Raw genomic sequence first — 144,179 nt, 5'->3', positions numbered from 1 at the left:
AATTACAGGAGTAATTACTGGAGTTTTCGGAGTCCCTTGACGGTCCCCATACAACGGAACCACCGGTCCGATAGTTACTGGGATTGTCAAGGCTTCAGGACTGGTATTCAGCTGGGAGATTTTCTGAATGATCTCAGCTCTCTGTTTTGCTAGAACCTCCCGCTCCTTTTCTTCCAATATTCTCTCTAAGGTTTTGTCATGTAACACCTGTGGGGTTAGAGTGGGAGCACAACTCGGGCAGTGGGATGGGTCTCACTTGGTCCTCTGCCATAATTTGGTTTTGGGAACAAACTTCCTGTACCTAGGGATCTTGGTTCCTCCTCACTCTGGCGTTGTAAGAACGGCATCCCTGAACTTGAGAATCTCACCTCGCCTCCATAGGAAGATCGAGGACAAGGATCTCGCTCATGGGAATATCCTGTCTCCCCACTAACGGGCATTCTGGGGTAAATGCTTCTTGTTTCTACGGGTCCTAAACTCTCAGTATAGGGAGGGATCAGATAACCTTCTCCTACACTTGCAGACCTGACCTCTTCCCTTTGTAGAGGTCTCCGGGGAATATCCCCTGCACTCGAAGGTCGGTGTCCTTCATTATAAGGAGGCGGACTTCTCATGCATATGTCATCTAACAATTCATCATCTGATTCTCCTAGGGGCCCCCAGTGTTTGGATTTCTCTGTCCTTTCCCCCCCCCAGGAGGATCTTCTGCTGGCATCATGGGAAACAGTCCCTCAACAATCATATTCTGTCTCCACTGTTTCATCTTTTTGGCTCGGGTTTCCTGCTTCAATTTTGGGTAAAACTTAGTTAACCCTTTATCCATTCTGGGCTTGTCCCTTTCGAAAGCCTCGATTTCCCATTCCTCTAGTGCTTCGTACTGCGTTAATCTAGGTCTGGGATGTAAATCATTCATCCGGGTTCTCAGATTAAATAGAATCCTGCTGTTAAATGTTCCATCTAACGGAAACGCCAATACTCCATCATCTTTCGTGTATTCCGCCCAATTTTCCAACCATACACAGGTATTGTACCCTTTATCGAACATCATAAAAGATGCGGGAGTATTCGGTGGTGGAATGACAACGCCTTCTCTAGTTTTAATCGGCTTGTCTTTTTTGAAGTAATTCTTTACTTTATTTACAAGGGACAGTTTCCTCTTATTTCCGTACATAATGTCGTATCTATTAGCCTTCCACTGATCTCTTCCAAACCCTAGAGATCTGGGATCGGGTCTAGTTTCCAGAGTATACGTGTGCCACATACGATTTCTGCAAGCGGCTTTGTTTACAAGTCACTCCCAATCCGAATGCGTCTTTTATTTTCGTGCGGCCAATAAAATGCACGAGTTCAAATAATTTCGACCAATGGGTGCGCGGCCCCTTCGTGAGACAGTTCCCACGCTCCGGCGCTCACCCCTCCCTTACAATTCCAGCTCCACTACCAGCCCGCTGCGTCTACCAATCCCAGCACGGCACGGAGTGACGTCAGAGCGGCTTCGCGACTGACTCCCTCCTTCACAAGGTAACGGAAACTTTCTTACTTTCTAAAGTGCTTAGTCCTTGGTTAATTTACAACAATTACACATTCGCCACCGTACTCAAGTGTCTAGATAGAAAGAAATTTTTCACTGCAAGTAAACTACTTCCATTTACTTTTCACTCACTACGGATAGATCTTCTCTGCCTACCCTTCACTCTAGCATCGGAGAACCTGTTACTCCCCTAGACTCATCCACTTTACCGGGATATATCCGAGACTAAGGTTTCCCCAGCGAGCCCCTTTGCTTTCACCCAAGCTCCGATGATCCTGCTACTCTTCCGATGTGACCCTTACTAGGTTACGCCACAATAGGAATTTTGCCAATGAACCTCGTTACTAACATTTATTCAAACATGCATTCGGAAAAACCCTAGTTAGCGCTTCCAGTTCTGCCTAACCTGCACCAACTTTCCTTAAAGTAGGTGACCTCAACACGAGTGGATTCTATTCACCACTCGCTATTCAATTCCCCGGGGATTCCTAACAACATATAACAATTACGAACGAATGGGTTAATACATATATCAGTACAATAATAGAAAAACCAATTTAAAACATTTCATAATTTTTCAAGCAAGGTATTTCACGTGGGTGATCAATCCAGAGAAACACTTGTACTTTTAGCAGCAGTTTGTCATTTGAACTAGCAGCGTCCAACCTAGCTAGTTTAACTAGTCCTACCTAACCTTTAACTATTCCCTAACCATAACTCTGCTACCAGAAAATTACTGCTAGAGATCGCGGGTCACCGGACCAATAATTTCGCCACTTCCGGCTTCGGGCCCATATATTTCAAATCACCAGATACATCGATCGGATGACGTCACAATCTACTACCAATAATTGTGGGATTCCTTTCGATTATTTCTAGTGTACCCGACTTACCATCCACCGTTACGGGTACCTATGACCACCATGGATCAGGGAGCTAGCTGTAAAAGGAAAGGCAGCAAAAATATACACTTCAATAAATGACTTTACTTTCATAAAATGACCACGGACAACTAGAAGTTTTATAAAGTTTATCTAAAGTTCAATCAGTGTGAAAATCCAACTTACATTGGGCAGATAGTCAGTAAGCAAGATAACAAAACATTTGGATTCAAGAGAGATGCGACTGGGAACCTGCTAAGCTAGTAGACTAATCATGAAAGAGTCAGAATTGGGTGATGAAGAAAATAACTAGGGCAAGTATCATTTATGCTAGGGAATGGGAAAACTTTAGAAATCTAAACAGTTCGTTTGGCGTAAAATAGGACACGCTATAACTTCAGAAAATCTCTTTAAACAAGTTATAAATTGCAATGGAGAAAAAATGATTTGTAAAAGGAAGGGTAACATAGGAACACGCTATGAAAATAAATGCATACGTTTCATGAGATGCAATGAGTTGCGGAAAGCATGGAAAACTTATCATATGCAAAGATATGTCTTTATTGAAGCAAAGACAGAAAAATAGAAAGGTGCAGTTTCGAGAGAATTTTGAGCGATATTTACCTAGACTGGTGTGAAAAACCAAACCCTGGCCACGGGTCAGTTAAGGACAGGAAAACCCTCAAGGAAGGATACCCCTCAATGGACAGCAGGTGCAGAATGGACACCCAGGACAGGACAGGAAACCCTCAGATTAGGATCAGGACAGGACCACCAGGACACGACCAGCACCCGCAGTTCGGAAGCAACGCCTGCGCTCCACCCTCTCTGCAGCTATCGATCAGAACCCCGATTGGGTCAGCGAACTCCCAGCAAAGTGCTTCGCCAGCACTTTTAAGGTTTAGTAAAACCTTAGTCTATGGTCAAATTCGGACAGAGTGCTCCGCAGTACTCTGTATCTTCAAGTCACCTATTGAGTGCGTTGGGTCAGTGACAGGTCAGCTATTCAGACAAGTCGGACAATTTCCCTAGGTGAACCCAGGGTAGATATACTGTTTTGGGACCGGGTACCACCCCCCAATGTTGCAAAGTGTCAGAATCCCCAAAATTTGATTGGTCCTAAGGTAGGATTTGGTTAACACACCAATCAGAACAGACTATTACAAGCCCTACTTAGCATCCTAGGGTGCCGCCTAGCAAGATTGGGGTTCCCACGAGAAGTCGCAGAGAATACAATGGAAAGAATACATTGTGATACAATAGAATATAATCATGATGCTCTTGCTGGGTGAAGGTACACGTTCCCAGGCAGGCCTTGGCATCAACCTTCTTTGGCTTGGTTTCAATGTCACCGCACCATCTAGTGATTCTGCGCAGAAATACCCTCCAAGATGGACTCCCCAGCCCCAGCACCCCTCAGTGTCGAGGATACATGAAAAGTAAGCGAAAACAAATTAATACATAGAAATAAATGAATGCATTACATGTCGTGACTTTTGTACTTCAGATTTATCATCAAAAAATATACTATGCAATTAGACATTAGTAATATATATACACTGATACGAGAGCAACTGCACGAACATCACCACGTTATCACGAAAGCTGCGTATTACGCATGCGCCCCCTTTCCCTCCAGAACTACCTCTACATAGAGTCACGTGAGTGTGACTAACGCATGCGCAAAAGCGAAAAGGCAAGCAGCGGCCATTTTATAGACAAGGGTTAGTCGTTTTAGTAAAACACATAGGCAAGCTTCTATACTTTGCACACGTATCCAAATTAAAGATATTAACAATAACGTACGTTTGTTATGAGGTTATGACAGGTCGAGGTTCATGAACCGAGCAAGTCGCGATGCGAAATCTTGCTCTATCACATGCACACCTGTGCCATATGACAGGCAGACCTGCCCTTAGGGCAGGTATGCCTGCCACATGGCACCCGAGCCTCTTTTAGGGGTGCCAGAGGGTGTCAAAGTGACACCCCCTGCACCCTTGTGGAATTCGGTATTTACCGATTCTGTAAATACCGAATCGGTAATGCCCATTCATTCCTATGGGCATTGCAGCCCATAGGAATGAATGGGCATTACCGGTCGGTATTTACCGAATCGGTAAATACAGATTTTTACCGATTCGGTAAAAGGAACATCTGGATGTTCCTACATATCCACCCCTTAGATTTACCGATTTTTAATTACCAAATCGGTAAAATTCGGTAATTAATAATCGGTAAATCTATTTTACCTACATCTGGGCCTAGATCTTTTCGTAGAAAGTGTGCTTTTTGAGAGTTGGTGTAAATCAGTATAGTAGTTTTGAAGAAATTAATGGTCACAAAATAGATATATAGACTGTTGGTCCCTCGTGTATCCCTCTGGTATCCCTTGGGAGTTCTGCAGGACTGGGAATTAAAAAAGTAACATGTTGGTATTGGTCGAGCAAGCTCTTTCTCCCGTCGGTCATTTCGCTCCACTGGAAACCATATAGGTCCCGTAATGAAGTGTTGCAACTGCCATTACAAGTCATGGAGTCCCTGTGTCCAGCATATGTTTACCAATTTTTTTTAAGGGGCAGGGTACGGGTACCCTGACCCCCTGCGCCCTGTGGTGGGGTCCAAGAGGGACCCTACCACCCCACAGCCCAAAATTTAAAACACATTTGGGGGTCCTCACAAGTACCATCATGGTAAAAAAAACTCCAGCTCTTCGTTTTAGGTGTTGATCTTTTAGCCATTCTGATAATTGGATAGACAGGAGGATAAGATTGTATGATCCGAATCGACAGAGGTTCTAAGGTATAGCTGTGTATTGTCTGCATAGATGCGATACCGAACTCCTAAATAGGTTAGAAGTACTCCAAGTGGTTCAGTATAGATATTGAAAAGTAAAGGTGCCAAAGTGGAGCCCTGGGTACACAACTGGTGACAGGGGCCAGTTTGGAGTGTGGATCCCCAAATGTACAGTGTTATTTATTTTAAGATAGGATTTGAACTATGTTAGTACAGAGTCATTTATCACGAGCACGTCAATAACAGTAGAGAGGAGGTTTTATGGTCTACTGTATCAAAGACCAACAAAAGTTCTGGAAGAATCCGATGACAACTGTTGTTGTCATTGAAAATTTAGAGTGTCATCAATCACATCCACCACTGATGTTTCTATACTGTATCCTGCACAGAAGCCCGATTGGAAATTGACAATAAGGCTGTTTTCTTTTGTATGATTTTTATGCTAGGATGCAGGACAGTTCTCTACGATTTCAATGACAAAAGGTGTGTCTGTGATGAGTGAAAGATCTCCAGGTAGTTTGGGTCCAAAATAGGTTTTTAAGAGGAGGTTGAATTTTGAGTGTGCCGGGCAAACATCCATGTTATTAAGACAAATAGATTATTTCAAGCCAGTTTGGAACTAAAGTTTGACAGGTTTCTTTTGCCCATGTTGGGAACAATTGGTCCATTTGCATATCTGGGGGTTTAGTATACGTAAGGGTGTCTTTAAGAGACTCCTCTGTAACTAGAGACACCAGGAGGTATTTGATGTTAAAGTTATAATTATGTCAGTATTATCTAAGGTGAATACATTTGTCAGAATCATCTAATATCTATTCCTAGATTTCAGACTTGGATGTTGGAGTGCTAGATAATTTCAGCATTAGAAAGAGTGTTCTGGGTCTATTTTTAACCCCATTTTTCTGGCAGCTGAAAGAGTTAGCTTTGGCCAGTACATTCTTTTAGACTGCTCGTTTGGATTTCTGGGAGTGCCCATTGAGGTTCTTTCTTCTTCATTTTCTTTCAACCCTTCATAGTTTCCTTCTTTTATGGTTTAGATTATCCGTGTACCAGGCAGCTATTGTTGCTCACCCTTTTATTTCTCAGAATTAGGAGTCCACCTTGTTGTGGGATGAAGATGTCAAATGAAATCATTGTATTGGATGAGGAGTGAAGTTGTCTGATATACTTGAGAAATACTCCCCTTAGGCGTTGTGGTTTCAACGTGGAGGTCAAGGTGGAGAAGTGTGGCTCACTGGTTAGAGGAGGCAGACCTGGATGCTGAGATCAGACCCGGGTCCAGGGTTCAATTCCCGACGCGGCAGGGTCTTGAGCCCAAAATGTCCATGGTCTTGAGCCCAAAATGTCCATGGACTCGGTAATTCTCACTTCGGGGCCTACTCGAATCACAGGTTCACACTCTGCAACTCTGGGCAATAGCTTGCTTAATCTCCACTACGGCCCCCCGCGGCGGGATGCCTGGCTTTCACCTTGGGGACACCCAGTAGGGGCTATCTCACAGGGAAAAACCAGGACGGGTTCCCAATGCAAAGCGCTTTGAGACCTGGCGGTGATATTGCGCTATATAAAAACCTATCCATCCATCCATCCAATTTAATTTTGCGTTCTAACCATCTTCTGTAGGTTGTCAAAGATTAGATGTTTGTAATTCTCTGACCCAAGTCAACTTTTATGGGGCTGAGATGTAGACTTACAGAGCATATTTGGGATTGTGAGATGGATCACAAAGTGATTTGACCAATCAGCAGCCACAGAGTCACCAAAAGTAAGACAGTCACCTTTAGCAATGAGTAGGCTGCATCTAGTATACTACTAAGTGTCACCCAGAGAAGAGGCAACGTGAGAGAGAAACTGCTTCATTTAGAGCTGAGCATTTATGGCAACAATAAAAGAGCACCAAAAGAAATAAGAACCATGGAAAAACCAGAGTGGGTGAAAAAATTCTAACTAGCTCAGACAGTAAAGTGAAGCACTGAAGGGAGATTTGGGAGGATTTTGGGAGGAGGGAAACAAGCCTGAAACATCGTTGAAGTCTGGAGAGAACTAGAAGCCCAACAGCAAACACATGAGACTAACAGGTGATGTGTCGTGTTAACCAAATCCTGTAAGTAGTAATCAGAAATATAAGGTAGATACTGAAAATCTGTGAAATAGAGAGGAATCCCCAAAGAGCTGAGTTCTTTTTTGTTAGATCATTACAGGACCTGTTGCTTTCTAGACCACCATTTATACCAGGAAGCACTTTTAAGCCAGTTCACGCTGACTGCAATACAAGGGTGTTAAGAATGCAGGCAAAAATTAAAAGTCCTGCTTTTGCGTTAAGTTGCACTAGGCGAGTTGGTACTACCATGCACCCTTGACAATGTTACCAGCTTTACTATTTGCTTGCACTGGAGTGAGAAATATGTTAAGATCAAAAATGGTTTTAAAAGGCTGTGAATGATCAAAGAGCAAATCTATTCCTTTGTAGAAAGAAGAGCTGGCTTTATGCTTTTGAAGGGTGTGTTTAAATGACGTGCATCGGAGTACTGTACAGAAATCAAATGTGGAATCCAGGTTCTCAGCAGTGAAAAGTGAAGACCGTACACTGCTATGGGATGGCAAGGCCCCTCGTATTGCGATGAAAAAGCTAACTAAAGGATGGTACGGTGGGGAAATAGCCCACCTAGACCTTAGACTCTATTAACGGGTGTCACAATTAGTGGTAATAAACCACTGAATATATCGCTCCCCTATCGATCCAGCCTACTTATTGGACAGATATCAAACTGGGCGAGCAGGTTACTTTGGAGCATTGTATTCAAAAGTTAGAAAAGGGTGATATTTTGGGCCTACCTCTCACACCTTAGAGATCTGGCATCAGGTGAACTCACGTTTGGGTTGGTCGAATGTCCTCACAAAAGCTGCGCCTCTCTGGTATGCCCAGAGACTGGGTTATCTTTGTTATCAACCTGGTTTCGATAAATGGGATGCTATTGGGATTTCCGTAGTCGGAGATTTGATTAAAAAAGGTTTGATCCTTAGGTTTCAAGAACTTCAGGGACAATACGAAATGGCCCAAGGGGAAATGTTCAGGTACCTGCAAATTAGACACGCCCTCACCACAGCTTTTGCCGATCTCACAGACATACCAGTCGTCACCGCTAGAGGACTGACTGCTTGATGGGCCTCTACATTCGAAAGCCATATCGCTGACCTACAAAAAGTATGCAACAACCTACCCGATACATTCCACAAACTTAGAGAGCTGGGGCAGGGAGACCTAGGACCAATCGACAACGAAGACTGGCATATGGCACTAATGTCCCCCAGAGAAGCAGCTATTACCCTCCGCTTTAGACTGATACAACTCAGGATATTTTTCACTATATACTAGTACTCCAATCCCCTGGGTGAAAGGGGTCTCTCTCTAATTTTTACTGACAACTCAGGATTCTACATAGATCATACTTAACAAGGGTTACCTTGGCGAAGATTGGCGCTAGGTCAGATGCGCTTTGCCTCAGGGGATGCCAACACACAGCTACCTTCTACTATATGGTCTGGGAATGCCCTGAGCTACAGCGCACATGGGAAGGGGCCACAACTCGCATTCAGACTGAATTGGGGAAATAACTAACCCTTATAGCGAGACTAGGCCTACTCAACATCTGGACGCCCACTGACCTTACAGAAGTAGAACAACAACTGGTCGCATTAGGTTATACCCTAGTCAAGCGGGAAAAAGCAAGGGGATGGGGGCAGCGAACTCACCGTCTCTCCAAATGTGGGTGAAAGAGATAGACAAATGTATGATTGCAGAAAAAGAAGTTTTTACAACACGCGGGTGCCCCAAAAAATTAGGACAAGAAGTGGGGCAAGTGGAATGTCTATCACGGAAATGTGTGTATATCGCCATCGGTGGCGCTTGAAATGCGGCGGAGTGGTGAACGAGATGTCATATTGTAAATGTTGCTTTTCTCCCCCTAGGTATTGTAACGATGCATTATGTGATTGTTGGAACTACTGAATGGCATATGTATGTACATCTACTATTGAAAATAATAAACAGATATAAAAAAAATGTGGAAACCAGGTGATATAATATCTAATACAGACACCAGTCAAAAACTGCAGCATAATGAGAAAAGCAGACATGGGAAAACTGGCATTATTGGATTATTAGGCTGCTTCACTGCTCTTGGGGAAAATAAAACAAATATGCGTTCCACATTCGCAAGAAATGCTTTCCTGTTTCTTGTGTAGAGGTGACGCCCAGGCTTCAGAAAGGTGAAGGGTGGTCCTATTTTAGTGAATGAGAAGAATAAACATTAATTTATTCAAACATTGGAGGAAGACAGACTCCTCATTCTAATCTGGCTAGAATGCCACCTCCAACAGAACATCTCTCCCATTTGAAATTCTTTAAAAAAAAAAAGTGACTAGAGTGAGAAGAACATGAACAATTAGAGACACTGCTGCAGTGCTGTACTGAAGGATCCTTGGGTGTCTACCCTGAGGGATGGGGTGTCAAAAGGCTCACCTTCTGCCTCTGGAGAGATGCTCTTAGATCCCAATCTGGGGAGTCTAGCTTTGCTTCCTTGGTGTCACAAGTGGATTCTGCACCTCTTGTGCTTAACCGCAATGGTATACCCTCATAAATTCCTAACATTACCTTGCATTAAAATATTGCATCCATGATACTTACCTAACCACTACATCGCAGAGAAAATCTAGGTAAGAACATGTGGAGTTAGCAACAGTAATTACATACGTAACCTACAATGCAGTTAATATGTCGATGTAGCGGATGCTATAACGTAGGTCGATCCTGACAACCTTGATATAGTGACCTACAACCCCTGCCGTGGTCTGCTAAAGATGAAACCGAGTCATATAACGATCCTACTCTTGGAAAGGCTTGAACGGATTCCTCATTCTTGCTGCAGCTTCTAAGCATTTCTCATAGAAACCATAGAGCCCTGATGCACACCGCTGGTACCTTTGCGTAGAATTGTTGACAGCAGACTGCGTCTGTAACGTCACTGCGGTGGTGTCCAGCTCTATAGTGAGAATACTACCTGAAAGTCTGATGGCATGTCTGGAATCCAGCAGCTTTGGTCCCCTAAATCCCTATTATATACTGCTACTCTTAGATTACTATGTTCTTCCTGTTGCATAGAAGCCCCCACCACCGTTTGCCTGGTAGGGCGTGAAGTGGGTCTATCTCTCCAAAGTACCTGCTTTTCCATCGCTTCTCCACTTATGGCTATCATTTTGTCCATGCCCATCATCTTCCCAGATTAACCAGCGTGAAAGTAGGTTCCTGTTTTCTTAAGTACAGAGAAAAGAGCTGGTCACTTCATCATAAAAGTGTTGGTATTGGTCGAGCAGGCTCTTTCTCCAGTCGGTAATTTTGCTTCAGCGGACACCATATAGGTCCCGCGGGAGCGAGGTTTCGGAGTTAATTTTGTGCATGGCATGAGAGATCGCCACTTTTCATCTAAATTAAGTAATTCTTACTATTAATTCTCATTCTCGTTTTTTGTTTTTCCTTCCTTCCTTCTTTTTTACACTCCCCCCCCCTTTTAGGTCTCGCTGATTCAATGCGTAAGCATTGTTCGGCGAGATTATAGTAGGCTTTCGAAAAGTCTGCGGATTCGGTACAGTGTATGTGAGACAGGCGTGTGCACATCAAACACCATCAGCCTCTGCATCAGACTTCAAAGGAATGCGCTCCCGCCCCCATCTTCAGACTTCAAGCAATGCCGAGAACTTGTTGCTTCGTTGCTCTCACTTGAGGCCTTGTTCTGGCAAGTTTAAAACGTCATTAAGAAAATACAATACATTTACTCCATTTGCGTTTTGTCCATGTTAAACACACAATTTTATTTTTCTAATTAAACGTTCTCCGCAGCCATATGCAAATCTGTATTGGTCCTGCTTCAGTATGAACAGCATAACATGAATTGTCAGGCCATGCCCACCCTGAGCTAGAAAACACCCATGGAAGGCTGATTTCACCCTCACTAGATACCTAGTGACCTCACTCTACCGCCCTCACTCTACCACTCTACTGCCTTCACTCTACCACCCTCACTCTACCGTCATCACGCCCTCACTCTACCGCCCTCATTCTACCGCCCTCACTCTACCACTCTACCGCCATCACGCCCTCACTCTACCGCCCTCACTCTACCACCCTCACTCTACCACTCTACATCCTTCACTCTACCGCCCTCACTCTACCACTCTACCGCCCTCACTCTACTGCCCTCACTCTACCGCCCTCACTATACCACTCTACTGCCCTCACTCTACCACTCTACCGCCCTCACTCTACCGCCCTCACTCTACTGCTTTACCGCCCTCTCTACCACTCTACCGCCCTCACTCTACCACCCTTACTCTACCACTCTACCGCCCTCACTCGACCGCCCTCACTCTACCACCCTCTCTACCACCCTCACTCTATCGCCCTCACGGCCTCACTCTACCACCCTCATTCTACCACTCTACCGCCCTCACTCTACCACTCTACCACCCTCACTCTACCGCCCTCACTCTACCACTCTACCGCCCTCACTCTACCGCCCTCACCCTACCACTCTACCGCCCTCGCTCTACCACTCTACCGCCCTCACTCTACCGCCCTCACTCTACCACCCTCACTCTACCACTCTACCGCCCTCACTCTACCACTCTACCGCCCTCACTTTACCACTCTACCGCCCTCACTCTACCACTCTACCGCCCTCACTCTACCGCCCTCACTCTACCACGCTACCGCCCTCACTTGACCGCCCTCACTCTACCACTCTACTGCCCTCACACCCTCACTCTACCACCCTCACTCTACCACTCTACCGCCCTCACTCTACTGCCCTCACTCTACCACCCTCACTCTACCACTCTACCGCCCTCATGCCCTCACTTTACCGCCCTCACTCTACCACTCTACCGCCCTCACTCTACCACTCTACCGCCCTCATGCTCTCACTCTACCGCCCTCACTCTACCGCCCTCACGCCCTCACTATACCATCATATCTAATTTACGCTCTTTTTTCTGCACACTCGTGTCCTCTTGTTTGTTCTCTCTAGCATCACCCTCAACACACTCTCCTAGCAAGTCTTCCTTCTCCCGCATGTGACCCTACTTGCTCCCTCTCGGATCCATCTTCATTCTTTTCTGCTTTTCCCTGTTTCCGCCACACACTCCACTCCTTTGTGTCTCCTTTCTGGCCTCTTTCCTACTTAACTTTTCATCCTTTCTCCTTTAATCCCATTTCACCCTTCTCACAACCCCTTTGAGCACTGTTATCTTAACATTTGTGTTTCTCTCTGTCTAATGATGTCTACCCTGCTGCCATTTACTTCGGACCCTCACCCTTACATCCTCACACCTCCTCACCCTCACACACCCTCACTCACCCTCACACCCTCACCCTTACCCTCACCTACCCTCACACACCCTCACTCACACCCTCACCCTCACAGACAGTCACTCCCTCACTCACCCTCACACCCTCACAACACTCTCACCCTCACTCACCCTCACACCCTCACCCTCACACACCCTCACCCTCACACACCCCCACCCTCACCCTCATAAACCCTCACACCATCACCCTCATGCCCCCTCTCCCTCAACCCCCTCACCCTCACATGCCCTCACCCTCACATCCCCTCACCCTTCCTCCCACCCCCTCACCCTCACTCCCACCCCCTCACACCCCTCACCCTCACACCCCCTCACCCTCACACCCCCTCACCCTCACCCTCACACCCCCTCACCCTCACCCACCCTTTCACCCTCACACACCCTCACACACCCTTTCACCCTCAGACACCCTCTCCCTCACACACCCTCTCACCCACCCTCACCCTCACACCCCCTCACCCTCACACCCTCACCCTCACAAAACCCCTCACCCTCACACCCCCTCACCCTCACACCCCAACACCCCCTCACCCTCACACCCCCTCACCCCCTCACACCCCCTCACCCTCACCCCCACACACACCCTCACTCTCACACCATCTCAACCTCACACCATCTCATCTTCACCCTCTCCTTCACACACCCTCACCCTCACACACCCTCACTCTCACTCACCCTTTCACCCTCACACACCCTCTCACCCTCACTCACCCTCACACCCCCTTTCACCCTCACACCCCCTTTCACCCTCACATCCCCTCACCCTCACACTCCCTCACCCTCACACTCCCTCACCCTCACATCCCCTCACCTCCCTCACACCTCACCCTTACACCCCCCACCCTCACACACCCCCTCTCACTCACCCTCTCACCCACCCTCTCACCCACCCTCACCCACCCTCTCACCCTCACGCACCCTCTCACCCTAACACACCCTTTCACCCTCACATACCCTCTCACCCACCCTCTCACCCACCCTCACCCTCACACCCCATCACCCTCACACACCCTCACCCTCACACACACCCTCACCCTCACACCTCCTCACCCTCACTCCCCTTCACTCTCACCCCCTCACACCTTCACCCTCACACACCGCCTCACCCTCACACCCCCTCACTCTCACACCCCCTCACACCCCCTCACCCTCACACACCCTCACACACCTTCACCCACACACCCTCACCCTCACACGCCCTCTCACCCTCACACACCCTCTCACCCTCACACACCCTCTCACCCTCACACACCCTCTCACCCTCATACACCCTCTCACGCTCACACACCCTCTCACCCTCACACACCCTCACACCCCCTCACCCTCACACACCCTCTCACCCTCACACACCTTGTCACCCTCACACACCCCCACCCTCACACCCTCACCCTCACACACCCTCACCCTCACTCACCCCCTCACACACCCTCTCACCCTCACACCCCCTCACCCTCACACCCCCTCACCTTCACACACCCTCACCCTCACACACCCTCACCCTCACACCCCCTCACCCTCACACCCCCACCCTCACTCCCATCACCCTCACCCCGTCACCCTCACACCCCCTCACCCTCACACACCCTCACCCTCAAACACCCTCACCCTCACACACACCCTCACCCTCACACCCCCTCATTCTCACACACCCTCACCCTCACACACCCTCACCCACACACCCTCACACACCCTCTCACCCTCACACACCCTCACCCTCACACACCCTCACCCTCACGCACCCCCTCACACACCCTCTCACCTTCACACCCCCTCACCCTCACACCCCCTCACCTTCACACCCCTCACCCTCACACCCCCTCACCCTCACACCCTCACTCCCATCACCCTCACCCCCTCACCCTCACTCCCCCTCACCCTAACTCCCCCTCACCCTCACTCCCCCTCACCCTCACTCCCCCTCACCCTCACACACCCTCACCCTCACACACCCTCACCCTCACACACACCCTCACCCTCACACACCCTCTCACCCTCACACACCTTGTCACCCTCACACCCTCACCCCCTCACCCTCACACCCCCTCACCCTCACTCACCCCCTCACACACCCTCTCACCCTCACACCCCCTCACCCTCACACCCCCTCACCCTCACACCCCCTCACCTTCACACCCCCTCACCCTCACACCCCCTCACCCTCACTCCCATCACCCTCACCCCCGTCACCCTCACACACCCTCACCCTCAAACACCCTCACCCTCACACACACCCTCACCCTCACACCTCCCCACCCTCACACCCCTTCACTCTCACCCCCTCACACCTTCACCCTCACACACCCCCTCACCCTCCTTCATTCTCACACCCCTCACCCTCACACACCCTCACTCTCACACACTCTCACACACCCTCTCACTCTCACACACCCTCTAACCCTCACACACCCTCTCACCCTCACACACCCTCACACACCCTCACCCTCACACACCCTCACCCTCTCACCCTCACACACCTTGTCACCCTCACACCCCTCACACCCTCACCCTCACACCCTCACCCTCACACCCCCTCACCCTCACGCACCCCCTCACACACCCTCACCTTCACACACCCTCACCCTCACACCCCCTCACCTTCACACACCCTCACCCTCACCCCCTCTCACCCTCACCCCCTCACTCCCATCACCCTCACCCCCTCATCCTCACACCCTCACCCTCACTCCCATTACCCTCATCCCCCTCACCCTCACACCCCTCACCCTCACACCCTCTCACCCTCACACACCTCCTCACCCTCATACCCCCTCACCCTCATACCCCCTCAATTCACACCCCCTCACCCTCACTCCCCCTCACCCTCACACCCCCTCACCCTCACACCCTCACACCCCCTCACACCCCCTCACCCTCCTTACCCACACACACCCTCACATCCACTCACCCTCACACCCCCTCACCATCACACACCCTCAACCTCACACACCCTCAACCTCACACACCCTCAACCTCACACACCCTCACACCCCATCACTCACACACCCTCACTCACCCTCACACCCCCTCACACCCCTCTCACCCTCACACACCTTCACTCACCCTCACACACCCTCACACCCTCTCACCCTCACCCTCACACACCCTCACACACCCTCGCCCTCACACCCTCTCCCCCTCACACCCCCTTACCCTCACTCACCCTCACACCCTCTCCCCCCTCACCCTCACACCCCCTTACCCTCACTCACCCTCACACACCCTCACCCTCACAACCCCTCACCCTCACAACCCTCTCACCCTCACACACCCTCACCCTCACCCCCTCTTACCCTCACAACCCTCTCACCCTCACACACCCTCACCTCTCACCCTCACACACCCTCACGCTCCCTCACCCTCACACACCCTCACCTCTCACCCTCTCTCAGCCTCACACCCCCTCAGCCTCACACCCCCTCACCCTCACTCACACACCCTCACCAGCATAGCATAACAAAACAGCATAGGATAACAAAACACAGCATAGAATAGCATAACAAAAAAGCATAGGACAGCAAAACATAGCATAGCATAACAAAACAAAGCATAGGATAGCAAAACAAAACATAGCACAACAAAACAAAACATAGCATAGCAAAACACATCAAAAATTGCATAACAAAACATAGCATAGCATAGCAAAACACAACAAAGCATAGCATAGCATAGCATAACAAAACATAGCATAGCATAACAAAACATAGCATAACAAAGCATAGCATAACAACAAAGCATAGCAAAACAAAGCATAGCAAAACAAAACATAGCATAACAAAACAAAACATAGCATAGCAAAACACAACACAGCATAGCATAACAAAACACAACAAAACATAGCAGAACAAAACATAGCATAACAACAAAACATAGCATAACAAAACATAGCAAAACACAACAAAACATAGCATAGAATAACAAAACATAACAAAACATAGTATACATAACAAAACATAGCATAGCAAAGCATAGCATAACAAAACACAACAAAACATAGCATAACAAAACATAGCATAGCATAACAAAACAAAGCTATAGCATAGCATAACAAAACATAGCATAACAAAACATAACATAGCAAAACAAAGCATAGCAAAATAAAAGACAACAAAACATGGCATAGCATAACAAATCATAGAATAGCATAACAAAGCATAGAATAGCAAAACGCAACAAAACATAGCATAGCATATCAAAACACAACAAAACATAGCATAGCATAACAAAACAAAGCATAGGATAGCAAAACATAGCATAGCATAGCATAGCAAAACAGCATAGCATAACAAAACACAACAAAACATAGCATAGCATAACAAAACACAACATAGCAAGCATAACAAAACATAGCATAGCATAACAAAGCATAGCATAACAAAACATAGCATAACAAAACATAGTATAGCAAAACAAAGCATAGCATAATAAAACACAACAAAACATAGCATAGCATAACAAAACATAGCATAGCATAGCATAACACAACAAAACATAGTATAGCATAACAAAACACAACAAAACATAGCATAGCATAACAAAACAAAGCATAGGATAGCAAAACTAAACATAGCATAGCATAACAAAACAAAGCATAGGATAGCAAAACAAAACATAGCATAGCATAACAAAACATAGCACAACATAACAAAACATAGCATAACAAAACACAACAACACATAGCATAACAAAACATAGCAAAACACAACAAAACATAGCATAGCTTAACAAAACATAGCATAGCAAAACAAAACATATAATATCATAGCAAAACATAGCATACCAAAAACAACAAAACATAACATAGCATAACAAAACATAGCATAGCAAAACAAAGCACACTATAATAAAACATAACAAAGCATAGCATGGAAAAACATAGCATAGCATAACAAAACATCTTAGCATAACAAAACACAGCATAGCATAGCATAACAAATCAAAGCATAGGATAGCAAAACAAGACATAGCATAGCATACAGCGTCACTCAGCACCACCACAGCATCACTCAGGGGCACCACAACATCACTAGGCGCTACCACAGCTTCACTATGAAACAAAAAGATGTTAATATTTCACTTTGGTTCTTGGATTTTTGTCACAATAAAATACACTGAACATAATCTTCCCAAAAGTTATTTACAAAACTTTAAGCTATTGCCATTATAAATTACAATAACTTTTATTTAAGTATTAATTATTTAAAAAAATTAAAAGCCATTGTTATTTGTAATATCAATACATGTATGTCACGTAAATACAACACATATTGCATTACAAAAGCTATGAGTGTCACATTTGCGAAGGTATTAACTATTGGCATTGTAAATGACAAAGCTATTTATTTCACTATTTTCAAAAACAAAACATAAATAAAAAATGTGTCATTTACAATACCAATAGCTCAAACTTTCCTAATGCGAGACCTATTGCATTGCAAATGCTTGTTGTTTTCTTCTTATCTTCTCTTTCTTCTTTCATACTCTTTTTTGTGAACAGGCATTTTGTAGTATCCTGCATTTGTTATTGTTATGTAATTTACACCTCCTGCTCAGCCAGTGTTTGTGCTGTGTACTCAATAGAATGTTGGAGTCATTATGTGCCTCGGAATGTTGGGACACAGAGATGTGAAGTGACAGTTGAGCATGGGCTGAGCAGCAGGAAGGCTGCTCCTGATGGAGCTCCCCTTCACAACTCAACTACCTGTTGTCTGGAACTATTCAACATGGTATCTACTTGAATAAATCATCTTTATTTACATCTTACCTGTGTGGACCACCTTACTACATTTGTTAGGCGACGAGGATGGGATACAAACCCACGCATGCAGAGCAATGCAAGATACTACACATTTCTTCCCTCAGGCATATATTTTAAGTCCTGATGATTATCCCCATATCTCAGTGATGGATCAAAACGTCAACAACACAAATGCTTTGTATTCTAAAAAATAGCATTGATACCTTATAAAAATAATTTTAAACAAAAGCACAGGTGCACAGCTTATCATTAAATAGGGAAAAACAGATATACAATTTCTTCCCAAACAACAATATATTTTCTAAATTTCCTTTATTCTAGTATCAAAATCATTTGTAAAAACACGGTCATAAACATCACTTGTTGACAGTGGCACAGCCGGCGCGTTTCGTCCTTGAAGCGGACTTCTTCAGGGCATTACTGGTTCCCCATGTAATGAGGGACTAAAATATGTCAGTATAGACGCGTTCCTTTCCATCTGGGTGCCAGACATCGTAACCGGAGGAAAAAAGCTCCACAGCAGAGGTCTGAGCCATTCCAGTATCACTAACACCTGCAATTAAGTCTAGTTTGGGCACATTTTAGTGAGTTATGGGGTTCGAACCACCAGTAGGGCACTCTCTCTCTCCAGCCATTACCAGGCCTTGTGTGGATTGAGGAAATGCCAGGTTTTTCCTTCTGCCACAATATGCAGTCTGGCTGGGAACAGCATCATGTATTTGCATTTCCTTTTCTGCTGCACTGCTTGAGAGAAGATAAAATGTTGGCATTTGAAAGCAAAACTGCATCTCTAAAATGAAGGGTTCAAGCTATAATATCACTGGGGGGGACTCATTTGGGTGGCATTGGTGCCAAACTCTGGTCTATTCTCTGCATCAAGGAGACACTGGAAAAGCCCTTTTCCTGAGTCGTTTGAGGATTAGGTCCTACACAAAAGTTCAGCGCATTGTCTCTCTCCTCTTTCTGGAATCTCATGAATATAGACGTTGCTGTCCCTCAATCTTCCCCCTGCATCATCTTCCTTCGCTGCCAGCTTGAGCACCACTGACAGGAGATTGGCTACTGTGATCATCGTTTTCTAACTTCGCCTGCTATAGCATGTTTTCTCCACTGCCCTCATTCTTTCCACGGTTCTACTGAGGAAAGAGCTTGGAATTGATGGCCACCGTGTCCACTATTTGTTCTAGCGCTGTTCTGGTGCCATGCTCTGCTGGAAGCACATCACAGGTTGTAAATTCAGGGGTCTCACTGGCATTCTCACCTTGCTCCCGAGTCCATCTAGGTTCTTTGTTAGGGACAAACGTATTGTTCCACCCTGTTTTGATGTTGACAGTGTGTTGAGCAATCCAGACGCGTGTTGTTCCCCCATGCTGGTGGACAGCTAGCAATGTCTGACTACTGACTGGTGTTCAAAAGTGTCCTACTTAAGGACTTTGATCCCGGATTTGTACCTCTGCCTATCATGGTGCCAATAACAGTTGACCCCAATGAGATCTTTGATGTGATCCTCTGTTATTCAATCTCTTATTTTGGCTCTCCGGACCTGGGATGAATGCACCCTGGTATGTTCCCATGCAGCCACCCCCAAGACCCTGCATCAATGTTTTTAATCAGAACTATTGTGACACTTTATCATCTTGAGAAGGCCAATTTGATTTTTATACTTATTTGATTTTGATACTTATATAGCGCAGCAGCCACCTGAGAGCATAAAGGTGCTAGAGAGAGGCCATGCATACCACGGAGTCTCCAAAAAAAAAAAGAGAGACAACTCCAGCTCACCGTTTGACTGTGAACAGCCAACTTTTAAGGGAGCAGAAGAGGGATAGGTCTAAGAGCAAGGGGTAGGGAGTTACAGAGTTTGCTCGCTGCCACTGAGAATGCCACTTCCTCTTCTTGGTACCAATAGTTGCTTTTGAAGTGAGGAGCGTAGTAATTTGCTGGAGGAATGCCATTTGAACATGGTCTTCTACCTTAAGGGGTAGGGAGCGTGCAGTGATTTATGGACCATGCAAAGAGATTTAAAAACAATGTGTTGTTCAGTGGGAAGCCAATGCAGATGTTCTAGACCCTTCTTGGCAGATTGTTTTTTGGGAATGTCCAGAATGAGTCTTGCCAATGCGTTCTGCAGTACCTGGAGTTTATGCTGTAAGCCAGGTACACTAAACAACGAGAAAAATGCCAATACTGATCCATTATTTAGATTAATTCAACCATAGGTGCATGAACCACAAGACAATACACCTGAAAGCTCATTAGTAGCTTTTATTTCAATAACATAACATTTTTTTTCAATTATTCTCTCCACAGGGAACACATAACTACATGTGCTGAAGAACAATAAATTGTGAATACATTTCGACAGAGGGACTATTGATAAATCCACTTACATTCGCATACTTCCAAAACGCATTCACTCTAACAAAGCACATTCACTCAGTATCACACCATACACATTCAACCTACTTGGTGCAAAAAAAGGGGGTTAGAACAAATACACCACCTAGAAAGCACCTAAAATGCCAAACAAAACTGTGGTTGACTTTACAAAAAGATTTTCTATATGTACACCCTATACAGTATTTACATTAATATACAACCAATTAAATATTTACATTAATTGGGCATAACACAACCAAGCCTAATTTACAAAACCACTGTTTGGCAAAAAAATATGTGGTCTACGCGTTTCAAATCCCTTTATTCTTGGGATTCTCCTCAGGACCAGAAACCACTATTCAGAAAAAGGCCACAAGGTCTATTTTCAAGGAAATCAAGAAATCGAAAGTCTTTGATTAATGCCAACTTTAGAGATTCACGCGTTGTTTAACTTAATGTTCAAATGAGCGGCGACGACGGCATCCTGTTTCTCCAGGCGCCAGCCGACGCGTTGAACAGTCCTTCTTCAAATAATCCAATGCTTCAATTAAGTTCTGTGCGTCAAAAGCACAAAGTTCCCTTTCGAGCGTCAAAGTGCTCAGCCTTACTGATTGAGAGCCATACCCTTTATTGTTGACAGTAAGCCAGGTACACAGCATTGCAGTTATCTAGTCTGGACATTACCAAGGCCAGTGCTACCTGGATCCTAGCTGAATGCTAGATGAAAGGGAAGAATTGTTTGAACATCCTTATGAGCCAGGAGCATGTAGAAATGGTACGATTCACTTGGACATGGAAACTAAGTTCAGTGTCCATCAGGACTCCCAGGTTCTTAGCCTTTTTGCTCGGGACAGGGCAGCATCCCAGTGATTGAGGAAAGCAACTACTATTTCATTTGGTTGCCCCTGATGCGAATCTCATCACCTCCGTTTTCTCCCCAGTAAGTTTCAAGAAGTTAGCGGACATCCAGTCTGCCACTCTGGTCATGCATCGAATGAAATTCTCTGACAGTGAGCCCAGCCCCTTGGGGATGGTGACCATAATTTGTGTATCCTCCGCATATGACACCACCTCCAATCCTAAAGAATGGACTACAGATGCGAGGGGTTCCACATACAGATTTAAGAGGGTGGGACTCAAGGAAGATCCCTGCGGGACTCCACAAGGTAGAGAATAGGAGTCTGAGTGAAATGATTTTATGTCAGAAATGAGGACAGGAGGGCAAGTGCTTGATGAGAAATACCAAGACTCCGGAGTCTGTCCAGCAGCAATGTAGGAGAGATGGTGTCAAATGCTGCTGACAGATCCAAGTAAATTAGCACTACCCCCTGTCCTTCATCCACCGTAAGCCTAATATAGTCCGAGGCTGAAATTAAGGCAGTTTCTGTACCATGATGCCTTCTGAATCCGAATTGCGACTCGTTAAGCCAAGATTGGCCTTTATAGCACATGTATTCCTGGAGGACTTTCTTTTCGTTTTAACAGGGGCTTGCAGCCATTGAGGTCACCTCTCTTCTCGGTGCAGCAGGATATAGATATCTCCTATGTCGCCTTGGTGTATTGGAAAGGGCAATTCCTTAAACCACTTTTTGTCTATTGTTGCAAGGGATTTACTGCCAGCTTTTCTATTTAAAGTGTGTTCAGGAGAACTGTTTAAAGCACACTTTTTCATGTGTCCGGAGACCTTTTTTTCACAAAACTTGGAACACCAGATGGCTGTCTGTTGAGATGAGAATGTCCCACGCAGGGTAATGGGGTGTGTATCCCTGCCCCGAGTGCCCGACTGTATTTGAAACTGGTATCCCAACTTTTTAGTTTGGTCCTGTGTAGGAGAGTAGGGTCTGCAATCCTATGATCACCCAGATTTTTGCTTTTTGCTGCACTGGTTTACGACTTTCCCTGGCTGTGGGCCTGCTAATCAGACCCACAGCCTAGCTGTTCTCTCTATCCAAATTGTACTCAGGTACTGAATTGGCACTGGGCCCTCTCCAAGTCCCTGTACCCAGGGCTGAGGTGCACCCAGAAGTCTCCCAGGGGCTGAAGCATGTATTGTGCCACCCCTGGATTGACTAACTAAAACTGACACAACTGGCTGCACGACAGCTGGGGCAAGGTGGTGTACTCACCCTTTGCTTTAGATATAGTATACCTATATCTAACCCTAAAATGGACACACAGATCTCCTATCAGTCACTCCTATGGCAGGCCTTAACAATCCTGAAGGCAGAGTGCTTGGAATCGTGTGAGATGGTGCTCTGGCATGAGCTGAGCCTGTCTGCGGCTTTCGGGATCTATCCCTTAGCCGTTTCCATGATATCGCATACCATATACTCTTAAGTGCATTATAATCCTCGCGGTTATGTGCCAACTCTGGTATCGCTTTATCAAAACATGTCGAGTAAGGTGTCATACGAATTGGAATACTAACCCCTCGCCAATTCTGGCGACGGGGTTAGCATTCCACCCTTCTAGAGGGACACGACATGCATGTAACCTATAACCCGGTTAAAAGTCAGACAGAGCCTTAGCATCCACAAAATGGATGCTGCCACCGAGACACAAGTCTGCCCTCCTGCTGCTGGGAGTCCTCCCAGAGCAGGAGATAAGGACAAAGGGTTTCCTGCCAGGGGCGGTGCCAGCACCGTCCCAGACAGGGTTTTGTGTATTGTAGGTAGGCAGGGCTTTAGAGGAAGGTGACTGCACGTGGCACCCCGGTGCTCACTGTGCATAGGCTGGCTGGAACCAGTTCCAGGGTCACTCCAGACCCTGTGCTGGGGAAAAGCCCGCCAAGGAAGTGGGTGTAACCACCCCCCTCCTAGTCCCACCCATAGGGCAGGACTTAGTCGCGTGCCAGCCCCTTTTTACAGGATAAAGGTAGAGACTGGCCCCCTTCCAAATCAGATCATCTTTGAATCCTGAAACTACTTTCTGCGAAAGGAACTCAAGACTTCTTCCTAAGATTTCTCCCTTGTGACTAAGGAGTAGTCACCCTGCATCCGCAGGCACCATCTAAGAACACTGCGGTCTGCTGCAAGTCCTTCCTCCGGAATCCGACTGCCCAGCTCGACGAGAACCGGCTTCCCTGGCACCTCTGACCTCTACCCACCTCTACAGCACAGCTGAGAACCGTGGGTGCGACGAGACCTCGAGGGACCGACCATCGCCAAGACTGCACGACTTCTGCACAACAAGCCCGCCGAGTGAATTCCTGGTGAGTGCTTTGGGGTCCGAGAAGCCCCCACCCTGAGCAGCTCCAGCACCGAAGAGCAGCCCCCCAGCATCTCCACGATCTGCGTGGGGCCCTTCTGCTTTTTACTGCTCACCGCGTTGTTTGGCTACTAGCCCGCTGGCTTGTGGCCTTCCTGACGACGCCCGACGACATTTCTGCTGCTGGTCTGGTTGCTCCAGACTGGCCCTTGCTTCCCTCCATTGGAGAAGTACCCTGGACCCTCCTGGTCCGCCCAAGACGCCATTTTAGGTCCACCGCGTGGGCCTTGCATTTGCCAAGACTTGTTGCCCAATCCTGGGTCCAGCGACGTCGACAGCAAGAACCTTCGTGGGACAGCTCGCACCTCCATCCTGGTCGCCGACAACGCCTCCTGGTCCGAGAGACTGCAGAGCCCAGCAGCGCCCACTCACCTGACTGCGGTGACTTCGCCCGGTGCCATCCTGGTGCCCACTTAATCACTGGCTAGTGATTCAAGAACTTGGTCCCCTCTGCTTTCAGGTTTTCTTCTTCCTTGATCCAGGCTTGGATCCATCGAACTTTCCTTCACTGGTCGCCTGCCAGCAACTTCTTCCTTCCAGGCTCCTGGTCCGGCAACGAGATCCCCGACGTCTTTTCAGACCTATGCAGCTGCAGCCCCTGGGCTAGGTAACTTCGGCACTTCGGTGTCCCAGCATAGCCTCACTATCCTAGGGTCAGGATCCACTGTCGTTTTCTTCCTACCAGGTCGGGTTCGCCCGTGAACACTAACTTTGCCTTTACTAGCCTCCATAGACTTTGTCCCGCATCCCGCGTGAGAGTGCACACTCTGCACCCGAGTCCCCTGGGTCTCCTAGTAGGAATCTAACGATTCCCTAGTCCAGTCCTAGCGATTCCAAAGCCTATTAGAACTGTTACTTACCTGCTAGTAATTCGCATTCCACTTTTAAAGTATATGGTTTTTCGTGCCCCTCGGGCATTTGTGTATAACGTGCTAACTTAAGTATTTTCGTAAGAGTTTTGTTGTGTGCCTAGCACCCTGTCCTCATAAAGAGTACAGGGTTGTTGTGATTCTAATAAATACACTGTTTATTTTCATAACACTTGTGTGGTGTCCTTTCACTGGGTGTTCAAGGGGTAATGTGATGGTAAAACAGCTGGCTTAACACGCCCTCTAGAGTCTTAGCCTTGGACTGCTCGTATCCATGCTACTAGGATAGCTGGTCTATAAGGTTGACTTACAACCAATCATCAATAAGGGTTGTTTGGACTGATATATAGTGATCACTAGAATAGTGAACACTGCACATCAGGCCAACGTCTCACATTGGTGAGCAGCGGTTGGGATTTGAGCTTGCTGTTGTTTTACCACACATGCCCTAAGAATATCTTGTGAAAGATCACATAAGTACTAAAGGTACATATAACTTAGCTTAGAATACTCTGAGTTCTACTGAACCAGCTGTTGTAGCTCCTAGGGCCTAGCACACCCTAAACTACAACTCTAGCAAGGGATCAGTAGGCAAACATATAGTGTAGGTAAGTGCACCACTTACACCTCACTAGAAAAGCATGTCTACCCAGGGAGAATCTACTGAGACTCCCCTGGTCAGTGTTGACCCTCCACAGGTCACTTCAAGATATGCAGCTCTCAGTTTCCAGGAGATGAGACAAATCTGTGTCTCCAGAAAACTGAAGCAGGGGTCTAACCCCACTACTCCCTTTCTGATAGGTCTCTTAGAGACATATGATGCCAGAAAGCTTTCTCAGTTACATGAGAACATGCCAGCCTTAGAGGGAACCTCTGGGGATCCAGATCTCCCCAACACTGATTCAGCAGTTGAGGAGGAGGATCAGGAGGTACTCTCTGGGGATGAGGTAGACAAAGGTCTTGAGGTAGTCAGAAGGCTAACTAGGACCAACTTAGACTTACTTGGGCTAGGATCTGGGGGCCCCCCAGTACTAACCCGAAGTGGGCCTAACCTTGGAGTTAGGAGAGATAGATCTCTTTCTAGGGACTCCAATAGATCTCTGCACTCTAATGCCTCTTCTCAGGGGAGAAGGAATCCTCCACAGAGGAGATTCACTTCCCCTCAGAGAAGGGAGCATGAAGCTAGGATGAGACAAGCTGAACTGAGGATTGAAAGGGAAGAACTTGCCCTGGCCAAAGAAAAGCTTGCCTTTGCTAGAGAGCAGCAGATAAGTGGGTTAGCACCCACTGGTGGCAGCAATCTCCCAAGAGATAGAGAGAAGGGTTTAGATACTAAACACCTGACTAAAATAGTGCCCCCCTTTAAGCAAGGGGATGACATCCAGAAATGGATGGCTGCTCTGGAGAGGGCCTGCACTGTGCAGGGCATTCCCCAGAGTCAGTGGGCAGCTATACTGTGGCTCTCCTTTGATGGTAAAGGTAGAGATAAGCTCCTCACTACAAGAGTGGAGGATGCTAACAACTACCAGGTCCTGAAGAATACACTGGTTGATGGGTTTGGTTTAACCACTGAGCAGTACAGGTTGCTGTTCAGAGACACCCAGAAAACTCAGTCTCAGGACTGGTCTGATTTTGTGGATTGTGCCACTAAGGCTTTGGAGGGCTGGTTGCTGGGTAGCAAGGTTACAGATTACACAGGATTGTATAATCTAATGATGAGAGAACAAATTTTGAACAATTGTCAGAACCAGTTGCTGCACCAGCACCTTGTTGATTCAGATCTGACCTCTCCCCAAGAATTGGGAAAGAAGGCAGACAAATGGGTCAGGACAAGGATCAAGCAGAACCAGAACCAGAACCAGGGTGGTCAGAAGAAAGCAGACCAGAAGGGTAATGTTAAGAATGAGCAAAATGACCAGAAGTCTTCACCAGGTCCCCAACAAACCAAAGAGGGTGGGGGTCAGGCTTCCCCGAAGAAGAAGACTCAAGAAGGCCAGTCAAAAAGGTGGTGCCAGTACTGCAAAAGTAAATCTCACTGGTTTAGTGAGTGCACCAAAAGAGGAGGACAAACTCCTGCCACTACAGCTCCTAAAGCAACTGCACCCCCTAGTACAGTCAGTAGTGGTAGTGTCACTCCCAAGGCATTAGTTGGGTTAACCTTGGGTACTGAGGGGTCTGACAACTTAGTTGGCACACTCACTCAGGCTGTCCTTGTCTGTACAGGGGATATGGATATGTCCCCTGAAATAAGTCCCAATACTTTGGGCAAATACAGGCAGACACCTTTGAGTAATGGCAAGATGGCTCAGGCCTATAGGGACACTTGTGCCAGTGTCACCATGGTGACACCTAACTTTGTGGACCCTGGACAGATCATGCCAGGTACTGATTTCCTGGTGACCAATGCCAGCAATGTCACTACTAGTCATAGTGTGGCAATTGTGGCTTTCTCCTGGGGTGGAGTGAAGGGACAAAAGAAAGTTGTAGTCAGTTCAGACCTCCCAGTTGATTGTTTGTTGGGCAATGATTTGGAGTCATCACAATGGTCAGAAGTGGAGCAGAGGACTCACATGGAGATGTTAGGCTTGCCAGCACATGTGCTTGCTGTGACTAGGTCACAGGCCAGAAGATGCCCCACTGAACAGGTGCTGGATCCTGAAATTATGGACCAGACACCTCCCAAGAAGAAGAGCAGTAAGGGTAAGGCTTTGCCTTCCCCCTTGCCCCAGGTTGAGGATCAAGTCTCTGAGGAGGCTGATCTAGAAGAGCTGAGGGAAACTGAGCCTAAAGAGCTTGAACTTGATCAAGTTGAGTTTCTGGGCTCAGGGGGACCCTCCAGAGCAGACCTGGGGAAGGAACAGTTGAGCTGCCCTTCCCTTGAACCCCTCAGACAGCAGGCTGCTGCTGAGGCTGCAGGGAATGCCACAGGTGCCCACAGGGTATACTGGGAAGATGGACTCCTGTACTCTGAGTCAAGAGACCCCAAGCCTGGTGCAACCAGGAGGCTGGTCATCCCCTTGTCTCTGAGAGGTTTCCTTCTCACCTTGGCCCATGAGATTCCCCTTGCAGGTCATTTAGGTCAGACAAAGACTTGGGACAGGCTTGTCTCACACTTTCACTGGCCCCATATGAATGAGAATACCAAGGAGTTTTGTCGCTCATGTGTCACTTGCCAAGCCAGTGGTAAGTCAGGTGGCACAACAAAGGCCCCCCTCATACCACTACCTGTGGTGGGGGTTCCCTTTGAAAGAGTGGGGATTGACATTGTTGGTCCAATGGAACCCCAGACAGCATCAGGACACAAGTTTATACTGGTGGTGGTGGACCATGCCACCAGGTATCCTGAGGCTATTCCCCTTAGGACCACTACAGCCCCTGTAGTGGCAAGAGCCCTAGTTGGAGTGTTCTCCAGAGTGGGTTTCCCTAAGGAGGTCGTTTCTGACAGAGGTACAAACTTCATGTCAGGATATCTGACTGCCATGTGGAAAGAGTGTGGTGTGAACTACAAGTTCACCACACCCTATCATCCACAATGCAATGGGCTTGTTGAGAGATTCAACAGGACCCTGAAAGGGATGATTCATGGACTACCTGAACCTCTTAGGAGAAGATGGGATGTCCTGATCCCCTGCCTCTTGTTTGCTTACAGAGAGGTCCCACAGAAGGGGGTTGGCTACAGCCCTTTTGAGCTTCTGTATGGGCATCCTGTAAGAGGACCCCTGTGTTTGGTGAAGGAAGGATGGGAGAGACCTCTCAAAAAGCCTGCAACCAACATAGTGGACTATGTACTTGGTCTCCGCTCCAGGATGGCTGAGTATATGGAAAAGGCACCCAAAAACCTTGAGGCCAGCCAGGAACTTCAAAAAGCTTGGCATGACCAAAAGACTGTACTGACTGTGTACCAGCCAGGACAGAAGGTGTGGGTGCTGGAGCCAGTGGCCCCAGCAGCTCTGAAAGACAAATGGTCTGGGCCCCACACCATCATTGAGCAAAAGGGAGAGGTTACCTACTTGGTGGACCTTGGAACTCCCAGGAGCCCTCTCAGAGTGCTCCATGTTAACAGGCTCAAGGCATATGTTGACAGGAAGGACATGAGCTTGCTCATGGCCACAGATGAGGGACAGGAGGAAGAGAGTGACCCTCTCCCAGACCTGCTTACTCAGAATCCTGATGATGGGTCAGTTGATGGTGTTGTCTTTTGTGGCAGCCTCACTGAACATCAGCAACAGGATTGCAGGCAAGTTCTGCAATCCTTTCGACATATGTTCTCTCTGGCACCCAGCCAAACTGATTGGTGTACCCATGATGTTGACACTGGAGACAGTCTGCCTGTCAAGAGTAAAATCTACAGACAGCCTGATCATGTTAGAGACTGCATCAAAACTGAAGTGCAGAAAATGTTGGAACTGGGAGTCATTGAGCCCTCAGATAGCCCTTGGGCTAGCCCAGTAGTTCTAGTGCCAAAGCCTCACACCCAGGGTGGTAAGAGAGAGATGAGGTTTTGCGTAGACTACAGAGGCCTCAATGCAGTCACTAAGACTGATGCCCACCCAATACCAAGAGCAGATGAGCTTATAGATAGATTGGCTTCTGCCAACTTCTTAAGCACATTTGATTTGACAGCTGGGTATTGGCAAATCAGGTTAGCTGAGGAAGCCAAACCTAAAACAGCATTTTCTACCCCTGGAGGGCATTATCAATTTGTGGTAATGCCCTTTGGACTGAAAAATGCACCTGCCACCTTCCAAAGGTTGGTGAATCAAGTCCTCACTGGGCTGGATGACTTCTGTGCAGCTTATCTTGACGATATTGCTGTCTTTAGCTCCACCTGGGAGGATCACCTGGTCCACCTGAGGAAAGTGTTAGAGGCCCTGCAAAAGGCAGGCCTCACTATCAAGGCCACAAAGTGCCAGATAGGGCAGTCACAGGTTGTATACCTGGGCCACCTTGTAGGTGGAGGCCAGGTTCAGCCACTGGAGAGTAAGATACAGGCCATCAAGGACTGGACTCCTCCAATCACCCAGACTCAGGTTCGAGCTTTCTTGGGCCTGACTGGGTACTATAGGAAGTTTGTCAGAAATTATGGGTCCATAGTGACCCCCCTTAATGACCTGACAAGCAAGAAGATGCCAAAGAAAGTTCAGTGGACAGCAAGCTGTCAGAAAGCATTCAATGACCTAAAGCAGGCCATGTGCACAGCACCTATCCTCAAGAGTCCAGATTACTCCAAGCCATTCATTGTCCAAACAGATGCTTCTGAGTTGGGTGTGGGAGCTGTTCTGTCTCAACTGAATTTTGATGGTAATGATCAGCCTATTGCTTTCATTAGTAGAAGGTTGACACCCAGAGAGAAAAATTGGTCAGCTATTGAGAGGGAGGCCTTTGCTGTGGTCTGGGCCCTGAAGAAGCTGAGGGCCTACTTGTTTGGCACTCACTTCACCATTCAGACAGACCATAAGCCCCTCTTGTGGCTAAATCAGATGAAGGGTGAAAACCCCAAACTGCTTAGGTGGTCCATTTCCCTACAGGGGATGGATTTTACAGTGGAGCATAGACCTGGGACTGATCACAGCAATGCTGATGGGCTCTCCAGGTATTTCCACTTAGAGCAAGAAGACTCACCTGGTCAAGGTTAGTTTATTGTCCCAAAGTTTGGGGGGGGGTCATGTAGGAGAGTAGGGTCTGCAATCCTATGATCACCCAGATTTTTGCTTTTTGCTGCACTGGTTTACGACTTTCCCTGGCTGTGGGCCTGCTAATCAGACCCACAGCCTAGCTGTTCTCTCTATCCAAATTGTACTCAGGTACTGAATTGGCACTGGGCCCTCTCCAAGTCCCTGTACCCAGGGCTGAGGTGCACCCAGAAGTCTCCCAGGGGCTGAAGCATGTATTGTGCCACCCCTGGATTGACTAACTAAAACTGACACAACTGGCTGCACGACAGCTGGGGCAAGGTGGTGTACTCACCCTTTGCTTTAGATATAGTATACCTATATCTAACCCTAAAATGGACACACAGATCTCCTATCAGTCACTCCTATGGCAGGCCTTAACAATCCTGAAGGCAGAGTGCTTGGAATCGTGTGAGATGGTGCTCTGGCATGAGCTGAGCCTGTCTGCGGCTTTCGGGATCTATCCCTTAGCCGTTTCCATGATATCGCATACCATATACTCTTAAGTGCATTATAATCCTCGCGGTTATGTGCCAACTCTGGTATCGCTTTATCAAAACATGTCGAGTAAGGTGTCATACGAATTGGAATACTAACCCCTCGCCCATTCTGGCGACGGGGTTAGCATTCCACCCTTCTAGAGGGACACGACATGCATGTAACCTATAACCCGGTTAAAAGTCAGACAGAGCCTTAGCATCCACAAAATGGATGCTGCCACCGAGACACAAGTCTGCCCTCCTGCTGCTGGGAGTCCTCCCAGAGCAGGAGATAAGGACAAAGGGTTTCCTGCCAGGGGCGGTGCCAGCACCGTCCCAGACAGGGTTTTGTGTATTGTAGGTAGGCAGGGCTTTAGAGGAAGGTGACTGCACGTGGCACCCCGGTGCTCACTGTGCATAGGCTGGCTGGAACCAGTTCCAGGGTCACTCCAGACCCTGTGCTGGGGAAAAGCCCGCCAAGGAAGTGGGTGTAACCACCCCCCTCCTAGTCCCACCCATAGGGCAGGACTTAGTCGCGTGCCAGCCCCTTTTTACAGGATAAAGGTAGAGACTGGCCCCCTTCCAAATCAGATCATCTTTGAATCCTGAAACTACTTTCTGCGAAAGGAACTCAAGACTTCTTCCTAAGATTTCTCCCTTGTGACTAAGGAGTAGTCACCCTGCATCCGCAGGCACCATCTAAGAACACTGCGGTCTGCTGCAAGTCCTTCCTCCGGAATCCGACTGCCCAGCTCGACGAGAACCGGCTTCCCTGGCACCTCTGACCTCTACCCACCTCTACAGCACAGCTGAGAACCGTGGGTGCGACGAGACCTCGAGGGACCGACCATCGCCAAGACTGCACGACTTCTGCACAACAAGCCCGCCGAGTGAATTCCTGGTGAGTGCTTTGGGGTCAGAGAAGCCCCCACCCTGAGCAGCTCCAGCACCGAAGAGCAGCCCCCCAGCATCTCCACGATCTGCGTGGGGCCCTTCTGCTTTTTACTGCTCACCGCGTTGTTTGGCTACTAGCCCGCTGGCTTGTGGCCTTCCTGACGACGCCCGACGACATTTCTGCTGCTGGTCTGGTTGCTCCAGACTGGCCCTTGCTTCCCTCCATTGGAGAAGTACCCTGGACCCTCCTGGTCCGCCCAAGACGCCATTTTAGGTCCACCGCGTGGGCCTTGCATTTGCCAAGACTTGTTGCCCAATCCTGGGTCCAGCGACGTCGACAGCAAGAACCTTCGTGGGACAGCTCGCACCTCCATCCTGGTCGCCGACAACGCCTCCTGGTCCGAGAGACTGCAGAGCCCAGCAGCGCCCACTCACCTGACTGCGGCGACTTCGCCCGGTGCCATCCTGGTGCCCACTTAATCACTGGCTAGTGATTCAAGAACTTGGTCCCCTCTGCTTTCAGGTTTTCTTCTTCCTTGATCCAGGCTTGGATCCATCGAACTTTCCTTCACTGGTCGCCTGCCAGCAACTTCTTCCTTCCAGGCTCCTGGTCCGGCAACGAGATCCCCGACGTCTTTTCAGACCTATGCAGCTGCAGCCCCTGGGCTAGGTAACTTCGGCACTTCGGTGTCCCAGCATAGCCTCACTATCCTAGGGTCAGGATCCACTGTCGTTTTCTTCCTACCAGGTCGGGTTCGCCCGTGAACACTAACTTTGCCTTTACTAGCCTCCATAGACTTTGTCCCGCATCCCGCGTGAGAGTGCACACTCTGCACCCGAGTCCCCTGGGTCTCCTAGTAGGAATCTAACGATTCCCTAGTCCAGTCCTAGCGATTCCAAAGCCTATTAGAACTGTTACTTACCTGCTAGTAATTCGCATTCCACTTTTAAAGTATATGGTTTTTCGTGCCCCTCGGGCATTTGTGTATAACGTGCTAACTTAAGTATTTTCGTAAGAGTTTTGTTGTGTGCCTAGCACCCTGTCCTCATAAAGAGTACAGGGTTGTTGTGATTCTAATAAATACACTGTTTATTTTCATAACACTTGTGTGGTGTCCTTTCACTGGGTGTTCAAGGGGTAATGTGATGGTAAAACAGCTGGCTTAACACGCCCTCTAGAGTCTTAGCCTTAGACTGCTCGTATCCATGCTACTAGGATAGCTGGTCTATAAGGTTGACTTACAACCAATCATCAATAAGGGTTGTTTGGACTGATATATAGTGATCACTAGAATAGTGAACACTGCACATCAGGCCAACTTCTCACATCCTGACATTGGGCTAATATAGCATGTGTACAGAGGCCAAGGCATGCACTTACAACGCAAGGCCCAGAGCCTATTTGGTGACCTGGAGGTGCGCACAAAGTGTGTGTGCGCCCCATAATGGACGTAGGATTATTGTCTATTTGTCTATGACCTGGGTAAAGTGGTGGTGGCAGCCTACCACGTTTTTAGGAATATGAAGTGTGACCAGATTTTTCGTTCTCTTTCAAAGAGAGGAGAGTCTACTGACCCCTCTGGTGTAAAGCTTCACTGTTATGTGAGTAGTACATACTTATATGTAGAACATGTATGGTTTTAGGTATGTTCTGGTTCAGGGAGAACCTGGCTTGGCAGTTCGGGAAGAACTGCGCCAATGAGGAAAAGATTCAAGACTGATTTGCATATGGCTGGGTCCAAACTGAGGAGATATGGTGGTCAAAAAAGGATGGCTAGGATGCGGCCAGAGCAATTAGCAATGACTGAGATTAATTCAAGCATTCCATGTATCACCTTGTTATTTTTGCCTATGATTCAGCATGGCACAAGGTGGAAGATAATCCAGCTTCCTTAGAAAGTGAAAGTGTATTGTCTCCATTCCTGTGACTAGTGGGTGGGGATCCAGACACTGAAGTGAGGGAGTATTGAGAGAGGCCGCCTTTAGAAATTCAAGGAGAATCTGGTTAGCAAAAATCAGCTGATTACTTGCTACAGAACATTGCCATGTGCTACATGGTGTGCATGAGTGATGGGTCTGCAGTTTCTGTTCAAGGTGAGAGTGTCTTGCACAAAGGATGTGCCCAATGGCAGTCTGAAAATGTCTTTTGAGAGACAAACAGCCCACACCGGCACTGAAAAAACAGTAGATCCACGCCCTCTAGTCTGGAAACTGAGTATAAAAGTTGGATCTAAATCATCCAAAAAGTTGTTCCAATTCCAAGTACTTCATGAACGAGGAAGGGGGTGTGATGTAGCATATTGGTGTTAGGTGCAGTAGGACCCTTGTAGCTCTGGGTGGACTCTAAAGAGGAATTACTTAATATGCTGGAAGGTATTAGAGTGTGGTTAAATGGGAAATATGATGTAATGCGCAGTGCACGAGTGTATGCCTAATAAACTAATGCATAACCACTGCTCCCGTATGGCGTATTTCATCTGCATTCTCCTGGGCTGGGGAAGACGCTACAAATGATGATAAGGATGGGATACATGCCTGAGAAGACAAGACTGCTCTCTCTGAGAGTTTGCAAAGATACGGCAAACTAATTGTGCATGCCACATATGCAGAGAATTGATGCAGAGCAATCTGTGAGCAGCACGTGGAGTAAGAGCCCTGCTCCAGCCTGAACATTGCCGCAGAAGAGATCGGCGGCCCTGCAGTGACCTATATTCAAAACGACCACCAAAACTGTCGACAGACACGCTGTGCTGGGTCTCAAATACAGAACAATTATTCAGACGAGGCAAAAGTTAACAACAGCGACAACAAGGTATGAGAAACAGAGAATTTACTTACTGTCAAGGGCTACTGAATCTTTCTGCAACCTCGATTCAAGCAGAAGGCTAGTGCTTGCAGAAGTTGTCAGCACTGGCAAAAGCCGTGTGAACAGCATGTGCTCTCAATGGTGGCAGAAACGAGAACAAAATACAATGCAGCCGTGTTTCTGAAGCCACCACCGCCTTTCGACACTTCTGAGAATCAGAACATATGTGCCAGGTGGGCTGTGTGGGTCAAAACTTTTGATGACTTCATAGATGCACTAGAGGAAGAAGATGACAAGAAGATCATCAAATATTTAAAAAGTCTTGCAGGTGATGGGGTGAAACAAGTACTAAAGAAAATCTCACAGACCAAAGTGAAATCCTACCAGAAGGTAAAAGATATGTTGGAGGCCAAGTTCAATCCAATGCAAAAATGTCGACTATGAAAGGTATGTCCCCAACCAAGCACGACAACAGGTTGGCTCAACAATGGACGAGTTTGTTGAAAGACATGATGCACTCATTAAACATTGCAAGTTCAGTTACTTTATTGATGAAGAAGCCATGAGCCTTAGACTCATTGACGGCTGCCTTTCAGATTCGTTTAGAAGGCGCAAACAGAGAGGAACACACAGTCTAGAGAAAAGGCTCTTGGCTGCAAGAGCAGAAGAACTAGCAGACCGACAAGCTGCTGACATGGAAGCAGGAACAGCACACAATGAATTGTCAGTGACAGTGAAAAGCAAACACAAGCATACACAAGATACACGTAAGTCAATGTCTTCAAAGAACACAAAGCTATGCTTCCAAAGTGTATTTTCATTTCCCCATGTAGGTAAATGTCCAGCCATCAGACAAGTCTGCAATGGTCGTGGGAAAGAGACCCATTTCCTAACTGTGTGCCGAACCAAAGAAAAATCAAGTGCATCACAACGGCAAGAAAAGATGGGTGCAAGAACGTTCCAGAAGCATTCTCGCCACGCCCCTACAACCAAAAAGCAACATCAGCTACAAGTAGAAGCCAGACAATATCAATCGTCATCAAGCTCATCGTACAAGGTTCCTAGACATCACTATTGAGTATCAATGAAGATGGGTGTGCACTGATGATATCTACCAAAGGACAGTGTGCACATGTGGGGTTAGCTGACTGTAAAGAAGATCACAGTTCAAAGAAAGTTCACCAAAGAAAGTGACAAACTTCATTTGGACACTGTCCCAGAATTACACTGAAAGTGAACAATCACCCAATAACTTTCACCATAGACAGTGGTGTGTCAATTTAATAATATATATTTTTTTTAACTTTATTTAATTCGTTGGCATGTTGTATACATTATAAACATTGGGTGCATAACATAGTAGTCTCACACTGACATCGTAAACCCCTTTACCACTGTGCATTGCAAATGCAGGGATACTGAACAGTTTGACCGTTTGTTTCTTTTATGGCAGGGCACAAGATTAGGGACTGTTTCGTGGAGAGGGAGCTGAGTCTTGGCGGCGCATATAGCTTTGAAAGGGATCCCAAAAGTCCTGTGGTCTGGACCTCGGGGGCATCAACTCCCGGTAGTTTGACAACTGTTCATGACAATAAATGATGTCCCATAGCCAGTCTTTCAACTTGGGTGCCAGGGTGCCACCCCAGCACACTGCAATCCATCGTTTGGTGAGGAGCAACAGCAACGCAACAAGTCTGCAGGAAGGTTTTGGTATTTCTGCCACGTGCCCTAACAGGCCCACCAGCGGGGAGAGCTTCAACTGTAGCTATGTGATGTCCCCTACTGTCTGGAATACCTCTGCCCAGTATGATGCAACTGCTGGCCAGTGGCAGGTGAGATTAAGAAAGTCTGCTGTGTCGGCGTGACAGCGCGTGCATTGTGAATATGGAGACAGGCCCATTTTATGCAGCAGCATTGGGGTGCAATAGGTGCGGTGTAAACAATTAAAATGGATTTGACGCAATCAGTAGTTTGGAGAGATTAGTTCGAGTTGGCCACAGCAGAATGACCACTGCGCATTTGTGAGTGGAAAAGCAAGATCGTCCTCCCAGGCCTTCCGGGCTGGCAGGAGTTCAGCAGATGGGAGCTATTGCATGGCGCGATAAATTGCCGTGATGAGTTTCCGCGGTGAGGTGGCGGTGTAAGTGTGTTCTAGCGCGGAGATCATTACAGGTGGTGCTGGGAATGATGGAAAAAGCATGCGGCAAACCGCCCACAGTTGATTTTTTTTTTTTTTGAAATATATTTTTATTGCAGGAATCAGCAAACTGTTACATATATGACCAGCATCAAAAATCCACTGAAATCAATTAACTGCACCCCGCCCACCCCCCGCAGCACGTTATCATACATAATCATTCAGCCCACAATCCAAAGGTCGGGCTATAAAATCCAGTGGGGGCTCAGCAGTAGAGCAAGGCTGGTCCGGATGATCCACAGTCCGTCATCTGCTTTTCCAAACAAGCCCCAAAACCCAAAAGAAAGTCCCACCCATAAAACTCTAAATTACAAAGAAATCCCTCCCCAACCCACCCCCGCCATCAGTGTATGGTAGCAGCCGCAATGGGATTCGTGAGAGGACCCAAGATGAGCGTATCAGAGACAGAAAACGCAATCGCCTATCGGGACTCAGGGCGCGCTGCAATCTCACTATCAGAATCGCTGGGGGCGCAATAGTCTCTGAGGGCCTGCACTAGTGTCTCCCATTCTAGCGCTGCCTCCTGTGCTTTTTCGTTACGCTGCCTCCCAGCCAGTTGGTATCTCAGCGTGCTTTCTCCCGCCGCCCACTTCAAGAGTTCGCTATGCCACCTGCTCCCAGTCGGACCAGCTCGTGCCTTCCAGTTCCTGGTCACCTCTCGTTTGGCCAAGAGAAGCCCTAAATCAATAAATCTACTGGAAATTTTGTTCTTGGGGGTATGTGGAAACCAATGCAAAAGACCCACCGCCGCATCGACCGATAGGGGTCTCCCCGTCACCTCCGTCAGGGTCTTCTCCACTTCCACCCAGTAGGAGGACAAACCCGGGCAGGTCCACAACATATGTAGGAGGTCCGCCTCCGGCGCCGGGCATCTGGGGCAGGTTGCCGAGCCCGTGGCGAAGTACTGTTGGATTTTCGCCGGGGTCAGGTATGCCCGATGGAGTATGTAATAGTGGACCAACTGAAAACGGGCGTGGCGCGTCCCCTTCCAAGCTCGTCGCACGAGCTGAGACCAGGTCGCTTCCGGGATTTCCCTGCCTATGTCTGCCTCCCAACGGGCCTTCAGGGTCGTAAGGGGGGTCAGCCCTTCATTGATCAACCTACCGTAGAGGCAGGTGACCGCCTTCACCGTGCCCGCAGACATCATGACGTATTGGCACACCGGAGACGTAGGAGGTTCCTCCCGTCCGCCTTTCCAATGCGCCTGGATCGCACGGACCAGGGCCGAGTGCAACAGGAAGTCACCGTGGGGAATCTCGAAGGGGTCAATGAGCTCCTGAAAGGGCAAGAGTACCCCAGCCTCATAAAGATCCCCCACCAACTGCAACCCCGCGTCCTCCCAGTCCGCCAAACGTGACCAATCACCGCCATGGGGCAAGGCCGTCAACATCCCCAATGGTATTTCAGGCGCATATGGTATCCGCAAGTGTCCCCGGGCGTGAGCCCGGTTCCAACACAGGCGAAGGGTCTTTTCCTCCAACGTCAGGTCCTGCAAGGTCAAACGTTGGCGTAGAGCTATGAAGGATAGGACATGCCTGGCCATCCCTATACCTCTCCTGTCCTCCGGGCCACGGAATTCCCTGGCAATCTCCTGGGTGAGGGTCTGGAGCTGCGCTGCCAGATAGTATTTCTCAAAATCCGGCACCGCTAGTCCCCCCTCGGCTTTCGGCCTCATCAGGGTCTTAAGGGCCACTCTACGGCGGCCCGAGCCCCAGAGGAATCCGATTATCATCGACCGTAGGAGCCTAAATGTGGCTGGCGGGACCCAAACCGGTAGCGCCCGGAAATAGTACAGCAGCCGGGGAAGAGCCACCATTTTGAGGAGAGCGACCCGCCCCGCCAAAGAAAGCGGTAGCGTAGCCCAGAAGTCCATATTCCCCCGTAGAGCTCGACTGCATCTGGTAATGTTTCCGTCCAGGAGGTCAGCTGGATCATGATAGATGTACACTCCCAGGTACCTGAAGCAGTCAGGCTCCCATCTAAGTTCTCTATTGAGGACCGGACTAGGGGTGCCTCTGCGAACCGGGAAAAGGCATGTCTTGGCCCAGTTCACTCGTAGGCCCGAGACCTCCCCAAACGCCGTGAGCGCCGTCTCAGCTCCATGTAGGGCCTCGACTGGGTCCTCAAGGAAGAGCAACAGGTCGTCGGCATATAACGAAACGTGGTGCGGGCCCGAATGTGTCCAGAAACCACTGTAATGCGCCCCCGATCGGAGTAGCAATGCGAGGGGCTCCACCGCTAGCGCGAAGAGAAGTGGGGATAACGAACAGCCCTGTCTCGTGCCTCTTTCTACTGGGTACTGCGAGGAAATTAACGGACCCGCCCGAACCCTGGCCGATACGGGGTATATAAGACCGCGGTCCACCTGATGAAGCCCTCGCCGAGACCGAATCGCCGCAACACAGCGTGTAGGTAGTCCCATTCCAGGCTATCAAACGCCTTCTCTAAGTCCACCGATAGGACCACCGGACACGGAGCATCCACCAGCGGGTCACCCAGCAATCGGAACAACCTACGGATGTTCATTGTTGTGTTGCGCTTGGGGATGAACCCAGCCTGGTCCTCATGCACCAGGGAGGCCATGTGGCCGAGCAGTCTCGAGGCCAAGATGCTGCTCAGAATCTTGTAATCGACCGTCAGCATCGATAAAGGACGGTAGGACGCCGGATCGGTTGAGTCCCGCCCCGGCTTGAGGAGGGGAACCACCAGGGCCTCGCGCATCGAGCCAGGCAGTCGGCCAAGCCTCTTCGCCTCTTTATAAACAGTCACCAGTCTTGGAGCCAGGAGGTCGGCATAGGCCGCGTAAAACTCCACAGGAAGACCGTCCAGACCCGGGGTCTTATTCCGCGCCATCTTTTTAATGGCGCTGCGGATCTCCCCCAGTTCAATATCGGACCCCAGGGCTTTCGCCACGACAGGCTCCACCACTGGGAGCTCCAGGGGCCTCAGATAGTCCTCAAGAAGGTCAGGGTCTTTGGCAGCACGACTGCGATACAACTGGTCATAGTAGTGCCGGTAGCAGCCTAAAATCTCCGGTTGAGTGTGCACCATGGTCCCGTTCGCCATGCGCATGGAGGTCGTCAGTGAGGTCTGGCGCGTAGGGTTAGCCAGCCATGCCAGCAATGCGCTCGACCTATCCCCTTCTGCAAGGGACCGAACCGTATAGGCCTTGTAGTCGAAGCAGCGCAGCCGCTCGACCTCAGCCGCCACCGCCTCCCTTGCCTCCGCCGTGCGTCCCTGGAGTTCAGGGTGCCCGGGGCGGCGGAGTTCCAACTCACGGAGCCTCCGATCAGCCACGTCCAAGTCATCGAGGATAACCCGCCTCATACCTACCTTCTTGGTGATGCAATAACCCCTCACTACCACCTTAAAAGCGTCCCATTCTAGTGCCCTCGAGCTCGCAGAGCCCCCGTTGGACGCGAAATACTCCTCGATCTTATCACCTAAGTCCGCTCTGAATACAGTGTCCTCGAGGATCTCAGGGCGTAACTTCCAGGTGGGCACCGCCGGCGCCCCCGGAAACCAGCGAAGGGCCAGCAGGAGGGGGTTATGGTCCGAAACGGTCCTGGTCAAGTATTCGGAACGGATGGCCGCTGAAACCAGTTCAGTCGAGCCAAGAAACCCGTCCAACCGAACGTGCAACTCGTGAAGGCTCGAAAAGTAGGAGTAATCTCTAGCGTCAGGGTGTTGCACTCTCCAAATATCCGTCAGACCCCACCGTGCCTGCCAGTCCCTACGGCCCTTGGCCACACGGCGGACCGGAGAATCAGGGAGGGGCGGGTGCGAGCGATCGGTCTCCACATCCACTACCGAATTGAAGTCCCCACCGAGCAGGAGGGGCCCCGTGAAAAAGTGGGCCAGCGAGCCCGATAACCCAGAAAGGAAGGCAATCTGGTCCATGTTAGGTGCGTAAACACAGCAAACGTTCAGGGCCCTCCCCCCCAGAGTGCCCGAGATGGCCACGTAGCGCCCCTCTGGATCTACCACTGAGTTTGTGACCTGGAAGGGAACCCCAGCCCTAATCCAGATTAGCGCCCCCCTGGCATACGCTGAGTACGACGTGTAGAAGACCTGCCCCCTCCATCTACGCTGTAGCGCCGCCCCCTCCGCCTTGTTCAGATGGGTCTCCTGCAGCAGCGCCATTTGTATTCCCCTACGCACTAAATAAGCGTGGACTTTGTGCCGCCTAGCCATGGTATGAAGCCCCCGCACGTTCCAAGTAATACACTTCACATTAGCAACGTCAGCCATTGTCCCATACTGTCCGTGCAAAGTCTTCCCATCTGGGTCTCAACAAAAAGCGAACAACAATCCCCCCAGCACTGATGGCGGCCATTTCCCCCAACCAAAACTCAACAACTCTTACATTAACCAAACCCCTGCCCACCCTCCCCAGAACAGGACCCAAAGAACACCATCTAGATCCCATCCAAACCAAGCCCTCAGAAAAACCCTTCGTCCCAAACTAATCCTACGGTCGCCTCCGTAGGAAGGCTTTAAGGGCCAGGTGCGGGCTGGATGGTGGCAGTGGGCCCTCGATGCCCCGGCTACCAGGACTAAAGCAAGCCCCAAACAGCAACGGAAACCCTCGGGGCAAAGGCAAGGCACCCCACCCCCCGCTTCTCCGGAGACCATGCTGAACCATCGGCTCCCGCCACCCCGCTACGGGCCCCCACCCAAAAGGATGCAACTCACCCCGTCAACCCTGTCCATCAAGAAGGTCCTCAGCCGATTTTGGCGTGATCACCGGTGTGCCGGTGCTATCTGTCACCGAGTTCTCCGAGTCCGTCGATGCCCCCTCGTCACCAGGGTTCTCTTCTTCCGCGATGGTATCATCCCGTGAACCAGACAGTGCAGACAACACCTCCAGTACCCCTTTCCGCTCCGTCGATGTCTCCGCAGTAGAAGGGCCGCCCGACCGGCCCCGGCGACCCCGCACCCTCGTGGATCGCCGTCGCTGTCCCGGCTCCGCCGTTGGCTGAGATGCGGAGGCGAAGCCATCTTTCCCAGCTCTATAAAGTTCAAGCCAATTACAGGCATCCTCCGGGGTATCAAAAAATTGAGTCTTGTCATCGACAATGACGCGGAGCTGTGCAGGAAATAGGAGCGAGTATTGGATGCCCTCGCTCCGGAGCTCGCGCTTGACCGCCAAGAATGAAAACCGCCTGCGTTGGGTTTCATAAGTGTAGTCCGGGAAGATGTTCACCTGGCCGTTCTCCACCTTGAAGGGGCCATTATGTCTAGCGGCATTGAGAATGAGGTCCCTGTCGCGAAAATGTAGGAGGCGCGCCACCACCGGGCGCGGCGCACGGCCCTGTTGCGGTGGCCTTGCTGGGACAGTATGAGCTCGTTCAAGGGTGTAGAAAGAGGATAGGCCCTCCGGGGCCACCGTGTCTCGGAGCCAGGCCTCCAAGTAGGCCACCATGTCGCCATCCTCGATCTTCTCCGGCAGGCCTACGACTCGGATGTTGTTGCGCCTGTTACGGCCTTCCGCATCCTCCGCTCGCTGCTCCAGGGCAGAAATCCGGGTCAGGGCATCCTTCATTGCTGCGGCCAAGGTGCGCTGCGCCGGCTCCAAGGTTTTCACCGAGCCTTCCACTTCTTTGACCCTGTCCGACAGCTTGCCATGATCCGCCCTGAGGAGGCCCAGGCTCGTCGCCACCTGGGCAATGTCCTGCTGAAGGGCCGAGCGTGTGGTCGCAATCGCCTCCAGGACGCGATCAAACTGTTGCTGCAGCGGTGCGCCACCAGCACTCCCCGGGTTTCCATGGCCTTCCTTGTCCGTGGTCTCCGAGTCAGAGGCCGCCGGGGTGGTCCCCTTGGCCCCCCTCGGCTTCCCCATGTCGCGGGAAGCGCACCGTGTGGACTCAGATGAAGGTGCCACCAAGTGCGGGCGCCGACTATAACTCTCCCGAATGCAGGCCCTCGGGGTGAGGGCCGGTGATCCACCTCTCCAGGGCCAGGTGGATCTCCACAGTTTCGGCTCGCGGCACCACCGTGTCGTCTGAGGGCGCCGAGGAGGAGGCGGAGACACCTGGCGCCAGGCCGGGCAGGCCCGTCTGGTTGACGAGGATCCGGAACGAGGGCCACCCACACCACCAGAGACTTTGTGGCGCCAGGGGGTTGTGCTTCCCATGGGATCGGGTCGATCGGGGGATGCAGCCAAGCGCCGCGTCGGGGGTCGGCACCACCGTCAGGACCTCCAGGCGTCCGTGCGCCGGGGTTCACTATGGTAGGGGCTTCCGACCGCCCTGGCGCAGTTACCAATATCAGAGTCTCAGCCGGGCAAAGTCCTGCTCCTCACTCTCCAGGAAAACACAAGAGCGGAGGGCACGCTATGACCAGCGACGTTCTTCCAGGCTAATGGTCCCGTCTAAGGGGACAAAGGGGTCCGGGCGCCATATTGGGTCGCTGTCCGCTGGACCACAAACTTCGAGTTTTGGGCGGATCACCACCCGTCCAGGCTGTGCCAGGCGCCCCAGCAGGGTCCAGTCGGGCCGAACAACGATTTGCGGGGGCTAGGGTGCCCCGCGGCCTCCGATTAACAGGATAATCCCGGGCTCAGTCCCGGAGCCGAGCTCTCAGGCGACCATCACCATCGGCGCCCAAGCCACGCCCCTACCGCCCACAGTTGATAGTATAAAAAGGTGTCTAGCGAGCCGCTGGGTGCCATCGGTGGATCACAAAAGTGATCGCCGAGAAAGAGATCCGCAAAGGTGTGCATGTCGAGCCTGGCCATTCGGGCACAAGCCCCACTATCCTGTAGGGGTAGGCAGTAAGGGGTGTTTCGCCAGCAGGACTGAGGGGGCATATAGGAGAGGAGTACCGGCTCGTCGCGCCAGGCCAATCCATGCCCACCGCAGACATTGTGAAGTGTCAATTTCAGCCATGGGCCTTTTGCAGGGAGCGAAAAGGGCCATAGACATGGGCCATGGTGATACTGCGTCGATCTCCACTGCAACAGGCGGATGAAAGGGTGTGGGATGTGTCCAGTAGTGCAGAAAGTGTGCTTGAGCACAAAGCGCATAAAGCTGAAGGTCTGGAGCACCTAGGACTGGACGAAAGAGGGGTGGGCTGGGAATTTTGTTTAGAGATACTTTCACTTGCTGTACTAAGCCTCTTTCCTTGCCCTCAGATAAGTTCGAGGCACTGTATTTTTCTATTAATTTTTTCCCCTCTGCTTCTTTTTCTGGTATTCTTTGCTACAGACATCCAGGCCCCAGAACAACCTTTGCTCATGACATTCTTAAACTTATAGAGCCCTATGTTGATAAGCCTCAATTTAGCATTCTGGGCGATTTTAATTTTCATTGAGAGGCCATAGAAACTAAGTATACGCTAGCACTTGTAGATGGCTTAGCTGCATGTGGATTGGGTCAACTGGTTAATGGCCCTACACATCTGGCCGGCCATACGTTGGATGGCATTTTTTCAAATGATGCTAGACTTCTGACTGGCATTCCCATTCCTCTCTCTTGGTCCGACCATCTGGCAGTCCCCTTCCATTTTAAAGTCAAACCTACTCTACTTAATAAACCCAAGAGTAGCGTATGGGCAACCAGAAGGAATTACAAAGCAATTAATGATGACACTGTGTCACCTTTCCTGAATGCCTTCAGTTGCCCTCCCCTGGGTGATCCCAATAGGGGCGCTTTTGTCCTCTCAAATGTCCTAGCCAGTGCCATAGACTCTCTGGCTCCGGCAAAACGCTACTACTCAGCCCGCAAGAGCCCTTCTCAACCCTGGTTCTCTGACCGTTTAAGATCCATGCGTCAGAAATGCAGGCAACAAGAGAGGTCCTGGACTGCTCATCCTGATCTACCGGGGAAAGCCCTGCATAAATCTCTGCTGAGAGATTATAAGAAGGCGATTATGGAAGAAAAAAGGTGCCACTTCACTAACCTTACAACTTCTCTTAAATCCCCTAGAGATCTTTTCAACATAATCGACTCTCTGTCGACACCTAGATCAGCTGACCCTACCATCGAAACTCAGGAACTTTGTAACAACATAGCGAGTTTCTTTCACTCTAAGATTGCTGATATTTACATTGCTCTTGAAATCAGCAATCAAGAGCTTAATGCCAAGGCAGCAGGATCTTCCTTTTCAACCCGCTATATTGCTGAGAAGGTCGATGCTCCGCCTAAACCGCAGCTCATAGGCTTTCCCCTCTTGTCCTTGGAAGATCTCAATCTCCTTCTCGATGCCACTAAGTCTTGCTCGCCCCTTGACCCTCTATTAGAGGTTATGAACTTGGCGATTCGTGAGGGGACTTTTCCCTCCCCCTGGAAGACTGCCGTTGTTAGACCTTTGCTTAAAAAACCCTCCTTGGATCCAGTAATACTGAAAAATTATCGCCCTATCTCCCTTCTTCCGGCCCCAGCCAAGATCCTGGAGTCCCATATAAATCGTAACCTGTCTGCTTTCATTGAAAATTCCAACGTGCTAGACATCTCCCAGCATGGGTTTCGATCAGCTCGCAGCACTGAGTCTGCTCTCACGGTCGTGATTAATAGAATCTGATCTGAGGTTGACAGGGGACACTCCTCGCTGCTAGTGTTATTAGATCTCACAGCAGCGTTTGACACCTTGTCCCCGTCAATACTGATCTCCGGGCTCAAGGATATCGGAGTAGGGGGTTCTGCCCTTAGTCTACTCTCCTCCTTCCTCCATCATAGGGAACAGTGAGTTAAAATGGGCAACTTCCTCTCCGATTCTCAAGAAGTGCAATATGGGGTTCCTCAGGGCTCTTCATTGAGCCCTTTATTATTCAACATCTATGTTACCCCACTTGCCAAGGTGATAAGATCCTTTGGTCTAGATGTGCTATCGTACGCCGATGACACTCAGATCTTTGTATCTATCACTCAGCCGGCTAGTGAGATTGCCCCTAAGTTTAGAGCCTGTATGGAAGCAGTCTCCCAATGGATGGTGCGTAATTTTTTTAAACTAAACAGCGAAAAGACCAAATTATGGTCTTTGGAGGGAGCCAAGATCTTTGGTCAAAGGACTGGTGGCCACCGTCCCTGGGAGAATGCCCTCGCCCTAATCTTACTGCCAGGAACCTTGGTGTCCTAATTGACCCTGTCCTATCTTTTGACTCTCAGGTAAACAGGACGGTGTCAACCTGTTGCGGCATTATTAGAATCCTTAGGAAAATTGCCCCCTACCTGTCCCCGGTAGCTCGGAAACAAGCAACAGTGGCCTTAGTATTATCGAGGCTAGACTATTGCAATGCCCTTTATGGTGGCATTAGCAAAGCCTCCATTTACCGTCTCCAAATGGTACAGAATGCCGCGGCCAGAATGGTCTTAATTCTCCCTAGGCGAGCTTCTGTAACAATGGCCAGAAGGGACCTCCACTGGCTTCCGATTCCTTCTAGGATTTCTTTTAAACTTCTCTGTCTGGCCCATGGTGCTATTCACGGCTCAGGATCAGAAGGTATTAGGTCTCTTCTGTGTGTGTACACCCCCAGTAGAAAACTCCGGTCATCATCGAAGAACATGCTTGTGGTTCCCAGGTTTGCGAAGGCAAGGTGGGGAGGCAGAGCCTTTTCTGTTTTGGCTCCTAAACTTTGGAACTCCCTCCCTTTGGAGCTCACTAGTCAATCTTCCTTGGTGGCCTTCAGGAAACACCTGAAGACCTGGCTTTTTTCTCAGGCATATTAAGGGCTGTACTCCTAGTGGCTTCTTGGTTCAGTTATCTGGTAGTTTTGGACTTCTATGTTTGTTTGTTCTGCGCCTTGATGCCCTTTGGGGCTAGGTTTGCGCGGTATAAAAATGCTATTCATTCATTAGCCCCCCCTACAGTTGTGGTCTGGTCAGTATTTCATACTTGACCCGGGCCTGTTTCCCGGCCCACACCAGTGCGATAAGGTTTGATCGAAGTCAATGGAAGAAAGCTTGTGTTAGTGGAGTGGGAATATTGATGAATAAATAGAGAAACTTGGGCAGAACTATGTCTTTGCAAAGGTCATACAACCCGCCAGAGATAGAGGGAGTTTGGACCATATGGGAATGCGTTCTTCCAACTAGTTCATCACTCTACGAAAATTGGCCTGCCATAACTCAGACAAGTCCCTGCTAAGATATGGAGATGTGGAGAAGTGTGGCTCACTGGTTAGAGGAGGCAGACCTGGAAGCAGAAGTCAGCCCGGGACCAGGGTTCAATTCCTGGCTCGGCGGGGTCTTGAGTCCTAAAATGTCCATGGACTCGACAATTCTCGCTCCGGTGCCTACTTGATTCATGGGTTCACACTCTGCGACTCTGGGCAATAGCTTGCTTAATCTCCACAACGGCCCCTCGCGGCGGGATGCCTGGCTTTCACCTTGCGGATACCCTGCCGGGGTTATCTCACAGGGGAATACCAGGACGGGTTCCCTAAGCAAGCGCTTAGAAACCGCTCGGTGATTTGCGCTATATAAATTCCTGTACATTTAAGATATATACCCAAATAGTTGATGGGCCTGCTGCCCACTGGAGTGGGTATTCTGTGGGAAACTGAGCTGTAGTGTCTGTCAATGGGAAAAGTATTGACTTGTTCCAGTTAATCTGGACACCGGAGAAACCACCGAAATGAATGAGCTTGCGAAATAAAGGAGATAAGTTCTGCTCGGGATGGATCACATAAAGTGTGATGTCATCCGCATAGAGGGATATGGTCAGGCTGCATGTTGTGAATCCTCTCCCCCGGGCGGCGTGATGCTGGCAGATGTGTGCAGCAAGAGGGGCCATCGCAATTTCGAAACGCAAAGGCGAGAGGGGGCATCCCTGCCGTGTGCCTCTGATGACCGGGAAAGGGTCTGATATTTGTCTATTTAACCGTATGCGGCCAGTGGGCAACGTGTATAGAAGGCGCATTTGTGCGAGAAAAACAGAGACAAGGCCCATTCGCGTCAAGAGGGGGAAGAGAAAACCCCATTCCAGGGTATCGAACGTCTTGAAGGCGTCAAGTACAGCGGCTAGCACTGTGGTTTGTGGGTGTAGATACAAGATACATTCGCAACTCTGCTACAGTGAGTGCCCCATTAGGAGACTTGGCAAAGTGAAACATACCTTTCCAGTGGTCTCCTGAATGTGACCAAAGTTTCAAAGACATTAAACATACGATTGAGAATGCAAATCAAATGGCCTACTTTTATGCCAAGTTAAATACTGAAACAACGGTTGATGTGAGCCCAGTAGGGCTAGGGGCAATCCTTGTTCAACACAATGGCCATCCGAATGCTCATAGACACATCATGGCCTATGCCAGTCGAAGCTTGTATAAAACAGAACGTGCCTACTCTCAGTTGAAGAAGGACAGTCTGGCTGTGGTGTGGGCCTGCGAACATTTTCATGTGTTCCTCTACGGAAAACGATTTACTTTCATCGTGGATCACCAGGCGTTGCGTACAATTTTTGGAAAACATTGAGAGGTGGACTTTAAGACTGCAAGAGAATGTCTATGAGATTGTGCACAAACCAGGGAAAGATCAAAACCGGGCAGATTACTTTTCATGAGTGCCTCAATCTCGTTACAGTTCGACCTCAAGGACAGCGGAAGCATATCTCAATTTTATTGTGAGATCCAGTACCCCAGCGGCTCTATCTGTGGAACAAATCATTGCTGCCACCAATGCAGATAAAGACATGAGCCCCACGCTTTTTAACACCTACATGGGCCCATTGGCAGAGATAGTCCTTCCATTCGGCATAAAGATCATCACCTACGCAGATGATACCTAATTGGTGGTGGCATTAAACCGCCCCGAGGGATCATCTTGTGCTCTAGGTACCAGCCTAGAGGCGGTAGCTGAATGGATGGATCACTCCCACCTCAAGCTAAATGGGGATAAGACCAAACTAATGTTTCTGGGCAAATCTCCCTCACCCTCCCCGGCACTTACATGGCTGACCTGTCTTGGCCCTATTCCCACCCCAAAACAGCAGATTAAGAGCCTAGGCATGTGGCGTGACAGCTCTCTCTGTTTTAATCATCAAGCCACTAAGCTCTCTGCTACTTGTTTTGGCCTAATGAGAATGCTAAAAAAGATCCTCCCCCTGCTCCCTTTTCAGGCAAGGAAGATTATGGTGCAAGCCCTCATACTGTCCCGCCTGGACTACGGGAACGCGTTGTATCTGGGCGCCCCTCAGTCCACAATCCAGAGACTACAAGTGATCCAGAATTGTGCGGCTCGCCAACTGCTCCAGATTTTCTCTGAGTCAATCAGCAAAGCCTGCCTTGAGGAATCTTCACTGGCTTCCAATCCAGGCCAGGATACCTGGCCCATAGAGCTATGTGGAAATCAGGCCCAGCCATTATTCAGTCCCCGGTCACCCCCTATCTACCCCCCAGGAGTCTTCGTTCCAGATCCGCTTTTCTTGCCACCCCAATGAAACTACGAAGATCCCGATGGGGTGGACGTTCTTTGTCCCTGAATGCCTCCAATCTCTGGAACTCTATCCCTCCTACCCTCCGAACGGGAACCAAACATACTAGCCTTCCCGAAACTTCTCAAAACCCATCTTTTCAGTACTTCACACTAGCATGACATGCCTATCTGTCTGTTCGCTCCACAAGCACTAGGAGGCCTCAGGGTAGCTACCCGCTATACAAATCCAATTTCATTCATTCATAACAAAATAACTTATTACCACACAATCATGGAAGAGAAGTCTTCGGCCCCTTGCCGATGATATTGAATTTTAAAAGTTCATAAATGTAGACGATGAGCTAGCAGTCACCCAAGAAGACATAATATTGCAAGGCTTCAAAATCGTCATATCTGGAAGCCTACAACAGTGGGGCATTGAGCTGGCCAAAGAAGGACACCATGGTATCATAGCCACCAAGGGAGTCTTAAGAGATCGAGTGTGGTTCCCTCGGCTAGATGAGCAATGTTAGAAAGGCGAACCCGGGGGAGGCAGAAGGTGTCTGACTGACCACCCCTAGGTCTACCCCTCCTTCAGAGAAGGGACCGAGCGATGTCGAGAGGCCTCCGACGGGAGGGCCCTCTCCTAGAATCGTACAGCAGAGTAACCACACCACTACAAATATACACCACACGTAGATAGAGTTTTCAATCTTTATCGGGCAATAAGTATCGTTTCAATATATTCAGCAGATCCCGAGATCTGGAAAGTCTCGTGGCAAGGGGCAAGGTAGCGGGACAGTCTTATAGATGGTCGGTTGCAAGGAGACGCTACGCACAGCTCTCAATCCTCGAGCTGGGGGTTCCGGAAGGTTGGGCCGCGGCAGCGCCAGCAGGCTCCAAGATGGTTCAGCGAGTGTGGACCGCGGCAGCGCCGGCAGGTCCCAAGATGGTTCAGCGAGTGTGGACCGCGGCAGCGCCAGCAGGTTCCAAGATGATTCAGCGAGTGTGGACCGCGGCAGCGCCAGCAGGTTCCAAGATGGTTCAGCGAGTGTGGACCGCGGCAGCGCCAGCAGGTTCCAAGATGATTCAGTGAGTGTGGACCGCGGCAGCGCCAGCAGGTTCCAAGATGGTTCAGCGAGTGTGGACCGCGGCAGCGCCAGCAGGTTCCGAGATGGTTCAGCAAGTGTGGACCGCGGCAGAGCCAGCAGGCTCCACAATGGTTACAGCAAAGATGGACCGCGGCAGCGCCAGCAGGTTCCAGGTAGAGCAGCAAGGGGAGTTCGTCTCAGGGTCAGCCGCGACAGCGTCAGCAGGGCTTCTCGACTCCGGGATACAACTGCCGTCCTACTCCGGGGCTGGCCCAGATATAGGTCTGGAGTCCTTTGATGTCCGGACCCTCTCGCCTGGGGGTCAGAGGGGCCGGGATGATGGTGTCCAGACACCCAGCAGGGGGTGGGGCCAGCGCTCAGGGAGGCCGGAGGTCGATCGAAACCAGGCATCCGGGGACGGTTGGAGAGCCATCGAAACTCCCCTCTCCTTGGCAAGTCGAGAATGAGCTGAATGCGTGCCATATTTGGAAATGTTTGTCCCCCAAAGGTGACGCAGCACCCAGTGACAGTGACTGACATTCCTGCCCATGTATTGGAGAGAGTTGCAGTTTACTTTTTTGGGTCTTTAGGAGATGGACACCATCTCATGATAGTCATAGACAAATAGTCATGTTTTCCTTTGGTGGAAGACCTATATTTGACAACCCATGACAAAGTCATAGAATGGCTTGATGACATCTTTGCAACATGCGATATCCCCAAAATCCTCAAATCTAATAATGCCTTGCCCTTTAACAGCAAATAGTTAAAAAAATGTCTTGTCCAACTCAATGTCAAACACCAAAGGAGGAGACCCCTCTGGCTTCAAGCCAATGGTGTAGTTGAACGACTCATGGGCACCCTCAAAAGGGTCATTCAACGAGGGTCCATGGAGGGAATCAATCTGAACTGAGCCCTGTGCCAATCCATTCGTCATCTCCTAACTCAACAACAGGTGAGAGTCCAGCCACCTTGCTATTTGGGAAAGCCATCAGATAAAAACGACCTCAGTGGACCCTGGATCAATCAATGAACTCTGACAAGGTTCAAGAGATCGACGCGACTCGGAAAAGGAAGACGTATGCAGATCAGCTTTGCCATGCATAGAAGACAGTTCTTGAAAAAGGAGACTGGGTACTTATGTATTGCGCTTTTAATATTTTATATTGTATGTATTAATTGCTTTGCATTGCACTTGTATGGATACAATCTATATTTGAATAAAGTTTCTGAAATGCAAATGAGTGACTCTGTACTGGTTAAATAGAAACTAAATGGACACTCCTTTTGCCGCTGATCCTTTACAGGTCGTGGCACGCAAGAGATATATGGTAACATCACTTAGCCCTGAACAATCCATCACTTGGGATACATCTCAATTTAAACACCTACCACAACACTTGTCGAGTCCTGAAACTACTCGTGAGGCGACCCCGCCAGCAGGTCTGGCTCAAGCACCTGAGCCTATGTCGCCGTTGCCCAATCAGGGTGGACCTCGATCACCCAAGCTGGCAGACAATTGCGAGCGCCTGGACTATTAATTGAGAAAACGTGAATGTAGTGATGTCTGCCACTTTTTATTTAACAAAGGTGGAGATATAGCATATTGCTGTTATATGCACTAGGCCCCTTTGGTTCTGGGCGGACTCTGAAGAGGAATTACATAATATTTGGGGAAGGGTTAAGGTGTGGTCAATTGAAAAGTGTAATGTAATCCACAGTGTGCGAGTGTATGCTAAAGAATAAAGTCATGCTTAACCGCAGCTCCTATGTGGTGTAATTCATCTGCATGCTCCTGGACTGGGAAAAACGCTACATGTTCTACAAAGTACTCAAAGATCTGCTCTGTGACTAAGGATGGTGTGTACATGACAATTCCAACACGAAGACTGTAATCTGCTGATGATATATTGTTTGTACTACACACTTTTAGAACCACTTAAAATGTGGCATCCACAGTCTTACTAATGGAAATGCCATTTTTTTGTTTCGAAAATATACAAACAACATGGTAACATTCACATGAACTACAACGATCCCTTCCCATGTCTTCAAATGAACAAGAAAATGCAGTTCAGAATGTTTCCAATTATTTAAACACTGAAAACGATACAAAGGAGAAACTGAATTAAAAAACAGCAGCTCGGAAATCGGTTGCTTCAAAATCATTTGTAAATTGTGTCTTCAAAAGAGGTAAGCAAAGGCATTGGACGTAAGATAACGCAGTAAAGAAAACCACTGGGTTAAGAAAACCACTGGGTAAACAATTGCAGCTCCTGGCTCATGTCATATGCTCTGGGATCTACTGCTTCAGTCTGCTCGCGCATGGGCGGACTCTGTTTTCCGGAGAGTAGGCGAGGCCTGCGTTCGCACGTCGGATTGTGGCGGGAGTTTCAGCAAGAGAGGCTCCACTGACAGGAAAGAGGGACTACTGGAGTAACCAGGTATGTCTGTGATTAGTGGACAGATTTAGTTAGGGCTGTCACATTATTCTCCCCTAGCGCGTCGTATCATTTAACTTACCAGCTCAGGTTGTCGTTTTGTTTTATCTCTTGGTGTATTTTCGGACAATTTTGTGCCCCTCGCACTCGTGTCTGGGCTTCTTCTTTTCTTTTTAAAGTGTAGTCCAGAGTGTCCGATCATATGATATGCTTCAGTGTGTAGCTCCGTGCTCGCATGGTGGCTCAGCAGACGTACTGCGCGGGTCCCTCTTAAAGGGGTAGGTCGTATGTCAACAGGCAAGCAGTGATGGGAATATACATATGTAAAATAAATAAATGATGGATTCCATATTTTGGGGTTAAGGTAGCAGCTGAAAGGGGTGGAGTCCAGAGGGGCAGAATGTCGCAGTCCGCTTGCACGTTTTGTTTGCAAAATTCCGGAAAGAAATGGGTAACAAGGAAAGGTGATACTATTTATTTTCTGGCATACCCTATTGGCCACAAAGCGATTGTATTTTAAAATATTTTAAGGGGTATGGAACTGGTTGCAAAGATTTGTGTGTACTCTGCAATTTCCAGGGTACAGTAACAGTGAGCTAACGAAGGAGGTTGGTGCACTTGCTGGAGAACCATGTGTGCACGCTGTAGAGAAGACAAGATGCAGGTAAGTAGTAGATCCTTTATTAAATGTAATACACCTGACACCAAGGTACGTCTGACCGCTAGACTCAGAGGCTACAACTGTCCCCCAACTGTCAGCCTGCCGGTGATCAGGTAGAACACCCTGACGTCATAATGCACCGGCAGGCAGCGCGTGCAAGGAACATGCTGCGCGTGTAAAGGGAACAAAGCAATAGTTAAATAAACACTACACATCTCCCTTCCTAACCAGCAAGGGACCCAAAGGTAACAAGAGTGATTGCAGATGGGAAGAGCATAACCCGCAGCTAATCACACACGTAATCTTGTAATTTAGCTGGAGGCTTAACTACTCTTCCAAATCGGCTTACACTGGGTTCCTCCACACAATTGTCGTCCTGAGACGCAACATCTTCATAAATTGAATCTTCGGAATCTGAACTAATATCACTGTTGGTCAGACACCTGTACTTTTCTAATGCTACCTTGCTCTGACCACTACTGCCGTCTTCCAACCGTGACGTACCTGAGTTGTCCTCAACCTCAGAGAACACCTCGTATGTACCCAAAGATACAACGTTGGTACCCTCTGGTCGAGACCCCTCAGCTCCACAACGGTCCAGAATCCAATCGTGGTCCTGAGAACAGGAAGCTTCATTGTCTTCCATAACAGAATCGTAAACACACTCCCCACCTCCCTCCTTGCATAAGGACAAAGCAGAAAAATGCCATGACTTCCCATCGCTTAAGAGGGCTGAATTACAAAACACTTTTTTTACTTCCATAGGTTGAGAGTATTGTCTTTTTCCTTTCCTGGTGATCCTTGCACTTTTCACCCTCACATAGTCGCCTTCTTTAATGCTGATTCTCTTACTAGCATGTTTACTGTCAAAGTACTTCTTGCAAATTGCTTGTGACTTTTTTACATTTTCCTGTATTATTTCCGGAGACCACGTGACTCTTTCTGTTTTGGCCCAACTTATGTTATCCTTTGTGATTGGTGTTCTTCCTCTCAAAAGTACAAAAGGACTGGCACCAGTTGAAACACACGGTGTAACTCGGAATGACCAAAGATTCTTTACTATTTGCTTCCTCCATGACATGTTATTCTGGTTTGCCAGTTGGATTATTCCTTTAACCACTCGATTAAACCTCTCTACAGCACCATTACCAGCCGGATGGTACACAGATGTAGTTTTGTGCTCAATACCATGTTTCTTCAGAAACTCCTTGAATTCTTTAGAAATGAACTGTGGGCCGTTGTCCGAAACGATGCATTTTGGCAGTCCCTCTCTCAGGAAAAGTTTGCGCAAAAACCCTACAACACTTTTTGCATCAGCTTCCTGCACCACTTCTACCTCTGGCCACTTTGAGAAATGGTCTACCAGAACAATCAAGTACAACAGTTCATCTCTTTCTCTAATCGGACCACACAAATCAATACCCAGTCTGACCCATGGCATGTAGGGACATGATAGTGGTTGAAGAGGTGGTCTCAAAGTTTGTTTTGTCTTATCTGAATTTTCGCAGGCCGTACAATCTCTTACCCTTCTTTCAATATCCAAGTCATACCCTGGCCACCAGTAAGAATTTCTGACTCTACTCTTGGTCTTACCAATTCCAAGGTGTCCTTCATGACAAATGTCTAAGAGTTTCGGACGTAAATCCCTGGGCGGAATCATCTTTCCACTCCTTAAAACCAGTTCACCTTCCACTGACAGTTCATTTCTGAGTTCCCAAAAAGGACGTAATTGAGCTGGTATTTTCCTCTTGTCCGGCCAGCCCGCCCTTATGTATTTCTTTACTTCAAGTAAAGTCTCATCCTTTTCCATCATTCCTGCCCATTCCCCAACCGAAATACACTGCACCTCCTCCAGAATGTTTGCAATACAGAAATTGTCTATACCAGAAACCTGTTCTTCATCATACGGTAGGGGCAAACGGCTTAGACAGTCTGCCACCTTGTTTCTCACACCAGGAAGGTATTCCACTTCATAGTTATATTCTAACAATTTCATGGAAATCCTTGATAATCTAGGGGAAGCAACCAGGAGTCCCTTCGTGGACAACACCTTTATCAAAGGTTTGTGATCGCTCCTAATGGTGATGTTATACCCCCAAATGTATTGTCTGAAATGGTTAAGTGCCCACGCACACGCTAGTGCCTCTCTCTCAATCACGGAATACCTCACCTCCGTGGGAGTGATTGACCGAGAGGCAAAAGCAACAGTAACCTCTTTACCCTCTCCATTGACCTGCGAAAGAACTGCACCCAACCCCTTGTTGCTAGCGTCTGTGGTAACTATGCTCTTCAGGGAAGGGTTAAATCCTTGAAGGGGTGGAGCACCACAAATGTCTTCCTTTATCTTCCTAAACGCCTCATCACAAGCTGCATTCCATTCAAATTTATTATTTTGCTTAATGAGTTCCCTTAAATGTAAGGTTTTAGAAGAAAAGTTTCTCACAAACTTAGCATAGAATTCAGATAACCCTAAGAATGCTCTCACCTCATCTTTATTCTGGGGCGAAGGCGCATCCCTAATTGCTGCCAGCAGTTCTTCTTTTGGTCTTATACCATTTCCATCAATTTCATGCCCTAGATAGGTGACCTTATTGGCAGCAAGTTTGCATTTACGTAGATCTGCCGTGAGCCCATGATGTTCCAGCAACCCTAGGACCCTGTTCAATTTAGCATCATGGTCACCTCTGCTTTTGCCTGTTATCATGATGTCGTCCTGGAAAATCAATAAATCTTTTTCACCTTTAAAGAGCTCACTCATTAATCTCTGGAACATGGCCGCAGCAGAAGCCAGCCCAAAAGGTACTCTCTTGAATCTATAACACCCCATAGGGGTCACAAATGTAGTGAGACTTCTGCTATCGGGATGCAATGCCACCTGGTGGTAAGCAGAGCTTAGGTCAATTGTTGAAAACCATTTAGCACCATTTGTAAGGGACAGCATCTCACTAATCTTAGGCAAGGGAAATTGATCTACCAAAATGTTTTTATTCAAATCGCGAAGATCAATGCAAAGACGAAGCTTGCCATTTGCCTTCCTCGCGACCACCAATGGCGAAACCCACTCTGCAGATTCCACCGGTTCAATAATTCCCTCCCTCTGCAACTTTTTTAGTTCATTCTCCACTTCACCAATGATAGAAAATGGTATATTCCTAGACTTGTGTATGCAGGGTATGGCGTCCCTCTTAAGTTTTATTTCGTGGACGAAACCTCTAAGCTTTCCAATGTTCTCTGAAAATACCCCAGGAAACCTTTTCTTATAGAAATTGTTGCAATCTTCTTCAGTCTGCAAAATGAGGACAGGATCAGGACTGTTGGGATCTAGAATAATACCCAATTCTCCCTGATCCATCCATCCTAACACGGATGGACCCACTTTGGAGACATACAGTTTGCAAAATGCTTGACAGGTTTTAAATATGAACTCAAGTTCCCTAAAACCTAGCATTTCAATGGGTTGATAATTGAATGATTTGGGAAAAATATCCGGTTTCAATAATTTTTTCCCTATCACCGGTACAAATTTCTCCATCCATACTTCCTCATTCACTATGGTATATGGCGAGCCCGAATCTGCCACAATGGACACATCTACCCCACCAATACTCATGTCACAGATGGGTTTCTTTTTCTTGTTCAGCTTGTCTTCCACAACTAACACGAATAAGTTCATATCATCCTCATCTGAAGATGTAAACCTTTCTTCTTCCTCTGAAATTATCGCTTTTACATTCGTATTGCCCTTCTGTTTCTTAGGACACATTACACCAAAATGTCCTACCATACTGCAATTAGAACATTTTTGCCTCACTGCTGGACAAGACCTGTCATTTGCTAAATGGTATCTACTGCCGCATCTATAACATCTTCTCTCATCTGATAGTTTACTTCTATGGACAGTATCTTTACCTTTTTCGTATCCAGAACCCGGCTTTACATAGCTCCTCTTAGAACTTATGACCTTTGCTACAGTAGACTTATCTTCAACAGAGGACCTTTCTTCTAATAATACTGCTCTAGCACATCTCCCTGTTAATTCTGTACATTTTACAATTTCGACTACTTCTTCCAAAGGCAATTCACCTTTAGCCCACAATTTCTCCTGTACATGTTTATTTGAGGATCTCATAACGACTTGGTCACGAATAAGTTCATCATGTAATGCCCCAAATCTACAGGTAAGTGCTAAATTTTTCAACGCAGCAACATAATCTTCAACAGATTCTTCCTGAGTTTGCTTGCGTTGAAAAAACTTGAATCTGTTGACAGAAATGGAGATGGTAGGCTTGAAATACAAAGTCAAATCCTCTAATGCATTATCATAAACATCCCCAGGCCTAGTTTTCTTGTTTATCTTATTGTATATTTTCATCGCCTTTGCTCCTAGACAGTGAAGTAGGATTTTCTTTTTCTTCTCCGGGGTCAACTCCTCTTCCCCCTCAAAAGTAGATAAATAATTCTCAAAATACTCCCTCCACTCCTCCCATTTGAGTGCATCATCCCCCGTGGATGGTATGAAAGGTTGTGGGGGTGATAAATTCCAAACATTACCTGTAGCCATCCTATACGTTAACCATACGTAACTACTCCTAAAAATAACAAAAGAATAATTATATTTCACAATATATATCTGAATCAAACCTCAGGACACTTTAAAAATTAAAAGAGTGTAATTTCCCATTCCATTCTGTAGGAATCCTCCAAAGTTATTAATCAAACTTTAACTGTCAGTTTTTTTTTTTTTAGTCTCTAAATAGGAAAGTCTAATCGTTATCCTTAAACTCAGATGTGCGCATCATCGGTAATAATAACACGCCTCTCCTCCTTGTGAAGAAAACAGCTTTACAATTCAATTAACAGGTGTGCGTATCACCAGCAGATGACACACACGAAAAACCCTGTCGAAAATGGCCGCCGACGTAGCCTCACGCTGCGTTTCAATGACGTCACCAACCAACCTGACAGGACTTCTCCTCAGGCTCTCTGTGTCGATGCGCAGGAAGGCGGGAACTACATCGATTTCCACACACGAAGGCGCTCCTCACTCGAGCCTCTTCTTCTGCCCCTCTTACAAGCCGTTCCAGACTGACACGCCGTCTCAGCAGGCGAAGGCAATAGGCGGGCAGACCATTTCCTCACAAATTCCGCCCTTCAGTCTCCGCAACCAGCATACAGCGAGGAACAAACAGAACTCAAAATTGCAGGCAGTGTACAACGGGAACCCCCCGAGACACTCTCCAGTCCTACAAACTTCCTCATTCACGCACAGGTTAAAACAGTCAAAAGGGCAGTTTTGGCTCACCCCTTAATTCTTTCGTGCCTGTGAACCGAACGAGGGTAAATAAATGTTGGTCTCGAGAACAGTAACGCTGCTATGCGTTCCACTATCCTCACCAGCCTCACACGTCGGAAGGTCAGCAGATCAATCTTCTGTCCCGCAAAGACATACTCCCACGAAGGAATTCCAACGAAGAGACTACGGACCAGGACGTACCCAACGCCGACTTCGCGTAAATAATTTCCCGTGGGTTCCTTGTGGTGTCAAGCTCTCCGCCTCGTCGCCACTTGTAGAGAAGACAAGATGCAGGTAAGTAGTAGATCCTTTATTAAATGTAATACACCTGACACCAAGGTACGTCTGACCGCTAGACTCAGAGGCTACAACTGTCCCCCAACTGTCAGCCTGCCGGTGATCAGGTAGAACACCCTGACGTCATAATGCACCGGCAGGCAGCGCGTGCAAGGAACATGCTGCGCGTGTAAAGGGAACAAAGCAATAGTTAAATAAACACTACACACGCCAGTCATGTTTATCTCGACATAGCATAGAGGGTTAATGTGCCTGTTGAAAAACATTACATGTAACATGATATCATAGATGTGTGTGCTATGTGAATTGATCTGTGGGTTATTACTTTTGTTGCAGAGATCCTTGTGTTATACTTAAGTCGCAAGTTATAAACCATGTGGCACAGCGTAATGACTTGAAAACCAGCACAAAGGAGCACAATAAAAACTGCAAGGTTAAAAATGTATTACCTTACTGATCTTTCCACAATCTTTTGTTATTCTCAGTTTGCTGAAACATTTCTTTGGGGTAGTAAAAGCCTATTACTAAATGTTATATGAATTGCTTATGGTGTAATTATTCACTTTGCCTATGGATTTAAGCTGGCCTGGCTAATGAGGGGTGTTACCCTGAAACCGGTTCCAGGATGCTTGTTTCTGGTTCAGGGAAGACCTGGCTTGGCAGTTCGGGCTGTACTGTTCCCATTAGGAGCAGGGTCAAGACTTCTTTGCATATGGCTGGGTCTGAAATGGGGTGGCGATATGAGCTAAAGAGCGATGATGGATTCAGCCCGGATCTGTGACTGGGGATGAGTGTCTGAAAAGTTTTAGTGCTTCATCCAGCATCTCCTTGTGTTTGCTTTCTTCGCCCTAAGTTTGCAGGGTATGCCCAGACGTGGGTCCCTTGCTCACTTTGCCACTGGATTCAGGATAACCTGGCTGATGAGGGGTGTTACCCTGAAAATGGTCCCAGGATGCATATTTCCGGTCCAGGGAAGACCTGGCTTGGCAGTTCAGGCTGGACTGTTCCCATGAGGCACAGGGTCAAGACCGATTTGCAAATGGCTGGGTCTGAATTGGGGTGGCGAAGTGAGATAAAGAACAATGATGGATGCAACCTCATCTTTGACTGGTGGTGAGTGTCTGAAAAGTTTCAGCACTTGTCCATAATCTCCTTGTATTTGTGTAATTACTCATATAGACAGATATCTGAGGGCTTGTAAAGCTCTTACACAGCAGAGTTTGGAAAAAAGTAAAAAACATGATTCCAAATCATGCAGTATCTGTTAAGCTCCCATGAACTGCAGAGACCTCCAGTTTTTCTCATTACCAGTGAGACTCACACATTTGGAGGTAGTATTCCGCTCTCACTCTTAGCAGGCAAAATGTCACATTTGCTTGGAAAGGCTGGAATCTGACCTTTAAATGCACCTCCATTCATAACTCTCCTTTGTGGAGTGGCTCCTGGGAGGTGCAGAAGCTTTAGAAAGCAACACTACCTCTTGTGGAGCCTACCTACAGATTCCTGCATTTGAATAAAGAAGCTATTTTGACACATTATAGTGCTGCTCCACAACCTATGTTAGTCCTTTGTCTACCTTAGAAACATTCATTTTGATTGTTTATCATTTAAGGCATTTCCCAAGTTGACCCACGTGTCAAACTTTGCGTGAATTCACTTCCTGTGAACTTAAAACCAACAAAAAAATCCTGCTTAGCGTATATTGCTTCTAATAAATAATAAAATCACAAAATATTAACTGACCCAACTTTTTTTTTTTTTTATATATATTTACTTTCTCATTTTTTTCAGGTTTTGACAACTTCCAATATAAAGTACGCCACCACATTTAATTTAATTAGAAAAACTCTAAATCATTTGCCATGTATTTCTTTTGAAATAAAAACATTAGGCAATCATTACCACACACACTAAGCTCAAAAACATCCCATACATACCATTCTCACCAACTCATACACACTAATAACAAACATCAACGTTTCTTTAATTTACCTCCTCACACCGGCTCCTTCAAATCCATCACCAATAACATCCCAGTGTTACGTGCTTTGCCATAAAGCCATATCATGTGTTGCCAATTGTAACTAGTTGGGTAATTCAATTGTTAATTTACACTTGCTCTCTCTCGTAAGTTTTCATGCCTAAGAATCTTCTAAAATCGAGGACATGACAATAAGCAGAGTGCGCTTGCTTCCTCGCTGGCATCCGTATGTCGGTGTTGGTCTACAGCTAGCTCCCAGCCAGGATGAGACTAGAACAAAAGAAGTGATGATGGCCCTTTAAGTGAAAGCATCTGTTGAACCCAGATGGAACTTAAAATAATAGTCACCAGACCCTCACCCCCTGTAGGTTGATGCTCTGAACACAGAGCAGGGAAATCGTGGGTGTTGCTGATTTTGACCTGGTGGCAGTAAATATTGCAGTGGGACAAAGTCAGCAAATTTATATGAGGTCACCTTGGGTCTCTGGCTCAATAATAGGCGCCAGTTCCACGATACGATTAGATCCCCCTTATTTCGAGTGAAGCGACTGAGTGGGTATCGCCATTGCAGGTTTGCACGCCCCATTGGAACAGGCGTGTGGCAGTGCTTATGACCGACACCAGACAGGGACCTCAGTGAAACCTAGAAAATGAGCAACAGTTTTTCTAAATGTGCTTGAAGCAGTTGAGAATGTGTAATTTGAGATGAAGGGCATTGAACCTTAAGACTGTTGTATTTCAGTTTTTAATATTTTTTTATTTTTCACTATAGGCAGTGCGGTACGTCTTCTCCCTGTTACCTCTCTGGTTGTATGGCACGTTCTGGCCTCCCTGGAACCAGACAGTGTTCTGATCCTGGTAGAGTATGGCAGAGGAGCTGGACCTGTTTGATCAGAGCTCTGATGCAGGGAGTGATGAGGTGCTCCTAACCCCTGCAGAGCTGATTCGTCGACTGGAAGAGGTGAGGGTCATTGGTGTTCACTTTGGTGCTGAACGGAAAGAGTGACTTACCTAAAGATTTAAGACACATGAAGTGCTTTCTGTGGCCTAACCCCACCCCCCCACCACGTTTTCCCAAGTGGTATCCTCATATTCATCACCTAGGGCATTCGTGATGTATTTGTGAGGTCTTTCATCTCTCAGTTGCCCTCTTGGTGTTCTAATGCCTTCAGGAGTGGAATGTTAACCCTAACTACATGAGACACTTATGATTTCCCTCTGCATTGCAGTCTCCACTGATGTGACTTTACAGCCAAAACTCTCTTTTTATCCATGTCTCGGGCCTCTCAGTAATTATTTTTTTTTTACCATGGCCTGCTGTCCTGTAAACTCCTTGATTTTCCTCCCTTGTACTTCTCTCTCTCCCGGGTCCCTTATAGTTTGCTCTCCGTGTTGGCTTTCTTGCTGCTACCCTGCACAAGAGTGGTGTTCCTATGATCTCTCTTGGCATTCCTGCACTGCCCAGGGTCTCACTTGGCGGTCATCTGTCCACAGGGTCGTACAAGGTCTGCCCCCTCACTGCATCCTTATTTGCGTTCTTGTACAGGGCACAATAAAGAATTTACAGTGTCTCCATCCACTATTTTTAGAGAGTGGGTGCCATTCCTGAGTACACTGCTAGTTTAATAATGCGAACAGTCAAGACCTCAGCCCCCCACCCCTCTACCAAACCACAAAGGGTGTTGATATGTGCAATCATTGTGTGCTGTTGCTGCTTACACTTGCATATAATGGCACTGTGGCCTTCCAGGTTTTTTTAACCCCTTTTTAGGTCTCTACTACAGCATTGCTTTAGCAATGCTTGTTTGTCGAGATTATAGTAAGTCTACCCAAAACTGCGGATCAGGTACAGTTCATGTGAGCCAGGCGCGTGCACATCGCGAGCCACATCGCGCACCATTTGTTTGAGCCTCGGCATCAGACTTCAAAGGAAGCTGCTCCCCCGCCCCCCCAACCCACGCAATGCCGCTCCCCCGCCACGCAATGCCGAGAGATTGTTTTTCTTTCAGCAATACCAAATTGCCGCACTCCAACAATGGAGCCCGTTCGTCCATTGTCAGCAGTTCGGCGTCTTCTAACATTTTCGCCCACGTGACTACGTTGGCGCTCTAGTGTTGCCTGGACGAAGTGCCAAGATCCCTACAGCCCCTGCAGACATGACGGGCAGAGGCAGAAGGTTTGTTTACTTCAGATAAGTTAACCTTCTCCCTTCATCCGAAGATAACCTGGGTAACTTGACAACCTAAAGTTAATTATTAGGCATGGGTGGCTCGGTTTGTTATTAGCACTTTTGAGATGTAGCTCATACCTGACCGGAAGGTATTGGAATGCTTTACGTGAGCAGTACTTCTGTTCAAGAGGCAGCTCGCCACGCTTTGTTCCTCGACTTCTTCCTTGTAGAAAACCATGACTTCAACAAATGCCGCTCACCCTCTTTTTCGCTATTTGTTCCACTGTGAAATGGATCCAAAAATACCACTATCGCTGCAAATATCTTCAGACATTTTTCTATCCAAACATGCAGCCATGGGTTTATAAGTGAGGCGGCAGCTCTTTTTCTCTTCCCTTTGCTTGCCCCACACAACGTACATTTTTCCATTCTCCAATGTTTTAGGGAATGCGCACTGCCTCAAAGAGTCTTTCCTCTACAGCAAGGCACTGCAGGGAGGGAGGAAAAGCCTCCCACCTCTCACGCTTGCTCTTTCAGGGATAGCAAAGGGAGCCCCTTGCGGGTGTTGCCACCCTTCACAATAAATATATCAAGCCATGGCCACCAGTTAGCTCGCTCCCTTTCTGCCTGGGTCCTAATAATAGGGGGCTGTTTCCCAGCTGTGGCGAGAGCATCAGCCCGTGAAATCAGTTTAAAACTATTTACCTTAGCACTTGTTACATCTGCTAGAAGATTAGTGCAGTAACGTACACCAGGCTACATGTGGGTCATTGTTCCCTTTTCTTCTCAAGTTTATTATCATTAAGCCGGAGAAATAAGGATTCCTCTCTAAAGGGCTCCTTTAAACTGGCAGACGCTTAATCCAGAAGGGGTGGCAGAAGGACAAAGGTTTTTATATGCCACGTCCATTGCAGGGAAAAGGGGCGTGTGTGGTGAAGGATTACAAATTCTTAGTGAAAATTATCCTGCTGCTGGAACCCTGGATGTTGTTTGTAGCTGTATTTGTACATTAACAAAACATTGCTTAACTTATGCCCTAAAATGTAATTACAGCTAATGATTTCTGCTTTGCTTTTCTATAAACGTGTGAGTATGACACCAGGTAATGCTTTCCTCTAGGAGCCTTACTCGAGCAACTTGGGTCCGCTTATGCAAGTCCCTCGCTGTACTAGTACAAACCATTATTTTTCAATTCAACTAGTCCTATTAAAGCAAAACAAAACTATAGATCCCAGAGTGCTGTGGGTAGTTCAACCAAAAGCCCAGCAGTGGGACATCTAGTCCCCTGCCACATTAAGATTTGCTGTGGTCCGACCAGCACTGGAATTTCTGGTCTCTGGTGACCTGGCGCTCTCTACTACTTCCTGCCCCCACCCTTCTTTGGAATGTCAGCAGCCCAATAACCGCAATAGTACATACAACTCAGCTGGTTGTAAGACAAGCAGCTCTGCTGAGGCACCTCTTATTTAGTTTCTTTTTGGCTCTAGTCATTTCGGGACCTTAAACATTTTCAACGCATCCCGCAGGTGTTTGCTGCTGAACTCTGACTTTGAACTAATAATTCATTGAGGGAATAGACATTCATGTGTATGCTGAGAAAAACCGTAGTCCCTTATTTTCTGCCAGAACAGGTCATTTATTTAAAATGAACAGGAAAACAAATAACCGGTATTTAGGATGCTTAAAGCGCAGAACAGTTTGTCGATCACACCCCACACTTTCTGTATTATTTTGTACGACTTTTCTTTCTTTTGTTACTCTTTCCTTCACAACATTCACCACCACTACGTCCACCACCACCATGTCCACTACGTCCACCACCACCACCATACCCACCTCCACCACGTCCACCACCACCACGTCCACGTCCACCACGTCCACCACCACCACGTCCACCACCACCGCGTCCACCACCACCGCGTCCATCACCCCCGCGTCCATCACCCCCGCGTCCATCACCCCCGCGTCCATCACCCCCGCGTCCATCACCCCCGCGTCCATCACCCCCGCGTCCATCACCACATTCATCACCTCCATGTCCATCACCCCCGCGTCCATCACCCCCGCGTCCATCACCCCCGCGTCCATCACCCCCGCGTCCATCACCACATTCATCACCTCCATGTCCATCACCACCACGTCCATCACCCCCGCGTCCATCACCCCCGCGTCCATCACCCCCGCGTCCATCACCCCCGCGTCCATCACCCCCGCGTCCATCACCCCCGCGTCCATCACCCCCGCGTCCATCACCCCCGCGTCCACCACCACATTCATCACGTCCATCACCACCACGTCCATCACCCCCGCGTCCATCACCCCCGCGTCCATCACCCCCGCGTCCATCACCCCCGCGTCCATCACCCCCGCGTCCATCACCCCCGCGTCCATCACCCCCGCGTCCATCACCCCCGCGTCCATCACCCCCGCGTCCACCACCACATTCATCACCTCCATCACCACCACGTCCATCACCACCACGTCCATCACCACCACGTCCATCACCACCACGTCCATCACCACCACGTCCATCACCAACACGTCCATCACCACCACATCGCCCACCGCATCCACCACCACATTCACCATGTCCACAACCACCACTTCTACCACATCCACCATGTCCACCACCACCACCATGTGCACCACCACGTCCACCACGAGGCCACTATCCTGTCCACCACCACGTCCACCACCACCGCGTCCACCATGTCAACTACCACATCCAGCACCTCCACGTCCACCACCACCATGTCCACCACCACCACGTCCACCACCACCACCACGTCCACCACCACGTCCACCACCACGTCCACCACCACCACCACGTTCATCACCACCACCACGTTCATCACCACCACCACGTTCATCACCACCACCACGTTCATCACCACCACCACGTTCATCACCACCACCACGTTCACCACCACCACCACGTTCACCACCACCAAGTCCACCACCACCAAGTTCACCACCACCACGTCCACCACCACCACCACCATGTCCACCACGGCTACCCTCACTCTTATCTATCTGTCGCCCTCACTCTTATCTATCTGTCGCCCTCACTCTTATCTATCTGTCGCCCTCACTCTTATCTATCTGTCGCCCTCACTCTTATCTATCTGTCGCCCTCACTCTTATCTATCTGTCGCCCTCACTCTTATCTATCTGTCGCCCTCACTCTTATCTATCTGTCGCCCTCACTCTTATCTATCTGTCGCCCTCACTCTTATCTATCTGTCGCCCTCACTCTTATCTATCTGTCGCCCTCACTCTTATCTATCTGTCGCCCTCACTCTTATCTATCTGTCGCCCTCACTCTTATCTATCTGTCGCCCTCACTCTTATCTATCTGTCGCCCTCACTCTTATCTATCTGTCGCCCTCACTCTTATCTATCTGTCGCCCTCACTCTTATCTATCTGTCGCCCTCACTCTTATCTATCTGTCGCCCTCACTCTTATCTATCTGTCGCCCTCACTCTATCTATCGTTCTCCCTTACTCTATACTCTATCTATCTGTCGCCCTCACTCTATCTATCTGTCGCCCTCACTCTATCTATCTGTCGCCCTCACTCTATCTATCTGTCGCCCTCACTCTATCTATCGCCCTCCCTCTATCGCACCACCACAGCATCACTCAGCACCACCACATCTTCACTAAGGGGCACCACAACATCACTATGCGCTACCACAGCATCACTTAACGCCACAGCATCACTCGTCGCCACCACAACATCACTCGGCGCCACCACAGCATCACTCGGCGCCACCACAGCATCAATCTGGGCAACCATTCAACAACAACTGGTTCAAATATGTTCTCTCAATGTTTCAAGCTTTATTACAAATGTCACAAAAAGATGTTAATATTTCACTTCTGTTCTAGGATTTTCGTCACAATAAAATACACTGAACATAATCTTTACAAAAGTTTAAGCTATTGCCATTATAAATTTCAATAGCTTTTATTTAAGTATTATTTAAAAAAAATGTAAGGCCATTATTATTTGTAATATCAATACATCTAATTCACGTGAATACAACACATATTGCATTACAAATGCTATAGGAGTCACATTTGCGAAAGTTAAAACTATTGGCATTGTAAATGACAAAGCTATTAATTTCGCTATTTTCAAAACCAACACATAAATACTAAATTTGTCATTTACAATACCAATAGCTCAAACTTTCCTAATGCGAGACCTGTTGCATTGCAAATGCTTGTTGTTTGTCTCTTCATCACTGAGAGTGGAACAGGATAGAATTTTGATACTACAGCAACCAGGTAGTCTATTTGTTAGACCTACTATTTCTTACATTTTGTTATACCTTTTGAGAAATGTCATATCTATGATCCATTAAACTTTTATATATGAAAAACAAACATGTAATTAATCAAAAGTAAAATAAAACGCCCAAAAATCTTTCTGCTTTTCCAGTTGTGACTTTGTTAGTTTTTCGTATAGTACACTCACAGCTCATTCGATCAAAGCAAAACCCAAGCCTTACAACACCTAGCCTTAAAAAAAATATTTTACAAATAATTTCCTTTTGCTTCATTTGTCTCAACTTGTATCAAGGTCATGAGTTTGAAATATTGATAATTGCTCCAATTTGCATGGCTTCTTAAGTACAATTTTGCATTCTTTAATTTGTTGAATTTCATGTTGGGTGTGTATATTTCCTTCTAACTTCATACCATGCAAAAACGACATATTTATTATTCGTCATTTATATGTAGCATTGTGTATTGCACAGAATTTTCACCAATGTGCCTTCACAGACAGTGTGTGCATTATTTATGACTAGAATACATACTTTGTGTACATATTTACATTTATACAGCAAAGTCTGTATCTTAGATGTAACTCCCAGGTAGGTCCATTCAATTAGATTGAGGGATATCGTATGGTTGTGATATTACTTCCTGTAACATCACTTCTGGGACGTCAGTCCCAGAGGTGTATTAGCATACGTTAATTAGCCACCTCACACTTTTTTAGGTGGTCTGCTCCGTGTTTTGTGTTGTTTAGTGTAGCGATAATTTCAGGTGGCTGAAAAGCAGTGTGGGGGAGGAGAGTACCTTACTATACCTTACTGTGCCTCCTTTGAATTTCATAACATTTCCCTGCTTCCTCAGTAAGCTTTAACAACATTACATTGCCTCTACATGTCTTCTTACCATGAGATTGTAGGAGAGGGGTCAAAGAGGCTAGGACACTGTATAGTTAGCAGTATTTTCATGTTATCTCACCTTCCACTCTTCTCTTTTTAAACTAGGCGTGGTTGAATGAGAAGTTTGCACCAGAACTGCTGGAGAGTAAATCCGAAATTGTGGAATGCGTCATGGAGCAGTTGAACCACATGGTAATGTATTTGTATGATTAGATGGATGCACAGATGCTGCTTGCACGAGGAACCCAGTTAATCTGATCACATGGCCTCACGGTGCTTGTATTTTTCACAGCTTTATTACACTTTCAGTGCTATCCCGGCTCTGCCTTCTCTTGATGTCAGACTCCCTACACTCTTGTAGAGTTGTTGATTTTGTTATATATGATCCAAGAGGAATGACAGAATCATAATATAAACAGGAAAGGAACATGAGGAAGCAGCCAAGCACTACACAATCCTTTACAATAAAAAAGACCTAACAGTCCCCCTTCCCCTCCCCATCAGACCCCGACCTCTCTGGCGAGAACAGTTCATCACTCGTCCCATCCGAATCACTCAGAGACAACCCTGAAGTACACATGACCCGCCAGGCGAGTAAATCATCCTGCAGTTTCTCGTCCTTGCGTGTAAGCAGCATATGTGTCTCCTCGGCCAGGGACCACTCCCTCACATCCCTAAGCCAGGCAGGCACCTCAGGAACTCTCCGCCCCATCCAGGTAATCGCTACCCTACGTCTCGCCAGCACCAACATTAGTTGCAATAGTTTGTAGGAAAGGTTCCTTTTTTGGGGTTTGGGGACCAGAGCCAGCAAGCAATGAAGCGGGTTCAAGTCTATCCGAAGGCCGGTGGCAGAGGTTATACGTTCCACCACCTCTGTCCAGAAACTCCTGACTAATGGGCAGTCCCAGGCCAAATGTAGGAACCCCGCCCCCTCCGTACCACATCTAGGGCAGCTGTCCCCCCCCCTCCCCCCCTTATCCCCCGAAATGCGTTTCAATGAAATCGGAGTCAGATAGGTGCGATGCATGAAATTGAAGTGTGTTAGTTTGAACCGCGCATTGCACGATACCTTGCGTGTGAGGCTCCCTATACGCTTCCGCTGCCCCTGTTCCAGGGCGGCACCGAGGTCTGCTCCCAAGCCCCCCAGGAAGGGGGGACCGGCGGGGTTGAGTCCTCCCTCATGGCTGAATACAGCGATACAAAAGGGGATGATGGACGGAGCGCTTGAGCAAATCAAACACTCACCCCCAGTCAACTGATCTGGGTTTAATCCATCACCATTCTTTAGCCCACTCAGCCACCCCAGTTCAGACATGGCCATATGCAAATCAGTCTGACCCTGTGCCTCATGGGAAAAGTCCAGCCCGAACTGCCAAGCAATGTTTTCCTTGGACCGGAAACAAGCATCCTGGGACCGGTTTCGGATTCATAATCTTCATCAGCCAGGCTATCTTTAATCCAGTGGCCAAGTGAGCAAGGGACTCACGTCTGAGCATACCCTGCCAACTTAGGGCGAACAAAGCGATACAAAAGGGGATTGTGGACGGAGCGCTTGAGCAAATCAAACACTCACCCCCAGTCAACTGATCTGAGTTTAATCCATCACCATTCTATAGCCCACTCAGCCACCCCAGTTCAGACATGGCCATATGCAAATCAGTCTGACCCTGTGCCTCATGGGAACAGTCCAGCCCGAACTGCCAAGCCATGTCTTCCCTGGACTGGAAACAAGCATCCTGGGACCGGTTTCGGATTCATAATCCTCATCAGCCAGGCTATCTTGAATCCAGTGGCCAAGTGAGCAAGGGACTCACTTCTGAGCATACCCTGCCAACTTAGGGCGAACAAAGCGATACAAAAGGGGATGATGGACGGAGCGCTTGAGCAAATCAAACACTCACCCCAGTCAACTGATCTGGTTTAATCCATCACCATTCTTTAGCCCACTCAGCCACCCCAGTTCAGACATGGCCATATGCAAATCAGTCTGACCCTGTGCCTCATGTAATGCTGTAATGCCAGAAACCGGTCCTCGGAAGCACCGATTGCTGTAAGGACTTAAGAATCCGATCGACATTCCGAGCCAACAACTGCGCGTCCGTAGGGGCCACTTGAATTCCGAGATAACGGAACGCCTCCTGTTCCCAGCGCAGCCCAAGGTTCGGCAGATCTGTCAGCAGCCCCGGACCGTACCCTGCCAGAGGGAAGATCAAGAATTTACCGCAATTAGGTTTCAAACACGAAGCCACGTCGAAGCGGTCTAGGTGTTGTAGCAGGATGGGCAGTGATTCCCGCGGGGCCATCAAGTAAAAAAGAGGGCGTCATCCGCGTACAAGGAAACCACATTGCACGTGTCCCCTACCATTATGCCCCACTGCGCCATTTCCGTTCGGACTCGAACTGCCAAAGGCTCTATTGCCAGGGCAAACAGGAGCGGCGAGAGGGGGCACCCCTGTCGTGTACCTCGTCCCAACTGCCACTCCTCTGATCGTGCCGCACCTAGTCTCACCCTGGCACGGGGGGCCTTATACAGTATGCGGACCCATCGACAAAAGTTAAGGCCCAGCCCCATCACACGGAGGACCTCTAGCAGATACCCCCAGTCAACAGTGTCAAACGCTTTAGCGAGGTCAATCGACACCAAGACCATCTGATCCTCCCTGTCGCGTACCTCGTGTATAATGCGATTTAACCGCCGCTGGTTCATGGCAGTGTTGCGCCCCGGGATAAACCCACACTTGTCCGGGTGGACCAGACGGGCCATATGCGGCGCCAGCCGAGCAGCTAAGAGTTTGGTCAAAATCTTCATGTCCGTGTTAATCATGGTGATAGGTGCGACCCTTCGGCATATCGCCCTATCTTCCCCCGGCTTCAGGATCATACAAATTTCACCCTGGTTCATACTTGGCGGAAGAGTCTCACATTCGAACGCCTCAAGATACACTTGTAAGAGGAGGCGGGAAAGAGTATCCCAAATGTCTGATCAAATTCAGGGGGGAAGCCATCACTCCCCGGAGATTTAGCCCTCGGCAGGCAGGCCATCGCCACGCGCACTTCACGCAGTGTCGGTGTTTCATCTAGCTCGTCCAGAACCGCCCTAGGGAGGGACTGCAGGATCAATCCCTGTAGGTAAGGGAGGTACGAGGTCTCGGTGACCGCGGGATCCGCGGCATATACTGTTCGTAGGTGTGATTGGAGGACTCAGAGAATGCCCACTTCTGAGTGTACCACTCCCCTCGTAGGTCCCGCAGGGCCACGATTCTCTCCGGGGTGAACTCTCCCCTAAGGATCCAGGCCAACAGTCGGCCCGATTTGTCGCTTTCTCTGTGAAGACGTTGCCTATATTGGCCAAGGGTATATTTGTCTAGCCAGTCTAAGATGTCATGCACACATGACCGGGCTGCCTGTTCCGTCTCCTAATGCAAGTCCTCAGGGTCCGACAACGTTTGCTGGCGCAGGAGATTATCCTCTGTAGGTCTCGAAGAAGCTGTTTCCGGACCCCATAGGTGAGGCCCATACATTTGCCCGTATCACCGCCTTCAGGGTGTCCCACCTGGTAGCGAAGGTGAGGTCTCCCCCCGCCCCCCCTCCCATTTCCGATCTATATAGTTGGTAATGGCGGTCTCTATATGGTTCCTCCCCACTTGGTTCTGTAGGAGATCTGCTGGCAGCCTCCAAGTACGAGGGCGGGAGGGCTGCCTCTCCCAACTCAAAACGCATGTCACTGGGGAGTGGTGGGACAAAAAAACGGGCCTGATGTGTAATCTCCAGGGAGATAGTTGCGTCTATGTTCGCCGCTAAAACTCTGTCCAATCGACTGTGTGTTATGAGTGGGGGAAAAACATGTGTACAGTTTCTGTGTCGGGTTGCTCAGGCGCCATATATCCCTATCCCCCAAGTTCCCCATAACCTCCCGAAGCTGCGCTGTCATACGCGGCTTTGTGACCGCGCGGGGTGGAAACCTATCCAGTACAGGGTCCAGGACACAATTATAGTCTTCGAGCCAAAGCAGGAGAGCCTCCAGGTCCGGGATGGGGACCTCCTGCAGGGTCAGGAAGAACCCAGGGTCATCTATGTTGGGTGTGTACGAATTCAGTATGGAAAGATCTTTTCCATCCAGCTTCGCCCGCAGGAGCAGGTACCTGCCGTTTATATCTGCCTCCACGTACTGGTTGGCAAATGGGACCCCGGGTGCCACCCATATCAGGACCCCCCTAGCGAATGTAGAAAAGGAGGAGTGATGGGGCGCTAGGTGGCGCACTAGCGGAATGGCTGACACTCCGTGAGGCTCCTGTAGTCCGGTCGCCTGAAATTTATTTATGCCTTGTGGTTTGACCAAACTCTTAGCCGATACATTCCCAATCTCTTTATATAAGTTGTGAATATCGATTGCGGAAAGGCTGCTGCTGCTGCCGGTGAAGTTTGGCTGCCGGCGGATGCTACCGACGAGCGCGGTGAGGCTCCTACTGGTGTGGCAGTGCCAGCTCAGAACTGCTCTGGTGCCCGCGATGGGGGACGGCTGCTACGCGAGAGCCGTGGTCCCCACGAGGAGTGCAGGCCGCAGAGGGTACCATGCACTACAGCGGTCCCTGGAGATCTTCTGGCGGTGATGGGCGGCGGCGACGTTCAAATGCAGGTACCGGCAGCCCGCCAAGGTGAGGATTCCTGCACTGGATCTTAGCGCCCTCACAGCCCGGGGAACTAGCGGCCTAGTGAATGTTGGGGCCTGCTGATATAACTGCTCCTAGACGGGGGACTCCACACGACGCATATTAACTGCACTGGGAGCACTCTGCATGAGGAAGGGATGAATGTACATTTCGCAGCATTGGCTCCTACACAATAATTCCTACATTGAGGGCTCTGAGGTATACCAACGGTATCGTCGCCTCCCAGGGGGGGACTGCAGGTCCTTGGAAGGTACAGGCCGGCGGCCATTTATCGCTACCCACGCTGCAGGGCGCTGCATGAGCACTTGTTTCTTTCTGATACTGGATGCATACTGCGCCTGGGCCCATATCCTTACACCCACTGCTGCCGTGACGGGGCAACTGATCTAACATACGCTTGCCAGCAGGGGCTTATGTGCGTAACGACAAGCGTATAGGGCCGCTTGCTTGTGGATTGCGCCGCTGGCTGCGACAGAAAGGCCTGGCTACGGCCTCTGCTACTCCCTACCTAAAGCCCAGAAGGTGACGGAATAGAATAGGGTCAGGTGGCGAGACCCGGTGGGTGCGCTCAGCAATTGAGTGGAGACGCTATTTGTACACTGCGGAAAGAGACCATCTCTGGGTTCCCCACCCCTGGGGCATCGCACCAACTGCGCGAAGCTGTGGGCCAAATCTGGGGAGACTAGGCCCTGCTGATTGAAGAGGAAATTCGAGGCGCCACCACTGTTCGAACAATGAGCCACGCACCTGGAGGAGCTGCGGCTACGGGGGCATAATCATGTATTAAACTATAAGGCGTTTGGATTGTGACAAGGGATTTTACTACGGTGAAAGGCTAACAAGAGGACGCCATGGGCCGCTTAGACTCCCGCCAGCCACGCCTCACGTTTGATGCCAAGAGGGCTCCGAAAAAGGCGCCAGCGACAGAGGTGCCTACAGAGGAGGAGACATTGCCTGACAAAAGCTCTGGTGCTGCTAGCTATCTACAGGCCATACTCACAGAAATGAGACAGGGCTTTACAACCATTGCGTCCAAAATGGACACGCTTACTACTCGAATAGAGGGCATCACTCACATGCTAAACAGCCATGAGACCAGGATTAAGGAGGCAGAGCAGAGAATTTCGGACTCTGAAGACGTTACGGAGCAACTCAAGGTGGCGGTGACTCAAATGGACAAACTCATGCGTATAATAGACGCCAAGAATGAGGATATTGAAGCCAGAAGTCGCCGCAACAATATACGCATTTTAGGCATAACCGAAAGCACAAACACAGGGCGGCTCGAGCAGTACGTTGAAAGAATACTACTAGCTATCACAGAGGAGGTTGCACTATCTGCTCAGTTCATCGTAGAAAGGGCGCATCGCTCTCTGGGACCCCGTTCACCTCCTGGGGCGAATCCTCGTCCCATTATAGCCCGTCTGCTAAATTATCGGGATCGTGACGTTGTCCTAAAGGTAGCGAGAGATAAGAGGCAACTTAACTTCTCTGGAGTGTCACCATCTTCCCGGATTTTACAGCTCGGGTGCAGGAGGAACGCAAAAAAGTCAATGGGATAAAGCAGAAACTACGCCAAGAGCAAATAGATTATGCCCTTCTGTATCAGGCGCGGCTACGGATCACTCATCAGGGCAAACAGAGCTTCCACATGACACCGCAGTCGGCGGAAAAATTCCTCAAGGAGATAAAAAAAGCGGAAAGAGAACCCAGCGGACCGGGATGAAGATCAACTACCGCTGTCTGATGTGGAATGACCTGATTTTGCGCTTTGCAGAGACAGTCGAACAGTGGCCATGCTGATGGAGGGCGGACACATGTTGGCCACGTATGGCATTGAACTGCGGACCGATGCAATGTATGCTATCGACTACTGTGTTGGGTTTGTTTAATCCCTCACTGCTAGAACTGTTTGCATGACTTAGAGAAAGTAGAATGTATCACAATAGATCTATGTACAGGACACCCTTGCTGGTTCAGGGGATTGTCGAGATTCGGCGGTCTTCTGATCTATAGCAAGGTAACGGTGCGCCGCTTACGGATTGCACCCCCATGGGTATTCCCCTACTATTTCATGGGATTGGTATGTTGCTGGGTGGGTGGGAGGGGGGCAGAGAATATCTGGCATGATTGGGATGCTTCAGTGGGAGGGGGGTAGGGAGAGAGGGGAGAGTTGGGGCAGGGACGGGGGGGGGGTGAGCAGGGGGGGACCAGGGGCTCGATTGGGGGGTGAAGGAGGGAAAGCTTTCAGTTAATATGTTGATGAGTACAACACGAACAGAAATATTGGGTAGTATGAACTTGTGGGACAATGCGGACTTGATGTGGACACTATGATGGTATGTCAGATATGTCGGGACTATTCTTGATGGGTGATTCAAATACGACTAGATGCACAGTGCTATCCTGGAATATACGTGGCCTTAAAGACGCTCGGAAATGCAGACAAATGTTGGCCTATTTCGATAGACATGGGGTAAATGTTGTGATGTTGCATGAGACACATATCCCTCCACACACCAATCCTTCCTTTGCTAGCAGATGGGCGGGTGTCAGGGTGTTCTCTAACTACTCATCATATTCTAGAGGCACGGCTATTCTGATAAGTCGGAGGACTCCCTTCACACTCCTGGGTGAGCTGATCGACAAAGATGGAAGATATGTGATATTGTGTGGGAGGTTGGGAAGGGACACTGTTACCATTGCTAATTGGTATGCTCCGAATGTAGACACCCCAGCAAATTTTTACATCACTATGGGGACTAATTTGGGACATAGGCTCCCGGCACATCATTTGAGGGGGGGACTTTAACATGGCTGTGACACCTAGATTGGATAGGGCAGATGGACAGGCTCAATACCATCCCAGAACGAGGGAGACACTACAAGGCATTGTAGAGGAGGGTGGACTAATAGACGGCTGTCGACATTTACACCCCACGCTTCGGGAGGGAACACATTTCACCTCTTATACCGGAACATGGGCGAGAATCGACTACTGTTTTTTGTCCAGGGATTTGGCCCCTAATATAACTGATGCCAGACATTTAGCCAGGACTCAGTCTGATCATTGTCCGGTTCTGCTTACACTGACCATGCCGGGATATGCTTGTCCTCGGCGGCCCTGGCGGCTGCAACCGACTGCCTTGTTAGATTCTGTCTTTCGCGAAGACCTGAGGGCCGACATAGAGGAATTGTTTCCCCGCAATAAAGACCCTGTGGATAGCGTTGAGATGGTATGGGAGGCCTTCAAGGTCACTGTCCGGGGTTGGTGTATCGCCAAAAGCTTTGGGGTGTTAAGAGACATCCAGCGCACAATACGGAAACTTGAAGGGGAACTGAAGGGTCTGGAGAGACAGATGCGTAGGGTAGATACAGGACAATTGCACCAACATTTTCGCACAAAACTTTCGGAGTATGAGGTTGAGGCGTTGCGGGAAATGAACTTTAGGGGCAAATATTGGAAGGCTTGTAGAAATGGAGAGGGAGAGAGACCGGGAAGGGCACTATCAATGGCGGTACGGAGTGTATGGGGTACTTACACCATCTTAGAACTCGAGGACACGGCAGGGGAGATCTGTGGAGATAACGACAGTATCCTGACCGTTCTGCAAACACAATATGCGTGCTTATATACTACCCAATCCACAGGGGAAATTGACTTAGAAGGGTTCTTGGGGGAATTGGCTTTATGCTGGCTGAGTGATACACATAGAACATTCCTCAGTGCCCCATTTGAAGTGGATGAGATCCGCGATGCTATAATGTCTTTTAGTAACGGGAAGGCCCCCGGCTTAGACGGGATTCCGGCAGAGTTCTACAAATGCTATATAGATATCATGGCACCAGTATTTGAGGATTCCTTGGAGATGGGGATACTCCCCCGGTCTATGAGAGAGGTGGTGATCAAGTCCCTCCTGAAGCCGGGTAAAATTCCTACGCAATGTGACTCCGACCGGCCTTTGTCGTTACTTAATTGTTATGCTAAGATCTTGGCAAAAGTACTGGCTACGAGACTGTCCCTCCTAATGATTAGAATTATACTTCCCGACCAGTCAGGCTTCGTCCCGACGAGGGCAACCTCCCATAATCTACGGACGATTTTTTCACTCATACAAACGGTGGCCCCGGAACTTCCTCTAGCCGCAATATTTTTAGACGCATCTAAGGCGTTTGATTCCGTGGAATGGCGCTACCTGTTTACCGTCCTACAGAAAATGGGCTTCCCCCCACTCTTCGTGGAGTGGGTACAATTGTTGTACACTGAACCTACTGCCAAAGTGCTGGCAAATGGTTGTCTCTCGGAGTCTTTCAAGATAACTAGGGGCACCGACAGGGTTGCCCGCTGTCTCCCCTCTTTTTCGCCATTGCGACAGAACCATTGGTGTGTCGCATACGACAGTTACATAAAGACAGTTCCTTCTGCTGCTTTCAGAGACAGCTTTCCATCTCATTGTATGCTGACGATGTCACACTATATGTCAAGTACACCCTGAATGCCCTACTGAGGGAGTTTGTAGTTTTTGGTAGACTATCTGGTGTGGCAATCAACTGGGGGAAATCGCAGTTTTTTCCGTTAACTGCTGCTGTGTCGGAATTCCCATTCGATTTCCCCCTGGAATGGTGTCACTCTGACTTGCGTTACTTAGGTATCCAAATCTCCAGAGATAAGGGGGAGACACTACGGCTTAATTATGGTACAGCCATAACCAAACTGACAGACTCAGTCACGAGATGTATTGGGCTTCCGTTATTGATGGCGGGCAGAGTCTCTCTGATTAAAATGGTTGTATTGCCCCGTTTTTTATATTACTTTCTTAATATCCCGTACCACCCAGGTTCCTTCTTTTTTAAGACTCTGAAGTCTGAACTGATTAGACTAGTATGGGGGGGCGACAAGCGCGACTCAAATGGGCTGTTATGGCACAACCTTATAGTATGGGGGGCTTTGATATACCAGACTTCAAGGCGTACTAATTAAGTGCGCAGGCCCACTATTTGTATTATTGGGTTAAACCTACCAGATATATGCCACAGGTGGCGGTTGAGGACTGGCTTGCTCATCCCATACCTCTGAGTGGCATTGCTCATGGTCCTTCTAGTGCATTGGACACCCTGACGACCACAGTGACATGTACGATTGATGCATGGCAGAGAATAGTGAAGCGGCTGCAGGAACCGATACTTTACTCGTCCCGAATGCCTCTTACATATCATCCCCAAGTGGCGTTACTGCAAGAAGTTGGCTTTCAGAAATTGAAGCATCGGCTCAATATAGGCACGTGGGGAGATCTGTTCCTTGGAGGGGAATTTCGATCACGGGAACAGTTCTTTGGCGAACAAACCCCCAGCCCACTGGAGGTCTTTTATTATATTAGATTGAGAGAAAGTATGAAGGCCTTTCTCCCAGAATACCCGAAGGAACCGCCTTGCACTGCTCCTCTAAATGTAGTTCTACTCAGCACTAATGGAGCACACATGGTCTCAGGCATTTACGGCAGTCTCCGTAACCATACCCCAGTAGTGGTAGGTACAGCTAGAACACACTGGGTTAGTGACCTTGACAGGGAGGTGACTGATGAGCAGTGGGAATACTGTTGTACACTCACGGGGAATATAACGTCCAGCTGCCTTTTCAAAATCATTTACTATAAGTTCCTGCATAGACTTTATTATACTCCTGCCCGCAAATATAGATTCCACCTAGCCGACTCGGATAGCTGCGAGCGCTGTGAACAAGCCGGAGCTGGCTTCTTACACTTGGCGTGGGAATGTCCACAAGTGAGGCAATACTGGGTACAGGTCCATGAGGCTTTGGAACTAATGAGTGGTACTACTATTGATATGGATCCTTCTATATTGTTATTAGGGTACACAGCACAAATCCCGAGAGGCAGCAGGAAATTCTTAGATGTGGCATTACTCCTGGCCAAAAGGCGGCTCGCGTGCAGGTGGGGGAGGGGACGTGCCCCTAAATTTAAGGAATGGGTACAAGATATGGTATACTGCCAAGAGCAACACAGTGTCTATGCGGAAACTCAACCAGTGGCTTCTAGGCCGACCGATATATGGGGGCCGCTGCAGATATACCTTATCCAGAGGCAGCCAATACGCCAGAGGGGGGAGAGGGGTCAACTTAGATCACATTATCCTACTGACAAAGGTTGCTCCTGCACTACAGTGTGGCAGGGGGAATGTGTCAGCCACTTCCTTTTACTTTGTGTAGAGCTGTTCCTGGTTACTAAAGCAGGCTGAGCTACCAGTGTATTAGCTATAATGGGGGTGGAAATGGGCGATGCTACCGTCTGTTCTGCCGTATATGATGTATGTTCATGACCATGCAGTACGCGTGTAAATTTATCGTTAATACTGCCTGACCCACAAAGATTCATGATTTATGTATTCCATGCCTGTCTCGAGATGCCTGCATTGTATGTCTGTATGGAATTTTGCAAACATTTTTTAAAATAAAGTTACAAAAAAAAAAAGAAAAGGAGTGAAACATCTGACCCGCCACTTGTTTCCCAACTTTTGGGCACCATCATCATCAAGGTGGGTCTCCTGAAGGCATGCAATGGAAACTCCATGCCTTCGAAGGAAGGACAGGACCCTATGCCTCTTGGTGCATGTGCCAAGCCCCCTCACATTCCAACTTAAGAACTTATATCCCATGGCTGGTGACGTGGCCCACCCGGGTCTTCAGCTCTACTCCGTGTGACCCCCCCCAACCCCGTGCCTGAACTGTGATACACATGATGCCTGCAACATTTCCCCCCAACATTCCCTCCCAGAGCCCCAACCACCTCCCTCCCATGAGCAATATTCCTGCAACAACCAAACATGCTAATATGCCCTTCCCCTGCTGGTGCCAGGACGTACACAGCTTTCCCATATTCCCAAATGGGCTAAACCACCCCAACAAATAAAGAAAAGACCCCCCCCCCCCCCCCATCCAGCTCCCAGCACTACCAGCTAACTTGACATCATAGGTGACTCGGACTCTTAGAGGTATAACATGTGCGTCTGCCAGGACATCCACCCCGCCCAAAGACCCACCCCCCTGCAAAATCAAAGGTATCCGGAGAAAGCCCCCCACTGTCCCCAGCAGGATGTGACCCAGGGGATCCAGCTAACATTCACAAAATAGGGTCAACCAGAGTGAGAGCAATACGTCCCTCAGGACCGGATCTCAGACGTAGCCAGTAGATCCCCCACTGTCTCAGGGATCGTGTCGACGGTAGGCGGGAGAGCGTCCACAGCAGGTGGCAAGGTGTCCGGAACCAGTACTTCATCTGTAGGCGGATCTACCCGGGCCGCTGGAAGATCTCCGGGCTCCAAGGACTCCAAGCAGAGGGCTCCATCGTCTCCCACCGTGACTCGCCGCCTCTCTTCGTGTTCAGCGTTGTCAAGCAAGTGCCGGCATCTGGGTCTACGGTTCCTCGCAGCACGTGTCCCCCATGTCCTCCTGGTTCCACCCCGTTCCCCCGGCGGGAGGGCATCCCCCCTGATCTCCAGCCACTCCCATACCTCCTGAGGGCCGTCAAAGAAATGTGCCTTGCCTTGGGATATGACCTTAAGTTTTGCGGGGTAAAGGAGCATAGACTGCAGATGCAGGTCTCGTAGCTTCTGCTTGACCGCCAAAAAGGATTTTCGTTGTTCCTGAACTTGGCGAGTGTAATCCGGGTACACGGACACCTTGGAGTTTTCAAAAGTGAGATCCGCCGTTTCCCTGGCCGCTCTCAGGATACAGTCCCTGTCCCGATAGTTTAGGATTTTGACGATGAGGGCCCGCGGCGGAGCGCCAGGTCTTGGTGGCGGGACCAACGCTTTATGGGCGCGCTCGATCACAAACACATCGGACAGTCCCGTAGAGCAAAGTGTGGAGCGGATCCAGTGTTCCAGGAAGCGCTCAGCGTTCCCCATCTCCGCGCGTTCCGGAATTCCAAGGACTCTAATGTTGCTACGGCGTGCCCTCCCTTCGGCTTCCTCCGCTCCAACTCCCCCGTCAAGGCAGAGAGCCGCGCGACTGTCTGTTTGAGGGACACCTCCTCCTGCAGCTGGATTATATTCCCCTCCGCAGCGGTGACTTTATCTGTTAACTTACGGAGATCTTCTCTCAGGAGGTTCACATCTACGGATACCCTCTCTATCTGTCTTTCCAAGGCGTTGTGGGACCCCTGTATCGCCTTCAGTAGCTCTGCCCGGGAGGGCTCGCTGGAGCCGCCGGGGGCGTCACCCTTCCCATCCTGACCGGATTGACGCTTGATGCGCTGTGAAGAGAGCCGGTGAGTGGTGTACTGCATGATGGTGTTTGGCTGCGAGGCTTGGGCCATCCTGTCCTTTCGCATTATAGGAGTCTATGGGGACCCCTCCCAGATGTCTGACCAATCGAGGTGCCCCCCGACAGTCCCCTCTCCAATGGTCCTCGGAGATGCGGAGGGTCCCCGGCAGTCCCACAGGCCGTGCGCCACCACGGTCACGCACAGTTCTAGACCCCATTCACCGCCGTGTCAGCTGCGTAGTGTCTGTCCCGGGGACAAGGCTCCGCCCTGAATTCGGTCAGCTGGGACCGTTGCAAGCGTCCAGGATACCTCCAGCAGTCACCTCGTACCTCCCGACATCCAACCAGGGCAGCAATGCGGCCAGGAAGCAGGATGGGCCCTCGTCCGCTATCCGGTTCCGCCGTTGGAGGCCGTCGTCACGGTCCCACTGCTCCCTCAGCCGCCGTTCCCTGGATCTTCAGGATACGGCTGGGGTCCTACCACAGCAGCCGCGGAGATACCCCGGAAACGTTGAGGGCAGGCCAGGCGTTTCAAATAGATGCGTCCTGATTCCCAGAGCTCCGGTGGTATCAAGCGCCTCCCCGGCCACCACCTGTTAGGCCCGACGGGTAGGGGCCCAGGAGCCCGACAGCTCCGTCACTCCAGCTCCGGCCGTCGCCTCGGTCACAACTGGCGCCCACTGCAGGGCCAGACAAGCTCTGGGGCCCCGCGATGAGAGAGGGCCCCCAAGGGCAGCAGGCTCGCCACAGGTCTGGATAGAGAGGAGCTCCCTCCGCTGTTCCTCTGCGCTCCGCCACAGGCATGATGCAGCGGTGACGGGAGGCCCCTGATGGCAGTGGGTGCCTCCCCGGCCGCACGCGACTCACCCCCAGGCTCCAGGGAGAGGTGTCAGGATCTCGGGACGCCTCTGCCGGTGTGCTAGTGACCGCCACCGCGGGCACGTCGCCTCCTCTCCACAGGGCAATCTCTGGGGCACTAAAATGGCGGGAGGTACCCGATGGCAGTAGGCCCCCCCCCCCCCGGCTGCAGGTGAGTCCACACTAGGCCCAAGGCCTGGACACCGGGATTCCGGGCCGTTGTTTCCGCCGCACGTCCGCTCTCCGCAGGGCCGAAGGACTTCAGGGATTCCGCAGTGCCGGGAGGCCCCGTATTACAGTGGGCGACCCTCTCGCCGCGGACCCCGATGGGTCCCGGGAGCTCCGTTCGATTCGTCCGCCCCACCGCAGGGCGCCGCTGCAGTCCCGTGATCCGACCGTCGATCACACTGGACAGGATCCATGCCACACGAGAGGACCCGGATGGTAGCGGCCTCCTCCTCCAGTCCGAGTTCGTCAGGATCTGCAGTAAATCAGGATTTGTAAGCTGGGCCGGCTGGGAGCTGAAGGAGCTCACGTCCTGTCGGCCATGCTGCTTGGCCACGCCCCCTACTGAATCGTACTTGATTGGGTTCAGATCTCAGTGAGTAGTTGCATGTCTTCCACAGTTTTCACTCCCAAAATTAGCAGTGCTTTGTAAATGTCAGGAAATACTTATTTGGCTTAAATTTGATACTGTGCAGTGGTTAAGAGGTGCTTCTTACTGGCCAAAGAATCAAATTGTAACAGTTATTTAGTAGCTGAAAACGCATTACACATCACAAAAGTGCATACTGTTATTCAGACGTGAAGAATAAAATCCTGGATTCCGTATGTAGCAAAAGCAATTTCCACCAAATTTAGAAAACCAAACCTCTTCCACTTCCTGCTTATCCTCCTGACACTAGTTCTTTATAAATCTAAGCTCACAGGCTTTCTTTCTATGTCATGCATTAGGAATGGAGATTAGGGATGTTTTGCTTGCCTTTTAGTGGAAAATGATCACAAATGTGTGAGCCCATTAGAAGATCTGTTCACTCAGAGGAACAATGGGCTGGTTGGAGTGTTAGCTAAAAAGCTGTACCGGATCTATGGGCTACTGGAGCTAGAGAGAGTTCAGTTGAGCATTTTGAGGGCTGTGATTTGATTTGATTATCGGATTTGTAGAGCTCACAAATGCCCGCGGGCGTCTTGACGCTAAAAATGACTTAAGACTGTCAGAGGTGGGAGAAGAAGGTGCGACAGAGGTGCCGGGACCTATGTTGAACAGAGCCAGGTCTTTAAGGTCTTTCGGAAAGATAGCAGTGATGGGCTGTATTTTTTATTGCTACTGGTATCTGATTCCAGGTCTTTGCTGTGCGAAGAAAAAAGCTTCTTCCCCCCCCCCACATCTTAGTTGTTTAAATCTGGGGGTCTTGAGTAGCATAGCACTGCTAGACCTGAGGGTCCTAGGTGGATCGTATTGTTTTAGGTTATTTTTCAGACAGTGGGGACCTGAACCATGCAAGGCCTTGTATGCCAAGCACGCTGACGTAAATTGAATTCTCTTCTCTATTGGTAGCCAGTGGAGACTGCTCATTCTGTGGGCCACCGGCTCAAATCTGGGTATGTCCAAAACTAGCCTGGCTGCAGCGCTCTGGAGGTGCTGGAGTTTTAATAGTAACTGTTTTTGAAGCCCTGCATCCAGAGCGTTTCCATAGTCCATTTTAGATAATGCCAACATAGTTACAAGGGTTTTCCTGGTATCTAAAGGGATAAATGGCAGCAGCTTTCTTATCAGCTTCAGAGTGTGCCATACAGAGGAGAAGAGTTTATTAATCTGGGCCTTGAAATTTAGTTTGGAGTCAAACATGAACCCCAAGTTCATTACGCTGTCCACTGGTGACGGACAGCAGCCCAGACTGTCAGGCCACCAGTCGGTGACCGAATACTATGTTCAGCCCCCAGCAGCATGACCTCTGACTTATCACCATTTAGTTTTAGGCAATTTGATTGCTTCCAGCGGCTAACCTGGCCCATACATAGCCTAAATCTGACTGCTGTCTCGCCTGTGTTGTTCGAGATGGCCACCACTATTTGGGTGTCGTCAGCATAGTATATGGAGAGAAAACCACAGTTCCTAATGATGTTTGCTAAAGGGGCAACATATATATTAAAGAGGGTAGGGCTCAGTGACGAGCCCTGTGGTACCCCCCAGGGGGTTTTAAAGGATTATGATGAACATTCCCCAAGCTGAACCGTGAAAGATCTCTCTCCCAGAAAGGAGGCCTTCAATGCGACTGCGGATGCATGCAGACCTATTTCTTCTAGACGGGTCAGGAGTATGCCAAGATTGACGGTGTCGAGGGCTGCCGACAGATCTAACAAGATCAAGGCAGCCTTCCCACCTGCGTCCAGCACACTCCTGATCTCTTCTGCCGCCATAATCAGAGCGGTTTCTGTCCCATGTTCCTCCCGGAACCCGTATTGTGAGACATCTAATGCCTGAGAGGCCCTAATGATCCCAGAGAGTTGTGTGTTCAAATGCTTTTCTAAAATTGTAGCCGGGAAGGGAATTCTCGATATTGGTCTATAATTAGCAGGGACCGACGCTTCCAGGTTGGGCTTCTTCAGGAGTGGCCGTACAGAAGCAGCTTTCCATGCCTTCGTGAAGCAGTTTGCCTGTATTATTTTAGCGAAGAGCAGCTGGAGTTGATTGCTGAGCAACTCTGGGAACATGTGCAGGACCCTGGGTGGACATGGGTCCATTGGGCCCCCTGACTTGGTTGTCAGTATAAGTTGACATATCTGTTCTGCGGACGGGGCTGAAAGAGAGAGAGAGAGCAGCTCCCTCTGCACCTGCTTCTTTCCTTGTTGCCTATGTAATTCTGCAGGCCAAATCTAATAATGTTGCCTTGTGTATCTAGCCTCCCTTGCCCCAATTTCAGTGGAGCCAACTCACATCTGGGTTTACCCTGGCTTTGGCAATGCTATTTAGTTTTTTCTAGGTACGTTTGTAGGCTTTGGTAGCACGCAATGCTATGCCTTATTGGAAAACTATTTGTACAGCACATGTGCATGGTTGAACATTCATGGCAGGAAACTGCTCTACGGCCATGGAGTCCAAGAGCCATGGCGTCCTAAGCAGTCCTAAGCAGCGTGCTTCTCAGTGTGACTTTGTGAGTGAACCTTTGGCCTGGGGAATGTGTCTATCTATCTATCTATCTATCGCCACTCACTCTATCTATCTATCTATCTATCTATCTAGCGCCCTCACTCTATCTATCTATCACCCTCACTCTATCTATCTATCTATCGCCACTCACTCTATCTATCTATCGCCACTCACTCTATCTATCTATCTATCGCCACTCACTCTATCTATCTATCTATCTATCGCCACTCACTCTATCTATCTATCTATCTATCGCCACTCACTCTATCTATCTATCTATCTATCTATCGCCACTCACTCTATCTATCTATCTATCTATCGCCACTCACTCTATCTATCTATCTATCTATCTCCACTCACTCTATCTATCTATCTATCTATCTATCTATCTATCGCCACTCACTCTATCTATCTATCTATCTATCGCCACTCACTCTATCTATCTATCGCCACTCACTCTATCTACTCACCCTCACCCTCACTCACCCTCAACCCCTCACCCACCCTCACCCACACTCAACCCCTCACACTCACTAACCCTCACCCTCAACTCCTCACCCTCACTCACCCTCAACACCTCACCCTCACCCTCACCCTCACTCACCCTCACCCTCCCTCAACACCTCACCCTCAATCACCCTCACCCTCACTCACACTCAACTCCTCACCCTCACCCTCTCACCCTCAACCCCTCACCCCCACTCAACACCTCACCCTCACTCACCCTAAACCCCTCACCCTCACCCCCTTACCCTCAATCACCCTCACCCCCTTACCCTCAATCACCCTCACCCTCACCAATAACTACAACTTTTCTAATGCGATACTTATTGCATTCCAACCCCACTCATCCACGCAACGCCACTCACACACGCAACGCCACTCACACACGCAACGCCACTCACACACGCAACGCCACTCACACACGCAACGCCACTCACACACGCAACGCCACTCACACACGCAACGCCACTCACACACGCAACGCCACTCACACACGCAACGCCACTCACACACGCAACGCCACTCACACACGCAACGCCACTCACACACGCAACGCCACTCACACACGCAACGCCACTCACACACGCAACGCCACTCACACACGCAACGCCACTCACACACGCAACGCCACTCACACACGCAACGCCACTCACACACGCAACGCCACTCACACACGCAACGCCACTCACACACGCAACGCCACTCACACACGCAATGCCACTCACACACGCAATGCCACTCACACACGCAACGCCACTCACACACGCAACGCCACTCACACACGCAACGCCACTCACACACGCAACGCCACTCACACACGCAACGCCACTCACACACGCAACGCCACTCACACACGCAACGCCACTCACACACGCAACGCCACTCACACACGCAACGCCACTCACACACGCAACGCCACTCACACACGCAACGCCACTCACACACGCAACGCCACTCACACACGCAACGCCACTCACACACGCAACGCCACTCACACACGCAACGCCACTCACACACGCAACGCCACTCACACACGCAACGCCACTCACACACGCAACGCCACTCACACACGCAACGCCACTCACACACGCAACGCCACTCACACACGCTACGCCACTCACACACGCTACGCCACTCACACACGCTACGCCACTCACACACGCTACGCCACTCACACACGCTACGCCACTCACACACGCAACGCCACTCACACACGCAACGCCACTCACACACGCAACGCCACTCACACACGCCACTCACACACGCAACGCCACTCATCCACGCAACGCCACTCATCCACGCAACGCCACTCATCCACGCAACGCCACTCATCCACGCAACGCCACTCATCCACGCAACGCCACTCTTCCATTTGCAAAAAGAAAAATGTCTAACTATTCTATTGCGAGACCTATTGCATTTCCAATGCTTGTTGTGATTCCAACTCTTCCATGTTTCTGTTTTCTTCAGCAGGCAAGTATAATGGTAGAGCAGTGGGGACTGTGGGTGTGTATTTGGTAATCTGTGCTGGGAGAGATCTAAGTTGTAATGACAGTTGTTGGCATGTGCCATGCGTGTCGAATTTAATATTTGAAATCCTGAGACTTACCGCCAGAACGTGTCCCTGTTAGCGATGTCATCCATACGTTGTGGCGATTACAGTCCAGTGAGAGAATTGACAGAAGGCGAGTGAAGGTGTCTGCCAGTGTCTGAAGTGAACATTAAATTAAATTGGCATCAAAATTGTAGGGAAATGATCAATGCTGTAAATTTATCTCTGTAAACATTCTCAGTTTCGTCTAAGCTCTGTTGACTGAGATCCAAATGTAGCCAGAGCACAGAGGGCTGGTAGGAATGGGTACGCTGGGAGTATTCACCAATGTGATGATGCATGTGATCTGAGGAGCATCATCTGTCTGGACAGAGGGTCACCTGACAACTTCCGAATCTTGTTTATTTTTCTGCAGGAGGAGAATCTCAAGAGGGCGAAGAGCGGTGATCTGAAAGTTAGCATCCACCGGATGGAGATTGAGAGGGTGCGCTATATTCTCAGCAGCTACCTCCGAAGTCGACTTATGAAGGTAATGCAATGGTTTCATGGTTGTTGGAGGTAGTCCCCCGGACAGGCCATGGATTTTGGAAGGCACGAACTGAGGTACCTCTTAAGTAAATTCACCATGTCATTAAGACTGACTTGTATGGTATGACATCTACACTGCAGTTGTAAGTAAGGCAAATAATCTTGATGTTATTTTGTCTTAAATTCTAGTCAGTATATGCTTTAGATATTGTATTTTTGGTTAGGTCGAACTTGTCTCCCTATTGTGTTTTGGTAATTTTTAAGCCTTCTAATTTGATAACATTTTCTAATTTCTAAATTTTCTAATTTAGTAGTCTGTAGTAATAAGGTGTTATCCAGGTTAAATGTAACGTTCACTTCAGCCTCATCCATCATGGATGGGGATGTATTGGAGAGTCTTTGCAGGAGCCAGATTTTGTGAAATTGTATTGTGACAACTGCTCCCATGTGCACACTCAAGCTGAGGCCTGAATTCATTATCGGTCCAGGTTTGCGCTTTTGTTTTGATGAATTCCCTCTTCAAAAATAGTGCTAATTTTGAGGCAGTGTCTGGCCTACCACTAGTATCTCTTTTTGGGCCGATCTGATTTAGGCTATTACTTGACTGAAACACATGCTGCTGATTGTAACTGTGAATGCAACATCTGTGATGGAAATCAAATTGGATGTCTGAAGAGGATTCCGGAGTTATAACTCAGGTGTATGGAATGCAGAGCCTATGGTTCAATAGGTTGTAGTCAGGGTAGCAACTTCTACCCAAGAATAGTCATTTTGCAGTGTCATTGATACCCAGAGCCTATGTGGTCCTGAATTAATTGTCAAGAACAAAAAGTAAATTGGACTCCACTAATAGCTCCACGTCCTTACACGATTCCTTTTACTCTTCTTAAATTAAAACGAGCATTCTCATCAAAATATATATATATTTTTTGTCATATCTGTTTTTATTAGTATTTTAGAGTTACACTGTGCATTACAAGCATCACTTATAAAAGCTTAGTGGCAGAGGCACGTCAGTCATAGATACATTCACATTGTCATATTATGTTACTAGTATTCAAGGTTTGTAATGAATAAGACATGCGATGCTCGCCCAGAGTTGTCGGAACTGTAGTACGCCTGCCCTGATGCGGACTCCAGGGCTGTCCATGAGAACCGGTGCGCTGACCTCTCAATGGTCCGTGTAGTTCAGGGCTGACCCTCCATCTTGAGCTTGCAAACAGATGGTGCATATATGAAACAAAAAACATTAACTGCGGCAACAAAAATCCACTCCTACTCTGACTCTCATTCTGTCTACCCCTCCTCCCCGGCCCCAACACCCGCCACCCCGTCGCGTGCGCCCTTCATCTATTATTGCACTGGCGCGATTGTCTGTGTGTACTATTGGATCAGAAGTTGAACATATCCAACTATCCCGGCAGGAGAACGGCCTGTGGTATGCACCTACCCTTGTGTGTGCCTCCCATCTCCACCGCGCCGCCTGTGCCTCCCTCTCTATCCGTCTGCTGTAATGCATCAAGCATTTGCTCCCAGCTTGCCGCTATGGGTTCCTTCTGGAGCCCCGTCACCTCCTCCCTAATTATGGTGGTCCACTCTGCCCTGGCCCATGCCTGAAATGAGGAAGTCCATGCCCGTGCAAATGGCGGGTCATGCGCCTTCCACCTCCTTGTGAGAAGGCGCTTTGCCACCACTAGCCCCAGGTCGAGAAAGCGGGATGTCACCTTATCTTTGGGGGGTCTCCTGAAGTGGTGCAGGATGTACTCGGGCCAGTCAAAAGGGATAGTTTGGTCTGTGCAACTCCTCAGCAGCTCACCAATTGTTCGCCAGTAAGTGCCCAGCCCAGGACAGCTCCACAGCATGTGTAGGAATCCCACCCCTGGCTCATTACATCTGGGGCAGAGCGTATCGTCGCAGCAGAAGTATTTGTTAATGAACTCGGGCGTGACGTAGGCCCTATGAACAATAAAAAGCTGTAGCTGGCGAAATCGCATGTTTCAAGGGATTTGCACCGGACTTTTAAGGACCCTTTCCCACTCCTTGTCTGTCAGTGGCCGCCCCAGGTCTAGCTCCCATTTGCCTCTAAGGGGATCTAAACTAATCGCCACGTGTTCCCTTAATGATGCCGTAAACCAGCCGACCAGGTGTCTGCCCCTCCCCATTACGTGGAGCATGGTTAAATGCTGCCCAGGCTCTGTTGCTACGTCTCCCCTCCTAGCAGTCCGCTTCGCTATCAGTGAGCGGTGCATTAAGAACCCCCCTGGGGGAAGCCCCTCCTCTTCTACCAGCGTCTCGTATGCCTTGAGCTCCCCATCCCTCTACAGATTACCGAGTGTGTGTATGTCGGCCTCCCGCCACTCCGCGAGCATGGAGGATTGAGCACCCCTTCACCACTAGGCGATGCCTCCAATGGTATAGCAGGCGCATAAGGAACCGTACTCCGGGTAAGGTATAAGGCTCTCCGGTAGCACTTGTATGCCATCGCCAGGAGGATTGGCGTTGGGTGTTCGGTCGCTGCTATGGGGTGGAAAAGTTTAGTTATACGCTCTAGGGAGTATGGCGGCTTTACCATGGCTGTATCATCTCTACCTCTGTCCGCCAAACAGTGAGCAACCCATTGTAGCTGCGTGGCTAGGTAGTAGTGTTCAAAGCAAGGAGCAGCCAGGCCCCCCGGATCTGTTGGCAGGAATAGCTTCGCCAGCCTATGCCTAGAGGTGCCCCAGATAAAGTCCTGCAGTATCTTATTGGGCATAGTGAAAAAGGAAGCCGGGATAAATAGCGGTAAGTTGACAAAGTAGTACAGGATGCGGGGGAAGCATGACCATTTTAGCAAGTGCCACTCTGCCCGTAGTTGTCAGCGGGAGCGTGTTCCAAAAGCGTATCTGAAACCTAAGCGCTGCAACCGCCCTCCAAAGATTCCCATCAAACAAGTCAGCTGGGCGATGGTATACCTGTATCCCCAGGTACCTAAAGGTGTCTTCTTTCCATTGGACTTGTGTGCCCTCGAGGTGGCATCCCGGGTCTCCGGTCCCTTCACTGAAAGCGTAAAGGCAAGATTTACCCGCATTCACTCGGAGCCCCGAGATGTCAGCAAACGTGTGCAGTAGCTGGGCCAGCTGTTCCGGTATGCGTCCCACATCCCTCACGAACACCAGCAGGTCGTCAGCATAAAGCGATACCTGATGGACTGCGTCTCCCATCGGGATACCATCACCAAGAGTCTGGCGTATGGTTACGGCCAGGGGCTCGATTGCTAGCGCGAACAGTAGCGGGGACAGAGGGCACCCCTGCCGGGTGCCTCTGCCCACCGCCACCGCCTCTGAGATGTTAGGGCTCAATCGCACTCGGACTACGGGGTTCCTGTATAATAGGTCAACCATATGGAGGAATTCCATGTCCAACCCGTAGCGCAGTAACACCGCCGATAGATAGCCCCATTCTAGGCAGTCGAACGCCTTTTCCAGATCTAATATCAGGCACCCTGGCCTAGGCCACTCCCGCGTGGCCTCAGCTGCCACCCTGAAGTAGCTCCTGAGGTTCAATGACGTAGATCTCACTGGGACAAACCCGTTCTGGTCAGTGTGTATTAAGTGGGGGACCACCGGCGCCAGCTGACCCGCTAGCACCATAGCAAAGACCTTATAGTCCACGTTGAGCATCGCCAGAGGCCGATATGAGCCCAGGGCCGTGGGGTCTCTGTCCGGTTTAGGCAGGGAAACCAGAAACGCCTCCCTCATAGAGGGGGGCAGGGATCCTTCCTCCACCGCTGTAGTGTATAACTTGTGGAGTAATGGTGTCAGGGTTTCCCGATACGCTTTATAGTATTCGGCGGGCAAGCCGTCTGGCCCCGGGGTCTTCCCGGATGCCATGGACTGGATCGCCTCCCCAACTTCCTCCAATGAGAGGGGAGCATTGAGTGTCTCCTTTTGTTCCTCGGAGGCCGTGGGCAATTGGACAGAGTCCAAGAACCCCTCCAAGATTTACCTGGGGCCGACGGCATAGGCTTTATACAGCTGCGCATAGTGATCCGTCCGGGCACAATGGATTTCACGTTGCGTATACACCATCACTCCCCCGGCTGTGCTGAGAGCCCCTACTGGGGCACCGCGCCCCTCTTGGTTTATCAACCAGGCCAGCAGTCTGCCTGCTCTGTCTGCCTTGGCATGCGTTCTGGCCGTGTGTGCTGCACAGTTGTGACACCTTAACCTCTCCAAAAGCTCCGTGTGCCTAGTGCGAAGGTCCCCCAGTCTGCGTGAGTGCCCGCCCCCTCCTTCCCCTTCCCGCTCATATTGTAGGACCTCAGCCTCCAGGCGCGCCAGAGAGGCGGAGAGCACTTTGCGTATGTTCCATGTGACCCCCATACAGTGCCCCCGGACGGCCACTTTGTGTGCATCCCATTCTATCATGGTGTTGCTCGCTGTCCCTTCGTTGGCATCAAAATACGCGAGGATGGCCGTGCCCAGCGACGAGCGAAACTCTGAGTCCTCTAGCGCAGTAGGCTGTAACCTCCACGTAGGGATAGGCGGGCGGTCCGCCTCCCAACTAATCTGAAACCACAGGGGGTTATGATCGGAGTGTGTTCTACCCAGGTACTCTGATTGTGTAATAAGTGGGAGCAGGGACTGGGAACCCACTATCCTATCCAACTGGACATGCAAGTCGTGGACTGCAGAGTAATAAGAATAGATTCTGTCTACTGGATGCTGTTCACGCCACAAGTCCTGTATCGCCCAGTGTGTAAGCCAGTGCTGGAACGCCTGTGCATTGGATGCTACCGCTGCACCCCTGCAGCCCGGAGGGGGGAGGACCTGTCCAGGTGCACATCCAGCACCATGTTGAAGTCCCCGCCAAGTAGCCAAGGAAGCCCAGCATAAGGGTGGAGGGCGTGGGTCAGCTGTGCTAGGAAGGAGGACTGGTCTACGTTCGGGGCATAAAGTGATCCTAATAGTAACACCTGACCATTCAGCTTCCCCCGCACTAGGGAATACCTGACCTCTTGGTCTACCTTTGTTTCTTCACATATAAAGGGAATGCCCACCCATACCCATATCAGGGTGCCGCGCGCATCCGCCGAGAAGACCGTACCATAGATTTGCCCCCTGCAGCGCCTGCGGAGTTTGTCATGTTCTGTCTGAGTCATGTGGGTCTCCTGCAGGAGGGCGATCCCTACCGCATGCCGCTGTAGGTAGGAAAAGACAGAGTAGCGTTTCGACGGTGTGTGCATACCACGTATGTTCCAAGTCACGATGTTAGTGTGTCTCCTGTGTCCAGGTAAGTCAACGCAGCGCGGGGTGAAGGGGTATCTGCGGAGGGGCCGGAGGCGCAATCCATGGGGAGCATGTCGGTGTGTCGCAACTTAAACATAACAACAACCGCAAACAATGCAACTAGTGGGGCGAATCCCCGAAAGGGCATGCATCCAAACCTCAAGTTAAACCACTTATGGTGAAGTGCTAGTCCAGTGTAGGAGCTAGTGGGGTGTGTGTAATGTCAGCAACTAATCTGCGCTACGCCCCTGTCTCAAGCCTCCCATTGTTGCTACAAGAGCACCCTTCTGCATCCTCTATGCGGTCTTCGAGCGCATGGACTCGGTCGATCATATCTTGGAGCTCTATAGTGTGATTTTGCACCACAGGTTGAATCTCTTGAAGTGTCTGGCTTTGCAAGGCAACCGACTCCGCTAACTTGCGATGATCGGCATGGAGAAGGGTGAAATCCGACGTGACTTTGTTGATCCATGTCTCTAATGACTCTTTTGTTTGCTCCAGGGTGGTACCGATCCGCTGCTAGCACAGTGAGGGCCGCCGCTTTGGGCTCCATGCTTCCACTCTGGCGCCCCGTTGGAGGGTCGAGACTGTCAGCACTCTGCTGTCCATTTTTTGGTTTGTCCCTCAACCGGCCCATCGCTAGTTGTTGCACCGTTGGCATCCGCAGACGGTCGTTGGCTCGGAGGAGCGCGATCCACTACATGCCACCTGAACCTAGGCCTCTTCTTGAGGACAGAGGAGAAATCTGCCCTGTCAGTCTTGCGGCAGCGCTGTCAGCAGAAAAGATGGGGGAAGAGAAACCCTCCCTGGAGTTGTAGCTGGCGCTATCAGGGGGTCCTGTCGCGCCTTAGTAGCTACCAGCCCTGGGCGTTGCTTAGTTTGCAGTGCGCATACCCGTTGTGGCACAGGGGTATTTCTCCGGCGTCCTCGCCAGGCGCCACCCCGCTGCTCTCACCCTTCCATCCAATGCCGCTCAACCCCACCTGGCTCTCTCGGCAGGCGGGCGTTTCGATTCCACGAAAGGATGGGCACAGCACACCCAGGACACACCTGGCCGCCCAGGGCCTCCTCCATACACGATACAGCTCTCACGCCAGGGGCATGCCACTCCGACTACAGTCTTGCCCAAGATGGCATTGTCTTCAAAATGGCGCCCAAGTCTCAGTGTGGCAGGGCACCGTCACTCAGGCCTCGCCAGCTGGGTTTACCTCAGCGCCTCCTGGCACTGCTGACCCACCAAATTCACGATTCCCCTGCACCAGCGGGTTGCCCTTTGATTATCTCACCAGGCGCAGGGCGGCGCCTCACTTACTTGCCTGCCGGAGGGGGCCCCATCGATTTCACCCTGTGGGAATGTCTGCCGCAATCGTCCCCGATCACCAGCCTGGCTTCTCACCACGGTCTTCGCTACACCATCCACCAGCCGTGACAGCTCTCACAGGCTCCGGATCAGTACCAACTTTGGGGGATCACCCCCTCACGCAGTCTCTCTGGGGCCGCACCTCCACATCAGGTCGGTTCAGGGTCTGGACCCGGGCCTTCTCTGAGCGTGCTGGCACTGTGGCGTCAGACCGCAGGATTAGCAGCTACCTCCTGGACCCGTGCCTCTCGCTGCCCCAGGTCACAACACCTCACCAGCAGGCCAGCGACAGCCGGCTCCCGGGTTGCGGCTGGCCGCCTCAATTCGCAACGTCTGTGACAGGCCTCACAGGCCGCAGACTGGGACGCCTCCCTCGGCATCTCTACGAGCCCTCCTTCCGCCCCGGGGCCTCACTCCTCACCTTGGGTTTCAGACGCTGTGGCAGTTAGGGTGGGCCCGCAGTTCTTAGCAGGCTGTAATGTAATGCTCAGCCTACTTATGTGTCTGTTAGAATGTTATGAATTAGAATGTTAATGAGCTTAGAGTCAGTTGATCTAAGGGCTGAGCGAGATACAGACTGCTCCTGGTGGGGTTCCTTACTTATATACTTAAGTTTCTTATTTATGTATATTTAAATTCCTGTGATCCTATCTTTAATAAATTCACATGAAGATAATCAACAACGAATGGACAATTATTCATAACATTACATCTGGCGACGTTTTTAAACGGACCTCCGTGTCAATTACAAGAGACTTTTAAAAACAAAACGGAATGGAAAGAATCTATCTTTAAAAAAATAAAAGATAAGGAATTAAACGGAAAAGGAAACCTTCCAAGCAGCTCAAGCTTACTGGCACCGAGAACCCCACCAGTGACCTGCCACCGGTCGCCCTCAACATCTAAAGTGCCATTATCAACATATCCTGCTGCCTCAGCTGCTGTTAAAATTGCCTGACTGCCACCCTGACGTATTCTTCACATAAAAGGCATGCGAGTAACCAGCTTTGTTTCTCAAGCACATAACCTGCTCACATTGCGTTTATTCAGCAATTCAGCTTCTACCCACAGTACCTTTATACCAGTGACTCATACTACGAAGCAGATTGCATGCTTGATCTGATAAAGGTAGGAAAACCCATGTGGGACTCTCATTACCAACTGAAAGGAAATCTGTATAGCGGGAAAGGAGATTGTCAAAATCGGCAAATGTAATGTCTATTTGACATGACAGTTTCAGAGGGAACAGTTGTCTTTAGTGCCTTCAGTCCCTCTTAATTAATTTTCCAGTCTTCTTCATTGTTTCCTCCATTCACTATTTTATCTTTTCATCTCAGTTTCTCCTTTTATCATTATAAAAATATTCACTACCTTATCTTCTCATTGAGTTGTCTTTAGTGCCTTCAGTCCCTCTTAATTAATTTTCCAGTCTTCTTCATTGTTCCCTCCATTCACTATTTTATCTTCTCATCTCAGTTTCTCCTTTTATCATTATAAAAAGAGAGATAATGTAATGTAATGCTCAGCCTACTTATGTGTCTGTTAGAATGTTATGAATTAGAATGTTAATGAGCTTAGAGTCAGTTGATCTAAGGGCTGAGCGAGATACAGACTGCTCCTGGTGGGGTTCCTTACTTATATACTTAAGTTTCTTATTTATGTATATTTAAATTCCTGTGATCCTATCTTTAATAAATTCACATGAAGATAATCAACAACGAATGGACAATTATTCATAACATTACACAGGCCTCGGCGCTCGCGTGACACAAGGCCCAGTCCTCAGTACCTCCGCCATGAATCCCGGGGGGCAGCCGGTTCCTCCACCAGCACCTTCCCCCACTTCAGCACACTTTCTCTGTTCAGGCCCCGCTGCACCACGCGTAGATGCTCTGCCGCTCGCTGATTCCCGGATCCCGTCGCAGCATTCGTGGCAGTCTGCACAGGTCGCGGGTCAGGGCCTCTCCGTTGACGTCTCGCTGCCTTCGCTCGCCTCCTACTCCGGGCCGCGCTCCTCCTCACAGCGCCCGATAGCGGCCATGGGCAGCCCAGGACAGCGGGACCTGCCGATCCCACAAGACACACCTCCCGGTCAGCCTCACAGGGACGCCAGGCACCACCAGGACGGCACCAGGGCAGCTTCCAGCGTCCTCGGCAGTGTCTTGGCGCCACCACAGGCCCCACCTATGACCGTTGGGTCCCGGAGCACTTTTCGCGCGTATGCCGCCGGAGCCGCTCCGCTGCAGCCGGTCCTCAGTTTCCTCTCCTGCGCCTCCTGATCGGGAACCACCGGGCCTCACAGGCTCCGCGCTGCGTCCTCTCACAGTTCACGCGCGGTGTGATCACGGGAGACACCTCAAGAGGATAAACTTCAGGAGAATTAGGGGTCTTATGTCGGAGCAGTTCGCGTCCGCCATGATGGCTGGCTGGCCACGCCCCCCATTCTCAATCAAAATTAATACTTGCAGTTTGTAAGCGTATCTTGAAATCACTGAAGGGCGCCAACTTCTGGCCTGGCAGCTTAAGGATTGCAACAAGAGTGATAGATCACAAATTAGTAATTAGAGAATGGTAGATCTACCTAATGTTGAAAGCAGAGTTTTGACAAACCCCTTTTTATCCGGAACACTGGATTGGCTAAGAAAAACGTAATCCCCATTTTCTAGGCTGGTCTTTTAAGGGAGAATCAACTATGGATAAAGTTACAGCACACATAGATTAAAACCTGGTTGAGTAGTCTCTGCCTCCCCTCTACTACCTTTATGTAATATGATAGACCTAGTTACACTTTTAAAAAATAAATAGGTTCTCCCCGTGGCTGAGTGTCACACACCAAATACCATCAACAGCTGAGGATCTCATACTGGACCAGACTCCCATAGCCCTTGAAATGATTGTGACTTCGATATGTGATCATAATGCACTGAAAAAGTTACAAATGTATCTCAAAAAGACAAGTTGTTTATTTTGGGGTAGGTAGGCTAACTCTAATTGTGTTACCGATGGTTATAGACTTGAGTTGGTAACGTAATATAAATATCAAAGTGTGACACTGAGTGAATTATTGGGTTGAAAGCCACACTTTAGGGATATTGCTTGAAGGGTTAGTAGATGCTGCTCAGGCTTTGCACATTCTAAAAGCCAATTCTTTCCTCTAACACTTTGTCCGTTGTTTTGAGGCCAAGGTTGTTCAAATACTTCTTGACTGCTCAGTCTTGTTCAATGATAAGAGTAAAGACACTTTAAAAATGATAGAGTGCAGTGGGTTGTGTAAACTCTTTCATGCTAGTCCACAACTCCAGTGTTTGAGACTTGTTAGGTGTACCTGTTTTCTTAACAAGAGTAGATGTGAATTTTTAATATATAATCATCTCTCCTACAGTGTAGGCCAGTAGTTCTTAAGCTTTTGACTTCAGTGGACACCCACTTAATCATTACTGTAACCCAAACACCCCCACTGAATCATTATTGGAATCTGGGGACCCCCACGGAGTCATTACTGGCCACGGCCTAAGCTACTTAGAAGATTTAAACCCCCAAACATTACACGAAAATACAGAAACAAGCATCCTTCGAACAAATACACAGTTCATGAAATATTTAATTTAATTATCAAGCACATCAATTTAAAAATAAACATTTTAATTTAATGGGAAGGTTGGAGCTTTCCTAAATTCAGTTTAGGCAACCCGCCGCCCATACTATTTTCTGTTTGATGCAGTTGCACTGCTCCCATAAATTAATCTGAGGATACCAAATTAATTTGTTGTCTCCAATTTCAAATTAATACACATTTACAGAACTTTTTAATATTTTCAATTTTGCTTCTTTATTTATATTTACTTTATTAATCTGTTAATATTATTTAATTTTGTAAGCAGTTGCAAAGCCACTGAGTAGGCGTCGCAGACCACCAGGGCTCCCCGGAGCACAGGTTCAGAGCCACTGGTGTATGTGATTCTTTGGCGACATCAATCTGGAAAGAATCAGCACATTTCTCAGGCGGTTTCAATTTATTTTTATTGGCCATTTTACAAAAATATAGCTTAGTGCCACACTGGCATGATACAGATTTACGTAATGCTTTCTTGAGAGCTGTGGTAATAGTGTAAGGAAAGTGAACTTTTTGATAGACCTAAATAGTTACGTTTTCTCTTTGCGACAAATAAAGTTATGTTTGCTTTAAAGCCAGATACAAGTCGAGCATAACTAAGACAGCAACAGGTGGATTTATTGGAGTACTACAGTCATTGTAATAAGAATACCAAACACAATAGTTGTCACAAGTGTGCTTCATAGAGACTCTGAACCATATCATTACAAATTATCCAAGCATAAAATATTTGCACAAACAATATTTTGCCCTATTGAAGAATTTGCAATCGGGGTTTATGATGAGGCAGGCATTGTGCTTGAGGTGTCAAACTGATAAACTTATTGACAGCATGGTGCAATCTGCAACTGAGGTGACCAAAAATTAACAGGTGTCCTCCTTTCATATAGCTCTATAACCTCTTACAGTCCACAATCCCTTATATTTTGCTAATTGATGGCCTCTTTGATTTTGTTTGTATTTGGTGTGAAGGTTATTTTATAGTATCTCACAGAAGTGGTCCTGTAAAAGTGACTAACGATATTTTAGATTGTTATATCAGGTCTTCTGGGATGCTCTTAAAATTTGATACCTTTTGTGCATGAAGATTTCAAAAGTATTTTGAAGCACTGTCCTATGTATTTTTATGTTTTTAAGTGTACTATTATGCAGATGTATTTTTATTGAATTTGTCGTTTTTGATGCTTTGCATGATTGGGTACTTACCCACAAATGCTCAAACGTTTTAATCCAAATAAGAATGACTTTTATAGCTTGGTTTACTTTCTGTAGTTTACGCTTTTGCTCTTCCCCTTCTCATCAGCACATAGAACTCTATCAAGACGACAGGGTTCATGACTTTACCTCTGCTTTAGGATTAGTAACAGCTGCCTAGGCTGGCCCTGCAGCATATGTCTGCCACTTCTGTGAGCTGTAATGCAGAGTGTTCTCGTTGGCTGTCAGAGGGGATGTAGTCTGTAAATGCAGCTAGGTCTGCGATGGTGTTCCATGCTTGTGTAGACTGAAGGAGCTGTATGTGTCAGACCTCTTAAACCTACCCTAACCAGAGAGCAGCAGCTCGTGCATCTGAAGCCCACCCTAAACTACAAACCCCTCCTTTATGCCTCTTTCTTTCCAGATTGAGAAGTTCTTCCCACACATACTTGAAAAAGAGAAGTCCCGGGCAGAAGGTGCGGCCTCAGATCTGTCCCCTGAAGAGTTTGCATTTGCCAAAGAGTGAGTATTAGTAGGGGCAGCTGAGGAACATCTGGTCGAGCTTCTGGCCTATCACAAGCTTTCCTGAACACAGCATGTCAAGCAATGGCAGAGCTGCTGTTTGTGTTCTGGCACTGGCGATTGGAGTGGCTCTGCTATTGTGGTCACAGAATCAAGGTGACATGGGAGAGGATTATGGCTAAAGAGGATCTCACGCCACAGAGACATGTTTCAGTTTTTTTACTTTCTTTTATAAATTATTGTTTTCCCCTGTGTTAGTACAATTGGTTCATTGAAATGAATCGGGACTACAACTCCTAGAATGCACCACTTTAACTGTACTGCTTTGACCGAAAACATGGTGTGCCAATAGAATATCTGCCATCTGATAACCTAATAGGGAGTTAGAAGTGTCTCTGTGTCTTCATGGAGAAATTAGTATTTCTTGAGACCCATTGGAACCTATTGATTATTCATTATTACATCAAAAGTTTGCAAACCAAATGTTTAGATTTTAGCACAGTTGCATTGTTAGGATCATTATAGGAGTTGGGAATAGAGGTAGAGTTGGGGTTGGTGTTGGAGCCTAGTCAGGATGACAGATAGTGAAAGGCTAGGAATTAGCATAATGTTAGGAGCATATCTACAGTAAGGTTTAATGTATGTGTTAGGCTGGAATTGGGTAGGGGAAAAGTGTTAAGGTAGGTTTAAATGGAGGGTCCCAACCTAGTGAAGTGCTAGGACAAGTTATTTTTTTTAAGGTTGGGATTAAGGTGAGTGCTGCGTTAAGGGTACCTGGTTGTTGTTGAAATACCGTTCGGATGTGAGTTTGGGCCAGGCATGTTTTTAAGTTTGGGGTTGTAGTTTGGAGTCAACAGGTTTACAATTCTTGATAACGGGTGAAATATTTATTTTCAAAGTTTTTTGAATGTTTGGAAAATAAAATAAATTGCAGGTGCTTTGCTCATTATCAAGCTGAAAAAGATGCATCTCTTTTATTGGGGGACAAAAAATCTTAAATATCCTGATATTTTTCAAAATATGTTTCTAGGAATATCAATTAATAGGCACAATGTGCCTCTGCGAACGTTAAAAAGGAAGATAAATGCAGCGCCAGGGGCTTCTTGGCACAGAGCGATAACTCGAGGAGGATCATTGTAATTGACAGAGCAGGGTTCCTGGAAATCAAACTCATATAGGCATAATAAATAAGTGTGCACAATCAGGCTCAGAAAAAGGCACATGGTGTCCTGTGAGCCTTTTTGGCAACGTAGCTATGGTTGCACTAGAGGTTCAGGTAGATACACCTACAGCATGGGGAGCGGAGAATTTTGCCTGTCAGCTGGCCATCCAAAAGCATAGACTGCTGTAACTTAAAGTGCCATAGGTAGCCTTAGTGGGACTTTTGTCATTTGCCATCAAGTGTTAGATGTTTGCAGAAGTTGTTCCTCGACTGTCTTCAAGGTGCACCCTCTGCTTTATCTGGGTTAAAAGTGAGTGACAGGAAAATTTAATGGGATAACGTTTGGAGTAAATCTGCTGGTGGACAATGAAGATACAGTAGCAATGATCAAGTTTGAAAAAAGCCTATAGTTGGCGGTGTCACCTGGATTAAAGGTTTTGTTTTCTCCAAAACTATACGGGTCTGACTGCTAGAATAGTATTCACCCTCAAGAGTCTGGTTACATCAGATATATATACACGGTGGTTTGCAGACAGTGACTGAGCAGAGGATCCAGTGCCCCCTAGTTGCTTTTGATTATCCAAACTGGTAGACTTTGACACTAGTAGTAAGTAAAGTGTATTTGCCTCTTCTTTTGTTTCCTGTACTTCTGTTAAACTCTAAAGCATAGCAGAACTAGGCAAATCACAAATTTGCTTCGTGTTCACACATGCCATGTAAAAACTCTAACAATTAACGAAGAGTTTCAGTTCAATTCCTTGCACACCAAGACTTATTAATCAAGTAACATTGACTTTAAATACAGGCAATTGGTATAAGTATGAGGCTTCTTTAATGATTGTGTCTTTGTTCAGCCACCAGCCGACACGTGTTTCGTCGCTTGGGATAAAACCCGCGAGTTCCTCAGGGCTGGAAAGAGAAAACAATACAGAGACTCCCTGTCTGATGTTGGTATATAATGCGGTGACATCTAATGTGGCCAGGATCATATCTTCTTCCCAGGTCATATCAGTCAGTAAGTTGAGGATATGCTTGGTATCCCTGATATATGCTTGTAGATTCCGTACTAGGGGTTGGAGAAATATATCCACGTATTGACCTAATCTCTCTGTGGGACCCCCAATGCTGGATCTTATGGGTCTACACGGTGGTGTTTGCAGATTCTTGTGTATCTTAGGAAGTGCGTAGATGCATGGAAATCTGGGTTTGTCACTTTTAGATAAAAATATTCATCCTGATTGATCAGGCCATTGTTCAGCCATTCCCTAAGATGCGTGTTGATTAGTGATGTCAGCTGCCCTATTGGGTTATCATGTAATCTTTCATAGCATGAGGTTTCAGAAAGCTGGGACATTATTTCCCTATTGTAGTCACTAATGTTCATTACTACAATATTTCCGCCCTTATCTGCTTCTTTAATAGTAATACCGGGCATTTTGGCCAGATCTTTCAGTGCTGTGCGTTCTTTAGCTGTATCAGGCGATCTAGGTTTGTGTTTCATTTCGTGTGAAGCTAGTTTATGCATGTCCTCTGCAACCAGTTTATGAAAGGTATTAATATTGTTATCCCTGGGAAGGATTGGTGACCACCTCGATTTATTTCTAAGCCCACTCGATATACTTGTGTCTGGCTCTATATCATAATCCCATAAAATCTCTTCAATGGACATATGATCCCTGTCATCGTCATCAATGGATAGTTGTAATTCCGTATCTCTTAGGTCTTGAATTGTAACATCATCATATGGCACATCACAGAGATAGTTTTCCATGCGTTTATTCACTTTAGGATTCTTTTCAAAATGTTTTTTCAATTTTAAATTCCTTGTAAATTTGAATAGGTCAATCAGACAATTATATACATCACCATGTTCTCTAGGACAAAAACCCAACCCCTTCTCCAGCACTGAAATCATATCCACCACACGTTCGTGGCCATTATTGACTAGTTTAGGATGGGCATGTTTACCCCCTAAAATATACCTTAAATATGCTTTAAAATACACATTATATATACTTACCATAACACTTTACCTTTTTTTTAAAGTTTTAACTTTTGCATGTATTTATGATACTGACATTATTGCCTTTCCTCCTATGCTACCATGTGCATGCATTGGCAAGTTTTGTCTCATGATGTGCATGGGTGTACCGCGTTGTTGATATTGAGGCACTATAGCATGCCAAGCCAAATGTATATATGACCATGCCCTATGTTAGGAGGGCTGACACCGAGTCTCTGTATTGTTTTCTCTTTCCAGCCCTGAGGAAGTCGCGGGTTTTATCCCAAGCGACAAAACACGTGTCCGCTGGTGGCTGAACAAAGACACAATCATTAAAGAATCCTCATACTTATACCAATTGCCTGTATTTAAAGTCCATGTTACTTGATTAATAAGTCTTGGTGTGCAAGGAATTGATCTGAAACTGTGGGTCAGCTGACCTAGATTTTGGATGATTACCCCCTTTTTTTTTTTGCACCCTACCTTTATAACACTAAACACATCTATACTGTATCTGTATTTTGTGAGCGCCAATTACCACCGGGGTACAATCATCCTCTTTTGTGAATTAACGAAGAGTTGGTTACACTGCCATATTGTTCCTTATAAAATCCTAGATTCTGCAAAAGGTAATGTCATTCTCTTTTCAGCAGTCTTCTTCCTGCCCTCTTGAAATCTACGGGCCACTGATGTTTCTCTGTTGGTGGTACCTAGGTTCAAGCGTGAATTATTGAGAGGCAAATACTTTTCTGATGCAGCTGTTTTCGTTCACAGGATACAATATCCTTTACTTTTCCGGAAGCCATTAAACCTTGGCTTGATCCCTCAATTGCCTCTTTATAGTCTGGCTTCTTCGACAGATCTTAGCTCCTCCGTGCCCAGGTCACCTTTATAGGTATTGGAGAGCTTAATAAATGCAATTACCTAACATTGCCTTGACACTTCATACAAATAGAGTTACATACTTTTGGCAAAATAACCCTGATAGAATTGAAAATCAACGGTTTGCAGGACTGTGAACTTCCTTAACAGCCCACTCCCTTCCCCAGTATTGGAATCCTATTCAGGGAGAGAAATGACTTGAAGCTCTGTGCCTAGTCGACCTTTCAAACTGATGCAAATACTATATTGTGCCAATTATTGCCTGTCGATTGCTTCCCAACGTTGATCAGTTTATTTCTCAATTTTTAGGTTTTGCCTAGCGAAAGCTGCGCTCTGCGCAGCTTTTTCGCGCAGGCGAAATCCTGTTGAGAACTGTAGGGTGCTTTGGGTCGGCCCTCGTCATTGATTGGCTGGCTCCGTAAACGGAGCCTTGCCATTGGACGAGGGGCCTGTCCGTCAATGCCGGACCAGACACGGGGGCGTTCCTGACATTCTTTCCCTTTTGCCGACGTCACGCGACGCCGGGAACGCCCCCGAGTCTGGTCCGGCATTGCCGGCACTTCTGCGTCTCTCCTGCCCCGTGACTGGCCGGCCGGCCAATCCTAGCGCGGCCGGCCGGAAGTGCCCGCCCCCCGCAGCCCGGGGAAGAAGGAGAGGAAGACGGCAAGCACTATGGCGGCGCCCGCGGGGAGACCGGAGAAGTGCCTCTCCAACCTGCCGCTCTAGCTGATTCACAGCATCCCTCCAGCTCTCAGGCCGTGCAATCAGGCTCTCGACGCTGCCTGCCGCAGGTCACACCGCCCTCCCGACAGCCCAGCCCGCCTCAGATCGGAGTGAAGTGCAAATCAATATGGTAATTACATTCCCATGCTGAACCGCAGCCAGGCTGGTGTGGCGGGAGCTCCGAGCCTCAAGTCTTCGCTTCCAGGCGCTGCATTGCGGTTACACCTTTTCTGATCCATTCTCGGCAGGCAGCGCTTGGGGACATCTCAGAGTCCCCGGTCTCGCTTCAAGGCGCTGCATTGCATACATCCTCTCCTTACATAAGTATCTTTCGTTCCCTTTTTGTAGGGGAGGAGGTGCGAAGCCTCTCGAGGCGCTATGTTCCCGTCCTCCTGCGCTCTGAAAGTTGGTGATCTTCGCCCAGCCGAGCCCGTTTCGAGGCGCTGTATTGCCTTTTCTCCTTGCCCCCTCTTCTCATGGGCGGGTTGCGGCCGCTTCTCGAGGCACTGTGTCCCTGTCATTCTGTGCTCCGAGGGATAGTGATGTAGACACAACTGAGCCGGTTTCAAGGCGCTATGTCCCTGTCCTCCGCCTGTACTCTGAGGGTTGGTGATCTGCGCCCAGCTGAGCCGGCTTCAAGGCGCTGTGGCACCTCCGCCTCTTCTCTCGCCTCTCCCCCGTCCGCTCCACCCTCTCGGGGGTACCTCGGGGGTGGGGGGCGGGTACCCCCGAGGCCCGGAGCCCTCCCAGAGCCCTCCCGGAGCCCGCGGGGCTGGCCCGGCTCCAGGCACACCAGCGCCTCACAATCGCGGCTTGTAGCGAAGTGCCTCTCCAACCTGCCGCTCTAGCTGATTCACAGCATCCCTCCAGCTCTCAGGCCGTGCAATCAGGCTCTCGACGCTGCCTGCCGCAGGTCACACCGCCCTCCCGACAGCCCAGCCCGCCTCAGATCGGAGTGAAGTGCAAATCAATATGGTAATTACATTCCCATGCTGAACCGCAGCCAGGCTGGTGTGTAATAGGCTTCAACACATTGACAAAGCCAACAGCTCTTACATAGGCGGGACCTGGCTTTGCCAATGCTTGCTATATATTTTCAGTTTTATATAGGCTATCTCGACCGAAGGTATTGGAGCGCTTTATATGAGCAGCGGTGACATCACACGCGGTCACATCCTATTTCAGGCACAGGAGATATAGTGGTGTGCCGAGGATCACAGGATGTTGAGACGATGCGAGACTCGAACTTGTTTCTTCAGTGCCACAGTCAGCCGCTCTGGTCCTTAGGCCACGTCCTCGCGGTGTTGCCTTCCCATCCGATATTACTCTTGTGGATTGTGGGGTACGCTTCAAAGCGCTGCACGTACCCCTCCCCCCCCCCCCCCTCTCCTCCATGTCGTCCTGTGGATGTGGGCGACTCTGAAGCCCATGGTCCGCTTCAAGGCGCTGCACCAGGGTCTACAGACATGTCCAAGGTCAGAGTCAAGGTGACCCCGTTGAACCCGGCTCCCTGGCCGTCCTCCGCCGAAGCCTTAACCCCAGCCCTCTCCCCCCGCCCCCACCGCGTTGACAGGCCAGAGTCTGTCTTCAAGGCGCTGCATTAAGTGTATACCAACTTTGGCACTTTCTATGCAGAGGGTGGGTGTGGCGGGAGCTCCGAGCCTCAAGTCTTCGCTTCCAGGCGCTGCATTGCGGTTACACCTTTTCTGATCCATTCTCGGCAGGCAGCGCTTGGGGACATCTCAGAGTCCCCGGTCTCGCTTCAAGGCGCTGCATTGCATACATCCTCTCCTTACATAAGTATCTTTCGTTCCCTTTTTGTAGGGGAGGAGGTGCGAAGCCTCTCGAGGCGCTATGAAGATTAATAAATGTTTTATATTTTTTTACTTTCTATGTCTGTCTGTTACATGGTTACAAGACGGGGGATCTTAAATGATTTTATATCTATGTATTTTATGGTCCCTGCCCTTTCCCAGCCTGTCCTCTCCCAGCCTGTCCTCTCCCAGCCTGTCCACTTCCAGCCTGTCCTTTCCCAGCCTGTCCTTTCCCAGCCTTTAAACTTCCAGCCTGTCCACTTCCAGCCTGCCCTCTCCCAACCTGCCCTCTCCCAACCTGCCCTCTCCCAGCCTGCCCTCTCCCAGACTGTCCCCTCCCTGCCCTCTCCCAGCCTGTCCCCTCCCTGCTCTCTCCTAGCCTGTCCTCTCCCTGCCTGTTGTCGTGTCCCGGCGGCAGCAGGCAGCAGCGTGCACTGCGTCCCCGAAGTAACAGCCCTAAAGCAAGCAAGAAGTACGCCCCCCTCCCACCAATCCCTGTTAGGTAGTGGAAACTGTCCAAACTGGGGTGCAGACAGCCCCTCTCACCTTTCGGCCTGGTACCACTGCACCAGCCGCACTACTTCCCGAACTGACCGTTCTCCACTTCAGCCCCGTCTAAATTACAATTCATGCTTGTGACCCTTTTGCCTGCTTGTGCTTGTTTTCATGACCCTGTTGCCTGCTTGTGCCTCCGTGTGCCCCTGTTGCCTGCTTGTGCCTCCGTGTGCCCCTGTTGCCTGCTTGTGCCTCAGTGTGCCCCTGTTGCCTGCTTGTGCCTCCGTGTGCCCCTGTCGCCTGCTTGTGCCTCAGTTTTCGTGCCCCTGTTGCCTGCTTGTGCCCCTGTTGCATGCTTGTGCCTCCGTGTGCCCCTGTTGCCTGCTTGTGCCTCCGTGTGCCCCTGTTGCCTGCTTGTGCCTCTGTGTGCCCCTGTTGCCTGCTTGTGCCTCTGTGTGCCCCTGTTGCCTGCTTGTGCCTCCGTGTGCCCCTGTTGCCTGCTTGTGCCTCCGTTTTCGTGCCCCTGTTGCCTGCTTGTGCCTCCGTGTGCCCCTGTTGCCTGCTTGTGCCTCCGTGTGCGCCTGTTGCCTGCTTGTGCCTCCGTGTGCCCCTATTGCCTGCTTGAACCTCCGTGTGCCCCTATTGCCTGCTTGTGCCTCCGTGTGCCCCCGTTGCCTGCTTGTGCCTCCGTGTGCCCCTGTTGCCTGCTTGTGCCTCCGTGTGCCCTTGTTGCCTGCTTGTGCCTCCGTGTGCCCCTGTTGCCTGCTTGTGCCTCCGTGTGCCCCTGTTGCCTGCTTGTGCCTCCGTGTGCCCCTGTTGCCTGCTTGTGCCTCCATGTGCCCCTGTTGCCTGCTTGTGCTGTGTGGGTGTGTGTGGAGGGCTCTGTGTGGCTGTGTGTGTGGGGGGCTCTGTGTGGCTGTGTGTGTGGGGGGCTCTGTGTGGCTGTGTGTGTGGGGGGATCTGTGTGGGTGTGTGTGTGGGGGGGGCTCTGTGTGTGTTTGTGTGTGTCATTTGCGAGAGATAAAGCTAGTGGCATTGTAAATGACAATGCCATTATTTATGTTAAAAAAACATAAATAAAAATAATGTCAAGAGCAATGCCAATAGCTCTAACTTTAACAAAGGCAAAACCATTGCATTGTAAATGCTTGTTAGGTTTTGCCTCGCCAAAAAGATGCGCTCAGCGCATCTTTTTCGCGCAGGCGAAAACCTGATGAGAATTGTAGTGTGCTTTGGGTCGGCCCTCCTCATTCATTGGCTGGCTCCGTAAATGGAGCCTTGCCATTGGACGAGGGGCCTGTCCGTCAATGCCGGACCAGACACGGGGGCGTTCCCGACATTCTTTGGCTTTTGCCGACGTCACGCGACGCCGGGAACGCCCCCGATTCTGTTCCGGCATTGCCGGCACCTCCCTTGCTCCCCCTCCCTAATTCTGTGGCGGAGATTGCCAGAGTACCGTGCACGTATAGGCAGTCCGTGACGGAGATCGCCAGAGCCCCATGTACTACTAGACACACCAGCTCTAATGCACAGTGGCATAGATCGCCGGAGCACCGTGTACTCCTGGGAACTCTGTGGCGGAGATTGCCAGAGCCCCGTACACTCCTAGGCAGTCTGTGACGGAGATTGCCAGAGCCCCGTGTACTGAGTGGGCCGCGGCTGACGGAGAGCGCAGAGCGCTCAGGCCCCCACCCCTCCCGTCCCCAGCCCCCCATCCTGAGCTCTAGAGACGGGTCCCCGGCCGCCCAAGAGCCACCGGTGACAGGTCTGAATGTTCTCTTGTCCGGCCTGAATGTTCTCTTGTCCGGCCCAGGATTGCATGAGCGGACGAGAGAAACAAACCACGTCCAAGGTCACCGTCAGACTAGAACAGCCACCGCGAGACGATTGTCATGAACCAACTCTGTCACGACACGATCGACACCGCTTTCTGTTACATACACATGTATGCACGCACACATGCACCCCCACGTGTGTATCACGGATCCCTGCGTTTCTTGGTCACACACTGACACCGAAGGGTAGTGGTGCGTCATGGTGTCCCAGAACTGTCCTTTCAGGAGCACAGTGCAGAGTGGAGCTTCAGAGTGCAGAGTGGAGCTTCAGAGTGCAGAGTGGAGCTTCAGAGTGCAGAGTGGAGCTTCAGAGTGCAGAGTGGAGCTTCAGAGTGCAGAGTGGAGCTTCAGAGTGCAGAGTGGAGCTTCAGAGTGGAGCTTCAGAGTGCAGAGTGGAGCTTCAGAGTGGAGCTTCAGAGTGCAGAGTGGAGCTTCAGAGTGGAGCTTCAGAGTGCAGAGTGGAGCTTCAGAGTGGAGCTTCAGAGTGCAGAGTGGAGCTTCAGAGTGCAGAGTGGAGCTTCAGAGTGCAGAGTGGAGCTTCAGAGTGCAGAGTGGAGCTTCAGAGTGCAGAGTGGAGCTTCAGAGTGCAGAGTGGAGCTTCAGAGTGCAGAGTGGAGCTTCAGAGTGCAGAGTGGAGCTTCAGAGTGCAGAGTGGAGCTGCAGAGTGCAGAGTGGAGCTGCAGAGTGCAGAGTGGAGCTGCAGATTCAGAGTGGAGCTGCAGATTCAGAGTGGAGCTGCAGATTCAGAGTGGAGCTGCAGATTCAGAGTGGAGCTGCAGATTCAGAGTGGAGCTGCAGATTCAGAGTGGAGCTGCAGAGTGGAGCTGCAGAGTGGAGCTGCAGAGTGGAGCTGCAGAGTGGAGCTTCAGAGTGGAGCTTCAGAGTGGAGCTTCAGAGTGGAGCTTCAGAGTGGAGCTTCAGAGTGGAGCTTCAGAGTGGAGCTTCAGAGTGCAGAGTGGAGCTTCAGAGTGCAGCTTCAGAGTGCAGAGTGGAGCTTCAGAGTGCAGCTTCAGAGTGCAGAGTGGAGCTTCAGAGTGCAGCTTCAGAGTGCAGAGTGGAGCTTCAGAGTGCAGCTTCAGAGTGCAGAGTGGAGCTTCAGAGTGCAGCTTCAGAGTGCAGAGTGGAGCTTCAGAGTGCAGAGTGGAGCTTCAGAGTGCAGAGTGGAGCTTCAGAGTGCAGAGTGGAGCTTCAGAGTGCAGAGTGGAGCTTCAGAGTGCAGAGTGGAGCTTCAGAGTGGAGCTTCAGAGTGCAGAGTGGAGCTTCAGAGTGCAGAGTGGAGCTTCAGAGTGCAGAGTGGAGCTTCAGAGTGCAGAGTGGAGCTTCAGAGTGCAGAGTGGAGCTTCAGAGTGCAGAGTGGAGCTTCAGAGTGCAGAGTGGAGCTTCAGAGTGCAGAGTGGAGCTTCAGAGTGGAGCTTCAGAGTGGAGCTTCAGAGTGGAGCTTCAGAGTGGAGCTTCAGAGTGGAGCTTCAGAGTGGAGCTTCAGAGTGGAGCTTCAGGGTGGAGCTTCAGAGTGGAGAGTGGAGCTTCAGAGTGGAGCTTCAGAGTGGAGCTTCAGAGTGGAGCTTCAGAGTGGAGCTTCAGAGTGGAGAGTGGAGCTTCAGAGTGGAGCTTCAGAGTGGAGCTTCAGAGTGGAGAGTGGAGCTTCAGAGTGGAGCTTCAGAGTGGAGAGTGGAGCTTCAGAGTGGAGCTTCAGAGTGGAGAGTGGAGCTTCAGAGTGGAGCTTCAGAGTGGAGAGTGGAGCTTCAGAGTGGAGCTTCAGAGTGGAGAGTGGAGCTTCAGAGTGGAGAGTGGAGCTTCAGAGTGGAGCTGCAGATTCAGAGTGGAGCTGCAGATTCAGAGTGGAGCTGCAGATTCAGAGTGGAGCTGCAGATTCAGAGTGGAGCTGCAGATTCAGAGTGGAGCTGCAGATTCAGAGTGGAGCTGCAGAGTGGAGCTGCAGAGTGGAGCTGCAGAGTGGAGCTGCAGAGTGGAGCTGCAGAGTGGAGCTGCAGAGTGGAGCTGCAGAGTGGAGCTGCAGAGTGGAGCTTCAGAGTGGAGCTTCAGAGTGGAGAGTGGAGCTTCAGAGTGGAGCTTCAGAGTGGAGAGTGGAGCTTCAGAGTGGAGCTTCAGAGTGGAGAGTGGAGCTTCAGAGTGGAGCTTCAGAGTGGAGAGTGGAGGTGCAGAGTGGAGCTGCAGATTCAGAGTGGAGCTGCAGATTCAGAGTGGAGCTGCAGATTCAGAGTGGAGCTGCAGATTCCTGCAGATTCAGAGTGGAGCTGCAGATTCAGAGTGGAGCTGCAGATTCAGAGTGGAGCTGCAGAGTGGAGCTTCAGAGTGGAGCTGCAGAGTGGAGCTGCAGAGTGGAGCTTCAGAGTGGAGCTTCAGAGTGGAGCTTCAGAGTGGAGCTTCAGAGTGGAGCTTCAGAGTGGAGCTTCAGAGTGGAGCTTCAGAGTGGAGCTTCAGAGTGGAGCTTCAGAGTGGAGCTTCAGAGTGGAGCTTCAGAGTGGAGCTTCAGAGTGCAGAGTGGAGCTTCAGAGTGGAGCTTCAGAGTGCAGAGTGGAGCTTCAGAGTGGAGCTTCAGAGTGCAGAGTGGAGCTTCAGAGTGGAGCTTCAGAGTGGAGCTTCAGAGTGGAGCTTCAGAGTGGAGCTTCAGAGTGGAGCTTCAGAGTGGAGCTTCAGAGTGCAGAGTGGAGCTTCAGAGTGGAGCTTCAGAGTGCAGAGTGGAGCTTCAGAGTGGAGCTTCAGAGTGCAGAGTGGAGCTTCAGAGTGGAGCTTCAGAGTGCAGAGTGGAGCTTCAGAGTGGAGCTTCAGAGTGCAGAGTGGAGCTTCAGAGTGGAGCTTCAGAGTGGAGCTTCAGAGTGGAGCTTCAGAGTGGAGCTTCAGAGTGGAGCTTCAGAGTGGAGCTTCAGAGTGGAGCTTCAGAGTGGAGAGTGGAGCTTCAGAGTGGAGCTTCAGAGTGGAGAGTGGAGCTTCAGAGTGGAGCTTCAGAGTGGAGAGTGGAGCTTCAGAGTGGAGCTTCAGAGTGGAGAGTGGAGCTTCAGAGTGGAGCTTCAGAGTGGAGCTTCAGAGTGGAGCTTCAGAGTGGAGCTTCAGAGTGGAGCTTCAGAGTGGAGCTTCAGAGTGGAGCTTCAGAGTGGAGCTTCAGAGTGGAGCTTCAGAGTGGAGCTTCAGAGTGGAGCTTCAGAGTGCAGAGTGGAGCTTCAGAGTGGAGCTTCAGAGTGGAGCTTCAGAGTGGAGCTTCAGAGTGGAGCTTCAGAGTGGAGCTTCAGAGTGGAGCTTCAGAGTGGAGCTTCAGAGTGGAGCTTCAGAGTGGAGCTTCAGAGTGCAGAGTGGAGCTTCAGAGTGGAGCTTCAGAGTGCAGAGTGGAGCTTCAGAGTGGAGAGTGGAGCTTCAGAGTGGAGCTTCAGAGTGGAGAGTGGAGCTTCAGAGTGGAGCTTCAGAGTGCAGAGTGGAGCTTCAGAGTGCAGAGTGGAGCTTCAGAGTGCAGAGTGGAGCTTCAGAGTGCAGAGTGGAGCTTCAGAGTGCAGAGTGGAGCTTCAGAGTGCAGAGTGGAGCTGCAGAGTGGAGCTGCAGAGTGGAGCTGCAGAGTGGAGCTGCAGAGTGGAGCTGCAGAGTGCAGAGTGGAGCTTCAGAGTGGAGCTTCAGAGTGCAGAGTGGAGCTTCAGAGTGGAGCTTCAGAGTGCAGAGTGGAGCTTCAGAGTGGAGCTTCAGAGTGCAGAGTGGAGCTTCAGAGTGGAGCTTCAGAGTGCAGAGTGGAGCTTCAGAGTGCAGCTTCAGAGTGCAGAGTGGAGCTTCAGAGTGGAGCTTCAGAGTGCAGAGTGGAGCTTCAGAGTGCAGCTTCAGAGTGCAGAGTGGAGCTTCAGAGTGGAGCTTCAGAGTGCAGAGTGGAGCTTCAGAGTGGAGCTTCAGAGTGGAGCTTCAGAGTGGAGCTTCAGAGTGGAGCTTCAGAGTGGAGCTTCAGAGTGGAGCTTCAGAGTGGAGCTTCAGAGTGGAGCTTCAGAGTGGAGCTTCAGAGTGGAGCTTCAGAGTGGAGCTTCAGAGTGGAGCTTCAGAGTGGAGCTTCAGAGTGGAGCTTCAGAGTGGAGCTTCAGAGTGGAGCTTCAGAGTGGAGCTTCAGAGTGGAGCTTCAGAGTGGAGCTTCAGAGTGCAGAGTGGAGCTTCAGAGTGCAGAGTGGAGCTTCAGAGTGCAGAGTGGAGCTTCAGAGTGCAGAGTGGAGCTTCAGAGTGCAGAGTGGAGCTTCAGAGTGGAGCTTCAGAGTGGAGAGTGGAGCTTCAGAGTGGAGCTTCAGAGTGGAGAGTGGAGCTTCAGAGTGGAGCTTCAGAGTGGAGAGTGGAGCTTCAGAGTGGAGCTTCAGAGTGGAGAGTGGAGCTTCAGAGTGGAGCTTCAGAGTGGAGAGTGGAGCTTCAGAGTGGAGCTTCAGAGTGCAGAGTGGAGCTTCAGAGTGCAGAGTGGAGCTTCAGAGTGCAGAGTGGAGCTTCAGAGTGCAGAGTGGAGCTGCAGATTCAGAGTGGAGCTGCAGATTCAGAGTGGAGCTGCAGATTCAGAGTGGAGCTGCAGATTCAGAGTGGAGCTGCAGATTCAGAGTGGAGCTGCAGATTCAGAGTGGAGCTGCAGAGTGGAGCTGCAGAGTGGAGCTGCAGAGTGGAGCTGCAGAGTGGAGCTGCAGAGTGGAGCTTCAGAGTGGAGCTTCAGAGTGGAGCTTCAGAGTGGAGAGTGGAGCTTCAGAGTGGAGCTTCAGAGTGGAGAGTGGAGCTTCAGAGTGGAGCTTCAGAGTGGAGAGTGGAGCTTCAGAGTGGAGCTTCAGAGTGGAGAGTGGAGCTTCAGAGTGGAGCTGCAGAGTGCAGAGTGGAGCTGCAGATTCAGAGTGGAGCTGCAGATTCAGAGTGGAGCTGCAGATTCAGAGTGGAGCTGCAGATTCAGAGTGGAGCTGCAGATTCAGAGTGGAGCTGCAGATTCAGAGTGGAGCTGCAGATTCAGAGTGGAGCTGCAGATTCAGAGTGGAGCTGCAGATTCAGAGTGGAGCTGCAGATTCAGAGTGGAGCTGCAGAGTGGAGCTGCAGAGTGGAGCTGCAGAGTGGAGCTGCAGAGTGGAGCTGCAGAGTGGAGCTGCAGAGTGGAGCTGCAGAGTGGAGCTGCAGAGTGGAGCTGCAGAGTGGAGCTTCAGAGTGGAGCTTCAGAGTGGAGCTTCAGAGTGGAGCTTCAGAGTGGAGCTTCAGAGTGGAGCTTCAGAGTGGAGCTTCAGAGTGGAGCTTCAGAGTGGAGCTTCAGAGTGGAGCTTCAGAGTGGAGCTTCAGAGTGGAGCTTCAGAGTGGAGCTTCAGAGTGGAGCTTCAGAGTGGAGCTTCAGAGTGCAGAGTGGAGCTTCAGAGTGGAGCTTCAGAGTGCAGAGTGGAGCTTCAGAGTGGAGCTTCAGAGTGCAGAGTGGAGCTTCAGAGTGGAGCTTCAGAGTGCAGAGTGGAGCTTCAGAGTGGAGCTTCAGAGTGGAGCTTCAGAGTGGAGCTTCAGAGTGGAGCTTCAGAGTGGAGCTTCAGAGTGGAGCTTCAGAGTGGAGCTTCAGAGTGGAGCTGCAGAGTGGAGCTTCAGAGTGGAGCTGCAGATTCAGAGTGGAGCTGCAGAGTGGAGCTGCAGAGTGGAGCTGCAGAGTGGAGCTGCAGAGTGGAGCTGCAGATTCAGAGTGGAGCTGCAGAGTGGAGCTGCAGAGTGGAGCTGCAGAGTGGAGCTGCAGAGTGGAGCTGCAGAGTGGAGAGTGGAGCTGCAGAGTGCAGATTCAGAGTGCAGAGTGGAGCTTTAGAGTGGAGCTTCAGAGTGCAGAGTGGAGCTTTAGAGTGGAGCTTCAGAGTGCAGAGTGGAGCTTTAGAGTGGAGCTTCAGAGTGCAGAGTGGAGCTTTAGAGTGGAGCTTCAGAGTGCAGAGTGGAGCTTCAGAGTGGAGCTTCAGAGTGCAGAGTGGAGCTTCAGAGTGGAGCTTCAGAGTGCAGAGTGGAGCTTCAGAGTGGAGCTTCAGAGTGGAGCTTCAGAGTGCAGAGTGGAGCTTCAGAGTGGAGCTTCAGAGTGCAGAGTGGAGCTTCAGAGTGGAGCTTCAGAGTGCAGAGTGGAGCTTCAGAGTGGAGCTTCAGAGTGGAGCTTCAGAGTGGAGCTTCAGAGTGGAGCTTCAGAGTGGAGCTTCAGAGTGGAGCTTCAGAGTGGAGCTTCAGAGTGGAGCTTCAGAGTGGAGCTTCAGAGTGGAGAGTGGAGCTTCAGAGTGGAGCTTCAGAGTGCAGAGTGGAGCTTCAGAGTGCAGAGTGGAGCTTCAGAGTGCAGAGTGGAGCTTCAGAGTGCAGAGTGGAGCTTCAGAGTGCAGAGTGGAGCTGCAGAGTGGAGCTGCAGAGTGGAGCTGCAGAGTGGAGCTGCAGAGTGGAGCTGCAGAGTGGAGCTGCAGAGTGGAGCTGCAGAGTGGAGCTGCAGAGTGGAGCTGCAGAGTGGAGCTGCAGAGTGGAGCTGCAGAGTGGAGCTGCAGAGTGGAGCTGCAGAGTGGAGCTGCAGAGTGGAGCTGCAGAGTGGAGCTTCAGAGTGCAGAGTGGAGCTTCAGAGTGGAGCTTCAGAGTGCAGAGTGGAGCTTCAGAGTGGAGCTTCAGAGTGCAGAGTGGAGCTTCAGAGTGGAGCTTCAGAGTGGAGCTTCAGAGTGCAGAGTGGAGCTTCAGAGTGCAGCTTCAGAGTGCAGAGTGGAGCTTCAGAGTGGAGCTTCAGAGTGCAGAGTGGAGCTTCAGAGTGCAGCTTCAGAGTGCAGAGTGGAGCTTCAGAGTGGAGCTTCAGAGTGGAGCTTCAGAGTGGAGCTTCAGAGTGGAGCTTCAGAGTGGAGCTTCAGAGTGGAGCTTCAGAGTGGAGCTTCAGAGTGGAGCTTCAGAGTGGAGCTTCAGAGTGGAGCTTCAGAGTGGAGCTTCAGAGTGGAGCTTCAGAGTGCAGAGTGGAGCTTCAGAGTGGAGCTTCAGAGTGCAGAGTGGAGCTTCAGAGTGCAGAGTGGAGCTTCAGAGTGCAGAGTGGAGCTTCAGAGTGGAGCTTCAGAGTGGAGCTTCAGAGTGGAGCTTCAGAGTGGAGCTTCAGAGTGGAGCTTCAGAGTGGAGCTTCAGAGTGGAGCTTCAGAGTGGAGCTTCAGAGTGGAGAGTGGAGCTTCAGAGTGGAGCTTCAGAGTGCAGAGTGGAGCTTCAGAGTGCAGCTTCAGAGTGCAGAGTGGAGCTTCAGAGTGCAGCTTCAGAGTGCAGAGTGGAGCTTCAGAGTGCAGAGTGGAGCTTCAGAGTGCAGAGTGGAGCTTCAGAGTGCAGAGTGGAGCTTCAGAGTGCAGAGTGGAGCTTCAGAGTGCAGAGTGGAGCTTCAGAGTGCAGAGTGGAGCTTCAGAGTGCAGAGTGGAGCTTCAGATAGAGCTTCAGAGTGGAGCTTCAGAGTGGAGCTTCAGAGTGGAGCTTCAGAGTGCAGAGTGGAGCTTCAGAGTGGAGCTTCAGAGTGCAGAGTGGAGCTTCAGAGTGGAGCTTCAGAGTGCAGAGTGGAGCTTCAGAGTGGAGCTTCAGAGTGCAGAGTGGAGCTTCAGAGTGCAGAGTGGAGCTTCAGAGTGCAGAGTGGAGCTTCAGAGTGCAGAGTGGAGCTTCAGAGTGGAGCTTCAGAGTGGAGCTTCAGAGTGGAGCTTCAGAGTGGAGCTTCAGAGTGGAGCTTCAGAGTGGAGCTTCAGAGTGGAGCTTCAGAGTGGAGCTTCAGAGTGGAGCTTCAGATTCAGAGTGGAGCTGCAGATTCAGAGTGGAGCTGCAGAGTGGAGCTGCAGAGTGGAGCTGCAGAGTGGAGCTTCAGAGTGGCGCTTCAGAGTGGAGAGTGGAGCTTCAGAGTGGAGCTTCAGAGTGCAGAGTGGAGCTTCAGAGTGGAGCTTCAGAGTGCAGAGTGGAGCTTCAGAGTGGAGCTTCAGAGTGCAGAGTGGAGCTTCAGAGTGGAGCTTCAGAGTGCAGAGTGGAGCTTCAGAGTGCAGAGTGGAGCTTCAGAGTGCAGAGTGGAGCTTCAGAGTGCAGAGTGGAGCTTCAGAGTGCAGAGTGCAGCTTCAGAGTGCAGAGTGGAGCTTCAGAGTGCAGCTTCAGAGTGCAGAGTGGAGCTTCAGAGTGGAGCTTCAGAGTGCAGAGTGGAGCTTCAGAGTGGAGCTTCAGAGTGCAGAGTGGAGCTTCAGAGTGGAGCTTCAGAGTGCAGAGTGGAGCTTCAGAGTGCAGAGTGGAGCTTCAGAGTGCAGAGTGGAGCTTCAGAGTGCAGAGTGGAGCTTCAGAGTGCAGAGTGGAGCTTCAGAGTGGAGCTTCAGAGTGGAGCTTCAGAGTGGAGCTTCAGAGTGGAGCTTCAGAGTGGAGCTTCAGAGTGGAGCTGCAGATTCAGAGTGGAGCTGCAGATTCAGAGTGGAGCTGCAGAGTGGAGCTGCAGAGTGGAGCTGCAGAGTGGAGCTGCAGAGTGGAGCTGCAGAGTGGAGCTTCAGAGTGGAGCTTCAGAGTGGAGCTTCAGAGTGGAGCTTCAGAGTGGAGCTTCAGAGTGGAGCTTCAGAGTGGAGCTTCAGAGTGGAGCTTCAGAGTGGCGCTTCAGAGTGCAGAGTGGAGCTTCAGAGTGGAGCTTCAGAGTGGAGCTTCAGAGTGGAGCTTCAGAGTGGAGCTTCAGAGTGGAGCTTCAGAGTGGAGCTTCAGAGTGGAGCTTCAGAGTGGAGCTTCAGAGTGGAGCTTCAGAGTGGAGCTTCAGAGTGGAGCTTCAGAGTGCAGAGTGGAGCTTCAGAGTGGAGCTTCAGAGTGGAGCTTCAGAGTGGAGCTTCAGAGTGGAGCTTCAGAGTGGAGCTTCAGAGTGGAGCTTCAGAGTGGAGCTTCAGAGTGGAGCTTCAGAGTGGAGCTTCAGAGTGGAGCTTCAGAGTGGAGCTTCAGAGTGCAGAGTGGAGCTTCAGAGTGGAGCTTCAGAGTGGAGCTTCAGAGTGGAGCTTCAGAGTGGCGCTTCAGAGTGGAGCTTCAGAGTGCAGAGTGGAGCTTCAGAGTGGAGCTTCAGAGTGGAGCTTCAGAGTGGAGCTTCAGAGTGGAGCTTCAGAGTGGAGCTTCAGAGTGGAGCTTCAGAGTGGAGCTTCAGAGTGCAGAGTGGAGCTTCAGAGTGCAGAGTGGAGCTTCAGAGTGGAGCTTCAGAGTGGAGCTTCAGAGTGGAGCTTCAGTGTGGAGCTTCAGAGTGGAGCTTCAGAGTGCAGAGTGGAGCTGCAGAGTGCAGAGTGGAGCTGCAGATTCAGAGTGGAGCTGCAGAGTGGAGCTGCAGAGTGGCGCTTCAGAGTGGCGCTTCAGAGTGGCGCTTCAGAGTGGCGCTTCAGAGTGGCGCTTCAGAGTGGCGCTTCAGAGTGGAGCTTCAGAGTGGCGCTTCAGAGTGGAGCGTGGAGCTTCTGAGTGGAGCTTCAGAGTGCAGAGTGGAGCTTCAGAGTGGAGCTTCAGAGTGCAGAGTGGAGCTTCAGAGTGGAGCTTCAGAGTGCAGAGTGGAGCTTCAGAGTGGAGCTTCAGAGTGCAGAGTGGAGCTTCAGAGTGGAGCTTCAGAGTGCAGAGTGGAGCTTCAGAGTGCAGAGTGGAGCTTCAGAGTGCAGAGTGGAGCTTCAGAGTGCAGAGTGGAGCTTCAGAGTGCAGATTCAGAGTGCAGAGTGGAGCTTCAGAGTGCAGAGTGGAGCTTCAGAGTGGAGCTTCAGAGTGCAGAGTGGAGCTTCAGAGTGGAGCTTCAGAGTGCAGCTTCAGAGTGGAGCTTCAGAGTGGAGCTTCAGAGTGGAGCTTCAGAGTGGAGCTTCAGAGTGGAGCTTCAGAGTGGAGCTTCAGAGTGTCAAGAGCAATGCCAATAGCTCTAACTTTAACAAAGGCAAAACCATTGCATTGTAAATGCTTGTTACTGGATGTGACCACTGGAAATTCAGTTTAATATTTTACACAGTCCTGGAATGTATGTGACATTTGGTGTTAATCTTACTGGAAGAGTTCTTCTAACACTGAGGCCTAGTTTTGATGGAAATGTTGAATATGAGTATATGTATATATTACGTAATTTTCAATTTCTTTAGAGTCCGGCACCATTGTTGTAGCTTTGTCTGGGCTTCAGAGTGCAGAGTGGAGCTTCAGAGTGGAGCTTCAGAGTGCAGAGTGGAGCTTCAGAGTGGAGCTTCAGAGTGCAGAGTGGAGCTTCAGAGTGCAGCTTCAGAGTGCAGAGTGGAGCTTCAGAGTGGAGCTTCAGAGTGCAGAGTGGAGCTTCAGAGTGCAGCTTCAGAGTGCAGAGTGGAGCTTCAGAGTGGAGCTTCAGAGTGGAGCTTCAGAGTGGAGCTTCAGAGTGGAGCTTCAGAGTGGAGCTTCAGAGTGGAGCTTCAGAGTGGAGCTTCAGAGTGGAGCTTCAGAGTGGAGCTTCAGAGTGGAGCTTCAGAGTGGAGCTTCAGAGTGGAGCTTCAGAGTGGAGCTTCAGAGTGGAGCTTCAGAGTGGAGCTTCAGAGTGGAGCTTCAGAGTGGAGCTTCAGAGTGCAGAGTGGAGCTTCAGAGTGCAGCTTCAGAGTGCAGAGTGGAGCTTCAGAGTGCAGCTTCAGAGTGCAGCTTCAGAGTGCAGAGTGGAGCTTCAGAGTGCAGAGTGGAGCTTCAGAGTGCAGAGTGGAGCTTCAGAGTGCAGAGTGGAGCTTCAGAGTGCAGAGTGGAGCTTCAGAGTGCAGAGTGGAGCTTCAGAGTGCAGAGTGGAGCTTCAGAGTGGAGCTTCAGAGTGGAGCTTCAGAGTGGAGCTTCAGAGTGGAGCTTCAGAGTGGAGCTTCAGAGTGCAGAGTGGAGCTTCAGAGTGGAGCTTCAGAGTGCAGAGTGGAGCTTCAGAGTGGAGCTTCAGAGTGCAGAGTGGAGCTTCAGAGTGGAGCTTCAGAGTGCAGAGTGGAGCTTCAGAGTGGAGCTTCAGAGTGCAGAGTGGAGCTTCAGAGTGCAGAGTGGAGCTTCAGAGTGCAGAGTGGAGCTTCAGAGTGCAGAGTGGAGCTTCAGAGTGCAGAGTGGAGCTTCAGAGTGGAGCTTCAGAGTGGAGAGTGGAGCTTCAGAGTGGAGCTTCAGAGTGGAGCTTCAGAGTGGAGCTTCAGAGTGGAGCTTCAGAGTGGAGCTTCAGAGTGGAGAGTGGAGCTTCAGAGTGGAGCTTCAGAGTGGAGCTTCAGAGTGGAGAGTGGAGCTTCAGAGTGGAGCTTCAGAGTGGAGAGTGGAGCTTCAGAGTGGAGCTTCAGAGTGGAGAGTGGAGCTTCAGAGTGGAGCTTCAGAGTGGAGAGTGGAGCTTCAGAGTGGAGCTTCAGAGTGCAGAGTGGAGCTGCAGATTCAGAGTGGAGCTGCAGATTCAGAGTGGAGCTGCAGATTCAGAGTGGAGCTGCAGATTCAGAGTGGAGCTGCAGAGTGGAGCTGCAGAGTGGAGCTGCAGAGTGGAGCTGCAGAGTGGAGCTGCAGAGTGGAGCTTCAGAGTGGAGCTTCAGAGTGGAGCTTCAGAGTGGAGAGTGGAGCTTCAGAGTGGAGCTTCAGAGTGGAGAGTGGAGCTTCAGAGTGGAGCTTCAGAGTGGAGAGTGGAGCTTCAGAGTGGAGCTGCAGAGTGCAGAGTGGAGCTGCAGATTCAGAGTGGAGCTGCAGATTCAGAGTGGAGCTGCAGATTCAGAGTGGAGCTGCAGATTCAGAGTGGAGCTGCAGATTCAGAGTGGAGCTGCAGAGTGGAGCTGCAGAGTGGAGCTGCAGAGTGGAGCTGCAGAGTGGAGCTGCAGAGTGGAGCTGCAGAGTGGAGCTGCAGAGTGGAGCTGCAGAGTGGAGCTGCAGAGTGGAGCTGCAGAGTGGAGCTTCAGAGTGGAGCTTCAGAGTGGAGCTTCAGAGTGGAGCTTCAGAGTGGAGCTTCAGAGTGGAGCTTCAGAGTGGAGCTTCAGAGTGGAGCTTCAGAGTGGAGCTTCAGAGTGGAGCTTCAGAGTGGAGCTTCAGAGTGGAGCTTCAGAGTGGAGCTTCAGAGTGGAGCTTCAGAGTGCAGAGTGGAGCTTCAGAGTGGAGCTTCAGAGTGCAGAGTGGAGCTTCAGAGTGGAGCTTCAGAGTGCAGAGTGGAGCTTCAGAGTGGAGCTTCAGAGTGCAGAGTGGAGCTTCAGAGTGCAGAGTGGAGCTTCAGAGTGCAGAGTGGAGCTTCAGAGTGGAGCTTCAGAGTGGAGCTTCAGAGTGGAGCTTCAGAGTGGAGCTTCAGAGTGGAGCTTCAGAGTGGAGCTTCAGAGTGGAGCTTCAGAGTGGAGCTTCAGAGTGGAGCTTCAGAGTGGAGCTGCAGATTCAGAGTGGAGCTGCAGAGTGGAGCTGCAGAGTGGAGCTGCAGAGTGGAGCTGCAGAGTGGAGCTGCAGAGTGGAGCTGCAGAGTGGAGCTGCAGAGTGGAGCTGCAGAGTGGAGCTGCAGAGTGGAGCTGCAGAGTGGAGCTGCAGAGTGGAGCTGCAGAGTGGAGCTGCAGAGTGGAGCTGCAGAGTGGAGCTGCAGAGTGGAGCTTCAGAGTGGAGAGTGGAGCTTTAGAGTGGAGCTTCAGAGTGGAGAGTGGAGCTTTAGAGTGGAGCTTCAGAGTGCAGAGTGGAGCTTCAGAGTGGAGCTTCAGAGTGGAGCTTCAGAGTGGAGCTTCAGAGTGGAGCTTCAGAGTGGAGCTTCAGAGTGGAGCTTCAGAGTGGAGCTTCAGAGTGGAGCTTCAGAGTGCAGAGTGGAGCTTCAGAGTGGAGCTTCAGAGTGCAGAGTGGAGCTTCAGAGTGGAGCTTCAGAGTGCAGAGTGGAGCTTCAGAGTGCAGAGTGGAGCTTCAGAGTGGAGCTTCAGAGTGGAGCTTCAGAGTGGAGCTTCAGAGTGGAGCTTCAGAGTGGAGCTTCAGAGTGGAGCTTCAGAGTGGAGCTTCAGAGTGGAGAGTGGAGCTTCAGAGTGGAGCTTCAGAGTGCAGAGTGGAGCTTCAGAGTGGAGCTTCAGAGTGCAGAGTGGAGCTTCAGAGTGCAGAGTGGAGCTTCAGAGTGCAGAGTGGAGCTGCAGAGTGGAGCTGCAGAGTGGAGCTGCAGAGTGGAGCTGCAGAGTGGAGCTGCAGAGTGGAGCTGCAGAGTGGAGCTTCAGAGTGGAGCTTCAGAGTGCAGAGTGGAGCTTCAGAGTGGAGCTTCAGAGTGCAGAGTGGAGCTTCAGAGTGGAGCTTCAGAGTGCAGAGTGGAGCTTCAGAGTGGAGCTTCAGAGTGCAGAGTGGAGCTTCAGAGTGCAGCTTCAGAGTGCAGAGTGGAGCTTCAGAGTGCAGCTTCAGAGTGCAGAGTGGAGCTTCAGAGTGGAGCTTCAGAGTGGAGCTTCAGAGTGGAGCTTCAGAGTGGAGCTTCAGAGTGGAGCTTCAGAGTGGAGCTTCAGAGTGGAGCTTCAGAGTGGAGCTTCAGAGTGGAGCTTCAGAGTGGAGCTTCAGAGTGGAGCTTCAGAGTGGAGCTTCAGAGTGGAGCTTCAGAGTGGAGAGTGGAGCTTCAGAGTGGAGCTTCAGAGTGCAGAGTGGAGCTTCAGAGTGCAGCTTCAGAGTGCAGAGTGGAGCTTCAGAGTGCAGCTTCAGAGTGCAGAGTGGAGCTTCAGAGTGCAGCTTCAGAGTGCAGAGTGGAGCTTCAGAGTGCAGAGTGGAGCTTCAGAGTGCAGAGTGGAGCTTCAGAGTGCAGAGTGGAGCTTCAGAGTGCAGAGTGGAGCTTCAGAGTGCAGAGTGGAGCTTCAGAGTGCAGAGTGGAGCTTCAGAGTGCAGAGTGGAGCTTCAGAGTGCAGAGTTGAGCTTCAGAGTGCAGAGTGGAGCTTCAGAGTGCAGAGTGGAGCTTCAGAGTGCAGAGTGGAGCTTCAGATAGAGCTTCAGAGTGGAGCTTCAGAGTGCAGAGTGGAGCTTCAGAGTGGAGCTTCAGAGTGCAGAGTGGAGCTTCAGAGTGGAGCTTCAGAGTGCAGAGTGGAGCTTCAGAGTGGAGCTTCAGAGTGCAGAGTGGAGCTTCAGAGTGGAGCTTCAGAGTGCAGAGTGGAGCTTCAGAGTGCAGAGTGGAGCTTCAGAGTGGAGCTTCAGAGTGGAGCTTCAGAGTGGAGCTTCAGAGTGGAGCTTCAGAGTGGAGCTTCAGAGTGGAGCTTCAGAGTGGAGCTTCAGATTCAGAGTGGAGCTGCAGATTCAGAGTGGAGCTGCAGAGTGGAGCTGCAGAGTGGAGCTTCAGAGTGGCGCTTCAGAGTGGAGAGTGGAGCTTCAGAGTGGAGCTTCAGAGTGCAGAGTGGAGCTTCAGAGTGGAGCTTCAGAGTGCAGAGTGGAGCTTCAGAGTGGAGCTTCAGAGTGCAGAGTGGAGCTTCAGAGTGGAGCTTCAGAGTGCAGAGTGGAGCTTCAGAGTGGAGCTTCAGAGTGCAGAGTGGAGCTTCAGAGTGGAGCTTCAGAGTGCAGAGTGGAGCTTCAGAGTGCAGAGTGGAGCTTCAGAGTGCAGAGTGGAGCTTCAGAGTGCAGAGTGGAGCTTCAGAGTGCAGAGTGGAGCTTCAGAGTGCAGAGTGGAGCTTCAGAGTGCAGCTTCAGAGTGCAGAGTGGAGCTTCAGAGTGCAGCTTCAGAGTGCAGAGTGGAGCTTCAGAGTGGAGCTTCAGAGTGCAGAGTGGAGCTTCAGAGTGGAGCTTCAGAGTGGAGCTTCAGAGTGCAGAGTGGAGCTTCAGAGTGGAGCTTCAGAGTGCAGAGTGGAGCTTCAGAGTGCAGAGTGGAGCTTCAGAGTGCAGAGTGGAGCTTCAGAGTGCAGAGTGGAGCTTCAGAGTGCAGAGTGGAGCTTCAGAGTGCAGAGTGGAGCTTCAGAGTGCAGAGTGGAGCTTCAGAGTGCAGAGTGGAGCTTCAGAGTGCAGAGTGGAGCTTCAGAGTGGAGCTTCAGAGTGGAGCTTCAGAGTGGAGCTTCAGAGTGGAGCTTCAGAGTGGAGCTTCAGAGTGGAGCTTCAGAGTGGAGCTTCAGAGTGGAGCTTCAGAGTGGAGCTTCAGAGTGGAGCTTCAGAGTGGAGCTTCAGAGTGGAGCTTCAGAGTGGAGCTTCAGAGTGGAGCTTCAGAGTGGCGCTTCAGAGTGGAGCTTCAGAGTGCAGAGTGGAGCTTCAGAGTGGAGCTTCAGAGTGCAGAGTGGAGCTTCAGAGTGGAGCTTCAGAGTGCAGAGTGGAGCTTCAGAGTGGAGCTTCAGAGTGGAGCTTCAGAGTGGAGCTTCAGAGTGGAGCTTCAGAGTGGAGCTTCAGAGTGGAGCTTCAGAGTGGAGCTTCAGAGTGGAGCTTCAGAGTGGAGCTTCAGAGTGGAGCGTGGAGCTTCAGAGTGCAGAGTGGAGCTTCAGAGTGCAGAGTGGAGCTTCAGAGTGCAGAGTGGAGCTTCAGAGTGGAGCTTCAGAGTGGAGCTTCAGAGTGGAGCTTCAGAGTGGAGCTTCAGAGTGCAGAGTGGAGCTTCAGAGTGCAGAGTGGAGCTTCAGAGTGCAGAGTGGAGCTGCAGATTCAGAGTGGAGCTGCAGAGTGGAGCTGCAGAGTGGCGCTGCAGAGTGGCGCTGCAGAGTGGCGCTGCAGAGTGGCGCTGCAGAGTGGCGCTTCAGAGTGGCGCTTCAGAGTGGCGCTTCAGAGTGGCGCTTCAGAGTGGCGCTTCAGAGTGGCGCTTCAGAGTGGAGCGTGGAGCTTCTGAGTGGAGCTTCAGAGTGCAGAGTGGAGCTTCAGAGTGGAGCTTCAGAGTGCAGAGTGGAGCTTCAGAGTGGAGCTTCAGAGTGCAGAGTGGAGCTTCAGAGTGGAGCTTCAGAGTGCAGAGTGGAGCTTCAGAGTGGAGCTTCAGAGTGCAGAGTGGAGCTTCAGAGTGGAGCTTCAGAGTGCAGAGTGGAGCTTCAGAGTGCAGAGTGGAGCTTCAGAGTGCAGAGTGGAGCTTCAGAGTGCAGAGTGGAGCTTCAGAGTGCAGATTCAGAGTGCAGAGTGGAGCTTCAGAGTGCAGAGTGGAGCTTCAGAGTGGAGCTTCAGAGTGCAGAGTGGAGCTTCAGAGTGGAGCTTCAGAGTGGAGCTTCAGAGTGGAGCTTCAGAGTGGAGCTTCAGAGTGCAGCTTCAGAGTGGAGCTTCAGAGTGGAGCTTCAGAGTGGAGCTTCAGAGTGGAGCTTCAGAGTGGAGCTTCAGAGTGGAGCTTCAGAGTGGAGCTTCAGAGTGGAGCTTCAGAGTGGAGCTTCAGAGTGGAGCTTCAGATTCAGAGTGGAGCTGCAGATTCAGAGTGGAGCTGCAGATTCAGAGTGGAGCTGCAGAGTGGAGCTGCAGAGTGGAGCTGCAGAGTGGCGCTTCAGAGTGGAGAGTGGAGCTTCAGAGTGGAGCTTCAGAGTGCAGAGTGGAGCTTCAGAGTGGAGCTTCAGAGTGCAGAGTGGAGCTTCAGAGTGGAGCTTCAGAGTGCAGAGTGGAGCTTCAGAGTGCAGAGTGGAGCTTCAGAGTGCAGAGTGGAGCTTCAGAGTGCAGCTTCAGAGTGCAGAGTGGAGCTTCAGAGTGCAGCTTCAGAGTGCAGAGTGGAGCTTCAGAGTGCAGCTTCAGAGTGCAGAGTGGAGCTTCAGAGTGGAGCTTCAGAGTGCAGAGTGGAGCTTCAGAGTGGAGCTTCAGAGTGCAGAGTGGAGCTTCAGAGTGGAGCTTCAGAGTGCAGAGTGGAGCTTCAGAGTGGAGCTTCAGAGTGCAGAGTGGAGCTTCAGAGTGGAGCTTCAGAGTGGAGCTTCAGAGTGGAGCTTCAGAGTGGAGCTTCAGAGTGGAGCTTCAGAGTGGAGCTTCAGAGTGGAGCTTCAGAGTGGAGCTTCAGAGTGGAGCTTCAGAGTGCAGAGTGGAGCTTCAGAGTGGAGCTTCAGAGTGCAGAGTGGAGCTTCAGAGTGGAGCTTCAGAGTGGAGCTTCAGAGTGGAGCTTCAGAGTGGAGCTTCAGAGTGGAGCTTCAGAGTGGAGCTTCAGAGTGGAGCTTCAGATTCAGAGTGGAGCTTCAGATTCAGAGTGGAGCTGCAGATTCAGAGTGGAGCTGCAGAGTGGAGCTGCAGAGTGGAGCTGCAGAGTGGAGCTTCAGAGTGGCGCTTCAGAGTGGCGCTTCAGAGTGGAGAGTGGAGCTTCAGAGTGGAGCTTCAGAGTGCAGAGTGGAGCTTCAGAGTGGAGACTCAGAGTGCAGAGTGGAGCTTCAGAGTGCAGAGTGGAGCTTCAGAGTGCAGAGTGGAGCTTCAGAGTGCAGAGTGGAGCTTCAGAGTGCAGAGTGGAGCTTCAGAGTGCAGAGTGGAGCTTCAGAGTGCAGAGTGGAGCTTCAGAGTGCAGCTTCAGAGTGCAGAGTGGAGCTTCAGAGTGCAGCTTCAGAGTGCAGAGTGGAGCTTCAGAGTGCAGCTTCAGAGTGCAGCTTCAGAGTGCAGAGTGGAGCTTCAGAGTGGAGCTTCAGAGTGCAGAGTGGAGCTTCAGAGTGCAGAGTGGAGCTTCAGAGTGGAGCTTCAGAGTGGAGCTTCAGAGTGCAGAGTGGTGCTTCAGAGTGCAGAGTGGAGCTTCAGAGTGGAGCTTCAGAGTGGAGCTTCAGAGTGGAGCTTCAGAGTGCAGAGTGGAGCTTCAGAGTGGAGCTTCAGAGTGCAGAGTGGAGCTTCAGAGTGCAGAGTGGAGCTTCAGAGTGCAGAGTGGAGCTTCAGAGTGGAGCTTCAGAGTGCAGAGTGGAGCTTCAGAGTGCAAAGTGGAGCTTCAGAGTGCAGAGTGGAGCTTCAGAGTGCAGAGTGTAGCTTCAGAGTGTAGCTTCAGAGTGTAGCTTCAGAGTGTAGCTTCAGAGTGTAGCTTCAGAGTGTAGCTTCAGAGTGTAGCTTCAGAGTGTAGCTTCAGAGTGTAGCTTCAGAGTGTAGCTTCAGAGTGCAGAGTGGAGCTTCAGAGTGCAGAGTGGAGCTTCAGAGTGCAGCTTCAGAGTGCAGAGTGGAGCTTCAGAGTGCAGCTTCAGAGTGCAGAGTGGAGCTTCAGAGTGCAGCTTCAGAGTGCAGAGTGGAGCTTCAGAGTGGAGCTTCAGAGTGCAGAGTGGAGCTTCAGAGTGGAGCTTCAGAGTGCAGAGTGGAGCTTCAGAGTGGAGCTTCAGAGTGCAGAGTGGAGCTTCAGAGTGGAGCTTCAGAGTGGAGCTTCAGAGTGGAGCTTCAGAGTGGAGCTTCAGAGTGGAGCTTCAGAGTGGAGCTTCAGAGTGGAGCTTCAGAGTGCAGAGTGGAGCTTCAGAGTGGAGCTTCAGAGTGCAGAGTGGAGCTTCAGAGTGGAGCTTCAGAGTGCAGAGTGGAGCTTCAGAGTGCAGAGTGGAGCTTCAGAGTGGAGCTTCAGAGTGCAGAGTGGAGCTTCAGAGTGCAGAGTGGAGCTTCAGAGTGCAGAGTGGAGCTTCAGAGTGCAGAGTGTAGCTTCAGAGTGCAGAGTGTAGCTTCAGAGTGCAGCTTCAGAGTGTAGCTTCAGAGTGTAGCTTCAGAGTGTAGCTTCAGAGTGCAGCTTCAGAGTGTAGCTTCAGAGTGTAGCTTCAGAGTGTAGCTTCAGAGTGTAGCTTCAGAGTGTAGCTTCAGAGTGTAGCTTCAGAGTGTAGCTGCAGATTCAGAGTGGAGCTGCAGATTCAGAGTGGAGCTGCAGATTCAGAGTGGAGCTGCAGATTCAGAGTGGAGCTGCAGAGTGGAGCTTCAGAGTGGAGCTTCAGAGTGGAGCTTCAGAGTGGCGCTTCAGAGTGCAGAGTGGAGCTTCAGAGTGGAGCTTCAGAGTGCAGAGTGGAGCTTCAGAGTGGAGCTTCAGAGTGCAGAGTGGAGCTTCAGAGTGGAGCTTCAGAGTGGAGCTTCAGAGTGGAGCTTCAGAGTGGAGCTTCAGAGTGGAGCTTCAGAGTGGAGCTTCAGAGTGGAGCTTCAGAGTGGAGCTTCAGAGTGGAGCTTCAGAGTGGAGCTTCAGAGTGGAGCTTCAGAGTGGAGCTTCAGAGTGCAGAGTGGAGCTGCAGATTCAGAGTGGAGCTGCAGAGTGGAGCTGCAGAGTGGAGCTGCAGAGTGGAGCTGCAGAGTGGAGCTGCAGAGTGGAGCTGCAGAGTGGAGCTGCAGAGTGGAGCTGCAGAGTGGAGCTGCAGAGTGGCGCTTCAGAGTGGCGCTTCAGAGTGGCGCTTCAGAGTGGCGCTTCAGAGTGGAGCTTCAGAGTGGAGCTTCAGAGTGGAGCTTCAGAGTGCAGAGTGGAGCTTCAGAGTGGAGCTTCAGAGTGCAGAGTGGAGCTTCAGAGTGGAGCTTCAGAGTGGAGCTTCAGAGTGCAGCTTCAGAGTGGAGCTTCAGAGTGCAGAGTGGAGCTTCAGAGTGCAGAGTGGAGCTTCAGAGTGCAGAGTGGAGCTTCAGAGTGCAGAGTGGAGCTTCAGAGTGCAGAGTGGAGCTTCAGAGTGCAGATTCAGAGTGCAGAGTGGAGCTTCAGAGTGCAGAGTGGAGCTTCAGAGTGGAGCTTCAGAGTGGAGCTTCAGAGTGGAGCTTCAGAGTGGAGCTTCAGAGTGGAGCTTCAGAGTGGAGCTTCAGAGTGGAGCTTCAGAGTGGAGCTTCAGAGTGCAGAGTGGAGCTTCAGAGTGCAGAGTGGAGCTTCAGAGTGCAGCTTCAGAGTGCAGAGTGGAGCTTCAGAGTGGAGCTTCAGAGTGGAGCTTCAGAGTGGAGCTTCAGAGTGGAGCTTCAGAGTGTCAAGAGCAATGCCAATAGCTCTAACTTTAACAAAGGCAAAACCATTGCATTGTAAATGCTTGTTACTGGATGTGACCACTGGAAATTCAGTTTAATATTTTACACAGTCCTGGAATGTATGTGACATTTGGTGTTAATCTTACTGGAAGAGTTCTTCTAACACTGAGGCCTAGTTTTGATGGAAATGTTGAATATGAGTATATGTATATATTACGTAATTTTCAATTTCTTTAGAGTCCGGCACCATTGTTGTAGCTTTGTCTGGGCATCCTTTCATGCTCGCATCAAACTTGAGAAGCCATTGATATTGTTTGTTAGCTTTTTTGTTGATTGGTTATTTGTGCCTAGAGAGTTTGCTTAGTGTTTAATTACAAAATGTGTGAGTTAGTGAAAAGTACATTTAGTTCAATCTTGGAAGATGTAGTGAATAAATAGATAAGCCAAAAGGCTTTCCCATGTTGTCATCTGTCTTAATTTGGGGGTTTTTGTCCATGATTTGGCTTGATTGTGAAGTGTGAGGGTACGATTTGGTTTGGTGGAATTTTATGCTAGTTTTGCTGGGGTGTTTCTAGGACCGTGTAGGGCATGATAGTCCCTATAGTTTGGCCAATATTTGCCAAACTAAGGCTTAAGAACTATGTTATACACATGAAGGTCAGAAGGTCCTGTCTAGCATATGAGTTAGGAGTATGACTATTTGTTGGTGAGACTCGAACAATGGTATGCAATGTTGGGTATATTGTGCTGGATATACAATGAATCCCAATTAAGATACATAGTGCATTTTACTCTGTATCAGGGTTGGCTTTGATGGTAACCTTTCCTGCAGTGTCTGTTTATAGAACTCACATGGCGTTTGTCACTTTCATAACCTTTTACCATCCAAAGCAAAGACTGCATTGTTCTAGCCCAGACTTATCCCATCCTGTTCTCACAAATGGCACTTTGTGGTCTTTTCCTGTAACTGCTGACACAACATCCATAGCAATATTCTTTAGTGAGAAAAGGGTTTTCAGACGATCCCGAAGCATATTTAAAAATCTATTCCCACCATGAGAACGTTGAAGTTGGTTTCATGGTCAGCTCTCAAATTTGTTGGTTCAGCTGCACCTCTTGATTTGCCACTGTACACTGGGTTTGTGTGAATGCGTCTTTCTAACTTGCCTTCTTGGGGTAACCCTACATTCTCATCCTTGTAGGTACATGGCAAACACAGAAAACCACCTGAAGAACGTGGCACTGAAGCACATGCCACCCAACCTGCAGACAGTGGAGCTGCTCAAATCAGGTGAGAAAAGCATAATTGTCAAAGTTGAGTATTGCAGTAGTGGGAGATCCTCATGATAACTGGCAGATAAGGATGTGCTATTAGCACAAACTAAATATACTACGGTTTGTGGAATTCAGGACTTGATGACATGGTGGAAGGTAGATATTTAGCAGGGTTCAGAGAATGTCCAGTGCGAGTAGAGGTTCTAAAGAGTAACAGGATCTGGAATAATAATCCTATCCTTTATCAATGCGGCTAAGCGCGCTATGTCCTGGTATGTTCAAAGTAGGTCACCTGCTAGCACTGAGGGGGTCTTGAATAGTACAGAGGGCCCTAGAAGCCACAGATGGAGCATGAAGCACCAGTGGAAGGTGGAACTAAGTGAGTTAAGGCTGTGGTTCCAGCTAAATAAACCAAGCAGCTAAGATCTCTCTGGTAGTGCTAGGATTCCTGTTGGTGGAACAAATAAGGATGATTCAAAAATTTAGTTCAGATGGTACAGGTTTCTGGGCTGGAACTATGGTGGGTGGGCGTTCTTCTGGATTAGTGTGAAGGAAGCTGGGTGTTTACAGTAGCACAGTCTATGTGCATTGTGGTAGAACAGATAAAGCTAATGCTTTCTGGGTTTGAACAGGTGGAAAGGTGAGCATGGATCTTCACATAGGTGCCAGGATTTCTAGAGGGGAATGGGGGTCTACAGTTACTTGTCATCTGTCTCAGATGAGGTTCGAGGATGGAGGTACAGGTAGCCAGCAAACCAGCTAGTTCCACAAAAGAGACTGGTATATCTGTCAAAAGAACGCCATAATTTACTCCATCACCAAGACTCGGGAATAGGCTGTGGAACAATTACAAGGCTTCTCTGTGTCGATGATGTGCTCAGAGAGTTACAACCATGCATTGTAAAATGTGGATTAAATAAAAATGCTGAAATGCCTATAGAGGAATACCAACATGCCAGCTAAATCACATAAAATTGTAGGCTGGGTGGTAAGGACGCTGTGGCTTTTGACATGATAAAAGTGCAAAAGCAAAAATTTAAATTAAAAAAGGTAAAACGTCTCAAGACAGTGGCAGTTGCCTTGTAAGAAGTTTCCTCCAGAAGAATCTCGTATTGGGACTTTGTCTCTCGGATGGAGGTTGTTGAGGTTCCGAACTTGCCAGTCCTCAAGAACTAGAGCGTTTTTTAATTGCTTTCTCCTTGTATTATGAAGAGGAAAAATCACTTTTTGCACTCTGTTACCCTGGCCCTGGGTCACTGAATAGAAACCTCACTTTCACAGAACTACCAAGAGCAAGAAGTTCTTCGGCTCCACCACTGAAAATGTTCTGGTAGTGTTTGAGGCAAGTTGTCTCTGGGGTACTTCTAGCCTTGTATATTTTGAGGCCTATGTTTGATGCTTCACTAACCATCACATTTTCTTTCCAGTCCCCAAACCCAACCTGGATTCTTTTGTTTTCCTGAGGGTGAAGCAAGAGCAGAAGAACATATTAGTGGAGCCAGAAACTGATGAACAGAGGTGAGTGAAAATTCATATATTCAAGGCCCAAATATCCACCAAGTGAGCAGCGAGGGAAATGGTGACATACTCTCACAAAACAGAGTGGGTGAGCAATTACATCTCCAGAAATAAAGACAAAGGGAGGCCACCCTAAGGGGAAAGGGTCTTATACACCTTAAAATGTGGAGAGATTGCTCAAAATCATTGAAATTGAGAAGAGAGTTTTACCCATCTCACAACCAAGAGCATTCAATAGGTTACCCTCCAGATACTAAGGAAAAAGATGGAGCTAGGTGATGTAATGTTAACAAAGATTTCCTTAACCAGATCGTTGGTCCTGTTGAAGACACTCACACTGTTGAAAAACGTGAACAAGTTTATTTGTAAAGCATGAATTGCAAAACGTAATCCCTTCTATGGGTGGACAGGGTATCTAGATTACATGATGCGAGGAGACTGACCACAGTTAAATTTATGGGGGGTGGGAGCACACTGCCTCACAGTCCCAGCACAGTTCGCCCCTTTGCATCCTGGTAAATGCAGTACACAGTTCAAACTTACTTCAAAATTAGCTGGAGTTTTTCACCAAAGTTGGTGCAGACATTGCTGTATATCTCTAGACACGTGTTTCTGGGTTGAGCCCGTCTTCAGTAGAGAGCAGCAGTATTAGAGAGCAAAGAAAAATCATCTGGGGTTGCTGGAAATGCTGCAAAGTTTCTCTCAGGTCACAGTACCACTCACAGGCACACAGGTGCATCTCCAAAGCTCGTCAGCTTGCTGGCTCAAGGGAGCCTTTGAAACAGAATGGGGGTTGGGAGTACGCTGCCTCACAGTCCCAGCAATTTACATTTATTTGGCCTTCAAAAATGAAGAACGCTACTTGCATTGACAAATATGATGAATTAGGCATTGATTGTAAGCACACTATGTTGGTTATGGTGATGTTAATTGGTTACAGGGAGTCTACTATAAGGGATAAAGTACCTCCTGCCGTACATTATAAGGATATAGTAAGTTACCTAGAAGTTCTGTATCCACAGAGAAAAAGGCGACCAACGTAGTTCCTTTATGAGGTGACGGAACTCCAATGTGACTTACTATATCCTCTCAATGTATGGCAGCTGATATTTTATTCCTTTTATACATGGTCAAACCACATCACCCTTCCCAGAAACCGCTTAAACACTTTGGGCCAGATGTATCAAAGGGTTTTACCCATTCTGTGTCTATGGGGAAATGTGTTCATTCATATGGCCCTTTGTGTCTTGCTCTTTTATACAGAAGAAATAGTATGGTTACATTTATGAAGAATCAAATTAAAATGTTTTGTAAGAAATTAAACAGACCAAAAATCAGTGAGTAATATTTTGCAAAAAGATACTACAATCGGTTTAATGTAACTCACATTTAAAACATGATTTAGGTAAAAATGTGGATATTCTCATTCCAGTATAAAGACCCAGAGCATGCAAAATGTAAACTTCAGAAATAGATTTTCTCAATATTATCACTGCAAGCAGACCATCCTGAGCACCTTCAAATTCTTTAAAAATATCTTGCAGAACCTGTGCAGGGGAGGTAGCTATAGGATTATTTAGCAAGTCCTTAGAACTAGTTCAATTGTCAGCCGAGCTGAAAACCTAAATTTAACCACTCCTTAAAAGATTGAACTTTAGCCCATTTGTCCCATTAAACCAGAGATAAATATCTAACTGCACATTCTTAGGGAAAATATTTGGAAGGGCAATTTTGTTTCTCAACCTTCCTTGTTTACAGAGGAAAATAATTTGATGTCAGACTACCAATCCAGTTTCAGACCAGGCACAGACATGCAGGAAGTCATCATGTCCACTTGGGATAACCAAAAACTCTCAATGGACAAGAACCCAAGTGGCCTCCCCATTGCTTCTGGACCTCTCCACAGCATTTTACACAGTCCTCCACCGCATGCTACTACAAAGACTCATCCCAAATTACTTAAACACTCTAAAATGGCTTGCTACCTATCTGAGAGGTGGACAAAGTGTAGTATACCTAGCATCTTTCACATCAGCTCCCCAGACCAACACTGTGGGACCTCTCAGGGGTCCATCATATCTTGTTTTTATTCAACCTTTACCTGATGCCCTTGTCAGGCCTGATTAGATCATTCAACCTCACCTGTTGAAACTATATAGATAAAAAGCAAATCATTCTAAAAATGGATGGCCCAGAAGACTTCTATAACTTAAAACTTGATGCCAGCTTTTGCACAAAAGATGTATGGATGATGAGACATCATGACCTTTGGACAATGGCAAAAATGTCAGCCTACTGCTTTATGGCCCAATGAACTGGAGGCCATCTGTTGATAAATAAAGGAACCTCAGGCTAATCATGGAGTCAGACCCAGCCTGATACCACATGTCAACAGGGCAAAAGAGACCGCCTTCTTCACAATGAAAACGATGTTGATTTTCCTCATACATTGGATACTAACAAAAGATACAGGCTATCATCACACTTCTTTTCTCCACCCTTGACTATCAATCAATCAACAAAATTTGTAAAGTGCGCTACTCACCCGCTAGGGTCTCAAGGCGCTGGGAGGAGGAGGAGACGCTACTGCTCGAACAGCTAGGTCTTGAGTTGCTTCCTGAAGGAGAGATGGTCCTGGGTCAGCCGAAGGTGGGTGGGGAGGGAGTTCCATGTCTTGGCCGCCAGGTAGGAGAAGGATCTTCCGGCGGTGGTTCTGCGGATTCGTGGGACGGAGGCGAGGGCGAGGCTGGCGGATCGAAGCTGGCGGGTGGGTGTGTAGAATGTGAGGCGGCTGTTGAGGTATTTGGGGCCCGTGTCGTGGAGAGCCTTGTGTGCGTGGGTGAGGAGCCTGAACGTGATCCTCTTGCTGACGGGGAGCGAGTGCAGGTCTCTCAGATGGGCAGAGATGTGGTCGTGGCGGGGGATGTCCAGGATGAGTCGTGCAGAAGCGTTCTGTATGCGCTGGAGTCTTTTCTGGAGTTTGGCTGTGGTTCCCGCGTGGAGGGTGTTCCCGTAGTCCAGTCGCCTGGTGACGAGGGCCTGGGTGACCGTCTTCCTGGTTTCGTTGGGGATCCACCGTAAGATCTTACGGCGCATGCGCAGGGTGTTGAAACAGGATGATGAGACGGCGTTGACTTGTTTGGTCATTGTGAGCGAGGAGTCCAGGATGAAGCCCAGGTTGCGTGCATGGTCCGTTGGCTTGGGGGCGGGGCCGGGGGCCACCAGGAGTCGTCCCAGGCAGAGGGGGAAGGTCCCAGGATGAGGACTTCCGTCTTGTCTGAGTTCAGTGTCAGACGGCTGAGCTTCATCCATTCCGCGACGTCTTTCATTCCTTCCTGGAGGCTGGTTCTGGCGGTGGTGGGGTCGTTGGTGAGGGAGAGTATCAGCTGGGTGTCGTCAGCGTAGAAGAGGATGTTGAGGTTGTGTTGGCGTGCGATGGCTGCAAGGGGGCTCATGTAGACGTTGAAGAGGGTGGGGCTGAGCGAGGATCCTTGCGGAGCGCCGCAGATGACTTTGGTGGCCGCGGATCGGAATGGGGGGAGGCGGACTCTCTGGGTTTTTCCGGCGAGGAACGAGATGATCCACTCCAAGGCCATTCCTTGGATTCCGGTGTTGCTGAGGCGCTCTACTAGGGTGCGGTGGCATACGGTGTCGAAGGCTGCAGAGAGGTCTAAGAGGATGAGGGCGGCTGTTTCCCCTTTGTCGAGCAGGGACCTGATGTCGTCGGTAGCTGCGATGAGGGCGGTCTCGGTGCTGTGGTTTGCTCGGAAGCCGGACTGCGAGGGGTCGAGGGATCCGTTTGTCTCGAGGAAGGCGGAGAGTTGTTTGTTGACGGTCTTCTCAATGACTTTGGCAGGAAAAGGGAGGAGCGAGATGGGGCGGAAGTTCTTGAGGTCCGTGGGGTCCGCGGTGGGTTTCTTCAGGAGGGCGCTGAGCTCGGCATGTTTCCAGCTCTCCGGGAAGGTGGCGGATGCGAAGGAGCAGTTAATGATGTCCCGGAGATGGGGTGCGATGATGGTGTCTGCTTTGTTGGAAGATGTGATGTGGACAGGGGTCGGTTGGGGAGCCGGAGTGGGTGGTGTTCATCATGCGGGTGGTGTTTTCGGTGCTAACCGGGGTCCAGGTGCAGAGTGTGGTGGTGGGGGGCGCTGGTTCGGTGGTTGGGTGCATGGACTGTGCGCTGAAGCTGTTGTGTATGTCGGCGATCTTGCGGTGAAAGAACGAGGCGAGTGAGTCGCAGAGGTCTTGCGAGGGTGTGATGTCGTTGTTTCCGGCGCTGGGGTTGGAGAGCTCTTTAACGATGCTGAAGAGTTCCTTACTGTTGTGGGTGTTGTTGTCCAATCGTTCTTTGAATGTTGTCCTCTTGGTGGTGCGGATCAGCTGATGGTGTTTGAGGGTGGCGTCCTTGAGGGCTGACATGTTTTCTGTTGTCTGGTCGTGGCGCCATGCTTTCTCGAGGGTGCGGCAGGTTTTCTTGGAGTTTATGAGGTCGTTGGTGAACCACGAGGCCCTCTTGCTGCCGGGTCTGCTGGGAGGTTTCTTCAGCGGTGCGAGGTCATCGGTGCAGTTGGTGAGGTTGTGGGCTGCTTCGTTGGGGTCCTTCGTGTTGGTGGGAGGGTTCTGGCTGAGGGAGTTGGTGAGCTGGTCGGTGGTGATCTTGCTCCAGCTTCTGCGGGGAAACTGTTGCGGGTGGTGGTGGGTCGTGGTTCTTTCGAAGTTGAAGTGGACGCAGCTGTGGTCTGTCCAGTGTAGTCCGGTGGCGTGGCTGAAGGAGATGTGCTTGCTGGAGGAGAAGATGGGGTCTAGCTTGTGGCCGGCGTAGTGGGTGGGGGTGTTCACCAGTTGCTTGAGTCCGAGGTTGGCGAGGTTGTCTAGTAGGGCTGCGGTGTTGCTGTCATTGTTGTTCTCCAGGTGGAAGTTGAGGTCCCCTAGGAGGATGTAGTCTGAGGAGGTTAGGGCGTACTGGCTGATGAAGTCTGCGATGGCTTCGCTGAATTGGGTGCGTGGTCCCGGGGGTCTGTAGATGAGTACCCCTGAGGGTGGTCTTGGGGTCGGTGTGTATCTGGAAGTGAAGGTGCTCGGCGGCGGTGAGGGTGTCGTCTGAGTTGGTCGTGATGCGGATGGTGTTTCTGTGGATGATGGCGATGCCTCCTCCAGTTTGGTTGATGCGGTCCCTCCGGGTGATCTTGTAGCCATCCGGGATGGCTATGGCGATGTCGGGGGCTGAGGAGGCGTTCATCCATGTTTCTGTGAGGAAGGCGACGTCTGGTGAGGTTGTTTCGAGGAGGCTCCAGAGTTCGACGGCGTGTCCGTGGACGGAGTGGGTGTTGAGCAGGATGCACTTGAGATGATTGTTGCTGGTGTCTGGCTTGGCGGGTGCAGTGCAGGTTCGGAGGCAGGTGAATTTGCAGGTTTGGCAGGTGAAGGGTCCGTGGGTGCGTTTCGGGATAGCTCGGTAGCAGGCAGAGTTCCGGCCGGGGTTGAGTGCGTTGATGGTGGCGGCGTCGTAGGTCCGTCGGGTGGGCTGGCATCGTCGAGGGCCAGGGGTCCTGGTGCTGGGCGCGGTCCAGTAGCGGACGAGTGCAGACAGGCTTGCCTTCGGCGCGCCCGCTGCGCGGTCGCTACGGGGTCTCCATAAGAAGGAGGGGTCAGCTGGGAGGCGGGAGGGCAGGCGAGCCAATGGGCACGGGGGGCGCAGGGGGGTCAGCGGCGGGAAAAACGGGGGAGCAGCGGAGCGGGGTGAGGGGTTACAGGCCCACGGGGGGTACAGAAAGAAAAGGCGGGGAGCAGGCACAGGCACACTGGCAAGGCGGGTGGATGAGGCAGCAGCAGGCGGCAGGCAGGAGGGTCAAGGTCGCAGGCAGGCAGAGGTAGGTGGCAGGCTGAGGAGGCGCTGCAGCGGTGGAGAAGCAACCTACCCGGAGGGTCAAGGGTCGCCAGCCTTTACCTTATCACACCCAGTTTCATCATACACAAAATGCAACTAATCCAAAATGCTGCCACAAGGCAGATCCTCAGTCTTCACCCAAGACAATGCATGACTTCAGTCCTACAGTCACTCCACTGGCTACCTATAGCTAAAAGCACAATGTTCAAGGCACTGCAAATTTGCATAGTCTTCTAAGGAGAAGGACCACTATAGCTGCAAGTAAAATTCAAACAAAATGGGGCACTGTGCTCCAGGCTTTCACTACAGATCATCATACCACCCTAATACAAGAAATCCACGGGAGGCATTGCTTTCTCAGCACAAACTGCCAAGCTCTGGAATTCGCTACTAGCCAAGATTTGAATCCTACAGTAGCATATATATTTCAGAAGAGTGTTGAAAACATGGTTAATTCCAAGATAACTTATGATCCACAACTCTAGTTTAAAATGCGGTAAATAATCACTGCTTCAAGTACAATGTACAGTGTATGGTCCAGTCCACAGAGATTGTTCTGCACAAACTTTATTCAACGATCTATGTTCAGGTAAGTTATGAAGGGGTGACCTATATCTGGACTTGATATTATATAGTAATGTGAATTCATATAAAACCCCCCTGGCCCATACTAATACCATGGCACTTGGCAGTCAAGCAGACAATTGTAGTTCATATAGGCTACATAATAATCAAGGCTCCCTGTTTCCGTTTTTACTGATTCTTACAGATAAATACAGAAAGAAAAACATGTATTTTCTTGTCTGTATTTATTTTTAATTGTGGATAAAAAAAGGAAAATGGGTGCTGTTTGAGTGATCCTAAATACACTTTGCCATGGCCAATAACTGTGTGGATTGATAGATAAGGTGTTTAAAAAAGAAAGGCATTTTAGTAAAGGGGCTTAAACGGCAGTAGCTATGCATAAGGCTGATGCTGAAATGTGCATCTTTTCATATAAGTGTGTTGATTTATCTTCTGGAGGTGTTCATATCACTGAAACCTGGCAGGCATTCAAGCATGATTGCATATTTATTGGTTTAATAAATGTGGAAATACACCAGTTTCAGCTTTACTTTGTTCATAAAACCCATAATAAATATGGATAATTATAGTGCTATGAAGTCCTAGCCTGTAACAAAAGTACTGTGAATATGTAAGTCATTGTTTAAAAATTGTACTACACACAGCATAAGACAGGCTACCACAAAATTATTTAGAGTTTAAGATAAACCAAGTGCCTTCACAGAACACATATCAGTAATAAATAATTTGACTGTACCTATTGCAAACCTATTTAAAAGTCTATTAATGAAACGTTTTCCAGAACTCAACACCCTTACATTATCTCTCAAAAAGAATTCATATGTCATCATGAAGCTTCAAGTAACTCCATAAATTAAATCCTATACTCTCTTCCAAGCACCTTTTACATTTAGCTATTTACCAATTGCACACATTTACATTTCTTTCTGGCGGGGTCGGCTTTAGCGCTGGTGGCACACAGTGCAACAGTGTTTTTTTGCACCCGCCCCAATGCCATTCTCCACGGATTCCATCACTACCACGCTCAAACAATGCCCTCACATCTCCATATCCCTTCTCTCTAATGCATTTTTTTTATAGCGCTACTCATACCAGTGTTGGGTGTCAGAGCAATTTACACCCCACACACATTTAACAGAGACACATAATCATACTAAATCAATCTATAGGAAATGTTACATAAAACAATTAGGATTAAAAATGGTAGAAATAACTTTTCATCCTTACTAGTAGGTAGTATATTATAAGAGTGTTTGGTCTGGAGAAACACAAACTCAGGATTTATGACATACCACAGAAGTTGGGGTTGGCTTTACTGATGAGAATGTATTTCTGCCCCAAAGAACCGTTTAGGGACTTTAGGATATATCACACAGTTTTTATGCAGCTCTTTGACAATTCATAGGTCACTATTAGGTATATAAGCATTATAACAAATGAACGGCAAGTAACTAAAGGATCTCTGTGACAAAAGCAGTAACTCACATAGCTGTCCACATAAAATATAGTTTGGTGATCTGCTTGGTACACTTTCTTTGCAGCAGCCACATTAACTCTCTGATTACTTTGATTAGTCAAAATAGCCATGAGAAGAAACTCCAATCTCTCTCCAGCAGGAACATTAGTCACAAAAGTTATCTTGACATTTTTATTACTGCCTGAAAACTGCTGCCCCACAAGGAACTCTGCAGCAGGTGCTTTTAAACCAATAAGTTATTACTAAGCATAGGGCCCTTGGGTTTCAGCGCCAGAAGCGGCTGCATCGGTTCACACCACCCTAAAGCTGGCCCTGCTTTCAGGTACTAGAAACTCTGGTGAGAAGGCCAGTTGGTTCCTTAGCTCTACTTTGCTTCATCAACTTCACTTTAAACTCCTAACACTTTCACCCAGAGGCAACTCAAGGTCCCCGTTAACAATTCATAGTCCGCTATTTTGTTTAAGGAGTTTGGGAACTGTTTTTCTAAAATTAAAAAGCATAGGCAACTCTGTCACCGCATACCCTGCACTCTGTTTAAATGCAGAAGTCCTTTCTGGTGAGCCGTGGGGAGATTGGAAGGAGACCAGCAGGGTAGTATTCAGAAGCAACAGGTGATGGCAGGGTGCTTGCAATAAGTCTAACCACTGACGATCATTCGGGTTAGTGTTCTAACCCATCGTTCTTTTGACCACCATGTCACCTCAGATTAGACCCAGTCATATGGAAATCGGTCTTGACCCTACTCCAGAAGGAACAATCCAGCCTGAAAACCAGATCAGATTATTGCAAGCATTCCTCCCATCATTGTTTGTGTGTTTGATGTAACACCCTAATTGGCTGTCAGCGGCCCAGACGTGGGTCCTTTGTTTTCTGCCACTGGAACCAAGCTACACCCGACTGAAAAGCCCCAATCAGTTATGGGTTGTTTGTGTTCCGGTTCAGAGAGGACCTGGCTGGGAAGTTCGGTGTGGACTGTTCTTATTGGAGAAGGATCAAGACTGATTTGCATATGGCTGGGTCTAATCTAAGGTGACATGGTGGGCAAAAGAATGATGGGTTGAAGTGCTACCCATAGCGTTTGTCATTGGTTAGATTTATTGCAAGCATCCTCCCATCATCTTTTGTTTGTTTCTTTTTTTAAGTACACCTACTATGAGACGCCCATACTTTTCAACTAAAATTATATGTAGTAGCATATGACTTCCTTGTTTAGAATGCAGTATGTTTTCTGGTACATTTTGCTCTGCATTTATCTGAGAACAAAATTGTCAGTTCTAGAATGCAAAGAGAAAACATTACTTAATACATAATAAATACATACACTGAACATACAGCTACTTTTGTACTGGGACAAGACCACATCCACCTCACTGACCTGGTCTGTGGCTAGTATGGAGGACAAAAAATGAGCAAAGCTGCTGTGTAGGGGTGGAGAGTTCTCTCCTTACCATGGCCTTCTCCTCCCTTGCATTGTGATGATCATTCCTGTTAGCCTCCCTACTGATTTTGATCTTTCTGGAGGGCTCTTTACTGTGCACAGGACAGCCCTTGGTTGGTTACCTCAGAACAGTGACTGGCCTGCTGTGTGTAAACCTCTCCCCATGCTTGCTTCGCCGTACCTGAATTTCCTCATCTAGCTCTTTTGCAGTAGCACCAAGTGGGAGGTGAGAGGCTTGATGGGAGGGCGGGCAGGCAACTGTTTTTAAAAACTGAGACGGAAGTGGGGCTGAGGAGAATGTCAATTCATCAGCAGGATGCTGAAAAAAAAGTGAAATGAGGGTGGAACTTCTGCATGACTTTTGTGCCCATCTGAAGTGCTCCGGGCATAGCAGCTGCTCATCCATGCTGAGGGCTGACTATGAGTACATTACTCCTTGACACAGCCTCGCATGCCTGAAGCTGCCTGGCGCTGTATAAGCAAATACTCAGTGGAGTCCGGACCAGCGATGGCTCCTCCGCTAAGGCGGAGGAGATAACTCAAGGTGGTTATTTTATGTTTTCCTGCTGTGGCAGGTTCGCGGGCGGGCTGCTGCAATGACAGAGGAGTAGGGGGAGGAGTGGTTTTCCCACTCAAAAGTGTGCATGAATGTTTGGCAGGCCATCTCGGGCCGGCCAAACATTTATGCACACTTTGCATGTTCTCCATCCTGCGTGGAGAACATGCCCAGGCTCCCATTCCCTGGCTGAGTACCAACCACGGCGCTCAGACCAATCACAACCCTGCATTGCAGCTTTGTGATTGTCTCTGGTGCTTCCTGTTCCGGCCCCAGGGGAGGGACGGTGACAGACGGAGGAGAAACATGGCATCAGGTAAATGATTTTAAAACCCCCTTATACTCCCGAACCCCAGATCCGTGCTGGCCACCACTGGTCTGGATTGGTCTTCATTGTGGCAATTAGCCATATTTTAATGAATCGTGGTGGTCTTAGTGGTAGGGTCTTTAAGCCTCGGTCTCCCTCGTTAATTCTCAGGGCTAACCCCAAGTCAGTGGCTCCTGGAAAATTTTGGAAAAGCTGATTTTGTTTTTTGTCTTTCCAGAGAATATGTTATCGACCTGGAAGAGGGATCCCAGCACCTGATCCGCTACAGAACCATTGCTCCTCTGGTGGCCTCCGGGGCTGTGCAGCTCATCTGAAAGCCTATGGTCTCAAACAAGTGTCAGTCTACCCTAAGAGGCCCTTCTTCTACCAACCCTGAATTAAACTGTCTGCTGTGAGAATCTCTCCTTGTGCCGGGTTGAAGGGGCCTTGCATGTGTACCCAAAGAAGCTAACCACCTGTCATCTCAGAGATCTCTTTGGATAAGAGCACCTTTAATCAGGCCTATTCTTTCCCCGACCTATAATGGAGTGGAAGCTGTGATTACACATTGTCTACTGAAGACTTTGGGGGGGACACTGCCTGCTGCAGATGCTGGGGTACAGTGGCTTCTCTGCACATTGGACGAGGGGACACTGCCTGCTGTGGGTATTTGTTGACGTAAAGCGGCTTGCTCTGGCTATCAATTGAGAGCATGCTACATACTGTGACACTGTTATTTAAATCGTTTTTTAGGTGTATGTCCTGATGGCAAAATGTCTCCATGCTCCAGCCACTCTCCTGCTCTTGATAATGACTCAACATATCCAAATAAAAGTATATTTTTGCTATTTCAATGTTAATGTGATATGACAAACTTCCAGAAAGTAGGAATAGACGTAGCCAGTCTATTGGTAAACCTTATATTAATATAGGGCCTAAAAGGCTTGAATGCCTTATTGGCACAATGTTATGAGACACTACACAACTATGCATACTGCGAGAAAACCCATTAACCTACTTCCTGCCACAATCGGCTGCAAGCAAACCATGGGAATTTACCCTGATCTACAACGATGGACTCTTGGATCAAACTCCTGGAAACCATGGAGCTAAAGCAACTAGGAACTGCATCACCATCCTGGAAATATAACCAACCTTGGCAACCAACTGTTAGTAAAACCTGGAAAAATAAACCTTACTCTGACCATGGGATGGGAAGCTTGCGGCTAACCACGGTAATATACAGCTCTAAAACCTCAAGAACTGCAGGCAGATCCCAGGATAAGGCCCAATTTTAGTCTTAGACATCTGTATGCAAATATAAGCAGACCATTCAGCTAACACTAACTGTAGGCAGGCCTCCGGTGTTCAACCCAGCTCTAGCTTTGTACAAATGTAGACCAATCCATGGGAAACAATCTGCTCCAGCCATGTGCAACGTTAGGCAGGACCTGAGAATACGCTAAGGTTTTGAGCAGCACTACAATCCTTGCTGGGGGTGCTTTATGGACCGACCTAGCTAAAGAATGCATTGGATATTGATCTCTAGCACATGTAAGTTGATATACTTAAGGTAAACCTTAGGGGATTTGAAAGATAATCAGTTATCTTGTGGAAAGAATTGTGGTTAACATGTTTTCCGTGCTCCTCTCTAAACTGGTGGATAGAGGTTAGGTTAGAATAGAGATTGTACTAGTCTTTACATCTGGAGGTCTTGGTTTCTGATTATTAGTGGGATCTGTGAGGTCAGAGTCTCGTAGGGTGTTGGCTCCAAAAGATGTGGGTGTGTCCAGAGATCATTCACTTCTTGGCTACAGTTTGGTTACTCTGTTGGTCCTCTTATACCTGAAACTGTAAGTTTTGTATTTAATGCATGTTTGAATGTAGAGCCCGTGTCCGTTTCTTAAAGGCTCCTTGTGAGTAATTCTACAAAAAAAGGGCTTGAACAACTACTGCCAAAATATTTACCCTACATAAATACTAAGTATCAGTCTACAAAAACTGCTTTAAATTCCTAAATCCAACCAAACCCACTTGCCACCTATAGTAGGACTAGCTTAATGTATTTATTCTTTGTTTTTGAGTCTCTATTCAGTTGGTTTTGACATAGTATTTAAGGTTGCTACACTTCCGGGGCGTCATTTCTGCCCGGTCAGCCCTCTAGGCTCCAGAAACACCTATTTAGGTGCGAGCTGGAGCGTATGTGCAGCGGTTCATGCTGTTGGGACGCTAAGTGTTTGTTTTAGCCAGTAGGTGTACTGCTGCCTTTCTGCCCGCATTATTGCCACTTTTTGTAGCCTGCACATTTTAAATGGGATGTTTTTAACCTCATTTTAATTTTATGTGTCTAAATTGAATTACGCCTTTGCACTTTCCCTTACCTGCTTCTTGCACAGTAGTTCTGGTCTTCCCCAGTCCGCCAAGGCGTCAGCCGATTGATGCAGAGAGAAGACCATAGTTGCTACTGGAAACATCCTTTATAACGCAACTTTTACCACGCAGTGCCTTTACGACGCAACTTTTACAACGCAAACCATTACAACGCATTGCGCTGGGGGGCGCTCTAGGATAGGGAATAGATTTAATTTACTATCCAACACCTTCCCTACTATCCACGGGGACTGGAGTTGGAATAGTAAATTAAACTATTCACTATCCAGCGCCCCAAAGCACTATGCGTTGTAAAGGTATTCGTTGTAAATACCGCGTTGTAAAGGC

General features: G+C 49.5%; 1 protein-coding gene across 4 annotated transcripts; it reads left to right on the top strand.

The window, feature by feature from the left end:
• The first annotated feature begins 52,681 nt into the window (after positions 1 to 52,681).
• GINS4 (GINS complex subunit 4) lies at positions 52,682 to 142,315 on the top strand. Of its 4 annotated transcripts, none has more exons than XM_078665382.1 (8): positions 52,682 to 52,833; positions 61,835 to 62,023; positions 68,521 to 68,607; positions 87,847 to 87,960; positions 99,818 to 99,915; positions 129,621 to 129,709; positions 131,121 to 131,211; positions 141,700 to 142,315. In XM_078665382.1, the coding sequence occupies exons 2-8, from the start codon at positions 61,928 to 61,930 to the stop codon at positions 141,794 to 141,796; spliced, it is 672 nt and encodes a 223-aa protein (XP_078521508.1). In that variant the 5' UTR covers positions 52,682 to 52,833; positions 61,835 to 61,927; the 3' UTR covers positions 141,797 to 142,315. The 4 variants fall into 4 exon arrangements, with proteins under 4 accessions (XP_078521508.1, XP_078521509.1, XP_078521511.1 ...); XM_078665383.1 differs by lacking the exon at positions 52,682 to 52,833 and adding an exon at positions 52,882 to 53,108; XM_078665385.1 differs by lacking the exon at positions 52,682 to 52,833 and adding an exon at positions 53,184 to 53,294.
• Positions 142,316 to 144,179: the final 1,864 nt, after the last annotated feature.

The sequence above is a fragment of the Lissotriton helveticus genome, chromosome 11 (genome assembly GCF_964261635.1).
Source record: "Lissotriton helveticus chromosome 11, aLisHel1.1, whole genome shotgun sequence".
Taxonomy (NCBI): domain Eukaryota; kingdom Metazoa; phylum Chordata; class Amphibia; order Caudata; family Salamandridae; genus Lissotriton; species Lissotriton helveticus.
This window is presented reverse-complemented; position numbering and strand designations above follow the sequence as displayed.

Bases quoted from the DNA above. Each gene is read 5' to 3' on its own strand.
- GINS4 (XM_078665382.1), top strand. From the start codon at position 61,928: ATGGCAGAGGAGCTGGACCTGTTTGATCAGAGCTCTGATGCAGGGAGT. The intron at 87,961-99,817 runs GTAATGCAATGG...CTTTCTTTCCAG, and splicing joins TCCGAAGTCGACTTATGAAG to ATTGAGAAGTTCTTCCCACA. The intron at 129,710-131,120 runs GTGAGAAAAGCA...TTTTCTTTCCAG, and splicing joins AGTGGAGCTGCTCAAATCAG to TCCCCAAACCCAACCTGGAT.